The sequence below is a fragment of the Oxyura jamaicensis genome, chromosome 4, assembly GCF_011077185.1.
Source record: "Oxyura jamaicensis isolate SHBP4307 breed ruddy duck chromosome 4, BPBGC_Ojam_1.0, whole genome shotgun sequence".
Classification (NCBI taxonomy): Eukaryota; Metazoa; Chordata; class Aves; order Anseriformes; family Anatidae; genus Oxyura; species Oxyura jamaicensis.
In genome coordinates this window covers 42,133,331-42,277,509 of record NC_048896.1, presented here as the reverse complement: position 1 = coordinate 42,277,509, position 144,179 = coordinate 42,133,331, and the positions used below count along the sequence as shown (strand labels likewise).

The following is a 144,179-nucleotide window of genomic DNA, read 5'->3' as shown; positions in this document are numbered from 1 at the left end:
TCAGTCCTGTGTATATTTCATAAACTCTCGTAAAGCTCCGACATGCTATTTATATGTTATTTTTTGAAGACTTTCAGGCCAGCTTATACCTTTCTAGGACTGGGATGTTGAGAACAATGTGTAGAGAGGCAATCTACCTATAAGTGCCTCTGATATGAAATAGCAACACCTCAAAATTGAAAACTCATGTGGCATTCTATGACTTATTTCTTTATTTGCTTTTAAAACACCTCTCTTTAAACATTGTTGTGGGTTTTTTATTATTTATTTATTTATTTATTGGTGTTGATAATTTAAGTTAACATCTGTTTTGTATTTCTTTCTCTATCATCCCCATACTTGCACTATGGTTGTCTCTAAATATCCATTTGTATTTTTAGCATAGGATTTTTAAAAGGATGTGTACCATCTGACTAACAACTTTCCTCTTCCCAGTTGGATATTCCAGTAGCTTGAAACCAACTACGCATCCTTTAGGAGACAGTGGGATAAGGGTAGAAAATAGGGCTTACTTTCTCAGTAGGATCCATTTTTGTAACAATAGTTTTAATACCTACACTTACTAGAATTTCCAGAGACTAATAATTTTAAAGAATATAAATATTTACCTGTCATGAAGAGGTTCTTCCTTCACCTCCCTAATAATTTTAAATCAATTCCAACTGGCTTTTTTATTATTGTACAGAGTATTTTGGCGCTACCAGCACTCCTCCAGACTTTCTAGAAATGGCACAGAGCTTAGTAATTCCAAACTGGAATTTGATTTGCTAAAATAAAAATCAAAGGATAAAATTTCAAAAAACCTCGCCAGTGTTGCATCGGAGTTTTAAAACTCACCAGAGTTCCATCACAGAGAGAGCACATTGTTGCATATCCTCGTTCAAAAGTCTGACAGTAATTAGCATTTCTGTATTTACAGTGATTGAAACACATCCTGAATCACACTTAAAATTAAATATTTAAATTTGGCATTTTTTGTTGCTATTTAAGATGCTGTAACTTGACTTCAGACTAAATTGTAAAAAAGCAACTTTTAATCTATTCTTAATCTAGTTTTGAGCACTTTCTTCCCAAGTTTGAGCTACCTGTGTAGTTTTCTTTTCTCCAGAGAAATGTGGTATTAAACCTTTTATTTTTGTCTCCTTGAGACCTAATACTGATTTTTACTGAGCCTTGGGAAAATAAAAATTGAGTCTATTAAACCCCTAAATTTACACTATCATAAATTTTCAGTTTCTTTCCTGTTTTTGGTAAGTAACAACTTTCATATTTTGTCTTCCTAACCTTTTGTTCCATGTTCCTTTGTTCTAAGCAAATTTTGAAGCATCCTTGGTGTTAACATGTGGAGATATATCTGCCAAAGTACATTTAAACATTTATCATCAGTTTGCTGTAATTGCTATTTATGACCAAAATTTTGCTTTTGCTGTCTTGTAACTAAAGCTGGTTGGGATTGTTTTCTTACTTTGTTCCTGTTGAAAATATTAATTGAAACTAGTCAGACATTTTTTTGTGGAAACTAGAAATGCAGAGAAGCCACTTTCCCAGTACATGCATGCACATAGCTCAATTACCCATGATTTACATCTGGATAAGTCTAGCACTTCAGGTGGCTATGCAACGCTAGGCTATTTAAAAGGAATGTATTCAATATGATATAAGTTGCGGTCCATTTCTGCCTGTTTGTTTTCAACTGACATTTTGTTTGAATACAAATTATTTTTGTATTAAAAAAAATATTGAATATAAGAAGTTTGTTGTCATCAAATGTTTGAGCTTTAATAATGTATCTTTATTGGCTTCCATTGTTAATTTTTTTAGCATTTTAAGACATTAAATACACTTTGTAGGAGACGTACAAATTATATAAAGTCTATTACAGACAAACTGCTCTTTCAGTAAACGTGAATTTTTGAAAGCTAAAATGTTATAGGTGTTTCTTTGTCATGAGGACATGAAAGTAATTGAGGCAGGCCTTAAAAAATAGCTTCTCTGGGGGAAAAAGAAAATTAAGCTATTAGAAATTATATTTATGCATCAAGTAAGGATTGCGTAATTTAAATTTTTTGTATTGTTGGCCTGTGGTTATGATATCCAATAGGACTGCTCTCTAGGTCTTTTAGGTGTCATATACATGCCTGATCACTTATTCTTTTGTTGACCTGTGATTTCAACACTTCTGCTTCTTGTTAAGAGGCACAGTTAAGAGGCACAGTTAAGCAGTGAGATCATTTGTATCAGCAGAGACTTCTGGAAAGACCAATATGTCATCTGTGTAATACCTAACCTATTCGGAAGGTTTAGTTGAAATGAACTGTTTTATACCAGGTAGATAGATGAGTTGTTCCACACAACTAATTAAAACAGTTAAAATGGGAAGATAAAATAAGACATTCTATGTCTTTTCCTCTTTAAATTTTCTACCTAAATAGAGTTCAACTAATGTCACCTATGTAGTACGGTACATCTATTACTTTATCTTGTCTAAATCAATGCTGTTTAATAGACTTAAATGTCAGTGGTTTATAGTCTCAGAAAATAAGGTTTCCCTATAAACTAATGTAATGGAAATTTTCTCTTTGCTGACATTATGATGGCAAAATTGATTCATGTCACACCAAAAAAGAAACCCTAAACATAAGCAATTAAACGTGAATTTCAGGGTCCTGCTCTGTGAGTGGTGTTAAAACTATAAATGAACAATTGCAAAAGGGAAACCTAATCTAATATACCTGGTGGATTAGTGCCTCAGGCCTAAGGCAAATTTTCAGAGCAATACAATCATGAGTTTTATGACCCTACACTTCATAACAAGATTAGAAATAGTCTATTTGTTACTGTCCAGAAATTGAGAAAGGTTGCAAGATCAGTGTGCAGTTACCCTCATATTTGACCTACAGAAAATACCGTGGTTTTGACAGAAGAATACTGAAGACCCTGATTTGATTTATACATAGTTTGTTTATTGAGAAGCTACAGTTACAGGGAAAGTATTGTTAATACATGTAGTGATGCAGTAGTAGTGTTGCTGTGGGTTTTGTTTTCTAAACCTGTAATAGAGGGAACTTTTGTGGAGAATGATAGAAGTTTTTATTAGGTAAGGTTGGAGACAAATTTTGGGGTTCAGAGCTTTCCAGCTGGTTTACCCAGAAGCAACCAAATAATATGAATTAAAAATAGATAGTGCCTTGTAAATAAATTATGCTAAACAGACCACCTGAAAGAAAGGTTTCTGGTCTATGTGGTTCCAGATTGGCAAATAGCTAGGAGCTGAGCAAAAAGGAGATGTGGGGTATGATACAGTCATTTGAATAAATATGCAAGTATGAAGTTATCAAGGGTTGGCAATTGTGTGAAAATGGAACAGTCTATTTGGTTTGATTGTACGTTTTGTTGAGAATAAGATGTGAAAATGGCTAATGGTTAACTATGATATAATCTAACAATACCTTTTAAAGCTGTACAATATTTTCTTTTTATAGGCTTTTTCTTCCTGGCAGGTGAAAAGGAATTATCTAAAATTATTTTCTTTGTCTCCTAGCAGCTCCCTTATCTGTACCATGAACTTGCTTTTGAATTGTGCTAAATCTCTTAAACTCTAAAATCTTTTACCTCTGGTGAAAATATATTTTTCTGACTGTTTAGGGAAATGGCTTTAGCTACTGTCCTCTCATAACCCCTGACTTCAAATACTATCCATTCTTCTGCTTCCTGAGAGCAGTATCTATCCTAGCTAACAGTGAAGAGCTAATAACATTTTGGGAATAGATACCATCTTTGCAGTGTTGGTAATTGCAATTCAGTTAATCTTTCCTGTTTGTTTCTTTCTCTGCTCAATGTAACAAGATTTTCCTTTTGCATGGGTATGGTGATCTCTTCAGATGCTCTAAAATTTTACCTAATAATTGGCTTAGACCTCTAATTTTAGCTGGTTTTATTGACATTCTCTGGAACTCCTGAGTTGGTGCATATGTGAAGCTTCAGCTGAGATTTTTAATCCCGCTGTTTTTTGCATGTTTTTCTGGTAATGTGAGAGGGAACTTCTGATATGGAAAGGAGGGAGGATAGTTGCATGCACACACATAAAAGAAGGTAAAAATATAGTTGTTTTGTTTTTGTAAACCACTTTGCAAACTCATGATTTCTTGAGCACAATGAGTAAACAGAGCTTGGTGAAAAACACAGGCATTTTGTTTTCCTACAAAATATTTTCCTACAAATACCTAAGAAACTGAGTAGTTCACACAATACTCTATATGCAGATGCTTTTACTTCTTAAAAGCTCGATGCTAATAATTAAATATGAGGTAATGTGTTATTTCAAGAGTCACTGGATTGTCATTTTATCTTCATGTGTCCATGTGGTTACTGCAGCTCAATCAGAATGTATTTCCATTGTTTCCAATAAGTATATTCCTCTCCCTCATTCTGAGAAAACATTGAGGGAGCAAATTTATCTGAAAAATAAGGACCTAAGATATGGAGAGACTGGTGTGTGCTATAAAATGGAGCATCCTCAAGTCTGCAAATAATGTTATGACTAGGAAGTACAGGAAAAGGATTAGGTTTAGACTTGAAAATAATCATAGACGCTATGATACTTCATACACTGTAGTGCTCATAACAAACATTTTTCTTGATAGCTGTGAACCACCATCTCCATGGAAAAATAGAATATTTAACTCAGCGGGATATATGCCTTAATAAAACTAAAACATAAATGTCTTATTACACACTTTACTAGGTACATAATTTTCATTCTAATTCTGAACCTACAAGATTACTAGATAAAACAGTTTATTAAAGCATCTTGACTACTGTGCAAGTGCACTAATATAAAATGGCAGAGATATTGTCTGTTCTTAATAGCTAATATAAATATTGAAGTGCTCAGATTGCATGTATTGGAGTTAAGTTATTGTGAATGTTCTCTTAAAGGTTCATACATAAGTAATTCATTTTTACTTAAGAATAAACATCCTTTAAAATAAAAACAATTGAAAGTTCCACTTCTGAAATCCTTTATGGCAAAGGCAACCCAAAATGTCCTGCCTTAGCGTTAAATGTCACTTCTCTTAAGAGATGTAGGCTATGGCAAGGAAGGCACTTTTACCAAAAAAAAAAAAAAAAAAAAAATCAGAAGGAAATGAACCAGGCTTATACATATGAAGCTCCACAGGAAGATAGTACTATAGTGGTTAGTAAAAGCAGGCAGAGATTAATAATGAGATTAAATAATGCATTTTAAAAAAAATTTATTTTCTTAAGTTTCTGGCAATGTTTTTGTTAAAATAAAGTTAGAGGAAGAGAAGGGGAGCTCTTTCCCCAAAGTCCTGTTTTGATTCAGGAAGAACAGGAACCTGAAATAACTCTCCCACATCTCAAATGCATACTTCAGTCATCTGTCTGCTGCTTGATTCCTTCAGTTGCTTTCGCCGTGTCCTGTCCACAGAAATGGCTCCCTGTACTTATCAAGAAAGGTTTTTCTGATTTTTTTAAGATTTTATTAGATGGCCACATTCTTGTGAAGATACTTGATTTTCAGTGGAGCAGGACTAAATTTGTCAGCTGTTAGTCCAGACCAATTGTGCATACATTGCCAGATAACAGGGTAGCCTCTAAATCTGAAGCCATGCGTTTTGTAATTTCACTTTTATTGTGGATGTTTGGGGAGACCCAGGGAAGTGCTGCAGGGGAGGGAAATTGATGGTTGGCTTCTAACACTGCTGAACTTTTCAGTGTTTGCGCATCAGTCAGTAGGGATTCTTCCTTTTGAAGTCCCTTTGTGTATATCAAGTTTATAAGCTTAAAATGCTCGGACAGTTCTTTCACCCAAGAACTAATGAAGGATGGGAGTGGTAGAAGGCATTTGTTATTGTTTCTGCATTTACTTAGACAGTGATTTCATTTCTGGGGACATCTGAGACATTGTCAAGTAAACAGAAGTAAGCCACTACTGATTGTCCATTATGTTTTAACCAGAATAACTAATCTTCTTAAATTTTAGTGCATTTACTCCATTTAATACATTATGAATTTGTTGGTCCTACTAAGGGCGGTGGATCTTCTGGGAAAAGAGACCAGTAACATAGCTACTAGAGCAAAGGAGAGTAGCACTAATTGTGCAAAAATAATGGACGTAAGATTTTGTTTCAATAATGTCAGTCCAAATTAGTGCTCCCATCTGTATTAAAGGCAAAGATGACTGCTGCTTAACATGGCATGTTTCCAAATGGTATAACCTGGATAACCTGGTTTCTTCCATGCATCACCCTCTGCTGCTTCTTCCCTGGATGCCATCCACAGCAGTGAAGCTGATGTTCGGCTCAAACACAGCCTCCACCATGGGGAAGCTGGCACATCTCCCGTTTTTCCCTTATATTCAGGGGAAGAGGAGGACAGGGCAGAAAATTGCTTCTTCCTTGAGGGATTAAAGAAAATGGGAATTTCCAGGTTCAGAAATGGAGTTTTGGTTGTGGCTGGGTGGCCCCGTGCACCACATGTGAAAGAGGAGGAGGACACTAAAATGGAGGAGAGAGCAGAGAAATTGTAATGTGAGTGAAATGGGTAAGCTGTTTGGATAAAATTTAGTAGGTGTCCTTGGAGAAGTCCAAACTGTTGCTGTGGCCTTGGGTTGTCCTTGGTATCAATTGCAGTACAAGTTTACCTGTTGATAGGTAGAGCTGGATTTATGACCCTGATACAATGCAAATAATCTTGCAAACGTCAATGGAAACACAAATTTCTAAAACTGAGTATTGCAACACCTTACTGGATCAAAGTTTGGCAAATTTTTACTTCCAGAATTATGTGAAATCCATGTAGTTTGCTAATGAGCAGATTTAACTTAGCTTTTGAGTTCCCAGTCTTCTCCCTCTCCTGTCTGAGATGATGTGTCCCACAGGTACATTCCTCTGGAGCTCTCAGTGCACAGCCTGGTGGGATGCTCTGAAGCATCTTTCTGAGCTCATGTGAACAAAAACTTTTTGTTGTTTTTGTTTGTTTTTATAGTGTTAAGAAAATAGCTGTATGGTCAACAAAATACTAGGTGACATTTGGACAAAAATTTGAAAACCTTAATTGGTTCCATCAGTGCACAATAATGGGGAAAGGGCAAACTTTGTACTATATATTTCTAGCAAAACTGTTCTAGGCCCTTTATTTTCTCTATAGGAAATATCTAATAGTTTTATCTATTTGTTTCTGCTGTCAGTTCAAGAAATAAATAGTTGATATGGAATGAATGTTAAAATCTGGGAGGAAATTAACGTGTGAATGTATCGTAGTGCCACAGATTTGTTTTTCTTTGTTTTTAAATTATTTTTAAAGACATTGAAACTGTATTCCAAATAGCTTAGGTATGAGTATTTTCACCTAAATATCTACATACAGAAGTTGATCTAATTGTAAAATCTTTCAATATGAAAATTTCTGGAAATCCATCCAATAGAGCTTTGTTATTTGTGACTTTTTAACGTCCCAGAGAGGTCACCTATTTCTTAATAAAACAAATCAATTCAACTTGGATGTACTGATTTGTATTAGGTGTCTTATCTAACCTTTGAAATTCCAGGAACGCCATTTTTTTTTTTTCTTCTCCTTTAATCAGTGCAAGTTGTATCAAGTCCCATGGGCATAACTGAGTGACAGGACCTTTCTTGGCTAAAGGAAAATTGCGAAGGAGCCAAAGAAAGGAACATGATACAAAGAATGAAAGGAAAACTTGTCAGAAGAACTCTTGCTTCTCTTTGCACACAAGGGATTTTAATCATGTTAGCTGATTTGGTGAAGCTCTGATGCTTGATGTTTCAGAGGAGAATTAGTGAATTGCAGACCTGCTTTCAAGCACAGTGTGATATCTTGATTTCAAATATGTTCCCAATATCTGGGAGTATGCAATTATTTGTATAACTATGCCTTGAAAATCAGACTTCCAATACATCTGGCAACTGCAATAAAAAATAAATTATAAAAATTAAAAAACAAACATCAACACGCAAACCTCTGTAACAGCACATTACAATGGGTAAATCAAAAGATGGAAAAGGGGAGCAGAGATCCAAAATAAATGCAGTGCTCTGAATGCCAGGATTTATGGCTGGGAAGCAGTGCTGGGCTGCCTTCTCCCTTTCTGTGTCCCTCCGCAACCTTTGGCTGCTTACCAAGCTGCCTCCACAAATGTTCCCCTTTCCTACAGGAGTGATTCATCTGCAGCAGCTTTGGACCACTTCACTTTCTACCGCATTTTTTAAGGTGCATGGACACCGGTTTCTGGTTATTTTAAATTGCCAGCTGTGGTCTTTGGTGGCATGACAGAGGTAAGTGGTAACTAGGAGGTGAGGCTACAGCTGAAATCTCTGGACATGCTGTTCTTCCCTCAGACCCTTGAGGCAGACCAGACGGCAGGGACAGGGATAGGTTCCTTACCTCTTAGTCTTGAATTTTGGTCTAGGCTTCTAAACTACATCCATAGGATATATGAAAGTAACAGTGCATAAGGTATCACATTTGTTATTGCACAGGCATTGTTTTGTGTGCAAGCTAAACTGGTTTGACTGATGAATGCAAACCAGCTTCTACTTTCACTTTACTTAGATCCTAAATGCTGTTGGTATAGTACAACTTCTGCTCAAGGATGTTTAAACCATAATGCTTATAAACAATATTTTGTGATTTTTGTTAGATGAAGCAACTTTACTGTCAGACTTTCCTTTCTCTCTGTTTCCCTAATGAAACATTTCAGTGAAAATGCACATCAGTGAATTTTCTCAAACTTTGAACTCTTTCGTTGTATCTTATGCTTTATTTGACCTAATTTTGGGGGGCTGATTTTCCTTTATTTATTTATTTATTTTAAGGGAAAAGCTGACACTGCACACTGAAGGAATTGTGCAAGGTAGAGTTTTACACTCATTTTCACAAGGAGTAATGGACAGGAGTAATACTTTCCCAATGCTCACATCTGCCGTTCCCTTGATAGTCTTATAAACAGGTTTTCTGTGCAAGTTGGGTTTCATTTCATCTCCAGCCAATGCTTCTGTACTCTCTTGCCTCTTCTTTTACATGCTGTGAAAGACCAGTTTTCTTTTTGGAGTTTAAGTGTATTTCTGTGGTATATCAGAGACAGGACCAGATTTTTAAGGCAGTTGGGTGGGAAGCTGGTCAAAGAAGTGATTAGAGGACATCCTGGTTTAAGTCTCTGACACACTTGTCTGGTATCAAAATATTAAAGGATGCTAGGCTTGGTTTTTAGGTTTGCATAGTAATTTCATTTAAATACATTGCAGTGTCTGAATCTCAGGCTGTATTCCTTTACTTTTTTTTTTGTTTGTTTGTGTCATTTTCCCCCCCCCCCCCCCCCCCAAAAAAAAAAAAAGCCAGAAAAATTAAAGCAGTTCTATTGCTAATAATAAACCTCACTAAATTATGCAATTTAATTTCACATGCAAAACACTCATCTGTTCTTTACAGGTTGGGAAAAGATTCTCTCACTCACACCTCCCCAAAATCTGGTTACAGCCTACTTTGTGCTCTATCCCTGTATGAATTACTTGAATTTTGTCACAATGAATGTTTACTGCTTGTTACTGAACTATTAATATCCTGCCTCTAAGAATAAAGCAGAAATAAATATGGTGATATAACTCATTAGTTAAATCTGAAATAACTGAAAAAGGAGTAATTATTTTTTAATATGGAGAATGAATTTCAAAAGCTACAGAATGCCTCAGCAGTTTCAGGCTGATTTTATTTTAGCTGTAAAAAATAAATGCACAGTACATATATGTACTGTATGTGACTGAGTTACAATGATACACTCAGTCTGTAAATGCACAAAATATTTTCAGTCTACACAAACTATGTATTTGTCTGGTGGCTTGGATTATTTGAAATCATCCAGGAAATAAGTCTGTGCTCTGAAACTGCCTTAAAGATTTTCAACCTTACCCCTCCCTGCTTTCTTGGGAGTAAACAAATAATTTTGCAAAGATGCTAATTTACCAGTGACAATCAGATACATGAAGAGTGTCAACGTGTGTGTGCATCACGCAGGAACCCTCACCTGTAGGAGTTCAGCATTGCACACCACTTAGTTCTATGACTCAGTTTAAAATCTCCCGAAAGGAAAGAATAGCCAGCCACTGCATCACTCTCGTGAAAGGATTTGGACTGAATTATTTAGCAAGTGAATAGATGGTAAATGAACCGTGCAATTTACTTTGGTTCAAATGCATTACCTTAAAAAACAGACAAACAAACAAACAAACACCTTATCAGCTGCGTATGTTGTGGTGTTCCAGTAATGGTAGGTATTGCTAGATTCAGAGACAGGTGATGTGGAAAAGGAAATACGTCAGGAATGTAATGATCTGAGACAGAAGCCAGATCAGACATTGCTTGTAATTCTTGATTAATGATTTCCCTGGTGTTTAGCTACTGTAGTGCCATGTCAGTGCTTTCCTAATCAGAAAAATCCAAGTACAAACTGATGAAAATAGCTGGTATCTTGAGTACTGCTATTGGTAAACTTGAAAGTATGATTTATAATATTATAGCCCAATCTAAGAATGTGTAGTCTATCAAAATCTGTAACCTGATATAAAAAATACAGGTCTAACAGGTCTATACACTTACTATATCAAAGTAAATGTTGTCTTTTATTAATACCAAAGCCAGTATGATATTGGAAACAATGACAGGAAAGGAACTTAAATTTTCCGCAAAATAGCTGCCCTTGAAAAATTATTTTAAAATCCAAGCTGACCAATACTATGAGACTACTGAAAACATGTTTTACATAACTTGGAGAGTGTTTCTCACTCAGCATTCTATATTGCATCTACTTCATTTTTAAGAGAAGATACAGCTTGCTTCATAGCTTTGTAGGGGGGAGAGCTCTTGCATGTTGGGCACATTACATAATTCCTTGAGAAATTAAGAAATTAAATAAAACAACAAAACTAATCAATTATCTATTAAAACAACAAAAACAGGAAAAAAAAAAAAGGCGATAAAAATGCCAAACAGAAGCAAATGATTTTAATAGCAGGGTGAACTGTATGGGTATGGGGGTAATGCAGAGGGAAGTATTCTTGAGAGTTTCATTTTTGAAGTAAGCTATCCCAGTCTGTTTTCAGGTTGATGCAGATAATCTGCAAAATTCTTTTTTTAAGCTCTGGTACTTTTAAAAGCATAAACTGAAGACATTATACTCGTGAAACAATAAATCTTTGGAAATGAAAATTATATCTGCTGAAGTAAATTTTGTGTCTTTCTTTGCTTGAATTTTGCAGATGTGACAGTAAACTGATATACCTAACACAGTAGAGTCATCTTTATCAGCAAGTACTTTAAAATAGCTTAATTATTTGCCTATCTTCACCTGTCTGCATTTTGTACCTCATTGTCATCCTGGCAAAAACACGTTAAAACAGCAAAACTTGCATAAAGGCAAGGAGAAGATATGTCAAGTCCTGTGACTTTGTGGTGCTACAAATAAAGACATCAACCCCATTATATTTCCATGAAGAAATCATTGATGGGAGAGCCTTCATCTTCTGACAGGAAGTGAGAGGGATGTATCCATCTGAATAAATCTGATCTGAAATAGTACATTCCTAAAACATTTTTGTACCTCTAGTCACTCTTGGCAAAAGGTAAATTATTTTAAAAAATAAAATAAAATGGGGAGGCTAAAAGGAGTCAAGGAGGGGAAGAAATCACAATACTTCCTGCTCATCTGAATTTCAAGACTTGTGCTCATAACTCTTACCAAAACATTTCCATAGTCTTCAGAATTTTGTCAGTTGTGATGTGAGTAGCTGGCAAGAGACTAGAAAGACCAGATAGAAACTCCCAAATACAGTGCTAGAAGCTTCCTGTTAAGCTAAGCTTAAGTATAATCTTCTTTTGCTGAATCTCATGCTGAAGGGTTGATAATGGAATTGGCTATCCAGAGAGCATTCATATTCCAAAAAACAACATAAACGTATGTCCTGCTGTCAAACTGAGATCAATTGCAGATGCCTAGGGATTAATTGTCCAGTCTACCCACTTGGAATAAAAATTTGTTTTATAATGGAAATATGTATATAGGAGAAATATGACAGAGGAGGAGGCTAATAGTATACTGCCCTTTTTTGCCCTCACCTCAAAAATGTCAAAAAAACATCGTTTTCTGCAATCAGCTCCATGTGAAGGCCAGCTAATAATTAATGTAATTCTCATAAAAAGGGATTCCATGTCACTATTCTGGCCAGTTTGACTTTATTATTTTTAACAATGGGATGAGTTTAAGAGGCCTTAATGGACCAGGTGGTACCCCCAAAATAAAGCCAGGTTAAATTGATCTTGTTCTTGAAATTCTTCTTAAAAGCATATGGCTGCAGTCCCTAAATTGAAAGCTACCAGAGTAGTCCTAATTCAGAATAGAATCTATTTGTGAAAAAGAAAATAACAACGCGTTATGGAGATGGAGAATGCACATCTAATGCTTGATGACAGTGAATTCTGTTGTTTCATGCCTTTATCTTCCTTTAATGTATATCGAAACAATACATGATTTTTTATATATATATATATTTTTTTTTCTCTTGCAGGGCAAGATTTTCTGCCCATTTCATCACAGTGTCTTTAATCACCAGTGATTTTTCTCCAATGTGTGTATCTACAACTGAGAAACACATATTAGACAGTTGCTTGTCTGGATTTGTTTTAGTAGTTTGATGGAACTGCTCGCAAAATGGGAAAAAAAAATAATCTTCCCTGATTCATTCTGCTCTTTAAACATAATCAGCTGCAAAAGGCTTTCTGTAACAATGATAAATGCAGCACCATGCAAGGTAAAACCACCAAAAGTAATCTATCCAGGATTAAGGAACTGAGATTGGAGGGTAGGCTGTAGCAGAGGAGACCACTCATTCATCTACCATTCCTAAGAATGAAATTGTTTTGTGCCGTGAGACTCAAGGTCCCTAAATAAAGTGTGTAACATCAAATTGATAAGAAGATGGGAAAAAATATATAATTATGATGTGCCCAGCTGCTAAGGTGCAGATTGTAACCAAACCTGTTAGTATTTGAAGAACTACCTTCCTTAGGCTTGCTTTTCCTCCTTGATCTGTGCCTTGATCTGTGTTTTCACAACATTGATATAAGGACCTGACTTCCTTAGGAGACATGCATTTTGCAAAACTGACAAATCTACTCCAGCAGGTAAAATCTCATCCGTGTTTGGTTGTATCAAATAGAGCAGCATAAGTTCATAGTAAGAACTGCCTAATCTAAGTGGAGAATATGCATTGAAACTATTTTCAGAAGAACACTAATTGTGAACTGTTATTCTCAGTGCTGTTGGTTCTGAGGAAGAAATAGTTTCTTCTCTTCATGTATTTACTCTTTTGCAATCTTTGAGACTCTCCACATTTTCTTCAAGTATAAAAGTCAATGTGAAACTTTGGGAAGAGCTTAGGATTTCCTGATTTCACTAAGCTTCTTGGCAACTTCCCCCTGTACATCTGATCAAAATAAATAATACTTTATTTTCAGGAAAGTTCATGAGAAAAGCTTCAGTCAAAGTGTAATTAGGCTTGTCTTTTTTTTTGTTTTGCTTAAATAAGAGGAACAAAAGAGTTATTATAAGAGACCAAACCTTAAGCTCATCTAATTTTTTTCATTAAATTTAGGAAAATCTGCCTGGAATTCATAAGCATTTCATACTTACCTTTTTTGTACACCTCCAATAAAATCTAATTCTTATCTATTTAACAAGTCTTCCTATAGGGAGTGGATACTCATGCTTCACTAACAGAGTATCATGCAACCTGAGTTGCAAGATTAGCATTACATGTATATTAAGATAACTGGACAATCTCTATTGGCTATTAATAAATAGGTATTGCAGTAACAAAAAATTAAAACGAGTATAAGAAAGGTAATTTTTAATTTTTATAGCATTTTATTTTTCTTAAGCCGAATGTTTTGCTGTTCTGTGGGCTGTTTCATTTCTTCTCCTGGAAGAAAAAGATACCTTTAATTTTCTCATAAGTATGTTGCTGTGTCCTCTGTAAGAGTATTCTTCACTAAAGAACAGTTTCTCTGAAAAATAGGGCAGAGAAGGTTTCTTTCTTGGTGTGAAAGAATACTTAATAAGAGAAAGGTTGTTGTCTGGTAAGACTAAACTCTGACCTGAAGTTGAAAGATCAAGCTAAAGAAATGGATAATGTGGCATTAACACCACAAGAGGTAATGGCCTGTTCATATATATATATATATAAATGTTTTTCTCAAAATGTAGGCATTCACAAAACATGATGGTATTAGTTGCCAATAATTGCAAATCTGTCAGCATGCATCGGTTGGTATGCTTTGCCCTTTTGGTGTTATGGTACAAAAAGTCAGTGCTGATGAGACATATTTATGCCAGGAACTATAAGAAATTAATTTTCAGCATTGATCAGTGGAATGCATCCAAGCTTATTTCAATAATGAAAAACGAAACCCTATACAGTGCAGTATTAAAGCTAGCAGTTTACTTTCTGACAAAGCTACCTGCAACAACCCAAGCTTGTTGAAAAAATCTGGGTCAAAATATGTGCATAGGTTTTAAAAGCTAAAACATAAATTTTAATTTTGATAAGACAAGTGTTTCAGGGAAGAAACTCTTCAATAAACAAAGTTCTTCATGACCATAATATTAGTGTTCTATTTCTTTTCTGCAATAATGAACAGGATGATAGAAAATGTACCGCAGGAATCAGAGATTAGATTTGCCTCACTCTTTTGAACGATAGCTCTTCAGGTACCTTGATAAACAGCACACCAACATGTGAAATCTAGCACAGTCGTGGAAGCTGTCAATCCTGAATTGTACGAAGTCTTTGCAAGTAGGTGTAGTACCAGCTATTGCTTTTCTATGGCATTAAATAAAAGCAAACAAAAAGGAATTGTGGTATTTTTTGAAATTGAGACTTGAAGACAAGTTTTTGGGGCTAGGTGTTTGGAGTAATGCTTGTTGGTAGTGCTTCTTTTTAGAAGCTGACTAGAACATTAAATATAATCTTTCTTCTCTCTATCTCTTTTTCTGTCATTGTCTGTCAGTAGTACTGATGTGTGCAAACAAGATACCTTTTCTTTTTTCTTCCAAAAAGAATACCAAAAAAACAGACCACTTACTTTGCGAGATCTAGTGACTGCTGAGTCATCTCTTACCTGCCACCATCAGTCTCAAGCCAAAGCAATTAAGAAATCTTACATTTTAAAAGTCATTTTTCTCACTCCTTGATATGATTTAAGGTACGCCATTTCACCATGAGATTTACCAATTAACTGTTGTTGAGTTTTTTGGGTATTGCATAACTTTTAAAAAACTAAAATCTCACAATTTTGGGGGGAGAAATAAGAACTCCCATCACATCAGCATTATCAGTAATGTAGTTGCAAGCTGAGGCATCTTAAAGCATGTCCATTTTTAATCAGATTCCCCAGGGTATTGAAAATACTCCCTGAGTCTGGACTAATGAGGAGCAAAAGTGAATATGTCACCTGAGCATGCAGGTGAAGGGGAATTAAGTTTCCCATGACCCCAATAGCACTACATTTTCACTTCCAAAGAAGTAAGAATATGTTTGGTTCCTAAGTAGAACTGATGCATAAAAATCTAAGTAGCATTTAAAGAAATAAAAAGCAAAACCACAACCTGTGCATCTCTTGTCTCAAATTCTGTGACTGAATACAAAATGCTTCTTTATGAACAAACAGGCATCCAGAAAACTGAAGATTTGATGGGCATTTTATTTTCAGATCCTTTTTTATGATTATGTATCTTACAATTATACTGCTGACTGTATCTGTCAGCAAGATAGCAAAACCAGCACAGGTGTCAGCAGTCTATGCCATCTGCCATATTTGATTGTGCACAGTGCTATTTAGAACAATGTTATCATCTTAATATTCCAGATACCTTAATGAGTTTCTCAGTCTAATTAAATGTGCAACTTGCAGAGATCATTGGATGCCAGATTGCAGTGGCTGGGAAAAAAAGCTCTCACTGTTCAGAAGCAGATTTATGGTGGTAGAGGCATATTTCAGTTTTTAGTACTTGGGGTCACAAGCAAGGTAATATTTGATTGCAGATTTAGCATACTAATAAACACTTAAAGCTATAAAGCTATAGACAGAAGAGTAATTTCAAATACAGTAATGCTTACAGATTGCGACAACAGATCAGGAAGATCCTGATGGCTGAAAGTGACAGTGCAAAAGCAATGACACCGATGCTGTTATGGTGCGATCTCAACTCCTGCACTTCTGAGGAGTGGCTGTGGAGTGGGTGAGGAGGAGGATTCAAAGGTGTGAGGGGATAGGGAAAACTAGTACCTAGCATCCATACTGTGGTACACAGAAACAGCTCCTCTCAAACAAAGAACAATAGGTAAACAAAAAAACACATGCTTTAGAACCAGCTAAAAAGCCTTTGCTTCTTTGAATTGTCTTCAAGGTTTAATGTGCCTTTTCAAATAATGTATCTGACGTTAACCAAAAATTAGCATCATTTTGTTGGTGTTAGGTGTCGTGTGCTTCACTTACTCTACCCAAATCTAATCCAGGTGGGCAAACTTTAGGGAAAATGTGATGAGGGAAAGTTAAAGAGAAAACAACATGAATGATTTAGCACTTGAGAGTGCTAAACTGCAGATGAAATATTTTTATTACAATGATAAACTAGATAAAAAACTAAACTAGACTCCTCCCTCCTTGGGGAGGAGTGAAAAAGAAAGGGAAAATAGTTTTTATTTATTTGTCTTGTATTTTCCTCTTCTTTCTGAATAATCGAATAACAACAGATCAGAGGTTATATTATTACCTGAATTAAAGTCCTAGACCTGCCTATGCAGGGAATGGTTTTAAGGGCATATTCCAGGTGAGGTAGTTAAGGCCAAGCTGTAAGTTCACAAATAACACTGTTGAGCAAAATATATTTTTTTCATGAGTTAAATTAATTATGGCCAAATAAATTGTTCTTGACAGGTTGGAAGCTTTGATTAGATATCTTCCATTCATTGTATTTGTGGCCTGGTATGTTGGATTACCCATTTGATGAGCAAGATCCAATATGTATTTTTTCCCATGTGTCAATTGAAACACGTATCTTTAAGATAATCTTGAATTTGTAATTGTTTTGAGCAGGATACAATAAAAATACACTTTAAAATGATTAATATGGTCAGAAGATGAATGAATTTACCAGCAGAAAACAAGACAAAAATATTTTGTCCAAAGGGAAGCTTTGTGTGCATAACTGCATCGTGGACACTGTGCAGTGTTCAGACAGGTCTTTAAGTTTGCTCTGTATAGCAGAAGAAAAATGCTAATTGCATGAAAGGGTCACTTTCTAATTAGTTTCTCTTTTATTTCTGGCTGAGTGTCTTTACCTGAGAGCCTGCAGATTGTATGCTCTTAGGACATGGCACATTAGTTTCTAGTCAGAGAACCCTTCTGGTCTTTTTGTAACCCTCACCCTTGTTTTTTTTTTTTTTTTTTTTTCATGACTGCTGAAACAAAATAAAGGAAAGGTAAAGGGAAATAAAGATAAAAATTGTCTTTTTGTCAGTATGACCTGCAATGAAATCCAACATCACATTACTGACTGTAGTGAATCAGAGGAGATGTGACCAGATTTTACCTGCTGGGTCACAGATACACTGTATAAATATTTCCTTAAGAAATGAAAATCTGGGCTGTAGGAGTCAATGTGTTTGAAGGCAAAGAATGGAGAAAAATGTTGATGTAGTAGATTTCATCTTAGTAAGACTTTTATCCTCAATACTGTTGGATTTGATTTTGCAATTCATTTTGGTGTTTTATTTGCAGTTTACTTAACCATTAGCCTAGGTAGGCTAAACTCTTGAAACAGTAATTATAACAATCAATTTCCAACAATAGGAATTTTAGTTTAATATTGGTCTAACTTGGGTTAGGTGTTCAAGGCAAGCTTGGGAGAATGGTAGCATAGCTGTCATTTTCCACTCAGGCTTTTGGCTTTTGCTCTTCTATATTTCAGTATTAATTTGCCCCAAAAAACTTTACTGTTAAGAAGAGGAACCATCTTCTTTGTCTCTTCTCAAAAATGTCACTCATCTTTTTTGCTGGTTCTTTTCCAAATGCATATGGTATTTCCACTGTACCTAAGGAGTATGCTAATGACACAATATTAACATGCACCCCCTTTCAATTTCTATGGATAGAAAAAAGCTCTTGAGAAAGATCAATTAGTGTTTTCACTCCACAGTTAATCTAACTCTCATTTGCAAGGAGAGGGTGGAAGAAAGATCCCTTCTAAGGCTGTTTTCTTTGTTTGTTAGAATGAAGAGCATAGTAGCATTTGAATTTTCCCCAGTCTTTGTGCTTGCATCATGGTAAGGACTTGAATAAGTCAAGGACCTCTATGAATCAGTTTACCCATCTGGAAAACACACATAGTAATTACTATAACTGGCTAATCTGCCTTCAGTACAGAGAAACCTAGTGATTTAGTATTAGTAAAGACTGTTTCTAGCCCCAAGGAAAGCCAAAACAAGTATGCAGCGTTAGTGTCATTTGCAGATCCTTGGTGAGAGAGGGGCTGCAAAGGAAAGGTATTTTCCTCCGAGCACTGAACACCTGGCAGCAGCTTCATTTAAATGGTTACTGGTTCCTTCCTGAACAAACATAGTTCTCCTGTTCATGCTAGCTGTTAAGAGTTGGAAAATTGAACAAAACTTTTGCCCTCAGTCTGCAGAACATACTTAAATTCATTTAAAAAGACTCTTACCATTCTTGTCAAGTCTGTAATCTGCTGGTCGTTACTTGTTGCCTTGATTCATGTGTGGACCTGAACTAAAAAAGAACGTGTAATACCTTGCCCTCAGTGCAGTGCGATGGGGAACCTCTTCGGGTAGGAAGATGAGCAGCACTATCCTTCTCACTGATTTTCTTTCAATGAACAGGTCATGGTTTTTAATTTAACAGCTCTACAGAAATAGAAAAAGGAAGTGAATTATTCCTGATGTGGCTGGAGTCAATATAACAATGTAACAGGTAACCTCATTACACAGAGTAGCATTGACCTTCATAAAATTTCTTGAGTTCATGGAAACAAAGCATGATTTGCTTTGACTGACAGGCGTATATGTATATATATATATATATATATATATAAAGCAGTAGCTGTTGTTTTGTGGTGTTATGCAGAATGGCTATCCCTAACTCCCTGGCAGATTTCAAAACTTATCTGTCAAAATTGTTGCTGGGTAGGCAGGATCAAACCTCATAGCTCTTAAAAACAAATTTGTAATTTGTAGTATCTCAAATTTTCCTTGTGAGGAAAGCACAAACAGCAAAAATGCCCTTTATGGGGAAATTACTGGGCCAGTTTTTATTTTTTTCCTAGAAGGAGGTGGAGGATACCAAGAGCCAGTCTTTGTTTTGAGCCAGATTCTGTACGTAATGAATAACAAGCTGGTGCCAGAGAGAAACATAAGGCAAACTGGTGGGAATTGCATTTAGGTTTATAGACAAAATTTTGGCTGATCAGTTTTGTTTGTTTTTAATTGTCATTACATTACTATTATTAAAAATATATATATATATCTAAGTATCTAAGGACAAATTGTGGGAAAGGTACAGTAAAATGTTCTAACCTGGGGGAAAAAAAAAAAAAAAAAAAACCTTAAGTAGTGTAACTGCTGTTTCTTGTACATGCAGAGAAAGAAAACGTACTCTTTATGTATTTGATAAATGACAGTTAATAGAACAACATGCAGAACAAAGGGTAGAATGAGTATTATGTATCCATCCATCATTCATTGTCCATGACAATGTAGTGCTTGCAAATGCTTTGTATGTATGAAAAGCATTGTCTTTGATTGCAAGTAGAATGGAGTCTTTTCTTTTACTCCGGGGGAGACAGAGTTGAAATTGCAAAGCAAAAGGAATTACCTGTAACCTACCAGAGGGAAGAAAAAAAAAAAAAAAAAAAAAAAAAAAGGCAGAAAAATAATCCAAAGAACTGTAGAGAGGTCAGCAGGTTTTTCAGAGTGCAGTAGTGGGACAATAAATAAATAAATAAATAAAAGGTAAAGACACTCAGCTGAAAACTTTCCAAAGTCATTTGAAGAATCAATAACTGCATTACTGTCAAGTTCATTGTTGCAAATATGTTTGTGTTGCGGAGTTGGAAGAGATTGGTAAACCGGCACAAAAATAGTCCAGCCTGAGTCTCATACAAGTTTGTATCACCTCAGGATGTGGTGGGTGAGTTGTTTAAAAAAATCACCTTTTTCAGCAGATAATAATGCAGCTCAAGTATTGAGACTTGCTAAGCGATGCTTACGGAGGAACGTGACAGGTTTTAAGGATAGCATTTCCCCTGGACCCCATCACACTGTGAGTCCAGGGGAAAATTGTTTCTACACCGAAGACTGTGATGAGGTTTGGCATATGCTTGAGATGTTCTCATTTTTACCTGTGTCCTGGCAGCCTCCAAAACCTGTTATTGCCACTGGGCTTCCCTGTGAGATGCAGTATGTCGCAGGGGACTTTCTCAAGCTCTCCTGCTAAAATTGATCCACTGCACACGTTTCTAAATTATTAACTGTCAGGACTGGAGCCTAGAGAAGTTTATTTCAGAAAACTTCACACAGTTGGAGGATATGACAAAGACCAATTGCATTCTGAAAAATTCCTCTGTGTACTGAAGTAAGGCACCCTTGTTAATGAATTATTCTCTGTGCAGAAAGTACAGTTATAGGAGTCATAACTTTGGTGGCTACCTGCACTGGATGAAGAGCAGAACCAGAAGAAATTATGTGTCTCTGCATGTGGGTATAGGCAAAGATGGGTGGATCTTTGTGGGCTTGCATTTGTTTTGCCAGGATATTAAACTGGCTGGTTTTAATGGACTTTGGGAGATGGGATAGATTAACCTTCAGCTGGGACCAAAAGGTAACAACAGAACTAGTGCCACTCTGAGGTTTCTGTCTCTCACTACTGATTTTGCAGCTATGCATTTTCCTTTTCTTGAACCAGATGGCTTCATGAAATCGGTTCCCATGTAGTTTGCAGGAAATAGTCCCATTTACTACTGCAGTCAGCAGTCTGCAGCCTTACCTGAGATTACTGAACTCTCATAAATTCACCAATCATATCGCTTTTTTTTTTTTTTTTTTTTTTTTAATAGAGTTAATACTCTTGAACTCTGCAAAACTAGCTTTTCTTTAACTTCCCTAACATTTTTCTACTTTAATGTTTTCTGCTGAAAACAAAAAAACTGGGTACAAGATGTGTTGTTTGAACCTTGATAAACTATGAAGATATGAGTATGCTGTGAATGCATCACAGGATTTACAACACTGATAAAATAATTCTTGATGCACAGATTACAATAGGATGATATTCAGTGAAATATTCATTGAAATACATTTTGAAAATTAACTTTAGACTTTCTCTTGCCCACCAATTAAATCACCAATCATTTTTGTACTTGTTCCCTTCCTGTAATTTCCCTGAGGTTATTTTGCCTTTTTCTTCTCTTGTTAGGATTTTCTTTTTTTTTAATCTAACCTTTTTTCAAACGTGCTTATAAAAATAGTACTGATTATATCAGTCTTTCAAAAATCTGACAGATCCTAAGTTAATTTAACAGAAGGAAATCTGTTCTTAAACTACATTTTGCACTGGGTAAAACTTGAATGTTTAAAAACTGCAGTCAAAATAGTGAACTCTGTCACCAGTAGACAAATGTGAAAAAATGTCTTGTGTCAATTAGCTGATGTTTCCTTGCTGAGTCAACTTAAGAAAGGAGATATGCTTAGGATAGAAAGATAAGTTACAAAACGAATGGTCAGAGAATCTACACACAGTAGAATCTAGAATAAACTACCACTGCCTCTCTAATTCAATCTCTGTTGTGTTTTAAGCTTTCCTGACTTGGTTTAATGTGTAAAATTCCCAGTGTGCTTTACATTAAGACTATTCACCACTCAGAGGATTTTACCTATTTTCCTGCTTTAGGCCTCAAGACACTAGGCATTTTTGGCACGGCTTGCACTTCCATTGCAACAGTAGGGAGGCTGGAGAACTGCCATTCAGGGATGGAACTAATATAGAAATTTCTTTAGTCGATAACACAATTAGAACCAATTTTCACCACCTCTGGTCTTGCTCTGTGAAGGTAAAATGGCTTATAATATTAACAGGCTGCTGAAGCCCATTGAAACCTTCACTGAAGTAGCAACTGAAGTCCTCTGCAAAGCCACAGTATCACCTATGCTGCGTCTCTCCTTGGGCTGGTCTGGGTGGTTGGTAATGTGGTCAGTGCTAGCTGGCTGAGCTGAAGGACTTCTTGTGACATACCTGCTATTACCAGCTTCTGGTGCACATTTTATAGAAGTGTAGGACAGGGATTTCTTCTACTGTTAAACTTAACATACATAGTGGCATCTGCCAGATGTATGGGTAAAGTTATTTTTCCTGTCATGGTATGGCAAATGAAAATATAAAAAATTAGGTTACTACATAATTCCTTCACAGTCATTGGAGTCAGCCCAAGGTGACTCCAATAAAAGCGCATTCCTTTTATACATAAACTGCATAATGTCTATTCTCCCAGCTTGACACTTGTTGTCCTGGGAATAGGATTCCAAATCAATTTATTTCCCACTAATTTTCCAACTTTTATTTAAAGGTTAAGGGAAAAAAGTTTTATGTGATGGCCATTGACTTAAACAATAAGGAAACCAACCAAACTGCCTGCATCTTCTCTACTGTGTATTAACGTCAGAAAATAGAAAATAAGTATCTGCATTTTCTCTGTTACAGTTCAATCATAAGTTAGGCCCATTGCTAACATCTTATTTTTGTTTGCCCCACAAAAAATCCTGTGTGAAATAGGGAGCTTATTTCACAACCTACAGCTGTTTCTCAACTCATTTATTGATTTCCAGAGTTAAAGGAGATGAAAAATAACATTTCAGAAACAGAATATTTATATCTAAGGTGGCTTTATTAATTAAAAGAACATTTTCTTCGTTGATTTAACTGAAGTTTCTTGATTAATTCTTATGGAAAGTAGTATAAAGCTGTCATCTTAGCTTGATAAATCTAATTCTGATATTTTATATATCTGAAGGCCCTACAAAACTAGTAACTTACAGAAGCATGCAATTTAAAAAAAAAAAAAAAAAAGACTCTTTGGGAAAGTGTCTTATTCCAATTATTTTCTGATGCATCTTTCTGTGTTCTTTCATGGTTGCCGAATGAAATAGAAAGCTATTGCTCTTTTATTACTTTTATTAACTGTTACATCCATATTCATATTTCAAATACACTTGTAGTTAATCAATGGTGATATTTATTGCTGTGTTAGATATTGAAAAGAGGTGGAAAAAGCCAAAGACCCTTTTTCAATACAACTAAGTACCTTCTTGAAATTGGTTGGCCTGTATCTGTTACTGGTTGCATTTTGAGGGACATCACTATGCTTTTAATAATCAAGAAATTGCTTTACTATAAAAAGGTAGAATCATCAGAAATCTACTCTTCTGAAACAGAACTTTCCTCCTACTGTACTTCAGTTAAAAAGGGTGAGATTTACTTCAGCAAGAAAAAAACAACCAAAACCAACCAACCAACCAACCAACAATTATGTTCTTGACTCAGTGCCTAGCACATTCAAGCCAGAGTACCCATTTTGCAGCCTGGGAAAGAGGTGAGAGGAAACAGCAATTCTGTAATGTTGCCTGTTGTTGGGAAAATAGAACACTACATGAAACAGCATAGGAAATTTCAGAACTACTATAAACATTTGTTCTTTGTTGCAAATTTACTATGTTAATTTAACTACAACAAAGCAAATGTAGAGGAAAAGTATATCTGTTCTGGCACATGGGAGAGAAGGCTGATGTGTGGGAATGATGTGTGGCTCATGAAACAGAGGGGAAGAAGAGAGGAAGCAGAGGGGAAGCAGAAGGATGCTTTGGCTTCGAAAACAAAACTTGCAATGGGGAAAGATACTGTACTAGACTACAAGTGTGATGGCCCTGGTGAAATAAGGCTCTATTCATCTGCTTTTCACTTTTTCTTTTATTTTTGGCTACATGGCTAGAACTCTCTTGGATGACTGTTCTCATCTCTGAGAACCATTTCAGCCCGCTTTCATCCAAAAGTCATGTTGTCTTTCATTGTCTTCTGCAGAAATTCCTACTTTACCTAGACATTAGGTTTTGAGCTAAATGGACAGGGATTTTATTTTGAGAGACAAGGAGTGTTTCAAATGTCTGGTTAACTTCATTATACAGTATAGAAGAAACAAGCTTATTCCTTTTTTTTTTTTTTTCTTTCTTTCTTTTCTTTTCTTTTTTTTAAACATTGCTTTCCAGATTGCACTTTGTGCAATTTTCACAAGAGCAAGGGAAAATATTTCCTGAGACTGGTCTGAGTGTTGAACTGGGAACTAGTCAGTAAGGTCCCCTGGGAAACTGCTCTTGAAGGCCTCGATGTCCACCAGTGCTGGTCACTCTTTAAGCGATGCCTCCTAGAAGCACAAGATAAGGCAATTCCAAAATATCGCAAGTCAGGCAGGCGGGGCAGGAAGCCGGCGTGGCTGACCAGGAACATTCTAATGGAGATTAGGCGGAAACAGAGAGTGTTTCGCTACTGGAAGGAGGGCCAGGCGTCATGGAAAGAATACAGGGATGCTGTTCGTGTTTGTAGGGAGAAAGTTCGAGTGGCCAGAGCACAGCTAGAGTTGAAGCTGGCTGTGTCTGTGAGAGAAAATAAAAAGGGTTTTTTTAGATATGTAAATGGAAAAAGGAGAACTAAAGAAAACATAGGGCCGCTCCTTGATAGGGAAGGTCTCCTCACAGACGATGACGTAGGCAAAGCAGAGACGCTTAACGCCTTCTTTGCCTCTGTCTTCAATGCCGATGATGGGCTTCGGGACCCAGGGTGCCCTGAGCTGGAGGACCGGGACGGTGGGGATGACAAACTCCCAACTGACCCTGAACGTGTGCGGGATTTGCTACTCCACCTGGATCCCTACAAGTCCATGGGTCCGGATGGGATTCATCCCCGGGTGCTGAAAGAGCTGGCGGATGTCATCGCGGAACCTCTATCAATTATTTTTCAACGATCCTGGGAATTTGGAGAGGTCCCAGTAGACTGGAAGCTGGCAAATGTTGTGCCAATTTTCAAGAAGGGTCAGAAAGAAGACCCTAGCAATTACAGGCCTGTCAGTCTCACGTCAGTGCCTGGTAAAATCATGGAGAAGTTGGTTCTCGGACTTATTGAGGCGCACCTGGGGGACAAAGCAGTCATTGGTCCCAGCCAGCATGGGTTTGTGAAGGGTAGGTCCTGCCTAACTAACTTGATTTCCTTTTATGATAAGATCACCCGTATGGTGGACCAAGGGAAACCAGCTGATGTGATTTTTTTGGACTTCAGCAAGGCTTTTGACACGGTTTCCCATAGGATCCTACTGGACAAAATGTCCACCATACAGCTAAATAAAAACATCATACGATGGGTGAGCAATTGGCTAACGGGCAGGGCCCAAAGGGTTATGGTAAATGGAGCTGCGTCAGGCTGGCGGGCGGTCACCAGTGGGGTCCCTCAAGGCTCCATTTTAGGGCCGGTACTTTTCAATATTTTTATAAATGATCTGGATGTAGGAATAGAGGGTATTTTGAGCAAGTTTGCTGATGACACCAAACTTGGAGGAGTTGTGGACTCAAATGAGGGCGTAAAGGCCTTGCAGAGGGATCTGGACAGGTTGGAGAGCTGGGCGATCACCAACCGCATGAAGTTCAATAAGAGCAAGTGCCGGGTCCTGCACCTGGGACGGGGAAACCCTGGCTGCATGTACAGACTGGGCGATGAGACGCTGGAGAGCAGCCTAGAAGAGAGGGATCTGGGGGTCGTGGTAGACAGCAAGTTGAATATGAGCCAGCAGTGTGCCCTGGCAGCCAGGAGGGCCAACTGTGTCCTGGGGTGCATCAAGCACGGCATCGCTAGTAGGTCAAGAGAGGTGATTGTCCCGCTCTACTCTGCGCTGGTGCGGCCTCACCTCGAGTACTGTGTGCAGTTCTGGGCACCACAGTATAAAAAGGACATGAAACTGTTGGAGAGTGTCCAGAGGAGGGCTACGAAGATGGTGAAAGGCCTGGAGGGGAAGACGTACGAGGAACGGCTGAGGTCACTGGGCCTCTTCAGCCTGGAGAAGAGGAGGCTGAGGGGAGACCTCATCGCAGTCTACAACTTCCTCGTAAGGGGTTGTCAAGAGGCAGGAGACCTTTTCTCCATTAACACTAGTGACAGGACCCGCGGGAACGGGGTTAAGCTGAGGCAGGGGAAATTTAGGCTGGACGTCAGGAGGGGGTTCTTCACAGAGAGGGTGGTTGCACACTGGAACAGGCTCCCCAGGGAAGTGGTCACTGCACCGAGCCTGTCTGAATTTAAGAAGAGATTGGACTGTGAACTTAGGCACATGGTCTGAACTTTTGGGTAGACCTGTGCGGTGTCGAGAGTTGGACTTGATGATCCTTAAGGGCCCCTTCCAACTCAGGATATTCTATTCTATTCTATTCTATTCTAAACCATCCCTGGAGGTCTTTAAAAGATGTTTAGATGTAGAGCTTAGGGATATGGTTTAGTGGAAGATTTGTTAGCGTTAGGTAGGAGGTTGGACTCGGTGATCTTGGAGGTCTCTTCCAACCTAGACTATTCTGTGATTCTGTGATTCTGTGAACTGGGAAAAATGAATTAGTGCTGTATTTTACAAGATTAGTGTGAGCACAGATATTAATATATAGCAATGCATTTTTGTGCATGATGTTTAGTTTTACCTTAGCCTTTGCTGTTATATAGTCTGTTTTATAAACTTTTTTTTTTTTTTTTTTTTAAAAAAAAGGGGGTGGGGGCAGACCACCACAGCTGCCTTGTTTTAAAAAACAAGTTCTTACTTTTGACAGTTAATCAATAAGAAACAAACAAAAAGTAATAATGCACAACTTGAGAAATATTGTTTTTATTCTTAGCCCGAAGCTAGGGCTTGCCAATACATTAAGATCAATCAATCTTCCCCCCTCAGATTGAGCTTGCATCCAAATCACCAAATCTGTAAAACATGGAGTCATTTAGGTTGGAAAAGACCCTTAAGATCATCAAGTCCAACCACCACAAATGTAGTATATGCAGAGTATTCTGCTGTTTGCTGGTGATATACATGGGCAGGATGGAAGACAACATTGTTTTCTGGATTTAATAGAATGCAGAAGGGCAAAAGGAGAGAAAATCTGCCCTAAAGATCAGAAAAATCCAGGTGAGGCAAACATTTTTATGATAAGGAAATTGGAATTGCTCTGTACACATACCAGTTGATTCAGCTCAGTACTAAATCTTCTCACGCAGAGGCAGAATGATGAACAAACAAGCAAGCACCCTAAATCCTGCTCAGAGTGATTCTGCTACATGGAAGATTATCAATTCAGTGTTATGAAGGGGAATCTTTGATACAACATCATTCACTTTTCATATGGAATAAGGGAACAGAAACATTGCTTTGTGGGGGTCTTTTTTTTTTCTTTGTTAAAGGACAGGGAGGAGAGGCAACAAAACTTCTAAACTGATGTTTGGTAACAGTAAACAAGTTATGCAGACAGCATACTGCACAGAGCTTTCCCTGGGTAGCTAGTAACAACTGGTTTTCATGGCCTTGCATTTTAAAAGCTATTCTTTTGCTTTCTATGCACAGTCTCACTCCTGTTACTAATCTCAGTTGCTAAAATTAATTAGGGTATAAGCACACCTAGAAAGCCTGTAAAACTACATTTATGTCTGTGACATAAAGCAGAACATTTGGCAATGTTAATTGAAATGATAAAAAGGTTTGCAAGACATCAAGTACCCTTCAAGTCAGTCCTCCTTGCCTTGGCTTAATGACACAGTAAATGCTTTCTTTTCTGGATATGATTATAGTTTTAAACAATATAAAGTGAGCAAATTCCATTATCTTATGTCAAGGAACCCTCCAGAGAAGATAAAAGTGCAGTTAATAAATAAGATTACTTTCCAATGGCAATTGCTCCATAATAGAAAATTCACTTTCTAACCTTCTTCTCTAGGATGCTAATCAGTTAATCAGTTCAGTCCCATCTTAGTTCCTGGCAGCAGTTTTTCTCCCACTGGGACAAAAGTAAATGCAGGGTTTCTGTTGAGGCAAGGGAAGAAAGGAGGTAAGCAATAAAACTGCCTTATTTCATTCGGAAGTGATTGTTTTAGGCAATCATGCACCTGCAGCACTGATCCCCTTAACAAGCAGCATAAATAGCCTACAGTAAGTCTATTAAACCCCCTTTTTTTCTTCCTGTAAAGGAAGCTGAAATACTATATGTGCACATACCAGGGCAGGAAGTAAGTTCCATGTTCATGGGCATGATTCCAACACACCTCTGTCTTTGTTTAAGTATGAATTTCTTACATGTTCCAGTGTCATGCACTATCAATCACTCCTAAATCATTATACCCTTAGGACTGTTGACAAAATTCAGAGGTCTTTTCTTTCATACAAAATCCTCTATTTCATTGATAATTTAGTAGTTAGTGCTAAACAAAATACTGATGTGGTATTTTTCTGTTTCTCTGTTATGCACAGTTTATATTTTTTCTCTTTAGAAGATATATTTTACAGTAAGAAAGATGCACTTCCCTTAGAATGAATATTCAATGTATAAGGCTTTATCTTCCTGGCATAAGAATATCCTATTAACACTAATTTTCTGATATTTATGTTGATATCTACTTAAAGTAATTCAGATTTTCTAATTGTTATTGTGAAATTTAAGCACTTTGGCTTATGAAAGTGTGTATGAAAAGTACGCCCTCCCTCCCCGATCTGTAGAATTAAGTACTTTTTTATGAACTGTGTTTATCTTATTTTCTTCTTAGCTATGTAATACTCCTCTAGTTAGTTTCAAAGCAGACTTGATCTGACATTCAGGAATATCTGTAGCTGGAATTAGTACTTCCCAGCTTTTTCTTTTACCCGTTTTGCCCAAGATTAAATGTATTTAGGAAAGGAGATTATGTTAGACCAAAAAGATTTATTTGGAAAAAAGTAAAATCATACTTCAGAAAATGGTCTATGAGAGCAGATGACTAAGAGAACAGCAGTTAGTGAAATTTCATTATTAGGAACAGAATTGGGTTACTTCCACTTCATATTGCTACGGTGATTGATCTAAATAGAAAAGATCCTCCCCTCCCTCAGCTTATTCAGAAAATGTTTTCAAGATCTTACCCCAGGGAGGATAAACCATGGAAGGTGTGTCCTCTGGATATTAGAGGCTAATGTTCTGTCAGTATTTTAAGAAGACTGATAGGATGAAATGGGTAATGACAGGATAGCTGGAATAATGATAATCCAAGTGAATATAAAATCAATTATTGAAAAAAAAAATACTGGAATCAGTTACTAAAGAATTAAAAGGCAACATGACTGCTAATGAGTAATTTCATATTGAAGAACATACAGGTTGGTTTGGCCATCACCAACATAGCTGGTAACTGCAATGCACTATGTTTAGATTTCTGTTGAGTCTTTGACTTAGTATTACCATAAATTCTTTTAAAATAGAAGCTAACCAAGGTACATACTGAATAGATTAAACAAGATTAAAAGAAAATCGTGCCATTAATTACCAGGTCAATTCACCAGACGGTGGGGGGAATTTATGCAGTTCTGAAAAGATCTGTCCAGGATTTGCCACCATAATTCACTTTGTGACTGGCTGGGAGACGACCTGGCTAAGTAACAGCTCTTTCTGTGGCTGCTGATGACTCCTTCCCTTTCATAGACTGACATTTAAGTGTGTCTATTTAGAATGCACCAATGCATAAAAAAAGATTGATCTCTAAAATTGTATTTGCAAAACATTCAGAGTAATTACTGTGCCTTTATACTAACAGTTGTTGTAGAGCACAAATCAGCCTGCCAATTTTGATAACTTGGCTTAAATTACACAGAAAACACCCCATATTGACATTTTGGATCTGCTGGGGCTTCTATGAACTTTGTTCTTTGGCTTTTGTTTCTGATTTTACAAGTTGAACTTTTGGCAGATGCACTCTTTCCTGATGACAGGTGTCACTATCATTAGACTATAGATCCCTACCCTGTCAAATCATTTTTGTGTGTGTGTGTGCACCTGGTCAGAGCATGTTAAACCTCTGTCTGTGACTGTATGTGCAAATGAGGGATTAGAGGAGAGACAAGAGTTGGTCTTGCTGCCTCTGGAAAACCTGATCAGGGCATGTACAGAGCTCCATGGCTGATGGAAGAGAGCATCCTGGTCCCCTTAGGGATGGTGAGGCTCTGTTTAGTAATTTTGGAGCCAACTAGTTTTCAAATAGTGATGTTGCAAACTAAAGTCACATGTCTCCTCCTTTTGGGGGACCAGCTTTTTGTGGTGATTATTTGACAGGGAGGTGGGGGTACAGGTACAATATCACCGCATGAAGCAGATGCTAACTGTTGGGCCCCAGCATACCAATAAATCTTTTTGCCCAATCAACAACAGAAAAATATACAACAATGTTCATAATAACTGTTAAGTATCCCCTTGCTCACCATGAACTTGGACTACAACCTATGTATTGATTACTGTCATGTATTATGGAACTGTTTTAGACAAATGGTGATAGGCATTGATGAGGGGATTGTTGTGTATCTATTTTATCATCGGATTAATAGTTAGTGCTCTTTCAGGTTTATAAACCATCATGTGTTACAGAATCATGCATAAACACAGCCTATTCTTCTGTTTCAATCACATACATGCCTCTTCTGTGTCCAAAACTACTTAGCTGGTGTTAAACAAGCTTTAGAGTTTGAAATAAAAGTTTACCTGCTGGCAAGAATACCAGGGGTTTTGGAATTAAGAAAAAAAACAAACAAACAAACAAAAAAAAAAAACAGTCTGCTAGCAGTTATTTAGAGGTGCTTGCCATACAGTAGAGAATATGATCTATTTTTTTTCCTACAAAATTTGCTGTGATTTTTTTAAATTTAAAAAATACAAAAACAAAAAAAACAACAAAAAAACTTAATCTAGATATAGAAACTCCAAATTCAGTGAAATACTGCACATGACCATACTGTACTACTTAAAGCTGTAAATGCTTTAGCAAATGCAGGGATCTCTAAGCTGTCTGGAGTGGTTTTCTCAAGTAGCTTCCAAGGCATTAAGAGAGTACAAGCCTGCAGAGCAAATTGTTCCGTAAGTGATCAGGGATCCCTGGGTACCCCTGTGTCCATTTTCCTGATGAGCTGACTCTTTCCACCTGATGCTGCAAAGCTTGCTTCAGACTGAAGTCTGGTTTTCTTTGCAGTCTTCACAACAGCAGCATGTGTCTGCGTTTCACACAGGGTCCAGGTCCTCTGTGCTGTGGTGGTGGAAAAGGTAAGTGCTAATACACAATCTCATTTTTAGCTGCACAAGCTATTCTTCACAAGCTATTCTATTCAGGCAGTTTGTGTAACTTCTGTGCATATACTTGCTGTGATAACTTCGTTTACCATCCCATCCCAGCATGCCTAATACTTCAGATCTCTGTGACTAAGTTAGTTCTCCTGTGAAAAGCTGAGACTGCCTAGGAATGGAGTTATAGAGTGCCAGGAGATTTCTTTACCATTATGTTTATTTAATTTACACGTAAAAGCCCTCAAAACAATGTGTTATTTCCAGCCAAGCATTCAGCACTGAGTTTGCAAAGACTTTAAAGGACTACTATTAGCTGCATGCATTATGGAGGCAAAAACAGAATCTCAGTAGCTGCTTGCCACTTTCCTGTCTCTAAGTTATGTATGCAGCAATATCTGGATGCATCTGTAGCACGTTCAAGGGCAGTGACTTGTGATGAAGTAGAAGATGCATCTATAAGATCATCCACAATGATGTTGCTTTTTCTGAGTACAGAAATCTGTAAAAAACCTTTTTGAGCAAGAAGGCACCTCTTTGTAGTCAACAACAGTGTCATTATGTTTAGTTTTTTTTTTTTTTTTTTTTTTTTTTTTCAGATTAGAACCCACTATATTGATTTATTTGAAACAAATGTTTTCAATTAAGTCAAAGCATTTTTCCTTTACCTCCCACTTTCCCTGAAGTTAGACTGATTGGTATGACACACCATTACTTTTATTAGCAGATCATAAAACATTAACTCTCTCAAAGGAAAAACTGTCTCCTTCACACAGGCACTTCTGAAGTGCCCTATAAACACCTATAAACAGAATGGAGCCAGGACTCTTCATCACCATTAAAATTTCTCTGCTTGAAGAACAAGAAAAAAATGATCCTATGTAAGGTGGGCAATTAGCTATCCCCAGATAAGGAATTCTTATCAAGGTCTATGCTCATTTGAAGCTGTAGCCATGTAAGGAATATGCTGCAGTATGCTTTGATTCCAACCTATATCAGTTTTTGTGAACTAATTCCCAGATCAGTTAAGCATTCAGGCACAGAGAATAAAATGTAACTACTGTTGTATGTGAGATCCAGCCAATTATACAAAAATGTGAACAAAAGCAGCACAAGAACACAGAAGTGTTCAAGCATCCATTATAAACAGTTCCAATTTCCTTTTTAAATGTCAAGTACAAAATATATATTTTAGATGCAAATAACACTGGAGCATTGTTGCTAATATACTCCTGAAATTACATTTTCTTAGCATGACCTTTCTTGCTAACAATAACTTACATTTTAATTAAATCTGTGGCCATTTTCATTTCATGCCAAATATCCCCATGCCATAAATTACCAAACTTACATGTCAAGAAAGTTTAAAGGTCATAAGCTCAAATACATACTTGAGTTAAACTTTTAAAATAGTATCTAAAAAATACACTTGTGTGCTATCTCTATTGGTTTGTTGAAACATTTTGTTTTTGAGGCTTAAAAAAATCTTTCGCCAAACTTTACATGTCAGAATGGCAGTGAAATATTTGGCAAGGCTTTAAGTTCAGCAAAGTAATCCTTGCGTCTTTTTTTTTTTTTTTTTTTTTTTTTTTTTTTTTTTTTCCCTTCATTTAATGGTCTAGTGCTCTGTCTCAGTAATGAAGAAGCATATTCTGGCTTGCTTCTGCAGGAAAAATACTTGTGATGGCTCTGCATTTAAAACTGGGAGGGGGCAGATTGCATTCAAGTGTAAGAGTTTGCAAACTGGGGAGAAGTTGACTGGTACATTTGAGGTATACAGCCTTATTCAGCCAGAAATAAAACACTAAGCTGTCAGGAAATTCAGTCATCTTCATGCATAGATGCTACTTCTACTGTTGAATGGTCTTGCTGAGATGCATTCCGGGTGTGACTTAGAGTGTGTTCCCTGAAGGAGAGAGACAGAGAAAGGGTGTAATGAGAACCTTCCCCGAGCTCCCTGTCCCCAGGCATGCACACGCTCTTTGCTTGCATGCTGCCACAGATGTGCTATCAGTTACTGCTGTGACTTTAACAAATAAGCTTCTCTGAGCTCCAGGAAACCCTAACATCAAAGCTGGCTTGGTTTTCTCTGCAGGTTTCGGTCTTGCTCCTATTTATATTTTTTTATTATGCATTCTCAGTTCTTGCTCTAGCCCTGAGCTTAGCAGTACAACGTTTATAAATCAGCTGCCTGTGGAGCATAAGAAACGAAGATGTATTTTAAAATTAGGTCTTGGCAGCTCAGCCTTCCTCCTGGAACCTGCAGTGTTTCTTAAAGGATGTCTATTCCTTAAGGTTAGCTCCTGAGGATCAGACAGGCAGCTTGGATCTTGCATTTGGTGTTGAAATAGTCCAAGACTCTGAAGCAGACCAGAGGTAGAAAGTCTGGTTTAAGTTTTCAGCTAGTTGACTTCTAGGTTTGAGTGAGAGGCAAGCTGTAAATTCTGCGTAGGTGTTCACACAATCATGGAAAGAAAATATATTTAGTTCTGGCTCCAAAGAGCCACAAAAATTATACAGGCCTAGATGTTTGCTGGGTTGGTTACAGTTCACTTGGGAAGCTGTTTGGAAAGGACTTTTTGACACTGAACTCTGAGATCAGAAGAGACTGCAGGGGAGAAAGACTGAATTCCTGGAGGCAGAGGATCTTTGCCATGATTACTTCATTGTTTATTGGCCTTTTAATAGCACATTGACAGTGATGGTTGTCTTGCCCCAGTTCCTGTTTGCTCATGTAGTGTAATGGGAAATCAAGAAAGTAGTAGTAATAATCTGTCATGTCTTAAAAGAATAACTGTCATCTTCAAAGTTTAAAACAACCATGAGGCTTGGATGGAGTGTTTTTTTTTTTTTTTTAAGTTTCAAGCAAGTTTATGATATGGGTGAGTTTGATTCCTTCTGACAGTGTCTTGGGTATTAGAAGTGTAATTTTATAAATACCTTATATCACTGACTTCAGTGATAGATGGCCTTAGGACAAGTAATTTTACGGTATGATTTCCGGCTCTGTCTTCAAGATGCTGGATTCAAAAAGCTGCACTTACAACTCTTGTCCTAAAGATGTTGAGGAAGTGCTTTTTGTGAGGGAAATGTCTTAATGAAACATTAGGACCAGAAGGTGCAGTATTTTCCTGTGATAATGGGAACATTTTTGAGGAATCACGGGGAATTCATTTCAGGAAGTCATTCCTTTAAATATTTTCTTAAAAGCAAATGAGAACAAAAAAACTACAACAGATTTTATTTATTTATTTATTTATTTATTTTGTCAGACATCAGATGTGTGTGTTTGTTCCTGACAGCCTGGGTTTTATATATTATTATATATTTACATATATATTTTATAACAACAACAAAATATACACAAAAGTAAACAGAGAAAAAGCAGAGATGTGGGTGCAGCTATTCCTTAACTATCATAAGGGAATCATCAGCTAGGGGAAGAAGATATGCGATGAAGTGTATACTGCTAAGCTATGGATAACTAGAAGCAATTTTTAATCAGATTGAGCACTTGCTTCACATTAGTTCATCTCTGAATAAAATAAGAAACGGCCCCATGGCATCGTTTTTATAAAAAGGAAAATATGGGGGGGGGGAGGGAGAAGGGAGGGGGCATTATCCTGCAGTTGCATCTGGCCATGTGAACAGAAGCCTAACAGTTTAATGAAGTTAGTTTGTGGGCTGTATTTTGATTCTCATGCTCTGCCAAGGAGGACTCCCATAACTTGCTCTTGCTTGGCCAGCTGGCAACTTTCTCAAGAGAAGTTTGGCCTCTGACCCAGGATTCTGGTGCATCTTTTCAGACTTCTTCAGTGGCACACAGGGATCAACACCTGCAGAAGGTGAAATTTAAGACAAATTCCTTTAGTTCTGAAAGTTGTCAGTGGGCATAGAGTTGTCAGGAGAGCTAAACATTCCTCAGAGTCAGTGTGCTTAGGACGCTGGTAAGTGACAAAGCACCAGCTGGGGCTGTTTCTTTGTTCCCAGGTGAGGCACCTACCTCATAAGATTTTTTGGTTGTGAAATGAAGAAGCAGGAAAAGGAGTGACTTGGATTCTCTTCTGTTGAAAGGTCATCTCTAGAGTAAATCTTAGCAAGTGTAAGCATGTAAGCACTCCTAAAGAATAATGCTAGTTTGTTAATGTGAGATGCCTCCACTGATCTAAAACCTTTGAGTGGCCTGCAGCCAGGACCCTATAAAACATTCACTTAGGTAAGGGAAAATTTGCCTTGCACTAAATGGCTGAGCTAATTAGATCTTGAAAGGTGCATTTAACCTTTTCACCTTATTGGAAAGAGTGAGGATCTGAATCTCCATTATGGTATGCCAGCTTCGTGCTGTTGTAAACGCCACTACTTTCGTTTAGATACTCTGATAAGGTATAATAGAGAAACAAGGGAGAAAAGGTGGGGCAGGGAAGGAGAGGTTTCCAAAAATGTTTCCTTGAGTCTTGCATTTCATATCAGGAGAATATCTTAGTCTGGGCGCTCCATGCTGTATTTCACCATCTTGTGTACTATGTCTCCTCTCCCAATGATGCTCAAGGAAAAAATAATTAGTAATTTTGAATGTAGCAAGACTGTACCATTGGCATCTAATGGTATGACACAAAAAAGTCACCTTGTATGTCTTCTGATTGCTAAACAACAACAACAACGATTGTGGAGGTCAAACTGCATATGCATAATGAGAAATTAAGTAGCTTGGACGAGAGCAATGAAGAAAATAATGTATGTGATATTCTGTATGTGATATTCTACTGCCTTCTGCTCACAACTGTTTGTGTGGTTCTGTGAGACTGTGCTGGGTCCCTTTCCCATTTTGGCTAGAGAGGGGATAGGTTGATTAAAGCTGTTGCTCTGGACAATGTTCATAGGCTTTCTGAAAGAGCAAGAAATATGCAGCTCTAAGAATTGCCAGTGCCAGATGGTTTGAAAAGGTAACTAACCAACTTTACAAACACTGAGTTGCTGAAGCAACTAAGTAGGATTCGTATAATTAACTATAGGCTGAGTGTTTTGTAAGTTTTGGCTATTATTGCAAATGTGAAATTTGTTTATTATTGACAATTCTATAGGGATAGAACCAATTCTGAATAGTCTAAATGACTAGGCACTCCATTTTCTTCTGGTTAAAATGCTCTTTGAAAGGAGCAGGTGGAAAATTTTCAGAGTATTTAGAATATAAACAGGACTCCCTGTGGAACTGATGAATCTGAAGGACTAATTTTAAGTGCACAAAGCCAACTTGCATGTTAGTCTTAGGCTACAAGAAACCATTTTAAATGTTTTTCCAAACCCATAAATATTTTAAATATATGTAATACATTCACTTGCCAAATCATTCATAATCCATTGGAATCTAATTGAACTAAAAAGATCAGTTCAATTCTGTCACCAGTGCCTCAGAGATCAGTCGTGGGATCAAAACTTCAGGTCCTATGGTTTCCAAATGTGTGATTTCATATTTTCCTAGTGCTTCCAGCCTTCTTGCTGGAAAAAAAGTGATAAACCTAGATTAAGTCTGGGAGTTTCAGATGGTTGATTCTTGCTACATCTGGACTGCCAGTACTCCCCAGGTACTTAGACTTTAGAAAGCCCAAGAAGTCTGTAGGGGGCTGGAGCTCAAGTTGTACCTGAGGGATTTCAGGAATGGTGGCATGATTAATGGCCCTGGACCAACATAGCCAGGCAGAGAAAACTCTCCAGACTTGGAGTATGCTACCTGACACAGCTGTCCATGAATTCTTGGCCATCTTGTAGCCATCTGCCCTTGAGCTTCCAGACAGAAAGTTACTGTTTGGAAAATATATTTCTCAAAGCAATTATGAAAAAGCTGTCATTGCTACAGAAGGATTTCAGAACTGTGGAAGAATCCCAGGTCACAAGAAATGACATGGTGTGCAGACTTTGTAAAATGTAGGTGAAGCAAAGTGGAGAAAAGATTTCCCATAAGAGAATGCAAAAGAGCATACTATTTTTTTTTTTTCTCTTTCATAAATGAAGTGTGTAAAATGCCAGTAAAGTCCAGTGGGGCATCCAATCTTGTAACCTTACTCCAACAGGAATTAAAGCCCAATTCTTCTTAGCAAGGTGAAGTAAGTTCATCATGTATGCAAAAAACATTTGTGGCACATGGGAAATGTGTCCTATCTCTGATTGCAATCGTTCTTTTAGCATGATAACCTTTTTCGGGCAAGAATATCTGCAAGTCTCTTGAACCATAGGGTACATTTATGGATCTACATAAATGCATAATAATAATAGTCAGTGCCCTTAGCCATGAGATTTGATAGACCTTATAATTTAATCTTAAGAAGTGCAATGTGTCTGCAGATAGTACTTTTTAATATTCACAATCCTACTACATGCCACAAAATATAATGCTGCAGTAGTTTTAGTATCCTTCAAATGTAGAAACAAGGCAAGAGTCACCTTTCCATGCAAATAAATACTTTAGCTGTAATAAAATGAAGTATAAAGAGAAATAACGACAACTGCAGTGTTATGCCATTTGGAAAAGCCTAGCCTGGTCGCAGCTCCAGGCATATTTAATCTTTTGGAGAATGGAAAGTGTTTGGTCTGCTAGGAAAAGTTGAATATGATTCTTTCAGTGCATTATTTCTGATGTTCTAGGTGTCTTTTAGACCCATATTTTAGTGACCGACACGCACATTTTGCTTAGGATTATTTATTTGCATCATACCCCTTCCTTCTGTTTCTTGTGCACACACCAAAGATACACTCAAAAAGAGGATGACAGTGGAAGACCTAACATCAGAGTATTCACGTTTTGGTGGGAGCAGAACATTTTTTATTTATGTGGTAACATTTAAACATATATTTGCTAAATTTACAGGTTTTTCTCGTATAAGCCAGTTTTTCTTCCCATAATGAAATCAATGCTTGAAATTAAGGTTTTTCAAGAATGGTGAAATTAGATTTCAAAAATATTGTAAAATTACTCAGTGATGTTATTAAAGAGGAGACATTTTAACAGCGACTTTTCAAAAGATTCTGCTCTTTTGGGCATTTCGATGGTAATGTCTTCCATTTTGCTGTGTGCAGAAATTCAATGCTTGTGCATGTCTACACTTGAACAAACATTACTGCATGTTAAATGGGTGATAGGTAATTCACTATTCTGTAAATGCATTCATATGGCCTCTTATTTATGCAGAAAATAGAAGATGACTAGGCAGCTTGGATTTTTACATGGATATAATAAGGGAAAGGAGTTCTTTCTTTTCTACCAAGATAGCAATTGTGCTGTATTTCTCCCTATCTTTATTTTTATATGTAAAAAAAACTAAATCACATCACAGGTATTGATATTTCTTGCCTCACACACTTCAGCATTTTCTTAGCTTTAAATGTAGAAATAACTCCATTGGCTTCAATAGCACTGCTGTAGTGTTTCAAATTATGTACTTGCAGAAAATCCTCACTAAATCAGAGCTAGAAATGCTGATAAGATGGGTGTGATGTAGTTTGAGGAGTCATGTCTAACACTGATAACTGTTTTAATTCTCCCTGATTTCCCTAGCATATTTCTCTGTAAAATTCATGTTACAAGTCAGACACATTCTGCTAAGGAGTTTTAGCCTAACGGTTATTTACTGGCAAAACGGCAAAGATCATAAAATATGTTGAGATTAGAAGGTTGCATCCTTAAGTCTCTGTATCAAAACAAACAAAATTGTCCTGGTTTAGTTAGGACAGAGTTAATTTTCCTCCTAGTAGCTGGTAGAGTGCTATATTTTGGATTAGGATGAGAAGAGCACTGATAACATGCTGATGTTTTAATTGCTGCAGAGCAGTGCTTACACTAAGCCAAGGACTTTTCAGCTCCTCACTCTGTCCTGCCAGCGGGCAAGCTAGGGGTGCAGCAGGAGCTGGGAGGGGACAGACCCAGGACAGCTGACCCAAACTGGCCAAAGGGGTATTCCATACCATCTGACATCACACTAAACAATATATAGGGGTGGCTAGCTGGGGTGGGGGGGGCGGCTGCTCAGGGTTGGTCTGGGCATCGGTCAGCAGGTGGTGAGCAATTGTATTGTGCATCACTTGTTTTGTACACATTATTAGTAGTAGTACTATTATAATCATTATTATTAATATTATTGTAATTATTATTTTTCTGTCTAAATAAACTGTCATTATCTCAACTCACAGGCTTCACTTTCCCATTTCTCTGCCCCATCCCAGAGAGGGAAGGGGGGGGGGGGTGAGCAAAGGGCTGTGTGGTGTTTAGCTGCCAGCCGGGTTAAACCACAACAAAAATGGATTTTGTATGTAATTGATACAATATTTAGGAAATATGTGAAGCTGAAGTCCAAAGCACAAGAAGATCATAAATATATCTTTACAGCAAGCTTAAGGAAACCTATTCAAAACTGAATATCCTTTTCCTTTCAGTATGACAATGATAATGTCTGAGTTTTCAATTTTCTGAATTGCCTCTGCAATTCAGTGAAAATATTATCTTGTATTTCAGTCATCTGTTCATGGATGTAAAGAGTCAAAAGAGTTCTTTCTTAATCTTGCTTTTGTGAGCTCTCCTCCTCTAAGATCATTAATAGTTTATGTTAATGTATTTTAAGAAGTGAGTTTCCTCTTTGATCTAAAGCTTATTTACGACTATATTTAGCAAACACATTTCCTTTCTAAGTTGCTTTCCCACCTAACACACAGGAAGAATGAGATGATGTAAAGATGAACCACAGGTCAGACATAGCAAAGGCAGCTGGTATTGAACACTTTGGATTAGATCAGCCATCATCTCGGTTATTCGATGGCATATTCCATGTCTGAATTCAGAGAATATTGTTACATAAAATTTTATATTGCTTCTGAAATTGGTCTTTAGATTCAAAAGCTTTCTGATTACTCAAAAGCTGAGGCTGAAGGACAAAAGGAAAAAAATGGCAGCGTTGCAATTCATTCTCAAAACCTGCTGGCTTCTTAGCCAGCCTTAGCAGGGTGGTGAGAATGGAATGATTGATATGCAGAATGGAAATGGGTGACAAATACCAACTGACATGGACACAAACTGAGTCTTGTCACCCTTGTAAACTTCCAATTTGATAGCACAATGCTATAGGACATCTCGTTAGTGTGCACTTGCATGGAACAGAAAGTAGAGTCATTCAAATAACAATAATATTTTATTAAGTAAGCCAACCTTGTCACAACCAAATAATATTGGGTGTCTGAGAAACAATGTGCAGAAAGATGCAGTTCTGAGAAGACATTATATTAAGGCAGAGCACTGCCTTTGGATCAGCTCTCATTACCTGGAAAGAGGTTAGTAGCACTTGTACAATCTTGGGTGGGAAAAGTTACTAAACGTTCTTACTCATGTAAGACTAGTTTTATGAAAATTAGCCCTGTCCCTTCCCCAAGTAAATCCCAGATTTTCAGTTCTTTCAAATAATGTTTGTAATATGACCTGTTTTAAAGGTCTTGATTCCCTGCTCCAGTGACCCTGAGTTTCTCACATTTGGAGAGTTAGTTATAAGCAATCATGTTAATGTTATCTTCAATAAAGCTGAATAGCAAAGGGGAGAACTAAAACACTGGTAGGAAAGATGGTTCTGCATTTTCTATTTCAGTGTGGAAACTGGAAATTATTTAATTTCTCTTTATACCAGTTTTTGTCTGCAGGGGATTTAAATTCACGTTTCCTGTCATTAACAGAGAATGTTGGCATGTTCCGTCCATATCAGAGTAATCATCTCCAGACTGGTTAGAGTACTTCCTCAAGAAATGACAGATTTCAAGTCCAAAGTCGGTGATGAGACATGGCTTGGGTCTTCTACATTTTAGGCGAGTTATCCTAGATTATTGGCTAGATGGTAGTGTGCTTTGTGAGAATGCAGTCTCTGAATAAATACATTCAAATCAGTCCTAGAAGTGATATCGGCTGGGATGTGCTGAATCTGAGTGTCTCATTAGGAAAGAAGTATGTGGCAGGTAATCATGGTATTGCCAAGGTTGAGAGGGTATATGTAGAGAAATAACTTCCACGTCCTCAGAGAAGGGAAGGTGCTGGTGTTTAAAAGGATCTATGATGATGCTCCTCTTGCTAAGTCTATAGATAAGACTCTACCTAGGAACTTAGATTTTCTATCTTTTTGCATATCTGCAAGACTTGTAATTCGATTAGGGGAACAAAGATGTGCCGAAGACATTTTTGCTATAGTAATTTAAACTGTTCCCATTACAGTTAGGGATACAAAATGTTTACAAATGTCCAAGGGGTAAAAGGAGACCTAAGCAATTGTTATAATTGTACAAGAACTGCTTATAATTGCTGGACTTCCCAGAAATGATTTTCAGAGGAAATCTGTGTAGCCAATTGCATTACTACCTACTCAGATCAATATTATATTAGTGCCAGTGCACGGATAGCCACAGGGCAAAGCAGCAAACTATTAGCATTTCATTAACGATATACCACACCACAAGACTGTTAGTCAAATGATTGATGACGCAGCCAGGACGTATCTTCAAACGTTTATGAAGAAATAGTAATCTCCTCTTGTTTTTCTTTTCTTTCTGCACTGCTTTTCTTTCAAAACAAATTTCAAAAAATTGCTGTGATTTTTCAGATTTCCATATCTTAAACTCTTCTAATGGAATGTGGATGCATGAGGTCAGCAACAGTGCAGTTGTTTCCAGTGCATTTTTGCAATATGTTTTAAAGCTAATATAGAGAAACAAAACAACAGCAACAACAAAAACACTTTCAGCATGTATCCAGACCAATTCTTATTTTTCTTTCTTCCAAGATAAAATTGTTTCTAATTAGTAGCAGGTTTCTAGGTGAAATATTTTGTCTTCACAACTCAGGCTACATTTAAATTCAGATGAAAGTGTAGTTGAAATCATCCTATCAGTAATGTGACCTCACTGAAATAACTCAGAGCCACTTATTTAATATATATATATGTATTATAAATATACATATAGTGTATATAATATAAATATATTAACATATAATTATTTAATGAATATAGATGATCAGAATATCCATCAGCCTGTTAAAGCCAAAGGAAAGCAACCAAGCAAGCAAAAATAAAATAAAATAATGTTAAATTAAAATTTTTAAATTTTAAATTTTAAATTGACAGAATTTAACACCCAACATTTTGTTCCTATGCCCAGTTTAAACATTTCCTAAATTTTCAGTTTTAGCTTGGAAAGACGAAGCATCCACAGTACTTCCTACTGGCTCAAGGGACGCATTCAAGATCTGAGGATTTAAATTTTAGGCTTCTATCTTGCTAAAGTCCAAGGCACATAGAAAACACAAATAGGATGAGGATTTTTGATCTGCTTTGAAGGGGAAATAATTTATTTAAAACCAAATTTGAACCAAAATCTGAATTTAAATGAATATGCTCTTGAAAAAATTAATTGAAATTTAGTTGTTTGCAAAGCTATCCAGAAGAACATTGTCATTCAGATCATCCAACTACTTTGGATATTTTATGAGCTTGCCCAGATATCTGTGTTTAGGTCCCAAAATGCATATTCATAAAAGTCCCTATGTTATTATCTTTGGGGTTTTGGTTACTGAATATTTAAAACGAATCAGTCCACAAAGATTAAAGGTTTATTTTTTTGACAGACACACTCAAGAGGTTAAGATGAAATTTAATGTTGCCTTCACAAAATATTCATGATTTTACCTCAGTTGGTAATAACGCTTTATAATTTGTGGACTGTTTCCATTTCATGTATCTATTAATATCCTCCAGTTGACATATAGGAAGCTGACAAAGAATTTCTTAGATGGATATAAACTGTTTTAATTGCTTTACTGTACAAAACATTTGAGGCTAATCATATTATCAATATCATTCTTCTATTTTATCAATGGCCACAATTAGAAGTTTTAAAATTTATTCTATTTTTAGGATATAGATTTGTTCTCTTAAAACAAAAAAATAAATAGAAAATCCACTGTCACCGTAGTTACAAATATTACAAATGCTTTTGTTAAAATAGAAGTGGGTCCCATATAATAGGAGTCACCTTGGCTGTGAGGGCTAAGTGATTAAGATCTCAGGTAACAAATGGAAAAATAACCTATTACAAATCATTTGGTTAAAAAAAAAAAAAAAAGGAAAAAAAAAAGTATTTAATATATTGTATTGCCTATGTCTTAGTAAAAGCCACCAATAAGACAAATAGTTGTCTTATGCACTGGTAGTTGCCCTAGTTGGTAGTTGCCCTGGTAGTTGCCCATCTTATGCCCAGTAGTTGCCCCTCGGATGGGACAACCATGGCTATACATACAGACTGGGCGACGAGACGCTGGAGAGCAGCTGGAGAGGGATCTGGGGGCTGTGGCTGACAGCAAGTTGAATATGAGCCAGCAGTGTGCCCTGGCAGCCAGGAGGGCCAACCGGATCCTGTGGTGCATCAAGCACGGCATTGCTAGTAGGGCAAGTGAAGTGATCGTCCCGCTCTACTCTGCGCTGGTGCGGCCTCACCTCAAGTACTGTGTGCAGTTCTGGGCACCGCTGTACAAAAAGGACGTTCAACTGTTGGAGAGTGTCCAGAGGAGGGCGACAAAGATGGTGAAGGGCCCAGAGGGGAAGACGTAGGACGAGCGGCTGAGGTCTCCGGGCCTGTTCAGCCTGGAGGAGACTGAGGGGGGACCTCATTGCGGTCTACAACCTTGCGAGGGCGAGTGGAGGGTCAAGCACTGACCTATTCTCCGTACTCACCCATGATAGGACCTGCAGGAATGATGTTAAGCTGACGAAGGGAAAGTTTAGGCTGCACATCAGGAAGAGGTTCTTCACCGAGAGGGTGGTCGTACACTGGAGCAAGCTCTCCAGTGAAGTAGTCACTGCACCAAGCCTACAGGTGAGGGTGGTGGGCAGCAAGGCCGAATGGCTAAAGCCATTCCTCCCTCACACAGCTCTGCTGCTTCCAAGATACTGGCCTATACGAGGTTATTCACTGAACTAGCCCACCTGGAAACTTTAACTATGACTGGGATGAATGTTTGGGTTTGGGAGGATTTTGCATTCAATGAATGGGCTAGATGTGCCATGAGCATAGATGCAGTAAGACCTGGTGAAATATTTTGAGGATTGAGGCTTCTGTAAGTAAACTGGTAATAGATTTTTCCATGTGCCTTTTGTTTTCAGTTAAGTATTGTATTTTGTTATATCTAGACTCCTGATCTTACCCAACATCTTCCTGAGTAATCCTTGTTTCAACAGAACAGGTAAAATAGTCATGAATGAAAAATCTTTTAATATTAGCTGTCCAGGCTCATTCTGAATCATTCTTTGAGTATGTGTGGCATCAAGATGGAGAGACAAGAAAAGCCAATAATACTGCTGAGACTAAAAATACAGGATTATCTCTCTCTATTCTGACCTGGAAAAAAAGAATAGGTGAATATCTCATTCTGTATTTTTTTCTTCTGTCATCCTTTGAGATTTGTTGAAAAATATCAAATTTGTTAGTGGTCACCACAGGCATCGACACCTTTCTGTTGCACTGACACAAAAAGCGATATGCATCAGAAACAAATGATTAAAGAAGTGGAACGGTTAAAGAAACTTAAAGATATTAATGAAGGTGTCAGGGAAATTAATTTGGTATTTTAATATTTTTTCTGCTAAGATCTCCAGGAAATGTTCGACATGTTATCTTAGCAATTTACACATTTTTTTCTTTTTTTTTTTTTTTTCTTTTCTTCTTCTTCTTTTTTTTTTTGGAAAGTGATTTATCCTTATCCATTTACAGCAGAGTTCCCACTGTTCACTTTATAGTTTTGTTTTTCGTTGTTTTGGTGAGATATGACATTAATTTGCCTTCACATCTTTTATTTATTTTAAGTATGCAAAAACTCTGTAGAATGTATTACCATATGAAGTCTGGAAAATACAGCGTATGATTTTATTAAAGGTTGAGGATATAAATACTTATATTAAGAAACAAATCTGTCTTGGAAGAAGAAATGACAATATTTGTGTATCTTAAAGTTGCACTTCATAAGATTAAGGGAGAAGTACCATAATATCCACTCTAATTGTAAACTGGTATGTTTTCTCTTCATCCTGGAGTGATACTTGGCATCTGCCTTCACAAACTGTCACATGAAAGTTGCTTTGCCGTTTGCACGCGTCCTTCCTGCTGTCAGTTTGCAAAATGAACATTTGACCCTTTGCAAATTACAAAGGTTTGACTTGCAAGTATGGATGTAAAGGTTGTAAAAGTGTCCATAATAAAAAAGTAAGTTTGCACAAGGAGAATAAATGGACGTATAAAACACAAAATAACACTCTGTGTTAAATTGTTTTATTATTTAGATACTTAATTTCATCTTTTAGCTTGAAAAGGTCTAAGTTATCAAATATACAACTCCTTTACAGTTCTTGATATAAATGTAGATCCTGTTTTAAATCTTACTTGAACTGAATCTGATTCATTTGTTAGGCTACACTATGTTTTAATACATAACTCCGTGTGCTGTATAAACTGAATATTATTTTATATTTTTCAAAACCAATAGCCAGAATTTTGTAGCAGAAGATCATATCGTGGCCTCCTGTATAAGCATAATGGACTGCGGACTGTTACTGAAAGAAACCCAGTCTGTTTCTATAATTATCCATGCAATATTAAGCTTGGAACTGCAGCAAGAAAAGGAATGGAGAATGTTTATTTATACTGTTTTTTTTTTTTTTTTTTTTTTTTTGTACTAATCTTGAATGTTATATCTGATAATTTTTTTACTCTTTCGCAAGCCAATAGTAAACAGCTGATCATAGCCTTTTAAAGTATTATTCTGCCATTCTATTTTTGTTAACTTCAAAAGAAAGATAGAATTTCAGTGCTGCACAAATGTTTGCTTCTTAGGGAAGACAGTTTAGGTGTCAAGGTTTTTGGCAGGTGTAAATTGAGTGATTCCATATGGTCTTAAAAATGACTCAACCACAGCATCAAACCCCTTGTTAAAAGGATCAAAGAAATGCAGAACAACCTAATTTACTATCCATCACTTTAGGAACCTTTACCTTGTCACTGGGACTGATGATGGCAGATCTGTCACATCCATGCTACTTTCAAAGAAAATCTATTAGGGCTTATAGAAACCATCCTAGAGTTCCTCATTACTCAAAAGAAAGCACACTTTGTGAGTGTCCAAAATACAGCAGACTTTCTCCATAAGCCAAATGCCATAAATATGTCTCCATAACATCCCATATTGCATTGGTTGTCTCAAGGGCTGGACTAATGCTTGAGACTTCCATACCAAATACATGAACAAAAATATCATTTTAAACTTCACCCACGTCAATTTCACCTTCAGCTAGAGCTGAATACTAAGGCAATTTTATATTGCTCCACAATATACTTGTTTCAGTTCCCCAGCAAAAGAGAGATCAGCTTTTAAATAATTAAATTGTTTAAAACCTGATGTGCTATCCATAGGTGGCAGCCTCAGTAGATGAACCGAAACAGAGCCCAATTCAGTGAGTTTTACTACTAATTTACTAGCCAATATCTTTTGATTAATTTATTTGGAATACCTGGGCACCCTGATCACTCTTCAAATGCTGTGAGAAATGTGGTGCAAATCCACAGATTACAGTATGTGGAAAACAGTATGGGTGAAGCTGCCAATCTGAAAAGAAACAACAGTCCTCCAAATACTGCGGAAGTCTGATATGCCGCAAATGTCTCAGTTGCTGCACAGTATGTTAAAATTGCAAACAATGATACTTCTCAGAAAAACACCACAGCTTTGAACAACACATCTAAAGTACAAACTTTGTACGTCAGAAAAATAAGAACCCACTGAAGTTTCTGCCTTGTTATTAGATGCCATGTTGACTAGTACGAATATGGAAAATCCAGGTAGTTACAACCTATGTTAAGACTAAGATATTTTCCTGGAGTTGGCCCTCCCCACTCACCAGAAAAATTCTCAGTCAAAAATAAGACCATTGTGCCTTTTTGTTACCTGTTTGATATTTTTGGTAGGCCATGCCTTAATTGTGTTAGCTTCTGAGATCCAGTTACATGGTTATTGAAGTGATATGATTTATAACATCATGAAGCAATAGTTTTAGAGTAGAAATTTCCAGCTTTCACTTAAAGTATAATGTGACTCGTATTCATCCATTTGCTGATTCTGTAGATTGCATGCTACAGATGCTTAAAGACTCACAGATGCTTATAGATTCTGTAGATTGCATGCTTATAGATGCTTATAGATGTTTACAGCATGCTTATTGGTTGCACACTGGAATAGGCTCCCCAGTGAGGTAGTCACTGCACCAAGCCTGTCTAAATTTAAGAAGTGATTGGACTGTTCACTTAGTCACATGGTCTAAACTTTTGGGTAGACCTGTGTGGTGCCAGGAGTTGGACTTTATGATTCTTTTGGGTCCCTTCCAACTTGGGATATTCTATGATTCCGTGATACATCATTCAGGATGTTATGAGCATTGCCAGGGCTTTAAAGAAAATTACAGCGTTCATTTAGTTTAAGAGGATATTAAAGCAATTTGTAAAAGCAAATTACAATGATGATCCATTCTCTGTTTGTCTTTTTAACCTGAGCCAAAATTTGGTGTTGTCATGTATTGATACAGTGATTTAAACATCAGTGCAATTATGCTTTACAATGCTACGTTTTAATATAGTAAAAAATCACTGTTACTAGTTGTAATCTTAAAAACAAACAAACAAAATGTTGATGCAGTAAAACCTGTTCTTTAACTGATGGGTACGAAAAAATTTTGAACACAACTGTGTACAAATGGCTTACGTTATAGAAGTACAAAATAAAAATTAAAATTTGTATGTTTGTACTTTTTTTTTTTTTAATTCTTAATTGAATGATTATCTTGGTCCTTAAAATATGTATTTTTTTAATGATTTATTAGATCATATCATCACAGCTCTCATGCACAGGTGTGGGGTCTTGTTGTCCAGAGCTAGTTGGAAAAGAAATAGAATCCAGATACTGAAACCATTTAATTACAAGTTTTTTTTACTTACTTTCTTTGCTGGAGTGGGCAAACTGATAAACTAATAGGGCTACAACAGCACTGACAATCGTAAGACAAAATAAATTAAATCTGGTTACAAAGAAAGAATAAAGCTGATGTAAGGTTGGAGCCCAGGGGAAAAAAAAAAAAAAATGTTGGGGCCTGGACTTTTTGAGTGAGGAAAATGTTTGCTTGTAGACACTTGTGTTTCCAGGGGTGTGTCTGGTTATTATCAAATTCTGCAATACTGTACGGAGCTATTCTATTATATGCCCTGGCTACTATATCAGGTGGTTATCATTATCTGTAGTGGTCTGAATGAATGTTTGTTTGGGGCAAAGAAGGGCAGGTAAGGAAAAAAAATTGTTATAAGTGCTGTCTATTTCAGAGTTTATCAGTCCAGTGAAAACTTCTGTGTTACCTTAGATACTGGGATGAAAGTAGGCCTTACCCAAACAGTGAAAATATGTTTCAATCTCTGTTTTGGATTAGCTGCAAATATCCATCCAAACATTCAGCAAGGTGAACGTGGCAGCCGGTCAGCAGGAGCTGGAGGTATAGTGGTCACCTGGAGACACCTATCATTGTACCTTCATTTAGCCAACCCGAAGGGCACATCTCCTCTGTAAGCTTGGCCTGTAACCAGGATTTGAAGTTTAACACCTAACCCTTAATTCCTGGATCTGAGTTTGGAAATCCATAATTGTCAGCTACCTGCTTCCAGAGTCATTGGTGGAAGAATCATTGAGAAACCCCATGCTGAGTAGGACAGTGCTGTAAGAGAGTCTCCTGAGAACCCTTCACATACTGTGTTTTGGAAGCCTTTGAAAGGTGAAGAATGGGTACTGTGAGTATTTAACCAGGACAGGTATAAGTACTTTTATCTTTGGGAAATTCAATCACAGTCTTTTTTTTTTTTTTTTTTTTTCTTTTTTTTTTTTTTCTGGTCATGTTTTCTTGCTGCTTAGTGTCTGCAGTGTGATGAGAGCAGGGTCTGGTGCACTCAGGCAACTGTAGGAATGGCAGAGAACTGGGATTTCTCCAGCTAGGTTTCAGGCATGTTTCTACCTGAATGCCTCTTTACTTATATGCCTTATGGTGGTGACCGCTTCTGATCAATATGCCTTTATTCAGAGACAGGAGGGATTGCAGGTGTTGTGTTTTGTTTGTTTGATTGGTTTTGATTGTTTGTTTTTCTATTGTCAGAACTTGTGAAGTTTACTAGACAGAGAGCTTATTTTGCATTGATTTTTTTTTTTTTTTTTAATTATCTCTTCCTCTTGTTGACTGGTGAACCTGGATGTTGACTTCAGAGTTTGAATTCAGAGGGCTACAGTTATCTTAGGGGTGGAAATTGTGACACCTGTAGTTCAGTGCTCTTCTGTGGCCACTGTTTGCTTATCCTCTGGCATTGGCAATTTTCTGAACTAACCTAAGAATTATTAACTCAGAACCAAAGTCATTAATGTTGTGTGATTGTATGATATCCTGCCTTGTGTTTAATGAATTCTGTTTGAACTCATGCACAGAATTTACTTGAACTTTGATTTTTTCAAAATAATTTAGAGTCAACATCGTCAGAGTTCTAGTTTTCCTCTGAAAAAGTAGGATCTTGCAATCTGTAGAGAAACACATCAATAAACCACAAGTTTGTGCAGGCTGATACAATTGCTTTCCTAAGGAATAAAAGAGAAAGTGTGACAATCACTTTTTTCTCTTTTTTGTTGTTGTTGTTTTATTTTTAAGCTGTGTTTAAGATTTTTCCTCCAAAATACAAATAAATGCCACATTGATGAGGACATTGCCAAGTACTACTAGAAAATTATTTGTTTTTTTAATGCAAAATAATTTTTAAAAGTGTCTCAAGCATCATTAGATTTCATGAGAAAGTAGTCATTGGTTAGGGCCATACAGATAATCTAAGTCTTCTTAATAAGTTTTAAGATTGGTAAAAAAATTAGATTTTTCATATTCAGTATTCATCATGTCAAACAAAATATATGCAGAACTCAGTGACAGCAACATAAAAGCTAATTGATAGGGTGCTGGGGATGATTTTGTATCAAGTGCTAATCAGACTGTTTTTCCACTTATCAGCGTTAGTGTTCAATAACTGACAACGTTTAGATCATCTTGAATGTGTTGAAAAAGTGCTGTGCTTTCCAAGGGACCTTGGCAATTGTGTTCTGCACCAAATCCAGAAAACTCAAGCAGTAGGCCTCCTTCTAGCTTATATTGGATTTTTTTTTTTTTTTTTTTTTTTATATACCTTTTACAAAAATGAAAAGAGGACATAAAAGATATATGGAATTTTAAAAAATTTATTTTTAAATTTTTTTTGTTTTTTTTTTTTTTTTTTTTGATTATTGACGAAAGCCATTTAATGGATTGACCAGTTCATTTTCAGAGGTTAAAGGGACTCTGATTTAAGTTTTTCTTCTTCCTCTGTCACCCTTGACAGATTTTCTGATCAATACTACACCGTGTGCACTTTTTTTTTTTTTTTTTTGGTATTAGTAATTATTATGACATGGCAGCCAGATCAGTGGAATTTATTTGTGTACAGAAAACTACAAATGCCTCATACATGATAGACCTACACAGAATGCCTAGAGCAGATTGTTCCTGCAATCCTGCATCACTAGGAACGTGTCTGTGATTCAGCACATTGCTGCCACAGGACTTCAAGGTTTCTTTCTGTTGAGATATAAAAATGAAATCCATGTAATTCCCGATCAACAAGACTTTCATTTTATGTTGATTCAAATGCATGATTCAAATTCATTCTGATACTGATGTATTTGCCATCCTACACTTCAGATCATAAGTCTAAAGAAGGCAAATTTCCTTGGAGCAGAAATGACAGGGACCCAAACCCTGTGTGACACCATGAGGCATCACGCCACCCATACTGTGACCTTAGTAGGGGTTGGACATGGCATTGCCCTAAAGGAACACCATGAGTACATTGGGACCCATACTTGGGGTGTGCAGGTCTGTCCCACCAGCCTGCGGGTATGAGGCACATGTGTGCTGATGCTGGGCTACATTGCTGTGGGATTAGCTGTAGTGAGGTTCAGGAAGGTGTGGATGGTATTTGTTTGCTTTTTGCAAGTGTCCGGAATTCAGGTTTATTTCTACTATTATTTATATCAATCCTGAATGTAGGTTAATTGCAAGTCATTACTAAGTCAATGAACCCCTTCAATCCTGATTTGGTTTAACAGATACCAAGTCTTCAATACCTTTGCTACTAAGGACTGTGAGAACTAGATAATAGTTCAGTAAACCGGTTTTGCTAAAATTTACAATAATAATGTTAGCATGGTGTCTGTCAAAAGATTTTTTTTTTTTCTGAAAGAAAAGAGGCACTGTAGATTTTTTTTTCCCATTTTTGTACTTTTTTTTTTTTTTTTTTTTTTTTCTCAAAATCCTCATGTTTTGGATTGTTCCAAAGGGCTGGTAAACTTTTATTAATTCTAAGATGTAACATAAATTATGAAATAAAGATATATAAATAAAGAAATAAAGTAAAATCAATGCCAAAAAACTAGCACATCAAAACATTCCAGCTATCAAATCTCATAATTCCACAATGAATCTTGTATCTTGGCTTATTGTCTTGGGTTAGTAATTTTTAAATTAGATTTTGAATTCTAATAAGATGAGGATTTTTTTAAAACAGAAATTTGTTTTCAGGCCATTAGCATATTTATATAAGTAATACTGAATGCAGCCCTTAGTTAAAAATTTACACTAAATTAACTTTTCCCTTAATATAAGTAATATTTTAGAGCCACTTTAATTATCCATAATAGAACACAACATTAGACAGAGATAAATTCTCAGAGGAAAAATGTGATATATTTATATTAATAAACTTTGCTGTGTTGATTTGACTTGAAAAGAATATTTAAGCCTAGAAATCAGTTCAGAATAAGTTTGAGCACTAAAATCACATCAGGGGAATTGCAAAGTACTAAGCAAAAGTAGTATATTTTTTCTCTATATATACAGTTTTTGAAGGATTACAAATGTGTTCATATATTCATGGCCATTTTCATACTTAATGCTTGCATTTTAAGCAGTGAAGCATATATTAAAATACATTTTTTAAAAAATTAAAAAATGCAACCAAGATGTGCATCCAATACACTGTTTTGCAAACACAGAGATAATTTGGAATAAAATTTTTAAAAAGAAATGTATTTCAGCTACCAATGACAAATCATTATGTCACAGAAATAAATAAAAATTCTGGAGTTTCCAATAATTAAGTAGAATTTCAGCTTTAGCTATCCATCTTTTTTTTCCCACTAACATAAATGAACACACAGTCCTTGAAAAAATTATTTTCATATTGTAATCTTTAATACCATCATGATTAAGAAAAGCATAAAAAGCTTTTTTTTTTTTTTTTAATACGGTGCAGAAAAAAATAATATTTTGTAGGGTGAATGTTAAATACTGAAAGCTTATACTAAAATCAAAATAATTGTTGTTATGTCTATATATTTATTGCACTATTTTTAATTTCCTTTGTCTCTCATTGTGGATCATTGCTACTTTATAAAATTCCAGATGAAGTTAGCAATAAAAAGATCTATAATTCTAGAAAACCAACCAACTATTCATTGCTTCTCCAACACTGGGGCACTGTACTAACTTAGACTATTTTTAATTCTCTCTCTCTCTCTCAAAAAAAAAAAAAAAAAAAAAAAAGAGATAAGAAATAAATCAGAATTTTGCTTTAGTGAGATAAAGTGAATAGTTTCCAAGTTTTATTCTCTGTTCAAATGAAGGAAATATTACATGAGTTGGTTTGCTTACAAACTTTTAAAACCACTGCAAACCTATGTGAAGTGGGAGATAGTGGCTCATTCCAACATGGCCTAGAGATGCAAAGCTGAAGTCAAGGCCTTTTTTTACTTTCTGACCATGTCTAGTAAGAGGATATGCATTCTTTGAGAGGTTTGCTTACTAAGATGAGATAAAGAGGAGAGCAAAAATATACTTATGGGCCAAAGTGCTTCAATAGTGGCAGCTTTGGGTGTTTAATCTTGCTCTGCAGGTCCTCCTTCCCTGGAGTCTGAACAGGAGGGATAATCTGAGGTTAAATAAATCACATTGGAAGTGCCATCTAGTATTCTGCTATTTTCCTGTTGATCTGGAATCTATGTCAGAGCTGGAAAAATATCACCTATTACTTTGTGTACTGGAGTAGAATTGCAAGTTAGAATCAATTATTAGATTTATACATCTGTATCTGGGTTATTTAAAGACTGGAAAGTATTTAATATTGAAATGGAACATGATATAGATTGTCTTACCATGTCTACTAATACAAAGATTAAAGATGTTGCAGCCTCACAATCTAAAATACTACTTGAGTCTCCATCTAGTCCCAAATAGGATAAATCAACAAACAGGTTGATACCTCTTTGATCTTCACAAGGGGAAAGATGAGCTACTTGAGCTATATGAGTTTCAAATCACATAAAACAAATAAAATTGGTTTGTAAATTTGTCAATCTAGCAAAATAGAAATAATTTCTACTCTTCACTGCTAGATTTTGTCCACATTAGAAAGATTAAATTACCTTTCCAGTGTTCCTGAAGGGTCTAAACCCCAGAGATGTTGTCCTAATAATTTGGGTCATTGACTTAGCTGAAGATTGGTTTCTGCATAGAGTGGTTCTTGGACCCTGAGAGTTGTCCTGTCCTGAGTAGGGATGTATGAATAACTGGAGGAAAGGAAGAAGAGGAGGTTAGGAAGGATTAGTTCAGCATTTGGAATAAGAATGTGCAAATTTACACTTCAATTTAAGAAAACCTATATGGAGAAGGTTAATTTGAGAAGATGCTTCAAACAAAACATTTGGTAAAAACATAAATGAAGTTGTATTTTTTTTTTTCAAGTTGTTGAAAAATAGTTACTGAATGGTTTGAAACATTCATTCTTTAAATCACATAACCAAAGGCTTTTGCTTACAAAACAGAAATAAGGTGATAATGCCACTGCACTTTGTCTGTAAGGCCAGCACTGATACAAATGCTTGTTTAAGAAATACGAAACTTGGCTTCAATTCATCCATCAGCCTAAAGATGTAAGACTACTGTCCAGAAACTTGCTCAAAATGTGAAGTATTTCATTTAATAAATTAATATTTTTGATGAAATATTACTTATCAGCTTTTTTTCTCATTCTGAAACAGTGTAGGGAATCAATTTTTAATCTTTTTTTTTTTTTTTTTCTCTGGTTCATGATCTGTAGCAGCTTCATTTTCCAACACAAATCAGCATATTTTAATATTAAACAAAAGTCTTGATTTAAATAATTTGCCTGTGTATTAAGCTTGTAAAGAATTATCAGGCTCTCAAATCCATTAATGTAATATGAGTAATGTCGCCTGCAGTAACGCTACAGAATTTATTGCTTAAAGATAACATTTGGATAAAGAGACCGTTCTTTTACAAATGACTTCTGAAACGAAATTACTGCCCTTATAAAACATAATTTAATTAATCTTCTAGATGAAGGCAATAGTCAGTAGGAAAAATTTGATGATGTTTAGCCCCACTCTTATGAATATTAATATTCAATAAGATGATTCTTCTGTTTATTCATGAATACTGTAAAAGCACATTCAGAGCTCCAGCTCTAAAAGTCACCATTAATTGCTTTTGTTCCTCTGGTTTTGTCAACACACTTTCATTTTCCTTAGTTTGATTTGTATAAAACTTTAACAACAGAAATTATGGTGAAACTCTAGATTAAGGGAGAAAAGAGTTAGTGAATGTGGATGAAGCCTACCCTAAGCTGCTACTCTGCTGTATTTCTGTCATTTGAGAATTAACATATATATCACCTGACATTTTAAATTGTATAATTATGCTAGAATGAATAAATAGAAGTACATCTTTTAAGTCCCCATGTGGCTGAAATAGATAAAGCATATGAAGAATAGATGGTAACCAGGAGAAAGGGACATTATAATGAATTTGGACATATGATTTCATCTAGGACTGAAAGCAATCCATATCTGTGCTATGCAGATGGTGTATTTTGATAAGTTTTCCTTTCAGAGAATGTTTCTAACAAAATATCTTTTTTTCATTTCATTGCAGGTTCTGTGAGGAAATCATTCAAGTCTAATGACACTGTGTCCTAAAGGGTAAGGTGTAATGAATAGTTTTTTTATTGGTGTTAGGCCTTCATATAGCGAGACATGTTTCTTTCTCACTTGGGTACAATCTCATGAGGACCTGAGGACCATTGCCTTGCAGAGTTGGCTCTGCAGAGATGTTCTTAGCAGGAGCTGGGAACTCCTGTATTGCTCACAGATAAGATAAAACCCTGATAACCAGCAGTCTTGGTTATCAGCATACCAGTACTGGTAAAAGAAAGAGTAACTAATACTGATAAAAAAAAAAGGGTAACATTTCTTTTTTTATGTGCCAGTGGTAGCAGATTTTTTTTTTTTCCTTCCTTCTGTATACTGCACAACTTCTGAGTGTTTTTTTTTAACAAGAGTATGCTGAATCTTCCCCCCCTCCTTTTTAATATAAAATCAATTTTGGTAGAGCTGAAAAGATCAGTATTGCACCACAAGTACTGTGCAGAGTGTAGCAGATACATGTGTTTTGTTGTTGCAGATTGATACAAAATATGTGAGGCCTGACCTAGAACAATACTGCAGCTTAATTCTGTATTTGTGGAGATTATTTTTTTTTATTATTATTTTTATTTATTTTTTGTCAAGACACTGAGACATTTACATGATGTGGATGTTTTCCAAAAACTAAGACGAAATAATGAAAAATGATTTTCCAAATCCAATGCAACTGTTACAAGGAATGTAACAGCTGACAATCCACAGTTCAGTGACAGATGAACAAACAGGTCTATTCACCTACAGAGTGTAGATAAAAATTAATAAGAAAGGGGGAAAATAAATAATGAATTAACAAAGGGATGAAGGTTAAAGATGTGCAGCCATGTATTCTGGTTTAAGTTAGAATTTTTGATCTGTTATTAAAAGGCAAGGATGGAAGAGTTTGCTCAGGGCAAAGATTTAGTAAAACCTGTGCTAAGACTTCAGATGATAGGAGAGGAACTGAACGTGTACACTTCTCAGGCATCATCCTTCACGGACTCACTTCGGGGTGTAGCTATTTGCAGATAAAAACTGTTTTAAAATAACAGTATGGAGATACAGACTGTGGACTTGCTTTTGCAACAGAACACATACTCTTTTAGGTAGACAGAATAGAAATAAAGCCCAAACACTTGAAAACAGATCCAAAAGGGAATCCACCTGAAATCCACCTGAAATTTCCCAAACCAGCCTATTTCCACATATACTTGGTGCTGGCCAGAGCAAGGTGGCAAGTAAGTCCCCCTCCTCCCCTTATTAAATCCAGAAACCAGATCACAGATAAACACACAGCAAGAAAATAATCATTATTTCAAAAGGTAGTTGTGACTACTTTATCTCAGCTGTGAATCTTAAAGAATGGTTATATAGTTTTTCAAACTGGAGTTTTACTCCCTTACTCTGAAATCATATGTGAAGAGTTCAGCTGGTTAATCAGGCAGGTCAGCTGGGGCAATTTGGCTGGGCCTCCCTGATGAAGCCATGCTTTGATACAGCAAAGACTGCCAGGGCAAATCTTGGCTGCCATTATACTAAAAGAGGACATTTAAGCTAAAATTACTCCACCATTTATTTGAAAATACTTTCCAAGTTACTTGAAGAATATAGTTTTTCTTTAAAAACAAAACAAACAAAAACAACAAGAAGAACAAAAGGGAAGTATTATCTATTTCCTATTTAATATACAATACAACTAGAAGAGTATGTGCCATATGGCTTTGCTTTACTTGTGAGAAGTTATGCGGTGAACTGAGGAAGAAGCAGCCCAGACTTTGCTTCGTTTCCAAGATGAGATGATCAATTTTTAATTCTTCCCCATTCAAACTTCCTTTGCATTATACTGAAATAAAAATATTGTAAAATGCTGAGCAGGTTACATTTGTCATTCATTAAGTTTTCTGTACCTAAGCCAAGATGGTGCAAACATATCCTTCCCTAGCTGCACATATTAAATGCTCGATGTAAAAAACTGTGACAAAATGTACTGAATGCATGTGTGGCATATAGTTTTTCAAGTGTTTTGTCTCTGCATAAACCAATAAAAAGTTCAGAAGACTGTTCAAAGGCAATAGGCACTCAGTGAGGAGCCCTCTAATGCCAAATTTGTGCTCTCCAGCCCAGCTGTTTCAGTTGCAAATGTCTTTGGAAGAAGTTCACAACACCATCTCTACAGCATGTAGAAAAAGCCTTATCTTCTTTCTCTTTTTCACTCTTCACATGGAGATTGCATGATACCATTTTTACTCATGCTCTCAACAAATACTTATCTTCCCTCAGAAACCAATCCTGATATCATCATTTCAAATGTTAAAAACTTTAAGAATTTAGGAAAGGGTTGTACATAATCTTAAATTATAGCTGTTGCTTCCACACACACATTAATACTGTTACATAATGGTTAGCCTTAGCTTTCCAGTTTTCTCGTGAGGTGAGTCAATTATGGCTCCCCATCTGGATTACACATAAATAAAAACTGCAGCTTATTTATTAATTGGTAAAAGTGACTCTATTCCATAGATAAATAATGTATATTTATTAGCGTGATTATTTGTGCTAACATATAAAATATCATTGATAAAATGACCAATATTTTCTTACTTGGCAATGTTTTCATTGAGCTGGAAAGTTTCCTGTTAGCATAACTTTGGGAAGAGAACCATACAAAGACTAGATTTATTACTCAGCAGATGCTCATCACATTGCTTAATGCTTTATTTCATGGTCCATATTAATCATCCTTTCTTATTCTTAAATCTTTACCCAGTTCTTTTTGAACATCTGGTGTTCTTCCATGTTTTTAACAGAATAGTTTGTTTGGGCAAAGTATTTCTTATAATGCTCTTTATCCTCATGAGTATTTGGAACACAGGCAGAAGAATAAGACTTATATGATTAAATGTAAAGATGTTTGCAAGATTGTTTCATTTTCAGATAAATTTAAATTTGTTTCTTCAATGACATCATCTGTTAGAGGCCTTTGCTCTTTCTGCTCTTTCTGGGAACTTGGGCAGAAAGGAGATTGTTCTGTGAGCAATTGATCTGTGTGCAGACTTCAAGTTAAATAAAAAAATAAACAATTTTAGATTTATATTTTAGAATAAGTTTTAAACTTGGGAATATAGTTTATTGAAAATTTACAAATAGCTTATCGTATTTTCACATTAGCCGTTTGCCACATGATATAATATTGATTTACTTTTTGCTAGACATATGTACCTAATGAGACTTATGTTATAATGTCATCTGAATGGCTAATACAGCAGGACTGAAAGTAGAAGTTGCGTTCTTGACATCTTAATAGAAGACTTTAAAATATTTCTAAATTTTATTTACTAATTTTTGCTTATACTTTCTGAGAAAAATAAAACATGAATATAAAAATATCAGTAATTCACCGCAGTACTACAATACAAATAAAAGGGGGAGGGGGGGGCAGCACATGAAATAGTTATTGATTAGGAAAGCTGCTTGTCAGTATTTATAACGGTTGAAATTAGTAATACCTAAGACTTAAAAAAAGCATTTCTGATTTTGTTTATGCTTGATTTCTCACTTAGTGGGCTTCTTTGCTTATTAGGACTGCTAAAGTCACCCTTTACACAAATTTCTCTCCTTGCAGCCTTCACCTGACCTTGTAACGTGTCTACACGCTTGAAGACAAAACACAAGAAACATGAAACAGAAATGCAGTCATATGTAGTTTATGATGTTTAGGCAGGGGTGATGGAAAAAAAGGAGCAGAACTTTTCAGGAAAATAGTGGTCAGAGACTGAAGAGCTAAACATTGGTAGTGGGGAATTTCTCAGCTGTGGGGAAAAAAAAAAAAAAAAAAAAAAAAGATGGAATATGAAAGAACCAGTCAGTGAGAAACATGAGTCTTCTTCAGTCCTCCTTATGAGTCACGAAAAAGTGTTGCATGCTGTCTTACACCACATCTGAGATCTCATGCTGATCCTGTCAGCCACTGCACACCCCACTCATTTCAATGGAACTGTTCATATACACCCGCCAAAAAAGTAGGAAGGGAGTACCTGACATGTAACTTCTTTACTATTTTTTTTTTTTCTTCTGGATTCTGGATGTAGTTTTTCAACTACAAATTTAAATGTTAACAATATTGTAAATTTTTGTTAGACCTTCCAGGGCATATTTCATTTTCTTTGAAAAGGAGGAGAAAAATAAAAAAAAAAAAAAGAGAGAAAAAGAAGAAAAGAAAAATTTAGGAAATTCAGTGCCATAAAGCTTCAGTGCAAAGATGTGTTTTTTAAACCTAGGAAAGAGATTTAAAGTAAACATTCTATTCAGCTGTTATTTCTTTGATATACTGATATTCTTTCATTGCTTTTGTGGCACTAGGGAGGGAAAGCTGCCTGCACACACCTGCCCTCCAAGGAACTGCTGCGTTTGCCTGGAGAAAACATCACATCTGCTAAATTATACAGCTCTTTTGTTCTTCAGCCCAGATTGCTGGTGAAGACTTTATATGTATTGCTTTATTTTTAATACTTCCAGCTGTTCTTTTTTCCCTGTGAAAGGAAATCCCAGTGTAGGGGCACAGCAATCCTGAAGGTATGCGCAGATTTACTTCTGGTGTTCAAACACAGCAGTGTAGAGCAGAAAGGTCTCCTGCCAGTCTCAGCTTCACTGACCTGCTGTGCTGCAGTTCCTCTCCCCCTCAGCACAGGTACGTCTAACATGGTGCTGGCAGTGAACTCCAAATAAGTTTCAAAAAAAGCAAAAGAGGAGAACAAGGATGGAAAAGTAATAGCTGTTTTCTAGTTCACTTAAGTTATAGAAAAGATCAACATTACTACCATAAGCTATTGGAACGGTCCAAATACTCCGCTCAGAAGCCACTTTGGAAATTTCATCCAGATAGAAAAACTGACAACTATTTCTAAGCCTGTCTTTCCTTACTAGATCCACAAGGCAACTGTTCTCAGTTCAGGACATTCTGAGGAGGATTCAAGTCTAGAAACATAGCAGACCTTGTCTTCTGGGTACTCGGCTACCTCTTGATTCACTATCTTTAAAGCGTGAAGTTTAACTTGAGTATTAGCATGCTGTATTTCTTCAGGTTAGGTAGTGTAACAAGCTGGCATACACTGCCTTGAGCATATGACTGCTAAGATCCATGACAAGACATGGATTTTGCAGCTACCCATTTGTGGAATACCTCATAAACCTTAGAAAAGCATTAAGTATTAAACAGTAAATTTATAGTATGTTGAATCAGTCATATGTTGAAATTTCTGAGAGACTTCATTTAGTCTCATCTCTGAATTTCTCTAAAAATATAAAGGAGTTACTTGGGACCTGTGGTATGTGTTGTAGGTAGGATGCCTTGTTGGGTAAGTATTTTTAGCAACACACAGTGAGGGAGTGTCCTCTGAGAGTTTGTCTTGGGAGCCAGAGCTCCTGGGATGTGGCCAGAAGGGTGCTCTGGGAGCAGTCAAAACTTCCCCTGAACATAAGTGGCTGCAGGAAGAGTTTAGGTTCAGAAAATATCCACAAATGGCCAAAATGGAGGTAGGAGTTTTTGGTCCAGTTGGTGATTACAAAATGTTATACAAATGAGATATTAACAAAGGCTATGGAACAGTTTTTTCTACATAGGAAAAAAAAATATTTAGCTTGTGACTTTTTTTGTGTGTGCGTGTGTGTGTGTATAACACCATGAAGCATTAAGAGGATCTTCTTTTAAAAATCAGCAAAGCATTTCATCTTCAACTATACAATGGATTTCTAGCAGTACTGTTTAAATAACCAGAAAGTTATGCAAGTGTGGAAAATGATGCAGATGCTAAAAACTCCAGAGTTTTCTATTCTGCATTCAGTAATATATCCATATCTACTGTGTAGGTTGTCTGCTGATAGAAAGCACTTATTAATGGAAGTAATTTGGTTATGATAGATCAACAACAGTGTCTGCATATCAGCCACTCTGATGCAGCTTTCTAACAAACTTGGACAAGAAACTTTCCTACGGAGCAGGAGGCTCTTCCATACGGTGTAGGGCATGGTGTAGGATGTGGAACTGGTTTACTGATTCATCTGGTCCTCCTGTTCAGGGAGGGTCTTTTAAGCCCAGTTTAGGTCTTTTCAAGCCCAGCCCATTACAATGTGCACCCCTCAGACAGGGAGGGAAGCAAGGAAAGGTGTGCAGAAAAAGAACTATTCATGAACTGTAATTCAAAAAAACCTGCCCTGATTATAGAATTAATCCCTGTCTGGAATCAGGTATTAGAAATTATTCATGATCAGCCAGTACCAATTCAGATGACCACTCCTAAAAGTGCATAAAGAATTATGGAAATGAGAAAAATAACTTAATCACTGATGCACTGGTTTATGAAACAATTTCTTGGCACAGTTGTTTTTTCCTCTGCAGAGAATGGCTAATGTTTTTTTACTAGACTTTCAAGTTTTTTTTTTTTTTTTTTTTTTTTTTTTTTGTGTGTGTGTTTGTTTTTGATTATTGAGTTGATTTTTTTATTTGCTATAAATTCAGGGGGACAGTCTAACAGTTGATATAGATTGTTCATATGCATTTACTCATATGCAATGCTCATACTCTTTGTTCACATTCTCACATCTTCTGCCTAGTTAGATCACTGTGGATTCATTCAAAATATTTTTCATTCTTCAGCTACCTGAAAAAAAATGGGTCACCTACATATTTTTTCAGTTCACTGCACGATTTCTATAAAGTAGTTAAAAGAAATAATGAGAACAGCATCTATTCAGGCAGTTTAACATTGAAATTTTCAGTTGTTTAACTTCATCAGTGTTAAATGGACTTAAAACATCTATGTGGGGTACTTCAGTTTGGCCATCTTTACCAAGAAATTATGGTTTAAAGTGAGAAAAGGATAATTTGTAATGATTCATCTACCTGAGAAATGAGAAAATATATTTTAGATTTATTTGGAGATATCTCCAAATATATTGGAGATTTTAAAATGTTTCTGCCTTTTTTTTTTTTTTTTTTTTTTTTTTTTTTTGAGCAGGGATGTGAAATAGTTGGAAAATCTATTCATATTAGGCATGTTTTGTATCTTACTAGAAAGTTCATCTGCATCTGATCAAATGATATATGTCTCAAAATCACATGATGTTGAAGTGCTTGTTACAGAGCTTTCTCTAGTCCATATTAGTTGTCATGCCTCGGAAAGGGATAATTATGCAACCTTTCCTCACAATTGTAATAAAAAAAGATAATAAAAGGAGAAGGTGGATGTGATAGTGATGACTATTGTAGAATAACCCTATGAGGAAAGTAACAATTTTGTACTTGAAATAGGATTCAGATGCTATGCCACAAGGAAGGATCACATTCTAAAGGAATACAAAGAGGCAAAATTCATGCTCAAAAATGTGTTGAGTAGTTGCTTGATGGATGGTTACATCATGGAGGATGGAAATGACAGGAAGGGAGAGAGAAGAAAATTGTGTCACAATATGCACAAAAAAGCCAGAATCAGACATGGTGAATAGAGTCCCTGAACCATTTACCTATGAAATGGGGAGGAGATAACAGATAAAGGTAGGTAGTGACTCTGATCCAATTAAATGTCCCAATCAGCACATATTCTAAAAACCTTGGGATTTCAAAAAATTAGGAATTAATTTTTCCTAATTCTAAAAGTGTCTAGTGTATGGGAACTTTTTGTTTAAACTCATGTTATCAGTAATTTCTCACACTTGTAGAACTTCCCTGATGAGTTTTGAGTTTGTTACAGGTTGCTTATAATAGCTAGATAACGAATGAAATACTGGAAGGCCCAGCCTATCTTTCTCAAAGGGGTCTGGGTGAAGAAACACCAACAGGAAACAACAGGAGCATTACGAAGAATGAACAAATTTCACCCATATGAAACACACAAGGGGTGTGTTGAGTAAGATGGAGAGGCTTGGTTTTCCTCAGTACATTAGAAATGCACGTAATCTCGGCCGGTAATATTGATCTGTGATGGGTTAGAAAGATGGGATTAATAACTTGAAACAACAAGAAATATCAAAAAATATTCTTGGTTAGTACCTGAGGAAAAGCCAAATTCTGCATTTGTTCACATATGAATTTATGCAACCTGATGAAGAGACATAAATACTGGAGTATAAGAGCACTAGATACTGAAAAGACATTATTTTAGATTAAAATTGGACATACCTGAATTTTACAAAGACTTGGCTTGGAAGCTTTTGGGACTGGCAGCTTGACATTTCATGGATATCTAGAACAATAGAGTATTTGGGGGGACTTGGAGAAAAGCAGTTCTCTACAGTCATAGGCCATGTTCTAGCTTCATAGCTGATAAGGCCTTAGAAAGGAGACAGGACAAGTCTTTCATGGTGCCTGAATAAACTGGTCATCTATTTTTTCACCAAACTCAAAATTGGTGGAACTGTTAAAAACATTATGCTCCTTGAGGATATTTTATGGGAAATTCTAGTTCTTGAGAATTCAGAGAAAGGCTTGGAAGTGACTGAATTGTTTTGGGGAATAAAAAATAAATTTAGGCACTATATGCAGGCTGAGGGGAGACCTCATCGCAGTCTACAACTTCCTCGTAAGGGGTTGTCAAGAGGCAGGAGACCTTTTCTCCATTAACACTAGTGACAGGACCCACGGGAACGGGGTTAAGCTGAGGCAGGGGAAATTTAGGCTGGACGTCAGGAGGGGGTTCTTCACAGAGAGGGTGGTTGCACACTGGAACAGGCTCCCCAGGGAAGTGGTCACTGCACCGAGCCTATCTGAATTTAAGAAGAGATTGGACTGTGCACTTAGTCACATGGTCTGAACTTTTGGGTAGACCTGTGCGGTGTCAAGAGTTGGACTTGATGATCCTTAAGGGTCCCTTCCAACTCAGGATATTCTATGATTCTATGATTCTATGCATGATTTCTGGAGATCGAACTGATCTGTGTATTGTAACAGCAAACTATGGAATGATGCAACATGAATGTATGAACCAACTAATGCCTAAATGATGACCTCAATGACATGCTGAAGACTGTTAACAGCTAGATTTCTACTATTCAGTAGCTCAGTTGGAATCTTTGTAGACTATCACAGAAGTTTCTGTTCAGATTTTGAAAGCAGTCTAGGTTTTGAAACCACTAGTGAATTACTATAGCTCACTACATTTATTTTCTAACTGATGTAAGCTAAGTAAATGTATAACAGAGTTTCCAACTGACAAATTGAGACATAACTTGGTACACTTCCAAGTAGTCTGAGGGGCAGAGTGTATATCACTGAGTGACTTAATTTAATTACATTTTTTAATTCTATTGAAGATCACTTTACATTTTTAAATGCTGATGTCCTTGCTCTGATCTGACCCTTTTATCCTTAAATTATTGCGAAGCATTAATTTTTAATAATCATACAAAAAAAGTCAACTTTTTTTTTTCATCATCAACACTTGTTGAGCCGTGTCTGTATTCAGGTCATGCAACTTTTCCAGGTCAGTTTGGATCAATACAACAGGCCTCATTTTTATCTCTTCTACATGGATCTAATACCCACATATGTATTATTTGTCAAGGAGCAAAAAAAAGTGAAAGTTTGTAAAAAGATAGTGAAAGGTGTTTTTTGTTTGTTTGTTTTCAGAAACTAATTTAAATTTACCTGTAAAATTATGAGTTGAGCAAGATATTTTTAATGGATCAAAATGGTAGAGCAAAAGCATATTTTTATGGGATTTTTCACATAAAGACTTATTCTTTTCTGCCCTCTAAGACATGCATATATGCTATTTCTGCTCCAAGGGCCTGTGTCCTTAATTAGTTATACCTGTGACTAAACCATCTCTGCAAGATGTGATCTTGTTATGACTGAGGGGCTGCCCCATCTAACTGCTAGATGACTTTCATTGTAAATCTGTCTTCTCTCTTAAGGTTACTCTGTTTCTTGTGCAAAAGACCAAAAAAAAAAAAAAAAAAAAAAAAAAAAAAAGAGAGAGAGAGGTAGATGAGTTTCTGACACTATCAATGCAGGCTTAAATTGAAATTGTGAGTCATTCTACTGGTGTAGCTTCTACTCTTGCCTTCAAAAGAACAACTCTTTCCTTGTAGAAATCAGAGACAAATGCTTGTCTCATGAAGAAAGTTTCCCTTTGCAGCTGATATCAGGTTCACTAAGGAAAACAGAATTAACCCTGAGAAAATCCATAATTTCCCTCAAATTCTCTTGTATCTTTTATCACCATCCTGTTGGATGTAGATGATCTTAACCTACTGTTAACTGATAACTTAACTGTTCTATAGTTCACTGGACACACATGATAAGATTTGCATGATTCTGAGAATACGTATTTTGTTCAGAATATCAAAGATTGCTTTTTCTTCCTTTTCTCTGTATCATTTGGGGAAAATTCCTAGCAAAACAGATATGACATTCAGTATGTGAATGTCTCAATTTAACAAAAAGCATTTCCATGAGCTAAAAACAGCTAAATTAACCAAAATATGGTGAGGATCTGCTAGGATGGTTTGTATTAGATTCAGCTTAACACTACTCTAAAACAGTAACCATAAAGGTGAAAAGTGAGACCCATTAGGCAAAAGAAAATGAAATCTGACAGATTGAGGCTAAAATTTTTTAATGTTTGCAAAACACTGAAAATTTATAAAACATTATTTCAGGTGGCACAGTTCAACTGGCACTGTTAGAAGCCATAACGTATTTTGTGTTCAATGAGTTTCAAATATTTGAGTCCTATATTATCAAATTTATTCCTACGTGTAACACCTTATTCCAAAATGTCTACCTGGTGAAATGGTTATGAAATTTATTTTTTGGATATCATTTTATTCAATGATGCAAGATAGTGTATTCTCTTGGGAAAATTATAATTTAATTGCTAACACTATTGGCCTGAATTATTCATTTGCTGTGTTACTGCAATGATTTGGGCAAAAGGTGATAATGCTTAGCTATATTTCTAGGAGTTCTTAAAATAATTGGATTAGAAATCATGTGCTGAGAACCTACTTGTTATTCTTAACAGTCGGGACTTATTTAAGTGTTTTAATCAAATGGTAAATGATGTATTTCTCAGACTACTTTCAATCCTGGTTTTTGAATCAAAATTTGTAAGTACTAGAGCACAAACCTTTTCATTAGGCAAAACAAATTTTTGTAGCATTTTGTCTTTCTCATTCCACACAGTAGGAAATAAAAAGCAGACATTAATGTTAGAGGCAACCCATGCTATGCCATCTAAATAAATACACAGAATTAGCACATCAGTAAACTAATGTGATTATAATTAATCTCATACACCTGCAGAATGTCTTCTCCAAATCACTCTTAATTGATTACCGTTGATATTTTTCTGAATTGCTAATAGAAATACAGCTTTTAGTGAGGAAAACAGTCTGGTTTATATTTTCATTAGACTTCCTGTTTCTGTATTGTAATGCACCTGCCTACTTCCAAAATGCTTGTTATATCTGTCATATACTTTTATGAGGATGGGAGCAGTGTTCTGGCAAGCTAACTTGACTCATATTTTGTTCAGATATAAAACATGAAGACCCACCTGTGATTGCAAAGGTAGTAAGTCTAATTTGATTAGTACTCCAGTGACATGGCATATCATGAATGTCATTTGTCATTTCTCATAAGTACTCATAAAAGAATTTTAAAAGAAGTTATAATTGAAGCCTGTGAACACATTCAGCACCTTTCACACTATGGGAAATAATACTATATCATGATCAATACTGGCTTTAAAACAAAAAGAAACAGGAAAAGCAACAAACAGAAAATCCTACCTTTCAAAATGAGTGAAAAATCTTCCCTTGATTTCAGTGAGAGTACGATTTTCTCAAAATTTGTGTAACTAAATCTCAGGTATTTAAAAAAAAAAAAAAAAAAAAAAAAAAAAAGAAAAACTCTGTTGTTAAAAAACTATGACTTATTTTCTAAAAATGCTCTATCTTTCCATGAGTTGCTAAGCAACTGGGTTTGAAGAAAAAGGCCAGATCCTCAGCTTATGTGAACTGGAGGAAGATAAATACACACACACATGCACACACATTTTTCAAAAGGTTGAGGATATGCATGAAGTTGGTGGTTGGTGTCTCTTTCACAGACATTTGTTTGCGTACACAAAAGTAAGTGGATAAGTAATTTTACAGAGGTGGCAAAAATTACATCTTCTGACAGTGTCAGTACAATAAGAAAGTATCTTCTCATGGTAAATTACAAAGGTCTGAAGTTTTTCATTCTGTAGCATCCTGCTGGAATGTGATTGAAACTATTTGTTTTCATCTTTTTAGTTTTTAAGAGTATTGTTATATAAACATTGCTGAAAGGATTTATTAAAACACTATGAAAAAATAGGGGAAGAAGCAGAGGAGAAAAAAAGTTCCCTTTAATTTTTTTTTAGAATATTTTATCCATTGTCAAAAAACAATATTCAGGATAGTGGTAAGATAATGCTAGTCTGTCACCAGAGTGAGAGAGTGATCAGTATTTGTTTTGTTACTTATGTGATTAATTTCATAGCATAATTGTGATCTTTCCTATTGCTGTAAGCTGGGAAGACAGAACACTAATATGAAAACAAACTGGGAATATATTGCATCTAAAATCATGGAACCAACCTACAGAACAGAGTTGCACTTTGCAAAGCAGCATAAGGCAGTTGTCTTCCAAAATCCATTAAATACAAGTATACTTTTTGACACCAAACAGTCTTCAGTTTCACTAGTAAATTATTCAGAATTTCTGCCACTGGACATTTATGATAATAAGAGATTTTCAGGGAAATCTGGGTTCTGATTCACAGTAACTCAAAATAGTTTAAACAGGTATAAAAATGTATTATGTATATTTCTTCATTTATGGTAACAATTGACAGTCATTATACTTGGATTTCCCTATTTTAGAATTAATTTTTTACAGAGAGGTCATTGTATTCTTTTTGTTTCTGCATTTTTCCTATCCTAAAGTTGAAGTTGTTAAATAAGAATGAATAACTTTTTTTTTTTTTTTCTTTTTTTTTTCCTATGAAAGTTCTGTTCTGATTTTACGTAAATAACGTACCTTGTAGATAACTCACTGGAAAAGCCAAAAATAAGTATTCACCAGAGCTGGCTGCTCTAACCTGGATGAAGGGCTATGATAAAAGAGGGAATAAGGAAATGTCTCTAATCTTTTTCAGTATAATAAATACTGTTTGGTGAATTCATCCTACAAGCATTATATATAATATGCAGTGGTGCTGAATTAGAGTTGCTTTGACAGATAACTTGCAAGCTGCACAAATGTAAAGATATGCTAGCTGGTACTTGGGAAAAACTGTGATAGCTGCAGTATCTCCAGCAGCTGGGCATTCCCTCTGTGAGGGTATTACTGGGTAGATTCATTCCTCCCTGCTTGCATGAGGTATTTTGCAAGAAACGTACCTAAAATTTAAGGGAAAAAGCAGAATCAGGTGAAGAAAAAGCAAACAGTAATATCAATATAATGCTAGTATTCAGTTCATCTTCCTGTGAAGATGTTTCACTGGCAGTGGCAGTGAAACAACTTTTATTCTTCAAAGTACCTCACTCGATTTTTGTTTATTTATTTATTTATTTATTTATAGTAGATTATACTAGCTATTATCTGGAGATTATTTTACTTTTTGAAACCATGTGCCTTGCATTTCAATCATCACCTACTATCTACTGCTTTGAATGCTTTTAAGCTTGTTCAGTCCATTAAAGCAGAAAGTGTGTTAATAAATTCTAGTCACTGATTGATATTAAATGACATATGTAGCAAGCAGTCCATCTGTCTGTTGTATTGTTCCATGCCTTCTTTCATGTTACCATTACAAATTCTGTAATAAATAGTCAGATCGTTTTGAGTGACATGTGGGATCTTTATTGGGCACGACATTTCAAGTACATCTGTCTTTTGACTGGTTTATAGATGACAGTTCTAACAACAGCTATTACCTTCAAAAAGGCTGCATTTGAAGTATTCTTTATATTCCTGCCACCCCTTTTATTTTTATTTCTTTTGGGTGCATATTGCTGACATTTCTCTCTCTCTCTCTCTCTCTCTCTCTCTTTTTTTTTTTTTTTTTTAATTCAGATTATTCATGTATGATGATTATTTTATCACTATTATACTGAATCAGGTCATCATCTACCATAATCTCTCTCTCTCTCTTTGAATCTTAATCACGGTCTCTTTTGCATAATCCTGTTCCTGTTCTCCACTTGCCTTTGTCATTTTTGCCATTTCATCTTGCTAGGCATACCATCCTCATTACTCGTGAACTTTCTGGCTTCTATCATAAACAGTTCTCTCGAGACTGTCAAATATGTCATGCTGCTGCTAATGTTCTGCTCATATGCTTTCCTCAGAGCTTCACTTTGCTTTGTTTTCATATCTGTTGGTTTGGTATATTTGTGCTATGAGATTTTCTTCTTTCTTTTGGGTTTCCCAAAGGGAATAGAAAAATGAAAACTTCCACCTTGAAAGAATGTTTGATGTGTTTAATCCACGTGGCATTGCTGAGAGCCACGAGATGCTCTGGGTACTGACTGTTATCTCAAGTTGCTGTGAAATTCCCATGCACTTGCTGCTGTTGAATCTGGTGGCTACCAGTCATTTGAGGTTACTTTTTCTTTTCCATTTAGTACTGAGCAAGATGTTCTTTATCAAGACAGAAACTCGTGTTCCCTGGGTTACTCTTCTCACCATCGGTCTCTCCCACTTAGCTCATCTTCACTGTTGTTAATATTCTGTGTTCTGGGTGGCTGCAGCTGTTGTCTATGTCTTGTCTCTAATTCACTATTTCTGGAAGGTGGAAATTAGCCAGGAATCATACTGCTGAGATGAGAATGAAACTAAATGTTTTGAAATGACAATAATCCTCTCTTATGATGTACACTTGTAAACTAAACTTCAACACTGCTTCTGAGGATCTGCTGGATTAATTTCCTCTGTCTGCATGAGCTAAGGCCCTGGTGTCTACACAGAAAAGTAAGAGAAATGCCTCCAGCTTTGGTGGCTCTAACCAGAGTGCCCTGCTCTGTCACTCCTTCCATAGCTTTTGCTGTGTTGTCCTAAATTTGGAGATAGCGTATCAAGGCAAGGAGGTGTCTTTTGAAATCTTATGAATGCTACAGAAAATTACAATAGTACCTGAAGATCTTTCTGAAGAAATAGCACCTATTTTTTTAATTTTATTTTACAAGTTTCTGTTAAGTTTGCCTTACTCAATAAGTAAATTTTGCATGAAAATGATAATGATTAAAAAAATCACTATCATATATAAATCAAAGTCTAATTAAAAACAATTCTATTTTTGATACTGGGAGGTAAAAATATAGTCCTTACCATTTCCCTTTTCTATGTTAGCACGTTTAGTCTAAAAGCACAGCATGGTAAGTTTTAGTGATTAAATTGTAGTGTGATGTATTATATTCTGAGGTTTTGGTTCACTGCTTTAAGTATTTCATTATTACAACAATATTTCATTATTACAACACTTTATTTTCAAGCCTTGCAGAGAATGCAGCATAATACATTTATTATTATTATTATTATTATTATTATTTTCAGACAGACACTTCCAATATGTGTAGGAATTTTAACAGTGAATGTATTCTATTTCAGAGAAACACTGGATTGGTGGATTGGATGACTGAAGGAGCCAGGCAGCAGTTGAAAGCTTTCCACCTCAGTGCCTAATTCAAGTACTCCTCTGAAAGCTATTGCTCCTGGCAGGCTTTGCAGTATCCTATAGGAAATGGATCTGGGACTTTCATTCAGTACCTGATGAGAAAGTGCCTGGGCAAGTCCATACCATGTCAGTGAGATGAAATGATCTCCTCTAATTGCAGCTGAAATCATGGACAGGTGAGCTACCAGCAGTGTCCTGCTCTGGTGCACTTTGGCAGTATTAAGCATTTATGGCAGAGATTTGGGGATTAGCCAGAATCTTAAAAACAATCACTATTTTTGTGGTCTTTCCACAGTGACGTCATACAGTATTGCCATATGCAATTAAATGGATACAAAGAAACCAAAGGAATTGCGAAAGCTTTAATATATATACATATATATATATTTATATGTATATATGACAAAATGCCTAGGACTCATCTCAAAATATAAAGCAGGAAATGCTGAAAAATTTCAGTTTAACCATTCCTTCAATTTTTTCCTCTCCATAAAACAGAGGGAAGCTCTTGTGTTTACAAGTCATAACATATGCTTAAGTAAAAACAAACAAACAAAAAGTTAGGAGGGATGAATCAAATCACATTTTAAATCCAAGGAGTTCTAGTTCAAGGTAACATAATTTAGTCAATTTCCAGATCAATAACAGAGGTGGAAGCTGACATTTAACCTCTGGCAAGCCCCCCTGTTTTGTGTAGAACTTTTCAACACAAAATCTCCCAGCTCTGTGTGTACGCAGGCACACATTTGTTAACACTGGAAGAAAAAAGAAATGGCAAAACACAAAATGAAAGCAAAGCCAAAATATTCTGTTAATCAAAATGCTCAGTTTATCTGTTCCTCTCAAAACTTCCAGCTATGATTTTCTTAAAATTAAATACAAAATTATATTTAAACACAAAACGCATATGCAAAAAGATAATAATGACGATAGTTGACATGGGATAATTAAGGATACATTTCTTTTGCTACTATATAGTGCTGCTCAGAAGTGATTTATTCCTTTGGCTACTAAATACAAAACCTAAAGCATCTTCATTAAGCATGATTCAGAGAGTGTTTTGGTTGTTGTTGTTGTTGGCCATTTCATCAAAGGAAAATACGAGCCTTAATTTTTTTTTTTTCTGTATATTTTTGTTTGACTGAAAGAAAATACACACCTTCACTACAATTATTTTGTTATTTAGAATATTATTATTTTTGGACCAACTGGTGTATTGTATTTTAAGAAGTTTTAAAAAAAAATGGTTGAAGATACAAACAAAAGGGGCAAATTTTCAAAAATTTTGTAGGACCGAATTGATATTCCTATCCCTCTTAAATCAATGGTTTATGTTTAGTGGACATTTAAATACTGAAAAAAAAAGTAAAAGATCTCCAGTATGATGCCTTAGCAGTCTGATGAGAGGAAAACTTCACTGGCAGGTGGATGGCTGTAGGTAAAAATCCTCACAGACTGGAACCTGCAATACAGATTTCTGGTGTTCAGCATGAGGTGCTTTAGCCAGAGAGTAGTAGGGTATGAGAGGGTTACAGCATTCTAGTCTATTCCCTTTCATTTGAATATTTTCTGAAACAAATATGTTGATGAATTTGGCTAGAATTTGCAGATAGTCTTATAATGATAGATAACATATATTCCAGACAAATCGTTTTTTATAATAATTAAAACAATATCGTCTTCCAGAAATACTGAGTTCAAGCAGAAACTATTTATTTTGCATGTAAAACAATCAAAATATTCTATGTGATGTGAACCAGACTTAAAGTATAAACCTAGCTATAGAGATTGCTGCAATACTTACAAATATCAGGAAAAGGGGAGAAAGCAAAGGCGAAAAATGAGATGAAAAGAAAATAGAACAGATTGATAGTCTTCTGACTTATCAGGGAATATTGCTTAGTGGGTGGAAGCTATAAATAAGAAGCACAATGAAGTTGTAGAGCGGCCAGTTTAATTTAAGCCTAGAAAAAGCTTGGATGAATAAATTGGAAATAAATAACAGAGAAAAACAGGTGTGGAGGTGTGTGGGATGTTATGACTGTATGAATATTTGGCAAGTAAACAATGCAGGAGGAGCTTTTTCAGGCATCATACCATGAAGTTTCAAGGCAGTAAAGGCAGTAAAGATTAGGACTGAAAAATGTGAGGTGAATTACGAAGTCAACATAATTCTTCCTTCCTAAAACATCCAGGTGAAAAGGATCTGATAGCAGACCACAGACAGAGACATCTGGTTTTGGATGCAGGTAGGATGGAAAATTACAGAAAAGTCCACCTGGGCATGGCTCCTGTTGACTACCCCCAAAAGTGTGCCACTTTTTCATGAGCAACTCTCACTCACCCTTTGTATCTGTGAGAATATGTACTTTAAAAATTCATTTTGGTGTCACTGGTGAGAACATTTTCAAGCCAATAAATCCTCCTTGAGTCCAACTTGAGAAAACCAATCTTTATGATGAGGTGTGAGTGAGGGAAATAGCTACTTAGAACAATCCTCTCCACCAAAAAAAACCAAAAGAGGGGCGGGGGCGCCCCCCAAAAAACCTTTGGCTCTCATCTGTCATACCCAAGCATGCAGGACTCACTCCGGACACAGATGCATATTTAATAGCTTTGGAAGAGATATTATCACAGGTGCAGAGTGGGCAGGAATGCATAATTGCTTGTTACTGCAAAGCCTTGGCACCCTGGGGTACAGTATGCTGTTGCCCATGTCTACCACTGACAGTATTGTCTTTATGCAGGCAACAGCAGGATCCAAAATAATCTCATTCATTTCCCATTAATTTTTAAAGTGCAACTGCAATTAATTTACTCACTGGGAAAGCTAAAAATCATTTTCTGTGTGCAACTTCTTGCTAACATTTTGGCTTTGGAGGTGACAAGGAAAAATGTTGGTATCTACGTTGCTCACATAAGGAGACCAACTGAAGGAAAACTTCTGTCTGCTGTTTTTCTAACTGCTCTTCACCTGTGAGCGTACCTGCTGCTGCTCTGTAATTGCCTTATGTTAACTAGTCATGTGATTCAAATGCAAGAAGAAGGGAAGAATGACACAAGCCTTGATGTCACCTGAACAAGGAAATGTGTTATTTACAGATTGAACTAAAATCCTTTGCTGCTGATCATAGTGTTATTGCTCATATAGTGTGAAGGTATATTGGTTCAAAAGGTAGTTGGCTGAACTTTTAGGGTAAGATTATCTGTATATATTGGTTGACTTTAATTCATTAACTTTTCCTAGTAAATTGGAACAACAAAAGTCATAAATACACTCCTCAATTTATCTTAACTTCACCTCCCTGCAGTATAAGACCTTCAAATTGCCACAAGCTTCTACTTAGAGCCATTCTGTAAAGGCATGAGAGATCTGATGGTCTGAAAAAGCAACAAAACCAGAGAAATTTTTGATTCTTAGAAATAGGTAGGCATCCAAAATAACACTTTTTAGGCAATTATTTGAAAAATCCACTTCTAAATCAGTAATAAATTAGGCTAAACTTTCTATGACTATGATTACACAAGTAGCTAAAGGAAAAAAACCAGAGCACATCAAATGCAATTTGCAACAAATCCTGGGTACCGCTTATTCTGCCATCCACTACAATCAATAAAAACCTTTCACTCACCTTAATGGTTTGGGATTGAGGCCTGTGAAGTGAACAGCTCTATCCTGATGATGGAATTGTGAACTATTTCACCAAGATTGGCAGGCATTTTCAGCCAAAATAGAACAAAACAGCCAAACAACTGATTTGCAAAAGGGTAGAACGGTAGAAGTCCATTTGAAAAACTTTTAACTATTGTTTTTATTTTGCTTTGTTTTTTTAGCATTGGTATTTAGTTATGGAGGATTAATTTTAAAATATACATTTCTCAGGTCTAAAAACTCTGTGCTAAGTATGTTTTGTCATGAATAACATATGACTTGCTGTAGGTGTATTAGATTCAATTCATTAAGGAATTCAGTGGCATAAGCTCATCTATTAGCCTCGCAAAATTCTTATGTTGCAGGATCAAAAAATTAACTTAAAAAATGTTTAGGCTTTTGTGATCTGAATTAAGTATTTAATTAAAACTCATACCACTCATTAAAAAATAATACATTTAAAAAAAAGAATAATGCCTTGTTTAATTATGACTTCTAAAGAAGGATATACAAACATTAGTGAAATAATTTTCTCCTATTTTTACATTGTGTTTCTTTTACTACCATGTCCTGATCCATACTTGATCATACGTGATATTCACTAGCAAAACTGCCATATCAATTAACTCACTGTTAAGGAAAAAATTATTTGGCAGTGTTATTTGTGCAAAAATATGTAATGAAATTTGAGAATTTTTATTTGTCTAAGTTTATGTAATTAGTGCAGTGCAGGAGGAGAACCGCTCCTAAGACGGGAAAAGATAAAGGTATGCATGTTATTTTTTTCCCCCCATTTTTAAGTTTTAAAAATATGGTTACCATTCTCTGAGGGGAAAAAAAAAAAAAAAAAAAAAAAAAAGATTTTTAGAACTATTTTAGAAGTAGTGCTTTACTACTTACTTTGAAATAATTATTTTGCATGGAGTTTTGCAACTGTCTTCAGATGCAGGAATGGCAAAATTATTTTTAACATAATGTATAAAGAGAAGAAAGAAAACTGCATTTCCCCTCCTCCAACCCCTCCCCCCATCCCCCCCAGCTTCTTTAGGACAAACAGATGTCTGAGTCACTGAGTCAGACATTGATATCTGTTTATGGAATCCTCATTAATTTTAGGAATGTCAGGAAGCTGCACAGCATTTTTTCCAGTTTACCAATACCAGCCAGTGTGTTACTGAACAGCAAAGTGCTTGCTGAATTGGGGTTATAGAGCTACAGTTCGTGCAAATTGCCAGAGCTTCAGAGGTTTCTGTGGAACTTGAAGGACTTGGAGCATCTCATGAATAAAGAAACATTACTATAACTTCTATTAGATGCATCTTTTCACTGCTAGTCACCTGTTTTATGTAAGTCTCATGAAAAATTTCAGTCATGGTTTATCTGCACGTCTCATCATTTTTATTCATTCCAGGTTCACGGGAGGTAATCATTCAGGAAAGAAGCTATCAATAATATTTATGAAAAATGGATCCTAATGGTTGTCAGATGCCATTTTATAACATGAGCAGGTATAAATGAAAGTGCATACTGTGCAGGCTTCTTGAAGAAGGTACTTAGTCTGATCCCAAATACTTTATCTGATTGTATTACTCGTGAAATAAATCAAATTCTGCTTAGTGCATCTCTTCCTAGTTTCTTTCCTTATTCTTACTTTCGCTCTAAGTGAAGGTTTTTTTTTTTTTGTTTGTTTGTTTTGTTTTTAAGAATTCCACCTCTTAAAATGGTTGTCTTTCTGATAATGCACCAACAAAAACAGTAACAAAACTTTGGGGCAACTTTGTATTCAGATGACTAATCGTTCATGTGTATAAAAGAAGAAAAAGTCACAGAGTCATTCAGTACAGCTACTATACACAAAAAATTAAAGGATCCAGGGCACAATTGTCTTTCCTTACTGATCTATTTTAATTGTCACTGACATTAATTTATTTTGTCACTATCTCTAAGCTTAGCTACTCTGTACAGACAAATAGAAGAAGAATTAAATACCTTTTTCTGTGTTTAAAAAGGTAATCTGTACATTTCGAAATTAAGTTTTCTGTTCATTTCACAATACTAAAGGGAAAAGCAGAATGCACTGAAATAAATTTGTGCCTCATTTAAAGGGTTGTTAAAGCATAGACACCTAACACACTGTGATTGATCCTTTATAATGGACTATACATAAATCTTAAAAGATGCTTCAGTTTCTGTGTGCTTAATTCATAATAACTGAGGACCCCCTTTACAGAAGCCAAGGGATTAGCAATTATTAAAAATCAAGGCCTAATATCAGTGTCAGGAATTGTCAGTCAAAATCCTTAGATACCTTAGAAAATTTTTTCAAGTATTAAAAAAAAAAAGTTAGTATACAAAATATTGCTAAAGACTGAAATGTGCAGAATTTTGAAGAGCAATTTTATTTATTGACTTTTTACTGCATATGAACAATATATATACTGGTCACTTTTTCAGTAGTTATCATTCATAAACATTCATGAAATTTTTGGATAGTATTTATATCTGATTTTAAGAAGTAGTATCATTTGCTTTTTGTTTTGAGTGGAAGTTAATTTATATTATTAACATTTGTAAATTCTTGGATTGATCCTTGCTGATATTCAGGATAACTCATGACTTTAATGAACTACTTTGTGTATGCACAAATATTTTCCCTTGGAAAAAAATAAAGATAACATCATGTGTAACACAGAACTGAAAGCAGAACAATATAAGAACTTAATATCAGCTTTTATACTAAATGTAAAGCTTCTATACTAAATGTATAGCTTCTGATGTAGAGCTACTAGGATCTACTAGGAGATACTAGGATCTACTTTTCGTAGTGAGGATAAGAGACTGGGTGTTTGCTCTGTAGTTTTCTATATTAGGCAGTCTTTCCAAGCTGGACATTTTTACTTTGATAGTGAAACTTGTCTTTGGTTGTCCCAGGGCAAGTTGAAAGAAATCTACCTATGGGTGGTGTTCCATCAGTATAAGTAACGTATGTTTATGGATGATGCTGTAGGTGTATTTACATCACTGTTAGATAAGGGAATAAAAAATGAAAGGGAGCAAGTTGCAGATGTCGTCATGGTTCTCTCTTGTACTTGTATTATGATAAATGTATGTATTTTTACTCACAAATACCTGTGCAACCAAATTGCACAATATAGAATATCATAGACTAGAATCATAGAATATTCTGAGTTGGAAGGGACCCATAAGGATCATCAAGTCCAACTCCTTGCATTGCACAGGTCTACCCAAAAGTTTAGACCATGTGACTTAGTGCACAGTCCAAACGTTTCTTAAATTCATACAGGCTTGGTGCAGTGACTACTTCACTGGGGAGCCTGTTCCAGTACGCAACCACCCTCTCAGTAAAAAAATCTCCTGATATCTAGTCTGAACTTCCCCTGCCTCAGCTTAACCCCATTCCCATGGGTCCTAACACTGGTGTTTATGGAGAATAGGTCACCCGCCTCTCCACACCCCCTCGCGCGGAAGTTCAATAATTTTTCCTTATACTATAGAAATCTATAATGCATGTATAACCATACTGTAATCTGTTCTCAGTGATATCTCTTTGATACATTGAATAATGAGTATTTTCATCACTGCCAATCTTTTTTTTTCTCCATTCATTTAGTGGAGGTTTGATGTTACCATAAGTATCAAAACAGCATCTTGATGGACTATATTGTATAGTTCTACATTTTCAAAATACAGAATACTGACAAAAGAAATGATTAAAAGATTTTTCTTTTAATTATTTTTTTATTATTATTATTTTCACATAACTAGGTAAAAGCTGAAATGGTTTAGTGTCCTTTGCGTTTCAATACCTCTTCACAAATCCAGAATGTTGCTATGGCTCTTGCTTAAAATTTTACATCGCTGTTTCCTACTTATGTTTATATTAATTATTCCTGGTAAGGTTTGAAAGTATTCATTGCCTTTCTACCTTCACGTGTCTGAAGCCTTCCTAGGATATTCTTTTTCCTATATGGGTTAATATCCAGAAGAAACTGCAAAAAGATTTGCATGAAAGAGACAGAATTTGGCAGAAAAAAAAAAAAAATCAATTAAATGGCGATATTGAAGATTCAAATGGAATAGTCTCCTTACACAAACCTTTCTTGGTTTTTAGATTTATTGCCAAAATACCACTGTAGTCTGGATTTTGCAGCTTGTGTCTGCCTTGTGGAACCAGGGAGGACTTCCCAGGCATGGTCTGACTCCATGCTGGAACAAAGTCAAGTCTAACAAGTCAGATTCTCTTGAGAGCAGGTTGAACGCTCTTTTTGGAAATATCCTGGTCTAAAGTTAAGGTAAGAATTTACTTAATTAGAGTTTCCTGTTAGCTCATGAGTAATGTGAGATATAAAAACAGTCCTTTCAAACTATTCTAAATATAGTAATATTTAGTGTGCAAAATAAATCATTCAGAAACCCTATTCAAGTCATATTCTTGTAAATCAATAAATGGGGCTGTTTGCATGTTAACTGGACTTTGACTTTCTTCAGTCACCATGGCACTACTCAATCTAAGGATCATTTACTGTAATAATAGCAATACTTTCATGCAGAAAAGCCATGCATCAAAAAAGCTGAACACCTTTTAAATGTGTTGGTGCTTAAAATAAGTTCTTATATAACATGGATCTTGAGATAATCCAAATTCAGAGTCAAGAAGGGATAATAAAGGTAGAATAGAATAAGGGCAGAATAGTTAGAACCAAGGAGAGGAAAGTAACAATGAAAGTAGAAGTTCTGGAGGAAAACTCACTGATAAAGCTTAAACATTGCTGAAGCAACTTTTGGGGGCTTTTAGAGCTAATCCTCTGTGTTATGACACAACAGTTCTAAAATATTTAGACAAGGTGCCTTGTGTCCTGGTTTTAGCTAGGATAGAGTAAATTTTCCTCCTAGTAGCTGGTAGGGTGCTATGCTTTGAATTTAGGATGAGAAAAGTGCTGATAATACACTGATGTTTTAATTGCTGTAGAGCAGTGCTTACACTAAGCCAAGGACTTTTCAGCTCCTCGTTCTGTCCTGCCAGCGGCCAGGCTAGGGGTGCAGCAGGAGCTGGGAGGGGACAGACCCAGGACAGCTAACCCAAACTGGCCAAAGGGGTATTCCATACCATCTGACATCATGCTAAACAATATATAGGGGTGGCTAGCTGGGGAGGGGGGGCCAGCTGCTTCGGGTTGGTCTGGGCATCAGTCAGCAGGTGGTGAGCAATTGTATTGTGCATCACTTGTTTTGTACATATTCTTCTTCTTATTATTATTTTATTTTCTGTCCTAATAAACTGTCTCTATCTCAACCCACAGGCTTCCGATTTTCTCGTTTCTCTCCCCCATCCCAGAGAGGGAAGGGGGAGGGTGAGCGAACGGCTGTGTGAATCTTGGGTTATATCATCTTTGGAAATTCCTCAGAATGGTGTGATAAGTAGGAAATCTGCTCTCAAGTGATTTGAAGTGTTTGTTTCTCTATCGTGTGAATCTCCAGGCATTACAGATGGGAGACTGGAGACCACTCCCTGTAATTTTTGTCCTTCTCTCCTTGTGAAGAGCTAACATAGGAAGCACCTTCTAATATTAGTAGCTACCAGAAGGTGTGTTCGGTGCTTTGGTAGACTACGTAACAATACGAAGAAAGGGCTTCATCCATAAAGAAGGATGCATTGTAGATATCATCTGGAAACTGCTCTGGCAATAGAGATGCAAACCACCAAAAATGCAGTTAGCTTTTCTAATTATAAAAAGTTTGTTAAACATTAACCTTTTTAAATAATATGTATATATTACACAGCTGGCGTATGATAGCACTCCAATAACAGTTCAGACTGTCATTACTCTAATTAGATCTGTTCCTGTACTTGTCATATATAAATTCACCAAAAGTATTTAATGACTAGTCAGAACATTTAATAAGCCATTTATAATGAATTTGTATTAAGGAAGATGAGAACACTTAATTTTTATGCAATATTTTTAAGGCCTTTCTTTGCAGGCAATCATAGAACTGTTCGTCAAAGCATCCAAAGTCACTGAAAGATGACAAAAATATGAAGATTGTAAGCAGATTGATTTCAGAAGGTCTGATAATGGTTCACAAGTTTTTTGTTTGTTTGTTTTAATCAAAGTTCAATTTTGGAAGATTTGTAGAATGCAGACTATGATACTGCTCTGCTTTTTTAACTATTTACACTACAAATTGTATTGGCAATCCCAAAGGCAGCTGGACAAGGAGTAAGCATCTTCAAACAATTAAAAATAATAATAAATCACATTTATAAAATGAATATAATCCTGAAGCAGATGAAAAAGTCAGTGTAGATTTGACTGTATCATACACATTAAAGAACAGAACTAGAAATCTATTTTTGAAAGACTCAGTGCACTTGGAAATATCACTTAAATTTTTCTACCCTTTTCTTTATTTTTTATCTCTTTTTTCTTAATCACATTTTTTATGATAAAGTTCACATATTCGTTTATATATTATTAAAAGGTTATTTTTTAAAAAAAAAAAAATACAATAAAGTTTTGGAAAAAAGAAAATAGCCTGTGCTACTTATGGGGGAAAAAAAGAAGTTCATTGGCTAATGATAGTCAGCGTGTCCCTGTGGGTGTTTAAGGAAAGGTTGGATGTGGTACTTAGGGACATGGTTTAGTGGGTAGGGGGACAGTTGGATCAGATGATCTTGGAGGTTTTTTCCAACCTTGATTCTATGATAGATATCATAGTAAATAAGAGGATGTAAGCTCTCAGATATCATTTGAGATACTAATATTGTTATTATATAATCCCGTTAGGCTTGCAGTATAGAAGAAGCTGAAAATGGACATGAGAGAGAACAAGAGGAAATGCAGTATGGTACTTTCAAAACTAATCAGTCCGGAGAATTATTGTAAACCTAGATCTTTACAGGGAGGAAACTGCACAGAAGGCACTAATGACTGAAATGACCAAGAGATGACAGTGTATATAAAAATGAGGTAAATAGTAATAATGCAGTACACGAGGAAAAAATAGAAGCACACCATATTATGGGTCAACAAATCCCCCAATCCCCATTTATGTGTAACCATCAAAAACATCTGAAAATGCCTTGTCAATAGATAGCAGTGATAAACAGAAAGATAAAAAAAGGATGTTTGGAAGTAATTCAGAAGTGAAAAAATAGGAAATTAATTGAAATTGTTAGAACAATTTTTGGTAGTAGTATTAAAATTCTTTCTTTAGTATTAAAATTTATATTACTTATTTTAGAAAAAAGTGCAAATTCTATTTTGGAACTTCAAAACATATTGAGTGAACAATGAAGTTCTTCTGGTTTTGATATTTTTAGCCTGGAACATTTCTGTTTAGAAATTATTTTTATGTAGATAAATATTCTTATAAAAAGAATATTTCTAACACAAAATGAATCTCTAAATATATATACATGAATGTGTGTATGCTTTGTTGTTTTTTTTTTGTTGTAGTTTGTTTGTTTGTTTTAAATCACCAAATTACTGATGTACTTAAAGCCACAGTGACTCAGGAAGAAGGGAGACTGAATGATGTGCAGGATTCAAACAGTAGAGGTATTTGTGTATAAGAATGACTCCTCAACAAGGTGATTGACTCTGATTCCATCTGTCCAGGGAGAACTCTTAGCAAAAAATAAGAACTGTCTTCCTATTTGGAGAGATTTAAGAGCAGTCTATTAGACAGAAATGATGGGAAGAGAGGCTTTATTACTGGGGGTTTTGAGGAAAGGCCAGCAAGAGGCAAGCTTCATGCTTTGCACATGCAGGGGCAAAGTGATACAGGACAGTCAGTCTCCTCCTTCCCTCTACCCTGTTTTTTTTTCTGGATCCCATATGTAAGTTGCCTATGTAAGCAGCACTGTTAACCCTCTCTGCACAAAGCAGTATAAATCCGCTAGGGCAAAGTTGAAAATTAAGTGTTGTGAGCCTGTGAACTCCTGGTTTTGCTGCCTTTAAGGCAGGTACTGTGTTGAAAGCTGGTAGCAACTACTGAGCAATGTGAGGTGCATGTGCTTTGGCAAGACACTGTTTATTTTATAAATACCTTGAATAAAATTTAGACAGAAATCTGCTGTGACTTTTTTTCCTCCCCTTTCCAAACAGCATGTAAGATTGTCATGGTTACCTCCCATGGACCTTTTCCATCTAGCTGTGGCTGAGGATGGTGGGGAGCATGGTGTCACCTTTCTTATCACAGGAAGAAGGACCAGAACATAAATTAACAGCTGCCAGGTATTGAAGTAGAGTCTAAGGACATGTTGAATTCAGTTTAGAATACAGGTGTTGCTGTGCTTAAGAACTTACATAGATTCTGCTTAATTTTTTTATTATTATTATTTTTTTTTTTTTCCTGGATTGTTTTCTGTGACATAAAGGTGTTGTAGTTTGAGACTGCCTGGTTCACTACAGTGAGTATTCAGATATGAAAAACATATAGAAAAGCACTTTAAAACACAAGCAAAATATTTAGGAATGAAAACAAAAGGTTTTTTTTTAAGGTTTATTTTTTGTATGGTATGTCTTTCAGGTAGGGTCACAAAAAAGAAAAATGGTCACTGAAAGAAACTGGCACATGCAAAGCTATTATTTACTTATCAAAGCTCTGTGCTCAGATTTCACATGATGTTTTGAAAATCCACCCCCTACTGCCTGGTTTGAAATTATCAAGTGCACTGAAGAGGAAGAAATGGATTTATTGTCAGTGATTGCTCAGAAACTAGGTGCTTCAGCAAATTCAGAGTTTCCCAGTGAAGTTTGAAATCATTCTGTCCATCTTCCACAAGGAAGGGCTGTGACCTTGACCTTACGTTAAAAGCTCTTCAAAAGGCAACAGCATCAAGCATGCTGTGGGGACAAATATTGTGATGCAGCTGAATGTCATTGGGAAGCAAGGTACTGTATATCAGCCCTATGTAATGAATGCAAATTGTATTTTTAGGATCCAAATGGGAAAGCATAAAAGGCTACAAAAGCTTTAATTTATGATTTGTTCATTTAAAGCTTCAGGCCATTAAGTACCCATGAAATCACTATTTTATATGCTGCTAAGTGCATCTCTATCGTTTGAATAAAAAGATTGTTTTAATTCACCCTATATCAGATAAAACATTTTAATTGAGGGCATTTGTGATAACAAATTGACTGGAATTGGAAAGTAAATTAATGCTGAGTTCTGACAGCAGGACATCTTTGTGAATTTGCTTTTAGTGTTTGTGTGTGCATGAACAGTTACATTATATATGCGTTTATTTCTGTTGAGATTTCAGTTTCAAAGATTCTACCCCAAAATTTTGATTTTCATTGCTCTGGTAGGGTTCCCTAGATTCATATTTTTCCTACTCTTTCTGTGGAGCTCAGATTATCTCTTAAACATTTTGTAACGTTCTCCGACCTCCTTGCTAAGAGCCTCCGTTATTTAGGATGTGTTCTGAAAATAGGGAGTAGAAACAAGTAGATTAGAAGAAATTGATTATTTTCCTTCCCAAGAATATTTCAGTGTTTGCTTTTATTTGAGAGAATGTGGAGTTTAAAAGCCTACCTGCAGAATATGGAGATTTTAAAGAACATTCAATTAGAGATGTTGACATATTTTGTTTTGGCATTTTTGATTGAAATAAAACATTGCATTCCTGGAGCTGAAGTGGTTCATTTTCTTTTGTTTGTGAGCTGATCAGCATGCAGACATACTATATTGCCATTGTTGCCTGGCCTCCAATATTCTCTGTGGTGCTGAGAAATACCCCTCCCAGGATGAAGTGACTGAAATACCTAGATCATGACTTACATGACTAAATCATCTGCTGTAACTTGAAACTCTTGCTCTCTTGTGCAGAAATATCCAAATTCCCAGCAGGCATTATTCTAAGAAAATGCAGTTGAATTTCATTGATTTTTAAGCAAAAGACATTGTCCCATTTAATACAATAAATTGTTGCAATTTGGATTTAAAACAAGAACAGCAAAACAGATGCAAGACCCAGTTTTAGAAGAAAACAAACAAACAAACAAACAAAAAAAAAACATTGACATTTGGAAAATATTTCCAAACATAATTTTTAGGTGAAATTATTTCCTTAAAGTTCTGAAAATGCATTTGATGTCAATTTATGCACCAGGAAAGGTTACCCTCTGTCTCTCAGGACTGCTGGATTGCTTCTATAATGACTATTTCTCATTTATGGGAAGGTTCGCAACTGGGGGAAGGAGTAACCAAAAAGGGCTAAAAAGAAGCTTCTTAAAGTGATCTGTGGCCTGGAAAGACAAATAAAGGGCAATTCTGCAGTTCCTTGCTCAGACATGCTAGCCAATTAAGCAATTATATTATCTTGGGCTTCTCTGAGTAGCTTTTTCTGCCAGCCCATCTGGTCTTCTCCTTAACTTCTATGAGATTTCTGTTTGCAGCTCTTCTGTCTTCCTGTGTGTTGCTTCTCCATCACTGTTTTCTACCTTCTGGCTCTGTCTTTCCCCTAGCTTCTTCTCTGTTATTGATCACATAAGAGTAACTCATTACTAAGAATTGCTAGACAAAAGGCCTTACATTTTCATGCCTATTTTCTGTGATTATTCAGTATGCTGCAGAAATAAGCTTTTAAAATATGTCAGTTTTAAACTGTTTTAGTGACCCTTCTGCTTATCCATAGGTGAATAATTTTTCTAACAATTTTCAAATTCTGTACCTTAAAATGTTTTTCAACCTAATTCAAGGTGTGAAGCAAATGTACATTCTTCCTGTGAATTTGAAGTAGAATTATTGTTCATAGTGTGAAAGGGTATTTTCAAGAACATGTTTACCAGTTCCATTTAGTTAATGTATATTTTTTTCAAGGATTCCATTAATCTGTATTTGTCATTTATATAGATAAGAAAATGACTTGGAAAGTGAAGGCATTTATCTATTCACAAAATAAATAAATAAGTAAATACATAGTGCAGTACTTCAATTTGCCTCAATTTTTTATTCAACTTGGAGATTTAGTTCAGATTCAGTTAATGAAACTATCAAATCTGGGAAACAGAGAGAGAAGTACTGGGTGACAGAACACTGGAACAGGTTGCCCAGAGAAGTTGTGGAGTATCCTTCTCTGGAGAAGGATATCTCAAAACCCACCCGAATGTCATCTTGCACAATGTACAGTAGGTGATCCTGCTCTGCAGAGCGGTTGGAGTAGACGATATTCAGAGGTCCCTTCCAACCTCGGCCATTCTCTGATTCTGTGAAATATTGTTGTGAAAATGATAAATTGCAGTTTAATTAGATTTTTTAATTTATATTAAGTTAAAGGGATTTAAAAGTATTTATTTAACTTTTTGTTGTGTTTTGTTAATTTAACCGAAGTTAGAATGTGTCACAGGAAAAAAAGAAGGGTTTAAAGAAAGAGGAAGGGCTACCTTAAGAAGACTTGAATGTGCTTTGTAACAGTGTCCCTCCAGCATTTTGCCAGATTGTCCTCTATTATAGCAGAGCCTAACATTCAGGAACAGCAATATGGATTTATGCATGTTTTCCATGTATCATAGAAAAGACTTTGCTCTTTTTTTTTCTTTACCAGACCTTTTGTTTCTGCACATAGAAAATCAATCTTATTTAATGCATCGGGAAACTCTGTCTCCTCTTAAGACTCACTGCCTTTCACTTTGGGTTATCCTCTCAGCCAAATCCTGCGAGATTATAATTGATTTTAAAAGTCAGCAGCAAAAGTATTTGATCTTTGGGTGACAAACAGTCAAAGAGGAGCCCTCAGGATCAGTGTTAAACGTCAATGAAATTAGATTCATGCTAGGATAGGCAAGTTACAAAAATTCAAAACCAGTTGTAACTGTGACAGTAATAAATGGAAACTCAGCAAAATGAAGCTATTAGTCAACAATGTGCAATCTCATAAACGTGAACAAATGATTATGGAGCAGCTCAGGCCTGAATTAAAACCAAACAAGCTGAAACAAGCAATATCACTGAGATGGGTAAAATACATTTATTCAAGACAATGTAACAACACTTACATAAGAATAAAAGCTGAAGTTTCAGCTGATATGTTCAAGATAATTTGGATGTCATCACTCAAAACAGGCAAAGGCACCTGTGTTCACCTCAAGCACCGTGTGCAGTTTTGGGTGCCACAATATAAGAAGGATATAAAATTGTTAGTGTGTGTCCAAAGCAGGGCAACAAAGATGGTAGAGGACCTAGAGGGCAAGATGTATGAGGAACAGCTGAGGTCCCTTGGTTTGTTCAGACCAGGGAATAGGAGACTGAGGAGAGGCCTCATGGCAGCCTGCAGCTCCCTCACAAGGGTAGCAGAGGGGCATGCCCTTTGCTGACAGGGACAGGACCTGAGGGAACTGCATGGACCTGAGTAATAGGAGGTTCAGGCTGGGTATTAGAAAAAGGTTCTTTACAAAGAGTATGGTTGGGCTCCCCACAGAATTGGTCATGGCTCTAAGCCTGCTGGAGTTCAAGAAGCCTTTGGACAATGTTCTGAGATGTAAGGTTTAATTTTTAGGTAGTCCTATGTAGAGTCAGGAGTTGGACTTGATCTTTGTGGATGCCTTCCAATTTGGGATATTCTGTTTTGTTCTGACACATGTACTGCTAATACTGGGGTGTTGGGTGCTAAACCCAGTGATGTACCTCCCATTAGAGCTACCAGTAATAGCATGTTAAATGTAGCCAAGTTGTTAAAAATCTTGTATCATAAAAATGTGGGACTGACCAAAGAAGTCATGGGCAATTTTTGCTGCTGTTTACAGGTAACAATGGTGGGGCTATTTACTACTGTGCTATCACAAGCTACTAAGTTCAATGCCATTGACTCCTGAGCAACAAGGAATATGTTAATTGACAGCTAAAGAAAGGACCCAAACCTCTTCTGTTGTTTTTGTTCTGGTTTTTGGCATTGCCTTCTTTTTTATTTTTACTTTTCCTCTTTTCCTTTCCTCTTTTACTTTCGTCTTTTCCCAGACATTCATGCATGTCTGGGAAGTACTTGATGTCCACTCTGGATTTTGAAAGGCTCTGTCTTCATATGAAGCAGCACCAATCCATTTGCAAGTCCTTCATTATCAGTTATTCTTCCAGACTGAGAAAGCAGAGAATTACCATTTAGCAGTTGCTAGTCATGAGTGCCTGTGGCTGTAGTGTATGTTATTAAAGTAAATGAGAAGCATTCTATTGCCATTTAGAACAAGGTGTCTTTTAATCCTTTATAAGTGCTCCGAAATCTAAGCCTTCTCCAGCCTCCATTAAAACCAGTGGAAGACTTTTTATTGATTTAGAGGAATCAATAGCTTGAATGTCTCTCTTCCCTTGTACCTTCTTTCCTTCCAGTTTCCACTTCTCTGGTGGCTTTCCTATCTGTGTCTCCAGGTGATATAGGAAGATATGCAGTTAACTTAGATGCAAACAAGCCAAAATAAAGCAAACAAATTCCACTCTTTTATCTTTCATTTTTCAAGTTTGTAAGACTTTATAGCAGGCATCTAGGTGACTTTGTGCCAACTGGTGCCTTTGTAGCACTCTGACTTGGCTGCATTTTCACTCCTGTTTTCAAGGCCTTTCTGTTGTTTTTCCCTTGGTTGTACTAAAGAAGTCTGCTAGTTGCCTTGACAAATATTTGTTTCTGTGTAAGTAAGCATCTAACTTTTTTTTTCTTTTTTTTTTTTTCTCGTTTTTTTTTTTTTTTTTGTCAGGATTTGTATTCAGCTGACTGTTGTGCTACTGTTTACCAGAGTTCAAAACCTGGGCAAATAGCAATTCGTTTGGGCTGAATAAGTAATACCTTATTTTAGGGGGCACAAATAACCATGTAATTATTTTGAATTAAGAAATTACCATATCATTTCAAGCTCATTACATGGGTATTTATTCTCAGGAGATTATGTGCAAACTGTTACAATAATAATTAATGTAACTTTTATTTTTAAGGGCAATAAGTATAATAGTAAAGAAAGAAAGGACACGTTCTTTGTGAACAAGGCCTTAAAATGACAATTCCACCACAGATGTTGTGTGGAGCTACATTTTGATGTTGAAGACTAAGAGACTTATTATTCTTGTATAGTGTTGAAGTGAAGAAGCAACTAGTAATGCACATATTTGTAACTTTTCATGTGGTATGGTAAAGAATGGATGTTAAACTGCACAATCCTAATTAGGAAGGGCAGAATCCCTTTCAATGGCTAAAGGGGTTATTTATATATGTTTAGTATATAATATTTAAATGATATAATTTCTATAATTTCTAAAAAACAGCACAGTTCTGATAATTTTTTCCCCCAACAGTTTATCAGGAAATCAGCTGTCCTGTAATCTATAGCAATCCTGGAAGCTTGCCACTGTACCTGGTCTCTTGCAACAGGACTGCCCTGAATCCACACAAGAGAGCCTGGGCTCTTTGGGAGCTGTAACTCAGGCAGAGAGTGAGGATAATGAGCTCGAAGCTGGCTCAGCTTTTTAATCTCAATTCTTGTCTTTTGATAGTAGAGCAATTAACTGTTTTTTGGGCTAATGGCCTTCCATTTTCTCAGCATTCATCATATTTCTGTGATAAGCCACACCACTATGGGGCTGGTGTATTTCCACCTTTCTAATTCCCTTCTCTCTGACTGGCCCCCCAACCTTATATTCAACCTGTGCCTGTATCGTTTCTTCCAAGAGACTGTTCACAAGTAGAGGATCCACAACTTTTGAAGGATCTGATCTGGTGGATACAGCAAGTCTTCAAGAATCTTTGCATCAGGCGTCTGTAAAGCTGCAGCTTGTGTTGCAGAACCTACAGCTTGCCCAAGTCCTCAACTCCCCCTGTTCTGCTTCCTCAAACAAAGAGTAAGATTGCTATTGGTTTCCTTTCATGATTATAAATGTCTATTTAATCTCTCTAATCTTCTTAACACCAGCTGAAATATCTAGCAGACAGAAATGTGAGAAATATTTGCTGTGAGGTAGAAATTCACCTAGTCATAAAATAATTGCTTCTAAACTGTTATTCATTCATGGCATGATTTTAATTACATTATACTTAAGGGATCATAATGAAACAGACTTCCAAATTTACCCTGGGGTATTTTTTCTGCAGTATTGGATTGGAAAGCTGTAATTTGAATAAATGAAATGAGTAACTGAAGACAGACTCTCCCTCTTTCCAACATGTCTCATTAAAAAAAAAAAAAAAAAAGAAAAAAAAAGAAAACTGTGTCATTTAAGTAATTAGCAAGATGTTGACAAAATGCAGGAAGTGTGCAGCAGATATTTTGTATACTCAGCTGAAAACAAATTAATAAAGTAGATTTCTGTACAGATAAGCCAAGCTAGTTTTCTGAAGGGCAAAAGTCTTATTTGTGCATGTTCAACTGAAGAGGAAAGAGGCAGTGAGAAAATAAATGCTCATGAAAACCTGGAAATGGCCTTGTTATTCATTTGAGAAAGGGAGAGCAATAATATTCAAAAAGCCCTTAGGTGTATTGTATAGATGTCAGACCTTGCTTCTTAGAAAAGAGGAGTTAATGAGTGCTATTGCTGTTCAGCACAAGAGAGATAAAAATAAGTGTTGAAGGATCTGCTGTGATAGGCAATAGCATGAAATTACTAGATTCCACCTCAGATCCTTCCCTGCTTTCCCCTTCACTCCCATGAGCTTGCTCTGACTGAACTGTGTTTCTCAGCTGTTGTGGCAGTTTCATGAAGTTCTTGGTTTTCTCTGTATCAGGCTTTGCTGAAATTCACAACTCTCTTCTTTTTCTGATTCAGTGCATTTATGTCTTTGGTCTTGTTCATTTATAAAACTGGCTTGATTTTGGTTAATTAATTGAGGTCAGTGCATTCCTCCCGCAGATGGTTGGAAACACAGGCTGTTTTCCAAAGGTTTTGGGAATGAACATGTCCAGTGAGATGGGGCTGTTATTAAAGAGCTGAACATAGGCCAACATACCTGAATATGAACTAATGAGGACAATGCAACCATGCATCTCAGACATTTTTGTTAGATAAGTCATTTAGTGACAGACCTCCCTTATGTATGTGGAAGTTGTCCTTCATGTTGGAAAATTTACTTCTAAAATGAAATCAGCTCGTGCCTTTACCTAACCCTCAAATTACTACTGATATTATCTTACCTTCCCAAATCACTGTTTCACTGCTGGGAAAGAGAACCATTCTTTCAGTGTCCTCTTCTCACCCCTGATGTTTTACAATACTCTTAGAAAAGATACAGTGAAGATCTGCTCTTCCAGCGACCCTTCACAATGTATCAATAGATGGCAGTAGCTGAATTCTCATCTAAAATAAAATAAAAAAAAAAAACCTGGAAAATTTTCATAATTGGCTTTTTCTATAAGAAAAGATTAATGTACTCTTTATGGGTTAAAAATAAGGCAAGTTCTTTCATAAATCAGGGTCAAAGTGCAATTTCCCTGGTTTCTTTCATTATCAGAAGTATAGATATAAAGTTGCTTAAAACAGCACCAAATTTACTGGAAGACATAAAATAAAAGTATCTACAGATTCAACAGGGGATCGGAAACAAGGATCAGTTCAATTCTATTAATATTTCACTGGAACCTATTTGGAGACTTGTTACTAATGGAATGGTTATGATTATTCACTCCAGAAACAGATGACCAATACCTGCACCATAATTCTGAGTGAGGAAGTTCTGCTTTCCAAGATGATTTACTTCTTTTGGAATTTCCCCAAATATTTTCCTAATGTCAATCCATATATTATATTGCCCCCTGGTAAGTACAACTTTATAACAAAGTAGCATACTATTTTTGAAAATGGCTGTTTTAATAACTCTAGTTAATATGGAAGCAAGATCCCAAATTGCTCTGTAATCTCCATTGTTTTAATGGAGTATGTCTAAAGAGCTTGCCCATTTAACTAGTAACTCCACAATTTTGGGAGATTCCCAAGATACTCATGTATTTAGTCTATTTTTCAAAAATGCCTGCACAGATCAGGTAACTTATCAAGATGAGTCTGAATTAGGAAATAATGCTCTACATATTACTAAGCATTCTATCAGGTGCTATCATCTTTTCAAAGGGCACAAACATGCTTGAAGATATGTCCTTTTGTTATAAAGGGGGACTCTGCAGTACTCATTTACTCTAGAAAGCATATTTGTAGTTCGCAATTACCTTAAGAGGTCATTTAGCCATTTCTTATTCAGTGAAGCAGAATCAAGAATATTTAGATGAATGTATCCTATGTATTCATCTATTTAATGTGGTTCCTATATCCTGACAAAAAGAGAAAATTCTGCAATGATGCTGTGTGGCCAGTGGAAAAAAATATATTTGCCGAACAGTAGTGAAGTAGTGAACTTCATTGCAAGTTTATTTTTCTCCTCCCATGCTTATATTTCTGTAGTACAGAATTTACAATTCGTCATGGTATTGCTGGAGAAATTTTGATAAAATCATTTTTTTAAATCCAATATTTTATGCATATTTATTATACATTTTAAGTGAAAACTCATTTTGAAACATCATGTAGGTTTTTAGATCTCTTAGATTTTTCTCATCAAAAGCAAAATGTTAGTGAAATCAGCACAATCCAGTAAACTAAAGCATATGGCTGTTGATGTATCAAAATTTCTTAAAGGAAAAGAATTTAGAGCTCTGGAACAAAATTTCAGAACGCTGTATCATCTGAATTTTTGGGTCTATGGAAATATTCTGTGCTTTTTTACAAGCTCACCTTTTTTAATCTTAATCATGATTAGTTAATTATTATTTGTATAATGCACTTTCTTTTCTTCTCCCTTTCTGCTAGTGTTTAAGTAGTGCTACAGTAAGAAACATTCTGACAGATATATTTTTATGACATACATTTCTGTTAGCAGTTGGGGAAATGCATTGCCTGGTAATTGGCAAATCAGTATTTTCAGATTGCTAGCACAGGTCAGAGGACTGTAAAATGCTGGAAGTTTATATCTAAGTATACTATGGAAGTATTATCTAAGCTCTGAGAGTCTTTTATTAGCAAAGCTGTGCTGCACACTCCAAAACAGAAGATTTTTCCTGATTTTTTGTTAGGTAAGCTCTTCTGGATAGGAGTTGGCACTTTTTTTTTTTTTTTTTTTTTTTTTTTTTTTAATCTATTTTTAAGTGACATGCTTGTTGCTGTATCATTTTAAAACTGTCATTTGTTAATGTACTGTTGTTACTATTGCAGGCTTTGAAAAGTATGAAGCACTGTCAGACCCGATTGTGTTACAGCTTGCACACACCTGGAACTAAAAGGTAACTCCAGGGTTCCATATTTAATGCAACTATATGGAAAGAGACCAAAAATGGAAACAGACAAGAATATAAGGAAACAGGGTCTGTTGATCAGTATGATTGCTGGCTATCCCAACAAAACAATGACTTTGAAATGTTATTAAAATTCGGCTATGTTTACTGATAGTATCTTTAAGAAGCAGTACAAACAATATTTGTCTTAGCCAAGCAGTGGAAAGTTAGGACTGCATGATCTTGTCCAGCACAATTTCCAGGTAAGCTACAGTGCACCTGTATCACATACATATCTAGTTATTTAATGATTTTTACACTTTCCATTCTGATCTCTCTCTTTTACAAGCTAAAAACACTAAAATAGATGTCTACATGCTTCTGCATGCCATTTAAATAGATGCAATTTTAATCCAAAAGTGAGTGTTACTTGCATATCTACAAGATCATACAGTGCAGTCACTTTACATGAGATGCAATTTTTATGATGAAAAAGAACCTTAAGCAAATGGGTGAAGAATGTTATCCATTGTCTCCCCCAAATCATAATCCATTATTTGAGTCAAAAATCTGTCAGCCACATAGCAGTTCCTTTTCCTAAACTGAACATTATAGGCAGCAATGTAACAGTAATGTTGCTCAAAGAAAATGCAGCCATTGTTTAATGGGGAAAATTATACTCATTTTACCAGCAGCATGCACTTCTAAATCCCTTTGGCTGTTTCCAGGTACCCCTTCCTCTGCTTGCAACCTAGAACTAGCCACAGTTTGTATTCCCAGATCTAAAAACATTCTAGTAATGAAAGAGGCTTTAAGTGGCACATGTGTCTTTCTCAATGCTTTGAAAGTCGAGACTCATTTATGATCTTTCTTGAAATCACATTCAAAACATACTTAAGTGTAAGGGTGGAAATGAAGAGATTTGGCTTAATAAGATTCATCTTTATCTTCTTATAAATTCTTTCTAAAGCAACACCCATCTGTAAGCTGTAACCAGAACATCATTTCCATTTTTCAAAGCAACACAGAGTGACTCTGGAAGTTTGTACTCAAAGATCTGTTGTGGAGAATTAAGCAGGATTTTTTTCCCACAGGCACTTTGTATGAATAAGAAAATCTCTTCTAACTTAATGTAGAGAGCAAGAATTGCCAAGCTGCTAGAGGAGAAGATGGATTTCCAAGGATTAAAAACAAACAAACAAACTTCATAACAGCTGAGCTTTAAAGAAAATTGTCTGATCTGTTTTTCAGAGATCACTGGTTTTTTTAACCAGTAATGGGGTTAAAGGTACCTTTTCCTATGGTAAGGACTTCTCATCCACAGTTGAGCAATTTCTCCAAAATATATCAGCAAATAGTTTTAGACCAGAATATTGCCAATGAAAAACTGATTGCCTTTTCATTAGATAGATAATTCTAATTGTACAGATTGAGTCTATGGGGTATAATATTTCATGTAAGCCTATGTTTGAAAGTAAAAACTATCATTTGCTTGCTATTTCACATCATCAAGATTAAAAAGGATTGCTTGCTTAAAATGTAAATGCAAGTGTATGTAACTCAGGGATCAAGGTGGTATCGGTATAGACACAGCCACAATACTTTTGTACCTTTTAAAAGTACTTTTTAAAGTTTTAAAAAATAAAAAGAAATACCCACCTGCTCCTACACTTTTTCACTGGTCATTATACCCATCTAAAATTAAACAGAGGAACAAAAGAGGGTAAATTCATAATACCCTGAGTTATCTTTATTTCAGTAACATCTATTTCAAGTCATGTTGTTCTTTTATGTTTGGAATTGCAGATGGTGGATGTACTACAGAGCTCCCGAATGCATCATGTAGATTTAAGAACCAGTCTGTAGGAATCTCAGTTGCTAGCTAATGACCAAATTTTGATTTAATCTATTTTTATTTTTCCTCTTTCTAGTTATTTTTCCTTCTACTAGGTTGGAGACAGGATAGTAAATAAATAAATAAGAATATAGAAAAAAGATAGTACTACCAACATTTTTTTCCTTCTCCCTAGCCTGCTAGTCGGCAGGATATTCACAGCCTCTATTTTGTGATGATTGTTGGGATGATGAGTAAATGCTATGAAGTTTATTTCCCAGACTTACCAGATCCTCTGTCAGAGCTTTGGATTTGCAAACTTTTGCAGTACTACTGCATTACTGCTTGGTAATTTTCTAGAGAATTCTGTATTTTCTACAGAATAAATATTTATCCATGGAAGTATCAGTTAGGCAAGCAAACCTATTAGATTAAAGAAAATGTACGTAGAGCTTGTTATAGATCAAACTGGTCAGTAGAACAGAAATTATTCCCAGATACACTTTTAGTAGCGAATGAGCTCCCTTGTGCAACAAGGTGTTGCATCTGAGAGTACCTGGGAGTTTTGAGGCTCTGCCCAGCTCTCTCCCAACCCCTCCCTGCAGGATGTCTGGACAGAGCAGGCTGGCGTGGGAGCTGGACCGTGCTCTTGCTCCCCTCAGCTGCCAGATGCTTTGAGCTCAGCTCTAAGCAAAAGCTAATACTCAGCAGCTGCTGTCCTTGATAGACAGCTGATCACTGTGTGCTCCTTTGCCCTCTTGCTTTTATTTCCCCCATCAAGCTGTACAAATAGGTATGTTGCTCTGTCCCCTGTTCAGCCAGCCAAAAAGCTGATCTGAGTCAGGACACACTCCAGAAATATCCTTGCAGCATAAGAACAAAGCACAAGATGGGTTTTGCAAGCATCTGTTTTGTGGTAGCTTGAGGCTGACTATATTTCCCTGCATTGGCTAAATAAGGGCCAATGGGTCAAAGTCTTAATAGTATCTATTGAGTTTGTGAGTTATTCTACTGATGGTGGGAACAGCCATTCTTGTACTATGATCACTGTTAAATCACTTAAGCTAGTTTCTGCTAAACTGGTGAGGTGATAAACCAGGCCGACATGTACCCTATCCAAATGGCAAATGCACTCAGCATTAGAAACCTCAGAATAAATACTCCAGCATCTATGGAAATACTGATTTTTCCTTCTCCCTTAAGATACAGATGATCCCCAGGGAGGATCTCCGCTCTCTGTGAGTACTTCTGTAACAGCAAACATCAGAGTGTCCATGACCCAGAGATCTCAGATGCAAATCAGCTTCTCTTTGGAGCTGGACAGGTGAGATCTCCTTTCTCTCCTTTCCCAAATGTCCCTGGAAGAAAAACAACAAAACAGGCAGCTAATGGGGAAAAGGATGCACAAGCATGGCCAGTGTCCATCTCATTTTCTCTACCAGACATGACTCATGGTAGTGCTTTAAATAGTTTAAGCAGAACAGGTGATGAGAATGCATATGATCTACTAATGTTTTCTTCAGTGCATTTTTTTTTTTTACTTTTCCCAGACTGACCTGCTATCACCTTTAGTAAAGCATGCATACTTAGTTTGTTTTCTGAAAATAAATATTCTTTATAATTAAAAGTGCAAAGATCTTGCTGAAGTGATTGTTTTAACACTGAGGGAGTTTTGCTGTAGTTTTGTCCTAGATTACCCAGAGGCTGTAAAGATAGTTTCAATATTATTGTTTCCATCAATAATGGGTAATGATATCAATAAGATAAAGACAAGAACATGTTAGCCTCAAGCCTTGAAAACGCATTTATCCACATGCCTTCTGCCAGAGCCATGGTGGTGTGGCAACACAGAAAAAAAATAATTGTAGTACCTTAAAATTTAGTACTGTGATTAGTTCAAGTATCAGAAGATACCTGTGGCTTTCCAGCCCTTAATTAAACCATAGGTACTTCTTTGCTTCCCCTTACTACGTATGTTTTACTTTTATCAAAGATGGAAAGCCTAAATGTTTCAGGATTGTTGATTGTGCTTTGTCTCAGAAATGGCTCCAACCTGGGGGCTCTCAGAATTACAATAAATCTGTGGTTTGCTCTGAATGAACTTAGAGCATTTGCCGGGACTGGAAATCATGTAGTGTAACTAAGGCGATAGTCCATTCACAGCTTTAATTCTCTAAGGTTCAGGGAGCCTCCTGCAAAGTGCTTCCTTTTAGTGTCTCTTGGAGGACTTAAAAAAAAAAAAAAAAAAAAAAAAAAAAAAAAAAAAAAGTAAAGCTTAATGCAAAAGTGTTGTTTCCTGTCAGCTTTTCTAAGTATGTACAAGCATGTTACAGTTCACTGCTGAGGATGAGAGCACAGTTTTCCAGTAATGTGCCTTTTGTGCTTTTTCAGGCAGGAAGAGGATCTGTTTTCTGTTTCAGCTTTCAAAATATGGTATTTAAAAGGAGATCCATTTCTTTTGTCAGACTGCAAGAGCAAATGCTACATATTATATATACCTTTCATTTAGGCAGTGTATCGTGATATAATTTCATTTAATTCACTGACATATTAAAATGTAAAAGTATTTCTTTCTGACAGTGTTTACAGAAAAGAGGAACAGAAATGAAAAACAGCCCAGAAGTGTTTTTGAGGGACATACTCTGCCTTTCCTTGTTTTTTGGGTAGTGGTGCTTCCTGGAGCTGTGAAGGTAGAAGGTCATCCATCCAAAGCCATGCTTGGATGCTGGCCTGTGTGGAGGAGGGTTTAGCTGTCTTCATCACACAATCCTCCACATGTGGAGGCTTTTTGGAGTGACTTGGTGTGGAGTGACAGTGAAAGAGGATGGTGAAATGGGCAACACTGGAGGAAGGGTTTGGCAGGCCAGGGAGAGAGAGACACACACTGCGTGCCATTAACTGTGAGTCTGCGAGCACAGCTTTCCTCTTTCTGCAGAAACAGCTGTTTTTTTGGCATCTGTTTTTACCTGTTTCTAAAGAGCAGTGAATTCTGTTTTGAAAATCTTGCAGTAAGCATGCACAGCAATCTGTTGTATTCTGTAGTGTTTTATCTGTCTTGAGAAAAAAAAAGCAAACAATCAAACAAACAAACAAAAAAAGACAAATCCCAAAGTCCTTTTGAGGAGAGAATCCTGTGCAGCATGTGAGGATCCAAAGTGAGGTAGTAGAATAGAAAAACTACACAAAGTCAGGCGTAGTAATTACTAGTGTCTCCCCAATGTGTGATTATTCCTCATTCTGTCCTTTCTCTGGCTTTATTCATAGAGCACCTGCTAAGACTTACTGTGTTTTGTGCATTTGTCCCCCTATCTGCTACAAGCTCATGTAAATCCTGGGGTAATTTAGAAATCCTTTATCTAGGATTTTGCTTGTTCAAAACAATTTAATAACCTGTGCAGAGATAGTTTTATGTTAAAGGTTTTTAGATTGTATTTCATATTTTCATAATGTAGTGAGCACAAATGGCTACACATTCATATCTGCTTAAACTTGCTAAATCATAAGGAGCCATGTTACAAAAAAAGGCAGAACTGTTCCAGGCAACACTAAATTTATGGGACAAGGATGCTAGATGACAACAGAATTGCAAAGAAAGTGCTTAGTACATCAGAAATTAATACCTCCTGAGTCCTTTTTCATGGTGATGATTATAAGTATTCACTCTGTGTTTGAACATAATATACTCAGAACAGCAGTTTAATAAATGTACTAGAGATTATTGGAAAAAAATGCAAGTTGCGGGTCATGTTTGGGTTTTCATTGGGCAAATAACTGTCATTTTCTTCTCAATGAAAAATAAAATTGCAAAGTTACAGGAGGTTTTCAGATTCTGTGCATACAAATGGGTAGTTTATATCTGTGCTCTGAGCAGCTCAGAGGTATACAGTCGAAAATAAGCAGGTCGCGCCTCTTGCTCTGACAAGGTCAGTTTGGTTTGAGGACTTGCTGGACAGGGCCGACTGCAAGGTGCACTCACAGAGTCTTGGAGGTCAGTGGTATAAATGTTTGTGGAAAGATGCTGTCTCTGTAAAAAGTCTGAGGAAATGTATTCCTAGCAGGCACATAGGTAGGCATTCAAAAGTAGAATTTGGGCCTTGATAAATGTTGATATATTAAAAAATCATTAACATTGATTTCTTCTGCATTCCAGTTCTTGAGTGTTTTTATTCTACGTTTTTCTCCATCTTCTCTCCAAGGATTGGTAGGCTTGGAAATGTACTTTTTGTTATGAGAACAAAATGTCTTTTATAACTCCAGGAGCTGTTACTTTAGTATTGGACCACTGACCAAATGTTGTCAGAGATGGCAATGCTACTGACTCCCATTTAGTCATTGATGGCTACCTTAGCATAAATACTCACCAATGTATGAAGGAGAGAAATGGTCACCCCTCAGCAAAAGGAGAGAGGGAGCCTGCAGCCTCTCTCTATGCTTAGCTGACTGAATTTTTCCCAAAGAGCAATCAAACCTTTACATTTTACACTTCAAATAAAAATTTCACTGCCTCTACCTTATAATCCATTTATTACATTCATATGATGTACCTGTTTTATTTCAGGTAGCAAATCAGATATAAACTTTTATTTTTAATAATGAATCACACTTCTGGGCACACTTAACCAGAATTCATGTATGGTCTATCCAGTATTCTCTGTGCGACTCTTTATATCCAATAAAAAAATGTACAGCTTAATCAGTTGTAACCTTAGTTATATAACAGAATGGCTGTTGATCCTATATTTGATGAAATCATCCTTTTTTTATTTATTTCAGATATCACAGTCTCATGCAAAATGCAAAAGCCATATAGTTTATTTCAGCTGAAATCATATAAATGAATTATTTGTTTCTAGACATACTCTTTGCTAATTTGTGACACAGTAAATTTGAGTCATTTTTTTGTCTGTTACCACAGCTTGTCATACACATTCACATACAATCCCAGACAAACAGCTATTGGAACTGAAGAAGCATTCAGCAGAATTGGTGGTGGTGTATAACATAGCTTGACTAATTAGGCCACATTTACTGTGGTTAACGTGCAATTTATTCAAAGTGGAAGGTACGTCTAAAGAGGATAAGTAACTGTGTTTGTGTTGGCTATGAGTTTCCCTCCTAATTTTTACCCCATCTGATCTGGAAATTTATCTTTTCTGTGTTTTCAGGAGATAATGTTAATGCAATATAAGATGTTAATGAGACTTCAGTCCATTTAGCTTTGAGGTATGACAGTTTTTTCCCCTCACTTCCTCTTAATGATCTGATAGTATGTTGCTACAGGAAAGAGAGAGAGATGCATTGCTGGTAACTAAAGGTCAGGGGCCCTAGGCTGCATGGGCTGATGTGGTGATCAGACCCAAAGAGAAAAGGGAAGGGTGATGCTTCCTCAGTGTCAAGAGTGGCCTCACAAAGGTCATGTATCTGAAATAATAGCAGTCTGAAGCCACATGTTGCTAACCTCCTGTTCAGTGGTGCCAGAGAAAAAAAAGCTGAGATCCTTCAATATTTAATGATGGCTGAACAAACTTGGAACGAGCTGAGGAAGATGGAAAGTCACAGAAGTTAATGCTCCCCAAATACAGCAAAGCTCAGTAGTCCTTAAAAGCAATTAAAATGCTTTTACCATCTGTTAAGTAATTACCTATCGTCATTAGTTATTAGAAGTAGAAGATGATGTAAAGGGAACAAACACAATATAAAAAGAACAGTTAGATTCTTGTGGGTTTCTTGAATGAGGTCATAAAAATCTGGTTATTAGTACTGAAATAAAAATGACAAATGTACACAGGGGGTTTTGTAGTAGTTCCACTTAAAAAAGAAAACTGTTACATTTTTCTTAACACTAACAAATTTAGCTTGATTCTTGAAGTGGTTACTAGTATGATTTGAAGTTTATTTTAATATTTTCCTCAAAAAAAATCAACCAAAGATCAAGAAGATTTAAGGTTTACAAATTTAGTGAATTATAGCCCAGCTAAAATCAATTACAGAAAACACAATTTGAGGACCACAATTTGGAACAGATTAAAAGCAAGTAACCAAAAAGCCCCTAAGCTGTATGTGCTTTTAAGCTGCATGACTGTGCACACAAACATATGTGTATATACTGCCATATTTAGTAGTATGGTTTTCTAGGGTTTTTCCTTCATCTTAGTAAAGATAGGTTCCTCAAAATGTATTTCTTTCAAGGTAGTATGTGCACATCTTTATTTATGTATATATTTTTGTTGGAGTTTAAATTTATAGCTCTAAGGTTGCGTGAGGATCCTTGTGTATGTTTGCTATTTTTTAGTTTTATTTCATTCAGAGAATAGACAATGATTAAAGTAGATAGATTTCACTGCAAGTCCATAGTACGCATTAGAGCTATATAAAGAAGAAAGAGCCTGTTCTCAACAATTTTTAAGATGTGCTTTCACTTGTGTTTCATTAATTGATTCAGGGAAAAAAAAAAATACTTCCTAAAAATTATGTGGTTTTCCTGTAAGATATTACCATCCTGTATTAGTCAAGAAAACTAAGTAGTGTGCAGGTTATTTTAAATGTGTTTAAATGTGAAATCTGATAATTGTGACTATTTCTTCTCAGGTTTCTCACTGAAAAAAAAAAAAAAAAAAAAAAAAAAAAAAAAAAAAAACCTACCACCTTGCGTTCGCATTATTGAGCTTCCCATAAAACTAAAATTGGTTGGAATTAGCAATGTTCTGCTGGGGGCAGCTGTGAGAGCCAATTTTACTCATGCTACAACAGAGTGAATGCCAGTGAAATACCATCCTTATCAAAATTGCTTGGCTGTTTGCAAAAAATCAAGAAGGTCCATAAGTACATAAGTAGAAAAGGATGAGCCTCGGCCGTATTGAGATGCACAGACAGGCAACCTGTCCAGAACATGTAGTTCAGGACAACAGCATGAAAAATTCCTGATATCAAAAGCAAATAATGCCCAAGAGGGTGGCCTACCATGACCATGTAGTTTTCACAAAAAAAAAAAAAAAAAAAAAAAAGCTGTTGAACTTTCTTGAAATCAGAGAGAAAGCAGTTTCCATGCTGTCCAGGCTAACTCTCTAACTCTGTTTTATAACTGCAATGAAAATATAATGGTGTGAGAAATGGCCAAATCTTTATAAATAATAAACACAGGGGGATAGAAAATTGTTATGGGAGGGTTATCAAGATAATCATACAGTAAGACAACAGTAGGATATTAGGAGAGCAAAACTAGGGCCAAAGGGGTTAGATTGTGTAACTGGGACATAGCAAGGGGTTTAATGAGGATGAAAATGAGAGGGGGGAAAAAGACAATAAATGGAAATTAAAAAGTTATTATTGGTGCTGCTACAGGACTCCTTTCAAGCAGCTCCATGCCTGATCAGTGTTGTTCTTTCCATCATTATCAAGTTAGACATTGCTTCTGCACCCAGGAGGCAGATGATGTTTTCCCTAGCTGAGGGAGGATCCCCAGGAGATCATACCAGCCCTGACCATGGATGGGAGCAACTCAGGGACAGCTCAGCATCGACCCTTCCATTTGCATCAAGCTGGTGGATACTGTGGCTGCAGATATAAAGGTCGGTGATGTCTGTATTCAGGAAAGGTTGTCTGTGTACCTGTCTGTACATATTGCCTTCTTTCTTTCCTGAGGTCTCCTCCAAAATCTAGTGAAGAGTATTTTACTGCTTTAAGTACTTTTTCCCTGAGCAGATTGGTACCACTTTTTAAATACGTGTGTGTGTGTGTATATATATATATATATATATATATATAATGTGTGCTATTTATAAAATATACCACATATATAAAACAAACAAATAAAACCCCACTATTTTTATTTTGGATTGACAGCTGCAAGTCTAAACATTAGGTAGAGAACAGAGACATTAGGTTTGTGTTGCCAAAATCCCACTGAGGTACCTTCTCCCATTATTTTTTCCATCTGTTTTGTTTCTTAGAGATTATTGCAGCAGCTTAAGAGTTTGATTTATTTCTGCCAAGGCATAGCGAGAGAATTTGAGAAGAGTCAGAACTGCTTAAAATCACAATCTTAACTGCTGAACTATTCTACATGTGAAAATACTTTCTGAATTCTGTTCAAAATATTCCACCTCATTTGTTGAATGAGGAAGAAGAGAGAACAAATGATTTTTCTATGTCAGTTCTCACCTAGTGTTACTGTAGCAAATATTTAAATACGCCATTTTCAGCCAGTGCATAATAGCATAGAGGGTTTTTTTGTGAACAATGATTCATGAAAAATTACATTTACCTTTTTATTAGAGTAAAAACAAAGTATCAAATACATACTGAATTAAATTTTTTATATACCTTTCATGTTATTTTCTATTTTTAATTAAAATCTGTTTGTGGCAACCTCGTCTTTGTGGCTTCAACCCTCAACAGCAGTTTTGGTAGATTTGTTAAGAGCAGTACGTGTTTGGATGACCCAATGGTAAAGAAGCCTAGAAGAAAGTCATGATTTGCAAAAGTGTGAGCACTTGAACCAAACTTTTCAGTCTGTGTTCAGACATGTAACAAAAGGCTGGACTGTGAAGTCACTGAGTACCCAAAGACTTGCTTTATGCAAGCAGCTTCCTTCTGCAGAATATCTATGTCCATGTGGACAGCTTAATCTGCTCTCAGCCTCCCTGTGTACGTGAAACATGTCTCCAATCCATAAATAATATTTTCTCACTGGCAAAGAGCCTCAGTCCTAGAGGTTGATTTATGGACCTTTGGGAGGAGTGAGCCAGACCTTCAGGCCAAAGACTCAGAACTCCTTATTTTAATATCCAGGAGGATATAAAAGTGGTGAAACTGCAACCCTGACCTTCTTGCTTTTGGGGGCCTCTCCTTCCTGGGAGGAGGAGGCGGACCTATTCTGTCAGCTCCCAGCTGCTCACCCTGAAAATTACCTCCAAATTACCTCCAAAATTACCTCCACCCTAATTACCACCAAAACCTTTCCAGTGGCCTGTGAGCACTTCTCTTTCTGTATTTTGTTTGAGCACTCCTGACAACTATTTTCTCAGAACTCACCTATTGAGAATGAAGCTTAAAAATGTAAAATTTATTTGCTTGCAAAATCTGTTCTCTATGGGAATACACACTGTGTCTCCAAAGACACACAGTTCACTGTTCTTTCTAACCATCCTGACCTGTAAATCTTTTGAGGGTGACCTGAGAAACTGGAAGCTCATTGTCCTCATAAATCTTCCAGAGCACCTGTGGAGGCCCACTGTGCTCTCCAATACGTCTGTGTTGTGAATGATCTTTATCAATGCAAATAAATTTTCCTCAGGACTGGTAACTTGAAGTATTTAATAAAGTTGAGAAGGTGTTGTTATGGGGATCTTTCTTCCTGACTTCTCAGCAGAGACAGATCTGAGTAGAAGGTATTAATGTAGGTATACTGTAATATACTATATATCAGTAGGTGTAATTGTTGTGCTAGTACTGGGAAATTATCTACTAGTAGATAGGTTTACTAGGTTATAAGCTGTTGATGTGGTTGCAAATTTAGCTCGCTTGAAAATGGAAAGGGAGCTCAAGAACTGTGTCACAGCCATGTAGACGTGACCACGTTGTCCACATACAGGTAAGAGAGATGGTAGGGGTTTCTTCTCAATAAATGAATATATATATATATCAACTAGCCTGATCAGGAAGCTATATACATCAAAAATCATGTTTTCAAAATAGTAAGGATGGACATTTGAGGGTTTGATTGTTTCTTCCTTTAAAGGATAGCAAATCAGTTGAAAAATGTAGATTTTGGCTGAGACCTTACAACCAGTTGTAAAGTCTAATTCTGTGTTTCCTTTTACATCAGCAAGCATTTTAGGATTTTATACAAGTGTCAGTATGAGGATTCAGAACAAGCACTCAGGAAAGACTTTTAATTTTTGTGAGCATCTCACTCCTATTTAAAAGAGAGCAAGTCACTCTTATCCTGGCTGAATATTGAAGATGCCAGGACTGCCTATAATCCTTTGAAGATGTCACCTGTATATTTAAAGTCCCTTTGTTCTGAAAAGCATGCCATATATATATATATATATATATATATATATATAATATATATCTTTTTTTTTTTTTTTCTTTAGAAAAATGTAGATGGGTTACCTGAGCAATGGTTCAGGAGAAGACTCTAACCAGGGCATCTCAATTGCATTTGTAAGTTACTAAATTACTGCTGGGTGAGCTGGGTGAGTGACTATGTGAGTTGCTACCAGCACTGATTCCCTTGATACATTCTTAGTAAGTTTTAAGTTATCTTCAAAGCTGTGAGAAAAAGTGTGACAATTAAAAAGTAAATATAAAGTCTTTGGACAGTCTGAACTCTAAATAATTAATTAAAACTGAAAAATGTAAGAATTGAAGCTGAAATAATTGTTGGTGCTAATATTTAAAAACTCTGAAATGCCTGCATGTGCACATGCATCTTTTTTTTTTTTTTTTTTTTTTTTTCCAAGATACCAGATTTTACCTGACAGAAAATTATCACCCCTAAACTGGTATTTTTGGAACTGCTTAGTGTCTAATCGGTTAGTGACAGTAGTTAACAATGACAAGCCTGATGCGTGGAAGTAGAATAAACATGAGCACTCCTAGCATGGCTTTGGCAGCATGGATGCCAGCTGGCAGGTTGGTGCTGGAAGGCGACGGGACCTACAGTGCATGGGGAGGGACTGAGCCCCAATGAGGCATGGAGGAGGCTGCTGGTTGGAGCCAGTGCCCAGTGGATGCTCAGCAGCCTCCTGATTTACCCGCTCTGATATGCTCCCAATTGCCCCACAGGTGACTTTATTCATTAAATTCAATCCCTACCAGGAATTTAGATGGGATAGTGGGAACACACAGAAGCCCAAACTGTCAGTGATATCCTGCATTTTAAGCTAGAGGCACAACAGCCAGTTTCATTATAAATATTGCTATTAGCCTCCTGTTGTAACAGAGCTTTGTACTTTTGTGTTCTCTGGAAGTGCTTTTATTGTTGTTATTGTTATATTAAAATATTGCATGACTTGAAAGAAAGCACTGGGTTAATCTGATGATGGAGCCAAGAGTTACATGTACTAGGGATTTGTGGAGGACTGTGAGTGAGCAGTGGTGCTGTTTGACAGCAGGAAGTTCAACGCAGTCTATATTCACCAGAAAAAACTAAAAGCAGCAGCTACCCCGTGAAGACTCAATGGCCATTGCCAGTGCAGTATGAGAGCCAAGAGGTGCACAGGGCACAGCTCTGAAGGATGAGTTTGAGGATTTATACTGCTTAAAAAGGAAGGAGAGGTGGGGAAGCAGGGGGTGAAGTTGCTGAGCATCACAATTCAGTGATTTGTCCAAGGTGGACTGCTCACCAGTGAGGAAAAATATTCACTATTTTGTTGCTGTAGTTGTTTGATTGTTTGTTTTCTACTGCTGGGTGGCTTTTCTGTCAAGTCAGTGAGTTGAATCAGCCTCCAGCAGGATTGGAGAGGAGGTGCCCCAAAGGAGGAGACATCCAGGGACCAGGGCTCATGTGATGTCACGCTGTGCCTAATGGTGAAAAGGTTGCACTGGTAGCCTTGGAGCTGAAGAGACCTCAGAGTCCTGCTGTGGCTGCCAGTGGTTTCACCACAGTTGTATGTGAGGGCTATTGGGTGGAAATGGCTTGATGGTTGGCACCAGCAGCATGAATCAACATGGAAATGGTCATCAAAATGTTTGTGTGCAAGGTATGCCCTGCTGGCATCCACAGCTCCTACCCTGAACAAGCATGCTTGTACACATGCCAACCATTATCACAGAGATGGCCAGTGGAGACACGGATGTACAGTATTTATCATCATGTCAGTGACTGCTCCAATATCTGTGTGTTCCTGTGCTTGTTAATCCATGCTCTCCAGCTTGTTGATATAAATACCTTTTTGTGACATTTGGGGAATAATGGAGCACGCTGACCCAGAATGAACCTCTGAAATGCGTCTGATATGATATGCATAAATCAGAGCCTATTCATTCTTCCACATGATCCCTTGCTTGTGTTGACATGGCTTCTGTAGAAAAAAATAGAGATAAGTAGAGAAAGATGCTCAAGGAGAAGACTCATTGTACGTGTTATGACATCTGTTTCAGTCAGAAGAGGGATTAGTCCTGGCAGTGGTTCCCTAGTATTTGTTAAAGCTGATGATAGGCAGTGACAATGGCAGCTGCTTCTTTTGATATCACTGTTGAGGAAATGTTGCCTGCAGTAGCAAAGCACTTCATGGGGAGGGGGGCCTTCTTGTGCTGCTCTCAGAGACCATGACACTTACAGCCTTTACATTTCTCCAGGGCAGGCCCTTGAAAAGTGAGGTAATAAGGTGTTATGCTTACAAATGGTGCCATAGAACCTTTTAGTACCTGTAGGCTTGATCATAGATGTGAGTTAGAGATTATGAACTATGGGTCCCTGAATCCCTGAAGGACCGTGCTTGAGATTAGGGGCTCAGGCCACAGTAAAAGGATTTAGTCTGTCCAAAGCCAACACCTGGTACTTCCACCTTAGTGAGATCAACAGCCTGATGTTCAAAGATATATATGGTATCTAGGCCCCATATATAACATAGAGGAATGCTCAGGACCTTAAAGAAATTTGGGCAAAGAGAGAAGATAAATAGTGCAAAGGCAGGAAGACAGGAATCTTCTCTCCAGACTTTTTCTGTTGTATGTGTCTAAGCTTTTTTTTTTTTTTTTTTTCTTTTTTTTTTTTTTTTTTTTTTCTCAGACTGCAGAGAAAGGGTGAAATTTTACCCCCACTTCACTGAATAGCCTTAATACTGGTGTGTAGCTTAGAGAGTTCTGGTCACTCAAAATAGTACTCTAATAATTGAGCTACTTGACAAAAAATGTATATCCCAGTCTCTCCTTTTGAATCTGCTGTATTTTACATAGAAGTACTAAACATGAGTGAGAGCGAATGAAAAAATTTGATTTCTCAAGGCTCATGATGAATGGTGGTGGTGATGGGAAACACTGGTTAACTATATAGAGACCGCTGATTCCCTCCCTCCCTCCCTCCCTCCCTCCCTCCCTCCCTCCCTCCCTCCCTCCCTTCCTTCCTTCCGCAAGTTACTAAAAGAACCTATAGATTAAATATTGAACAAAATGTTTCCTAAGTAAGTGTGGCAGCTAATACAGCAGAGAGTTGTACTAGTTTTTTCTCATGTGCTGTCTCTCCACTTTTGCTGTTCAGGGAAAACTCTTGATACTTCTTTGAATCTCCTGCTTGGCAAACACTCCAGCTCCTGAGCAATGGGAGGAATGATGGAAAGGCACTTCTGTCTTCAAATCAAGCCAGTAACTCTTCTGAGGTTGCATAGATCTGCTCTAGAAGTGAGTATAGTTATTTTGTTCTCTCTACAGATGGAATTCCCAGAGAACAGGCAGCCCTTAGTACAGTTCTCACTACTTAAAGCTGAAGAGAAACAGAATTAGTGGTTTGAAGAGGCAACTATGCAATGACAGAGAAGGCTATAAAATAAATTCCCAAAAATTGTGAGCCTATGTGCAGGGAGTTTTAATGCTACAATGCAGAATTAGGGTCCATATTTTTTTTAAGTGTTTTCTTTGAAAAAACTATTGAGAAGCAAAATATTAAGAAGGAAGTTAGGGCTGAACTATTGTAGTGATTTTTCTCCATGACTTTATTATAGTAAACGTATCCTCAGTAACTGTAGAATGTAAAGAGTCCAAGTGGTGCTGAACCAGCAGGAGAACAGCTGAAATGCCTCAGACACAGGCTCTGTTGCTTCAGCTATTGCCAAGGGGAGGTATTTGGCTTGTCAGAGAAGTTTGTATGTAAATTGAGTGAGGTTATTTGTGTTTCAGTGTTACTTAAAAGTTAAACAGCCCTTTTAAAAGGAGTTGTAAGTAAAATCAACACATGCATTCCACCCTCCTCCCAATGGGGAAGCAATAGAAAAGCAAGGGAAGCATTCCCAAACAGCACTGCTTAGCAGACAGTTTTGAAGAGTATGTTTTCTTTTTTTGTTTTCTTTTTTTTTTTTTTTTTTTCCTAATAGTGACTTGATGTCTTTTTTGTCTTTATATCTCACTCCCTAGTGGTTTAAGCATAGACAACCATGTATGAATCTTCTATTTTGTCACATTATCTGAGAGTGTTGCTACTGTTATTTTTTTTCCCATTCTATAATAGGAAAAAGATACAGAAGATAATGGGTTTGCCTATTTATACCTCACATATTCCCAGGAGCTCAATAAGAAACAAAAGCTTCCAGAAATACAACTTCACATTTTTAAGCATTTCTCAACTGGATCTTTCCTAGATAATTTTCTGAACATTTGTAGGCAGTCCAGTCTGGTCATACTTCCAAGGTGAAAGCTGACAGTTTTACAGTCAGAAATGTGGAGTTTGTTCGTATAATCAGATGATGTTCAAAGCTTATACAGAAGTGAAGGGATGAAATTCTGTGCCTCCTGTTATGAAGGAAGGTAGAAGAACAGATTTTAGTGGTTTGCTATACTATTAGATTGTGGTTTTGAGGATCTGTCAGTCGGACTTTAGAATATCATGCCAGGTTCCCAGAAGATGAGGAATATATAAGTAGTAGTCCTTTGTGCTTTTATTTTTATTTATATTTTTTAAATATGTATTTTAGCATCACATGAGTCATCTGTGGCAGAGCAAGTTTCCTCTCCTATGCACTACATAGCTTCCAACCCCTTGTACACATGAAATTGAGGTTTTATAGAAAACTTCCTTCCACCTGGCAGGAATTTCAGAGCAGGACCATTCCAGCACTGAATGAGATGGATAATATTGCAAAAATTCTAGTCATGTACCATGCCCTGTCCTTGAAACAGTCTTTGTTTCTAATTTTGTTTCTTTGTTCCCCTGGTCCTTGTTACTTTCAGTCCAGATTTCCAAACATTAAATTCCTTATCGTGGTCCCAACCTATTTACCCACCAAGTCTAGCCTGACTGCCCTGATCCACTGTCCTGCTCAGTTCTCCTTTCTATGTGAGTTCTTACTCCTTGCCACCTCTAAGATATTGTCTGGAAAATCACTGTGTAAGTTAAATGAGTCAAACCTGAAATTTCAGTCGAGATTTTAAGTTGAATTCTTATTTAATGTTCTCATATGCTGTAGAATTATCATGTGATGATGAGTGAACTTATCACCAAACTAGTTACTGTGGACATAACACTAGCTATAAAATCACTTCTCCATCACCCTTTCTCTCTGGTTCCCAAGGGAAACATGATTATATAATGCCCCCTTTTTTCATTAGTTAGCCAAGTTCAGTGGAGACTTCTGTAATACTCACTACGAAATGTGTGCTTTTGACATGTGTGTCTTGATTCTTGAAGAGACTATCAACAGACTGGATTTCAACAAAGTGTACCTCAGCAAGTACCTTTAGCTGTCACTGTTAGTAAAATATTCTAACATGGATAATTTCATTTCAGCCCTTTTGTAAAAACAGATTTGTTTTTCAGCCCTTTTCTCCCTTCGGATCGCAATGATGTAAATGTGAACAATACTCAGTGCATTTATGCATGTGCATGTCTCAGAGCCTAGAGGCAGAATTTCCCATAAACATTTTCCTAGTTTCAAACAAAAACAGGTTTTCACATTAAAAGCTGCTTTTATGTTTGTGAGGAAGTACTGTCTGAGCTGGAAGTGCTCAGGCAAGAACACTTCATTAGGTAATTCTTCTCTCAACTGTGCACTCATGAAAGATTCCTGTTTGACCTCAGAGAAGGATGTACATATGTGAAGCCAATGAGCTCTTGCAGTCCCAGGAGTTATCCTTTTGGAAACTATTAGAAATTACAGTAACAAACACAGTATTTGTAAAGCTGCTTTTTGAGGTTAACAGCTAAAGGCCGTTTGAAATCCCTGCTCCATTTTCCATTATATCACACTTAAAATAGAGTGGTGTGGTATATAGTCCCTATGGAGAGAGGTGCTAGCCATAAACCCATAACTTGAGCTGTCAGTTCAGGGGCCTGAAAAGCACAGTTGCACTGTTTGCATAGCCAGTACAGATGGGTCAGTAGTTATAACAGTGCAATGATAAACCAATAGCAAAGCAGCTGTTCCTCCTTCTCCCTTACACAACACCTACCCAACCTTTCTCAGGTTTTCCATGCTGCAAACTGTGTCATAAACACTAGAGATGTTGCAACAGCAATGATGGCCAGTGCTGCAGCTTGAGTTCAGCAAGAACTACTAGTTAGTTGTAAGTGTATTCAGTTGGGTGGGTTTGACTGTCTCAGTCAGCATGCTTTATTTGACTTCTTAAGAGAAGACTACAGCCAGTTTCATTTGCAAACAGCAGCTCAAATTGTCTATTCCTTTATAGACTTCACAAAAGCCCTGTATCGTCTGCAGATATTATGACTTTATTTGCAGGCTGGCACTTGGAAGTGGTATTTCAGTTATTGTTTCCTAGCTTCATGTCATCAGTTTTAAGATTTCATTATTCCTGGAATAGAAATGTTATATATAGATCTATTGGGATCTATATTTTTGGAGTAAATAACAGCAACTAAAGAGATCCTGGATGTCACTTTTTTTTTTTTTTTTTTTTTTTTTTTTCCCCAGACAATTCAGTGCACTGGTAATTCTGTGAGCTTCCTTCTCACCCTAGTGTTTATGCTAGACAGCCTAGGGCTTTTAAATAGACAACATTGGGCTTTTGTCTATTTAAAACATGGCTGAAGACTAATGAACAACTAACCCTACTGACCTTTTAAAACTGCAACCTGCTGAAAAAATCTTCAGCCTGCTAAAAAATAAATCCACAGTTTTAATATCCAGAGTGATTTTCTTCACATTAAAAAAAATGTAAAAACATAAAATCCAACCCCATATTCCTCATCTTAATATGTGTGAGTTATTCTTGAACATGCAAGATTACACACTTTATTCCTAGTCCATATCTGACAACCTCTTCTGTGATATGCCTGGTGATATTGTTCTTCCTGCTGTTTTGACCTGCTGTTATTCAGGAGTAGTCTGGCTACAGCAGCCATTTTACATTAATAAAGCCTGTGATTTTTAAAGATGAACTCTCTGAGTGCTTTTTAAACCCTCTTTCTTGAAAACTCTAGGTTGTGCTTTTGCTGTAATAGACCAAATGTTGCTGATGTGTTGGTTTTGTGTTTTCTTTCTTTCTTTTTCTTTTTTTTTTTTTTTTAATACAATGTTTTCCAAATAAATAGCAGAATTCCCCATAGCCTTGGAAGTACTGCTAAACATCTGGATTGTCTCTGTAGACCTCACCATGTAGTAAATAAAATATCTGGATCAGTGCTGTGTCTGTCTCCCAGATATATTCAAAACACCAGCTTTTCTTGGAGAACATTTGGTAAAAGATTCCTTCATTATTTTAAGCCAATTCACATGTGGATATTACTTTTTCAGATAGATGTGAAAGTATTCAGATTAGAACAAAGTGAAGTTGTCTAACGTCATAAATTTTATTATTTTATTTTTATTTTATTTTTTCTTCCACCTTCAATAGAATATCCTCTGGACAAGACGACTTTTTTTTTTCTTTTTTTTTTTCTTTTTTTTTTTTTCTTTTTTTTTCTCCTAGCAAACATTATTTTGTTACTGAATTCATTCAACAGTTCTCTGTTACCTAAGCAGACAAACACCTGTCACAAAAGTACAAAATATGGCCAACAAAGCTAAGACTTTTATTGTTATTTCCAATTCAAAAGCTTTACATCAGTGCAATTTTATATAGAAAAAGCATTGCACTAAGTAAAAAGTACTATGCATGCAGTGTAAAGAATGGTCTGGACTAAGTAAACTCTTTGTGGATTCATGAGTGGTTATTGTAGGGTCATAATGAACTATTTGTCAGTTAGTTCTCCATAAGAAAATGCATTCTGACATATCGAATGTACACTTAGAGTAGGTTAAATGTGTATATGGCTGCTTAATGGTTATAGTTTGCCTAAATTTCTATTTTTTTTTTTATGCTTATATGTTCTGGATCTTTAAATTATGTTTGATTTTTTATTATATATTTTTACTATCAGTAATTTATTCAGGAAAAATGACACATAAAATAAGCTGAACTTTTCTGGAAACTTTGATGGCACATTCCATGTTATCTAACCAGACTGCAACCCATATGGGGCCACCTCTAAAAAAAATTATTTTTGCTAGGCAAAGGCAGGCCCTACTTGGGATGCCTGTCACAGAAATTTTCTTACCATTTACACAAGTTCTTCTGTAACATGTCCTGCTGTGTCTTTTGTTACAATTTGTGTCTTCAGCAGGTGACTAATGATGGCCCACCCAGTATTATTGTTAAAGATGATCTTTTACCATATTAGATTAATTGCATGAAAAGACTCTTTTACTAACTAAATTGCAGTTGATACTGACCCAGGCAACAAATGACAGTGATAGCTTGTTTAATATGTAAAGAGAAGTTCACTTGACATTTTATAGTAAACATGTAATCTGTATTTTTATAGTTTATTGCTGTTTGTTTTCTAATTTATCTCTGGAAATGTGCCCTTCGAAAAAAGTGAAAGGGACTCACTGAATTACACATTCTCTGCAGTTGCATTGTCTTCTGATGCAATCCCACAGAATAATGATCCATTGCTTTTATTTGTGTCAATTTTATTGCATTATATTATGTCATGAACATGGTTTGTGGTTGAAAAGGGAATTGCACTGCCACAGTATGACAGTGGGAAAATAATTAAGAGATAAATAATGAACATCCTTTATTGTGGTCTAATAGCCATGCTAATAGTCTTGTTTTATATTTACATGTAAAAGCTACTTTAACGGGCAATACCTTCTGATATTTATTTTATTTTATTTTATTTTATTTTATTTTATTTATTTTAAATCAGGATGCTGTTATAACTTACATAACTTGTAAATTATATAAATTGGTTGTCTACCACATGTCTAGACTTTGAAACACAAATAGTAAGAGCCTTGACTGGGCAAGCATAAATTGCCATTTCTGTTAGTGTTGGCATAACCCTTTGTACCTAATGAAACATTTATTTATTTATTTATTTTAATTTAAGAAGCTTTTCACCTTTGTTTGCAGTGGGGATATTACTGTTCATATGTTCATGACAGCAGTGGATTTTCACCCAAATATGCATGTGTGAAAGAAAGAGAGAGGGGGAAGAAAGATGTTAGAACATGTCACTGGTAAATACAGCCCAGGAGAAGGGACAGAACCAGTGTAAGTATGAACCCTGCACTTTGAAAGGGCACTCTTCTGCCTGTCCTCCCACCCATCTGTTCATCCACCTGAGGGAGCCCAGGTGGCTTAATTTCTTTGTTTCCAGTGTGTTTGGAAAAAGAACTGAAGAGGGATGAATGGCTTTGCATGAAATTTTCTTTAAATAAAATAATTGCAAATTGCAGTCATTATTAACACTAGTAATCCAAATCTAATCAGGGAAAAGTAAGAACAAACATTCACGTTATATCTTGCAATCTATACTGGGGCTAAAAAACAAGAATTCTTTTTAATGTGTGGAGGCACTTGTTTTCATTTTCTTGATTTTTTTGTTTGATGATTATGGAAAGAGGTAAGCTGTCTTAAGAAAGAGGAAAACTCAGTTGTCATCCTGGATATGCAAAACAAAATGTGAAGTCCAGGGTGAAAAATGGCAGAGTAAGGGCTCCTGTGTCTGAGATGGGTGCCTTTACAAGAGGTAATATAGTCTGTTACTTTCTCAGGTTTATAGTTAGGATTTCTCCAGTATGGTTACAGCTTTATTCCTGACTGCTGATGATTCTGGATATTCATTGTCATATTGGCCAGTACGTTCAACTTGCCACATTAATGTCTTTGCTTAAATTGTTATGCCAGATGATGGTAAAAGTGGGGGAAATTGAATATGCTGTTTTGTAGTTATTCATTTTCCACAGCCAAAATATTTATGGTCAACCAGGTTATTTGCTTTCATTTAACTGCAATTACATTTTATATATAACAAAAAAAAAATATGTTAGAAGTACAATTTCTGAACTTGGAACATGAATGAATACATAAATTGTGGTAATTTTGTTCATGCTGAATGATATTTTACTTCACACTGTAAGATGCTACTTAATGCAAGCAACAGCATCATATTCTGGTCCAGTACTGACTGACATGATTTATTTGAAAGTCATATACAGAAAACCCACATATTAATCCTACTGCTACTGAACTAGTTAATTAACTTGTAATTGGCAATAAGTTTACTCTGCTTTTTTCAGTGAAGTAGATACATATTTTAAATAGAAAATATCTTTAGCTCATGTTTTGTTATTTTTGTACCAAATTTATTTTATATATCATTCCTATTGACTGCCCAAGATAACCAGGAGAGATATTTAGCAAATTGCCCTTCCAACACTGTTTAATTTTTATTTAGCCACTTTTACTTTATAACCACTCAGACTGGTATCATAATGGACAACAAGCTGTAACTCTGAATAGCTGCGTCAAAGACTCACTGTGCTAGATCCTGTCTTCATGACATTATTGGAACTAGTATATTCCAGAAATAAAAAAAACTCCTTCTTGGGGCATGTTATATCCTCACTTGCCCTGCAAATTCATCATTTAGATAGTCAGTTCTGCAGATCAGTCACCTGTCTTGTACATTATTTCAGCAAAATTTCCAGTTCTATGGAATAGAAGATGGAATTGGAGAGAAAGAAGGGATATTATGAATGACAGAAAGGCAAGATTATGAAAATCAGGGAGCATTTAGCAGTACTGAGAAAAAGATTCATCTCAGATAGCTCAACCCATAACATTTGCCTTGTTTTCCCCATGGAAGTCAAGGAGTTTGAATTTCAACTGGTTGTATTTTCTGTGTAATGTTTGTACTGTTGTACAGCTCACTTCCTTAACGAGGGCATTAGATGAAACTGCAGAGATACAGTCACATTTTCAGTTTTCTACTACCATATTATTTAAATAGGTAAAAGAAGAGGATGTGGGTCACAGGTAACCATAGCTTCATCCTTACCATTTTATTAGTAAATCAGATTTTAGCAAAAAAGAATCTGATGGGGAGATAGAAAGTAACTCCTAACAACACAAAAGGAAAAAGTGTGTTGCGTCTATTTATTCAGTTTAACTAAGGTTACTTCCTTCTAACAGTCTGTGAAATAGCAATCTAAATTAACCCTGTGAAATGACAGCAGAGGGTTATGTCCGTCTTCCCATAAACTCAGACTAGTATGAGTGTTCTGGAGATTAGATTAACTTGTTTTACTAAAGTAACTTTACCATTCTCCCACTTCTCATCATTTTATGTGAGTTTGTCTAAGGTGTTTGCATTGTCTCTTTCTACCTTTATTAATGGATTTCTCTGAGTGCACAATGGCAGAAAAGCAACCTGACACAGTGACTGCATAAATTTGGAAATCACTTCTTGAAGTCTGTGGTACAATCCATGTACTATTGGGTGTCCAAATGGATTTAGTATATCATAACACTCGTAGAAAAACAAGAGGACAAAGAAGATGGGATTGCTAAGGGAGACATTAGATTTCATTTCACACTGGTAATAGTTTAGAGATATGTGCTGAGCAAAATGGGATTCAATTCTGCAGCACTCCTCTTCTTTATTGCAGCTAAATGATTTCAATATCCAGTCTAAAGTGATATTGAGAGTGTTCAATAGAAGGGGGATGAAATCAGGGAGCCCTGAAGGCTCAGAGGAGGCCACAAATCTCTGGATGACTCGATGGATCCTTTTGGAGTCATCCCACCTGACCTTAACCTGTCTTATTTAACCTGCAGGCTGCTGGTAAGTACCTTGCAATGTAAGATATTGTTTCGTGTTAAAAAGAACCATGCAGCTAGATTGCATTTTGGACATCAATTGATGTAACTGTAGTTATGACTTTGGCCATGAACTTGTTGCTTTCAGAAACATTTATGGCTATAAGTTTATTGCCCAGCTGTTGCTGCCTGGTAGACATATCATATCTGGGAAATGGTTTAAACCCCGTAGCTTTTCAGTTTATGCTTGTTGAAAGTAGATGAAGTTTGCTATACAAACAAGGAGGATGACCTGAAGTCCAAACAACAATGGTCACAGATATTGTATTTGGGTACCGCTTCTCAAAACAAAGAGGCTCTTTTCTCCCATTATGTGTGTCCTGCTTCAGATAAACATGCAACTGAAAAAGGTGAGTGTTGTTATTTGCTCTATATATTTAACAGTCTGTCATCAGAGTAATTTCTCAGTTTCTTGAATGTTAACTCAACTCTTAGTAATCTGCATTATTTAACAATACACTCTGTAAGGATCCTAAATGAAATTAGAATGTTAGGAGCATGAGGAAGGGCAGTGGAACTACTGAGAATATTTTCTTCTGCTTCTATGGGTTTTCAATAAGAACTGGAGAAGATTTAAGTGAGGAAGGTAAAGAAAAATGCATCGGACAAATGCTCTGTATGTGTATATATTAATGAGGGTTTCACAGTTCTGGTTTTGTTTTCAGTATAACAGGGTTTTTCTGTGAGAAAGGCTCAGGAGCTACACTGTATTGTCCTTGCTTTACTTTCAGAAGCATTTAGATTTCTAGACTTACCTTCACTTTCTCTAACACAATACTGAGTTGCTCATAAAGTGTCATAAAATTACAAATAAATAAAAAGTCTTGAAAAAAATTAAATTCACGCCTCTCAGTTAAACAATCATCTATTTTATTTTATTTTATTCTGGAATGAAAAGGCTACTAACTTATGTTAGCATAAAATACTTTTTACAGTTTTTATTAAATTCCCTGAGAGCAAACCACTGCTTTTGGTCTTCTCTAAATCTAACTACATAATTTTTTGCCTGAAAACCAATGTGGGTAAATAATACACAAAAATGACTATGGTTCTTAATATGGCTTTATTTAGTGCAGTTACCATATTTCCATTTGAATGCATAAATTGTGTTGACACTTGACTCAATCTGCAAGGGCATATAAAAAAGAAAAGTGAGCTCTCAGCACTTCCTGTATTAAAAATGCCTTTGGCAGTACAGTGTAATTTTGGCTAGACAACCATTTAGCTTTCATTCTCTGGTCAACAAGTTTGCTTTTAAAAGCCTTGACAGCAGAGGCAAACAGACACTCATGTCTGTTTACGGCGCTCTTCTGAAGGCTGTGTCACAAGCTGGCAGGAGAGCCGGGCAGCGAGCCTGGCGTTACGCTTATCGTGTCTTTACAACCAAACATAGCTCCAGGGTACAGAGAAGCTTAAGCCATTAATATTGGTTTCCCCAGTAGGCATTTATGTAAACTGACATATCTGGGAGTGGACAGGCCTTCTGCATAGTCATCAGTGATTGCTTCTAAAATTTCATTAAAAGTATAAAGTGCACCAACAGTGGTGCATTTGAAGTGGCAAGGTTTCATTTTTTATTTATTTTTTAACATGAGCAGATAATCTACTTTGAGTGGAGGTACTTAGCATATGGCCTGTGCAATAATTTATTGACTTCTATAGCATCCAGGGACCTTATTTTTTAAGAAACAGAATGCCTTTGTAAGCTATGTATTACGAGTATTATTTTAAATTTGCTCTTGGCAACTGAATTTTCTTCTCTGCTGCAGAGAATAATGAAATGAGATGGATTTGCTGGATTCTCGTTTATTTAAGAAACGTAATCACAGTAGTGATTTACATATGTTTCACTGTTGCATCTAGATTATGAATATTTACCATAACTGGATTAGATTCTAGTTATGTACAAAACTGACTGGAAAATAAACTGGCATCTTGATTTGCATTCATTCTGCATCAGTGGTTCCCCTGTCAAATTTGTTCAGTGTGGAAGATTTGGCCAAGAGCTGGGTCTGTGTATTACCTGCTACTGCAGGCAAAAGGCTGAAGTATGTGTTGGCCCAAATCCCTGACATATATAAGGAATGACATATTGCTGTACAGAGAATAGGAATATAGGAATTAAAATCTGCTTAACGTTCAGTCAGGAAAAAGAGGTTTTTTGTTGTTGATGGTGTAATTTGCTGTTTTGTTTGGTTTTGTTTTGTTTCATTTTCTGGAATAGTCAAGAGTAGATTTATATAGTGTGAAGGTAAATGCTGAATGGAAGGTGATCTCAGTGTACAATTTCCAGGTAGCTTGCTTACATTATTTCTGCCCTGTAAGGTAGAGATGGTGTTGGGGACCATGAACTGCTTGTGCTTTGTGACTGTGTTGGCACTAGACCAGACAGCAAAAGAGCTTTCTATTTGCACTCTGCTGATGGACTAAAATCTTCCCTTCCAGTCAAATGTGTATGATATAGGGAGAAAACCCAAACCAAACCAAAACTCTAATTTGTAGTTATTCTTCTTTATACTTTTTCCTCCTCATGGATTTTGTTTATAGGTATAGTTAGCCCAGTGAAAGCTAAGAAAAAAATAATTGTGTGCTTGCAAAGCATGCATTATTACTCAATGACATATGCTTAAAAAAAATAAAATAAATAAAATTCCCAGAACATCTGTTTAAGAGTTAAGTACTTATTTCACCAGTCCTTTTTCACCCGGGCACTAGCCAAACTTTTATTAGAGAAGTATAAATCACCCTTTATCCTGCTGTTCACTGTCACTTTCCCTGAGCTGTCATGTACAATCCCCCTGTCCTTATATACAGGCCAACGTTATAATCTCACCAATAGATCTGTATTCATATTATTGCAGATATATGTTTCTGATTAGTAATTCTTCCTCTCTCCATCCAATAGAAAATGGAAGAGCCTTAGAGGTAGATTTAGTACAAACATTTCTGCTTGAGGTAGGTAATTCGTTAAAAAGCAAAACTACACAAATTAGATATAAAACTGTGCTAATACAAACATACTTTTTTGGGTTCCTGCTGTAGAGCAGCTAACAGGCGATGCAACACCATGCTATGTGGGTGCACATTAACACTTCTGAAGCTTAGTCTGTCTGGACTGAAACTGAAAGGTTTGGGAAGGCTGTTCCTGACATTTCCCTGTGTGCTGGATCCTGACTACATCCTGGTGCTGTCTGTTGGTGAGACTTGTAAGTGACTGGAAGGTGATGGTTACAGAGCTTTGAGGTGCATGCAGTTCTGTGATGAGGTTACTAGGAAAGCGTTTTACTGATTTTCATTTACCTTTATTTCTGCATTATTCTCTCATTACATTTGCTTTGGAAGAGGCATCAGAGGTCAAGGTAAGATAAAAAGAGCATGAAAAGTTCACAGTGTTTGGGCTGGAAATGTTTGATAGAATCAAGCTATCAGGCTTCAGGGTAAAAAATTAAAAGCAGAAAAGATCAGAAATAGCAGCAATGTACTAAATAGTAAAGCAAAAAGGCACTAGAAAAAGCAGGCAGAGGTGAAAAGAGGCTGGTTGTTTGGAGTGTTTAGGCACACTGCCCTGTGAATTAGTGGACAAATATTCCTGTCAGAGTCCCATGGTAAGTCCAGCATCCTGACTCTTTTCCACCAGCAAGTTTCCAGGTGCTTGCACCAAGGCAACAGCTCTATTTTGTGGCTGTGATATCCTGCCAGGCCTGTCTGCATCAGCAGGTTGGTTTGTGATGCTGTCACCTTCCTCAAGGAGAATTACAGCTTTGGTGTACCAGTTATAGATTTGGTATAAGCCTACATGTATCATTCACTCTGATGGACAGATTTATCAGAATAAAAATGAAATTAGGAAATGAAAGAATGAAATGGCTTTGTTTTAGGACTTGACTGACTTATTTGTGGTTAACATGGCAGTCACCATTCTGTTTTAATTAAGCTCACATTGGACAAATTGGAAAAAATTACCCATAAGGAAGGTTGCTTCCTAACCCCAGGCTGTTAGCAGTTGTTTGATGAGCTAAAGAAAAGATTACCTTTAGCTAGCTGTAAACCACAGGGAATCTCAGTAATAGCAATGGGTAAGGTGCACTGCCCTGAGCTCAATTACTGCTAAGAAGTGAATTATGCTTGAAATATTTGCAGGGAAGTACCTGGACATGTTTACTATTAGTGTTGAAATCCAGTTCTGGATTCATTGTTAAAGGGATTTATTTTATTTTTATTTTATATTTTATTTAATTTATATCAGACTTTCCTAGCAGCATATTTATTTTCATTCCAGGTACCAGTGGTTTCTATGACTTAACAATGTGTTCTCTCAGCGTCTCATGATCTTTATGAAAGTATGCATTTTTCATTTCCAGTTTTTGGTGTGCTGAAGGATTACTGTTGTATCTCTTATGTTTATTGAATTTGTTTTTTTTGAACTCTTATCAGAGGATTTGTTAGGTCCTGATATGACCATGAATTCACGTGGAAGACAAATTCTGTGCAACAGAGATGTAATGAAATGAATGAAGCCTCAGGTTTGTACGTATGTATGTATGATACTTCTTGGATTTAACTAAGGTGTTTGATAACAGTCTGGATCCTTGAGCTTTCTTGTTGCACTTCGTTCAAGGAATAATAATCTGAATACTTGCCCTCCTAGCGTTATAGATTTTGAGGTGACAATTTTCCATTAAAATGGAAAATTTAAGTCACTTAGCAACTATCACTAGAAAATAAGCTATGCTGGTTTTCCTACAGAAAAGCATCACTTTATGACTTTACTGCTCTATCACCATTGTCACAGGGCTGTACAAAAAAATGGGAAAATATATTGATAGAATACATGTTTGATTCATAAAAAATCAGTTGCCAGTACAAGACAAACACAAGCATATGGAAAATAGACTATTTGCTAAATGTAATGACCCATAGAATGGGCAAATTATTTAGTATGCTCATTTCAGGTCTTGTGTGCAACTATCTTATCATGTTTCTGACAGTAATGAGGCCAACAATGGTGAAGGAGGCATCAATATCAGAATGAACAATATCTTCCCTTTTATCTGAGATAAAACCAGTCTCAGGGTCTGCAAGTAAATGTTCAGCTCCACCTACTCCTTCTGCCTTTTCCTGTACTGTGACTATTCGATTTAAAGCTCTTGCTTCCCAGCAGGTGAAGGTGTCGTATATATGGTAATTTAAGAGAGAGATACATAGAGAAAAGAATAAGTAAAAGGGAAGATTTCAATGATTAGACAGGAAAAAAAAAATAAATAAATAAAAATAGAACCAGAGGTATAAGCAGACAGAAAATAATGCTGAGGTGAGGGACAAGGAAGAGAAGTTAATTGCAGCAAGGGTAGAGAAAAGGAACAGGGATGGGGAGGAAGTGAGAAAACTGCCAGGTAAAAGCATGTGAAAACAAATAAACCTGTTGTCTTAGAGAATGGAAAGTGCTATGTGAGATAGAGGAAGAATTAAGGAAACAAATTATTTTATGGACAGAGGAGAAGCAGAAAGAAAACACACAAAATAAATAAATAAATAAATAAATAAATAAAGGAGAATCAATGTACAACCTGCATGTGACAGACTTGTATTTTTGTATGTATTTTGGCTTTCCCCACTGCATTCAGGTCTCCTCTGTAAACCTCCTTCTGAAATAAACATTTCTTCTTCAAGCCTGCCTTTTGTGCCTGCATTAAAACTGGCAAAAAAAGCCTCAGCAGACAGATGAGGAATACAATGATTTGTATCCCTCCATTTGTTTGGTTTTGATAGTTGTTTTTTTAGTATTCTTTTTTGGTGACCTATTTCAGAAGAGTACAATATTAGTTACTGCTGGCAGAGTAGATGGACCAAAAGTAGAGCGTAGGTTCCTTTAACGACAGTCTCCTAACGTGTTTGGGTAATCTTTCCAGAACACAGTTTTGTTCCTCAGCAATAATAAAGGGTTTTTATATAGAGAGAAGGAGTTATTTCTTGATAAGGAAATTGCCATTTTAGAAAGTGACTATAATCATGGGTGCTTTGTGGTGGCAGCTCTTCCTGCTGTTAGCAGAGAAATATAATGACAGCAGCACTGCTGGGATGAAGAAGGTAACTTCTTCACTGAGCCCTAATCCTGCATCCTTTTAAGCATATATTCTAGGATGCTGTCAGAGAGAGGGCACAACAGTGCTGGGAACTTAGGGCTCAGTCAAAATAATAATTTCTGTCAGTCCCCAGTAGAGCTTTCACAAGCATTAAGAACAGAAAGGCACTCATTAAACTCTAGATGATGCCCAGGTTTTCTGCTGTTCGGGCACATCTGTCTTTTATTCAATAGAATGGGTTGAAATTTTTTTGAAATTAGTTATTCAGAAAGATCTTTCATCAAGAGACAAAATAGAAAAGATAATGTATGAAAATGTTTATGAAAATGTTCAAAAAAAGTGAATGCAATTTTCTAACCATTTTCTGCACATTAACTATGAATAAAGCTCTGCAGTTTTGATCTGCTTTTCTCTGCTCCTGACAAACTTAAGGTAACAATAAATAATCACTATATTTATTGCTTTATCTTAAATTTACAATAGCAAATGAGAATAAAAAGATGCAACTTCATAAGACTTTTAAAGAGAACATGCCCAGTCAGTTTTCCCAATTGGGCCCAGCACTTCTGAGGTAGATATGATCTTTATTTTAAACCTCAAGTGTTTACATTTCAATTACTAAGCAGCTGCAAATGAACAGTTGTTAAATACAATACTAGTGAGCAGTTGGACATTTTTTACCATGTTGTTTAATAGTCAGTTGCATAGGAACTTTTAGTCAACTCTATGCAGATGGTACGTGCATGTGGTCTTGTATAGGTAGTACACAGACAACTTATGACAGCACCAGCCCTATAATGAACATGTTGTATTAATGAATGTCTAGATGACTCAGTAGTTGAACAGATTAGTAAAGTCTTAATAAAATAAAATAAAATCTGGTAGGTAGTAATATACATAAATGAATAGATGTATATAAAATGGAAAGGTGGTTTGGTAATGAGGTTTTGATACCTACTGGTCAAGTAGGTACCACTTCAAGGGAATCTGAAGATCTCCTGAGTTCCTAATTGATGATGACAGATTGGCAGTAATAAGATAAGCATGATAATGATGGAAAATGAGTGGATGGAGACACACAAAATCCATGACACATGAAAAGGCACCAGGAAGGGCTACATTAAGTAGTACGGTACTTCAGAGTTCTCAAAAAAATACCTCTCATTGTTCTAATTTCTGCTGTTTCTTTTTCTTTTATTATTTTTATTTTTAGAATATATGGTAATTTTTTTATCCTTTCAATGTTATATTTAATGTCATGGTACCAGGACTCCAGCTGCTTTAAACAAAGAACCTTCTTGTGACCTGTCTGAGATAAAAAATGTTCTAAACTTTCAAAGCCTTTACTATAATAAAATTTACTGTTAAATACCTGACATAGGCAGATAACTGGTATGCAGATTAGTCTGGTATCTTTTTTTTTTTCCTTTTTTTTTTTTTTTTCTTTTTGCTATTGCTTTTATGGAATATGCCATGCATGACCAAAATTTTACTTTATTCATACTATTCCTATTAATGTCCCCAGTTCAGCAGAATATTGCAAAGGAATAAAACATAAAAATCTCAAATTTCACTAGACTGTTCCTTTACTTGAAGATAAGTTGTAGAATATAATCTTGCTGAGTCAGTGCTGTTAGCAGTATGTAATTGGTGTATGATTATACCAAAAAAAAAAAAAAAAAAAAAAAAAAAAAAAAAGCTGTTAAAAAGGTGCTTTAATTGCCTAGAAGTCTGGTCAAATTTTCTGTAGATGCATTGCAATTGTATGTTGTTTTCATTATGTTTCAGTTGCATGTACAGAATCAGTCCTTCAAACTTTCAATCTTAAAATGTCTGCTGGTTTTGATTCATCATGTTTTTAGTTCCCCAGGAAAGTTAATAACTTCATGCATTCATTGTTTAAATAATCCCTTAAATCCTGAATGCTTACATGAGCAACTTTACTAGCTTATATTTTATTGAAATGTATTACAGGAAATACCTTACAGCCTACTTCATTAAATTTCATTGTAAAAAGCTTAATGATTTTGAAAAAAAGAAAAGAAAAGAATACTAATCTCTAATACTTGTTTTTAAAAGGAGACCTTAATTCTTTACTTTAAAGGTTGCAGTCATTATCTATCAATTTCATTAAAATCACCCATAAGTACTCCAGTTCTGCTGCTGCTGCTGCAGTCAGTGCAAAAGATTTCCTTTCCTCAAGGATCAGTGTGATACCAGGATTAAAATAGAGTTAATTAATAAAATGCTGATTCACAGGTATTTCCACCTCAAGTTGAGATAATGTGGAAGGTTGTGTATTTGCTATGAAATTATATGCACAGAAACATTTTCTCAATGTCCTCCAGGTCTACAGCTATGAGAAGGTGCAGCAACACTGAATGGTTATATGACTGAGGTAGTTCTTAGGACAGTCAAACACTAAATGCTACTCACTCTGGATAAATCACAAATCCCCTGAATTTCTGAGAATTATATTAAAAAAAAAAATTAAAAAAAATTGCATAGTCAGAGGTGAGACTGCATTAAGGTAGAGTAATGATTTCTGATTTGGCTCCATGGAGTTGCATATTTGCTAGATATGCCTTGTTATTTAAACCAGTCCTATGGGTTGGCAATGAATATAATTGTTTAGTGTTGGTGATTAGGTTTTACTCTTCTGATATAGTTTCTCTAGTAATATTCTTCTGATGTTGGGTGATCTACACTGCTGACATTGGGTGATCTACCACAGTGAAAATATGTTGATATTCTGAAAAGTCCTTTTTAGGAAATATTCATGCATTATCACAGAATCACAGAATCATCTATGTATATATGTATTTTTTCTTATAATTTCACTACCTATAAACTACAGCTCATTCTGCTGACATACCTTAAAGAGCCATACAAAACCATGAAGAGCTTCAAAGGAGATGTTTCAGAGAGCCCTGGAAGAAAACTGAAGCAAAGAAGTAATTATTATTTAAAAAAATAAAAATAAATAAAAACAAGGTATGTTTTACTTAGAATTTTTCAGCTTGTAGCCTATGCACCATTGACACTTCATCTAAATGCCTGTTAACTTCATATTTGAGGCCTTGCTCCATTAAACTAATGAGGTCAGTAGGTCAAATGGTACACAGTCAAGAGATAAAAACTAATTTTCACCGCTAAAACAAAAAGAAAAATGCAAAAACATCTTAACTTTTTAAAAACTGCTAAAACTGTACAAGTTGGTAAAGCAGAAAATGAAAAACACTGCTGCTCACTGTACTTGGTCTGCAGCTAAGAGAAACTTTTGTGGTAGACAGACATAAAGTTAGCTTGTAACTGAGCTGCTCCAAAAAACTGAAATTCAAAATCCAGAGGGCAATATAGCAAATGCTACTTTTTAATGTGCAAAGTCGGAAGCTCTTGGTATTCTGCAGAACAGAATAAGCATGGTAATTTCTAAAAAGATTTTATTGCAATTGCACACACACTGCTCCTGTTTTCCAATGAGAAAATGACAGAAGATGGTATTTTGAAATCTTCCTTCCCCACTTGTTTATTCTGTGTGTGCTGTTTTCAGTTAAAATCGGTTGGAAATTTGAACTTTTCTGCCTACAGGTGTTGGGTAAGGATAGTCAAAAAACTGCTAGAAATTGCTACAGGTATAATGAGAGGAGATTTGGATGATTCTAGAAAGAAAGTTGTCCCATCTAGCTATGCTTCTATTCCTTATCACATCGGAAAAGTTGGCCTTTTTTTGTTTTGGGCAGAGAAATTCAGAAATCTCTCTTTAAACAGGGAACAGAGGCATGAGCAAAAGCTCCTAGTGTCCTGAGAGGGTGAACTGCTGAGGACAAGAAAACCAAGGGGAGACCTTGAAGGCAAAATCAGGATGGGAAAAGTGCTTTGTCCCTGCAGCAGAAGTGGCTGTACAGGTAACTGCATCAGAGAATCTCAGCCGTGGTTTCTTGCTTCATCCAGATTTCTGTTGAGCCTGAAGGTTTCTGACTTTATAAAGTCCAAAAGCTAGCAAGCATACCACGTGCTTTCTCATGGAGGAGGGAAAGAGCGAGTTAAGAGAGAAGTTAAATGAATTTTTGATTTCTGTTTCATCGACTGAGAGAATATCAAAAGGAAGGACCAAATTTAATGTTTTTGAGGGAAGGAGACATAACAGAAACTTGTATTACTGCATCTCTGTACCTTGTGAAAATTACAGTGTGTATTGAGAAAATTATCAGTGAGATAAAATACTTGCTGGGATTAGAGAGAGAGCTTTAGCTAGACAGATGTCCTGCATAAACTGAACTAGGCCAAGACAGCTTTATTAGAATAAAAGAAAGAGTTAGTAATATGGTTTTATTTGTAAGAAAACTGTACTGGAAAGCACTGGCAAAGAAAAGGAGCATACAAGAGAGGAAAAATAATATTGATCATACCATAAAAGTAGATTTTATATACTTTCATATAACAGCCCATGCAGTGGTGTTTGACCATATGCTGGTGGCCTGCACTGAGCGGATCCCAATCCCCTGAGTGGCTGCTATGTTTGTTTAATTATTGTTCAGTGGTCTTGAAATATTTCCTCATGATACAGGTGCCAAGATTTCTGTGATCCTTTTCCTGTCATTCCAGGAATTATGCTGAAAAGACTTGAATATTTGGGTCGTTAGGTCTGTGTGAAAGGTCCTGGGTACAATCTCTGTAGCTACACTGCAGTGGTTTAACATCTCCCAGACTTTTTATTAAACAGAGTTGATAAAGAATTTTCTGTGCATAGGCCTTCAGTTTGCTTTGCTTCTTTCAGAGGAAAAAGTATTTTCTGTCAACTTTAAATCTTCAGAGGGGATAATATGTTGTATTTATTTTTTTCAAGTGTGATTTTTCAAGCTGTGCCGGAAAGCTGTTTGGACAAATACACTAACATTGTGGGGGCAACTTCACCCTGCCAAAAAGTAAGTTTTAAGTTCACTTATATAGAGTTTATGTTTTCCTCATAACACTTTTTGTTTATAAGAACTTCAAACTTCTTCAGCAGAGGTTTATTTTAACTGAAAGAAGAAACAGGCAGAGGGAAGACATGGTTTATACTTATTTTTTCTTTTTCTTTTTTTCTTTTTTTCTTTTTTTGACAACTCGGGTTATCTATTTGCAAAAGACAAATGCTAGCACCAATGGGACTCAGCATGCAGTCACTCCTTATGCCAGCACAGTGCAGACCTGCAGCTCCCCACAAGACAGGCACCAGTGTCACAGCGCTCCTTAGGTGCAAAGGCCCAAATGTTTTGCTTTGGGCCATGGAGGAGTTTCAGACAACTTTACTCCTTTACTGGCAGTACCTCAGGTGAAAAGAAAATGGAATACAAAATTGTCCATGTTACAAAGTCTTTTTTTTTTTTCTTCCTTTTCTTTATCCAGCCTCCTCTCTTACTGAAATTGTTGGACTCAATATAGCTGCCACATAACCAGAGGAATTTTGGTGAGGCATAATTCTAATTTTTGTGGGGTTATTAATAATAATTGTCAAAAAGGAGTCTTGGATGGATGCATAAATAAACCATATTCATGCAGCTTTGGTTTCCCCTATAGAAAATACTGGACTCAGTCAAAGGTGTGAAGCGGTTATTTTTCTCCTTGTGTTCAATTGGTAGTGTCAGTACCATTGACAGAGAATATCAGTAAAACTTTCAGTGACATTTCCAAGAGTCTTTTGAAAGCAGTTATTTTAAGAACTGTTTGGTTCAACAGTGTTGGCACTTCTCTCTCTCTCTCTCTCTCTTTTTTTTTTTTATTGCAAAATTTCAAGCATATATGCTTCAAGTTACACAAATACTTATGAAGGGTTTTTACCTGTGTAAGTATGCAGGCAGTAAGAAATATTCATTATTCCTCATTTGTTTGACATTTACTGCTATTGCCATTTAAATGTTTTTTCTTCTGAACTGGGGAGTAAAAAGAGTCATGTCTAACAGAGAGGAACAACTGCTCATAACATATCAGCTTTCAGCAAGGAAAAAAAAATAGTTTATACTTAATTTCAGGTATTGGAGTGTAGCTTCTTAGGTTACTGTAGCTGCCTACCTTAAAACACATCAGTTACTTTATTTTATCTGGGTTGTATAATGCAGGAGTAATACATCTCTCTGCAGATAAGGGCAGGCTTATTTCTCTGGAAACTGGAGAAATAAGAGAGGGATGTTAGAATAAGCACTTTAGTGGTCCTATATTGGTAGTCTAGATTGATTTGTGACCACTTATGAAGAAAATATATCAGAATACTATAAATTGTATATGAAGATAAAAGAAAATCTATTCTTAACAAACAGATTTTTAAAAATACATTCTCTTACAAGACTCTAGTCCTGGATGGTTTTTTCTTGCATATTTTAATTCTTATGCTTTAAGGACTCAAGGTTCATTGAGTCATTGAGCTTTAAGCTGATTATTGCAGTCAATATCATCCTAGTGCAAAAGTAAAATGAGTTTTGTGGTTTATTGTTTTCTATTTATTAATAAAAAGCATTAAAATTATTTTGAGTTCAATACAGCAGAATATTATATTGATTTGAAATACCATGTCATAGGCAAAGACACACTGACACTTAGAAGAGTACATCAGGAAGGACTCTGAAGGAAATATTTAGACATGCAATATCCTAAAGTAAGAAGTAGTTGATGTGTGACAATAGGAAAGTGCACATGTACATTTTTCCTCACTTGAGGTAAAGTAACTTGCTTTCAGGCATCTTTTTCTCCCTCAGTCCTTTGGTTAGTGACTTGGCCAATACAGAGACCTTTGCATCAGACAGGGTGCTTCCAAAACAAATACATTACATTGTCTTCCTGGAGCTAAAGTGACATTTGAGGGGCAGTATTTGCCCCTCGACCTGATCCTACTACTCACTTCAGAAGTGTTTGTTTGTTTGTTTGTTTGTTTTTTTGTCACAGCAACCCAGAATTGCTGCCAGATTGGTGAAAATCATGAGTCCGCTATTCCCAGCAGGCACTGTTCACAAAGCCATTGCTGTGCTTGGCCGATGGCATTTTTCTCTAAGATACTCTTGAAATAAAGTTGCTGATTGCTCATTAAGACCCCACACTGACCAGCCAGCAGAGTGGTCCAATGCATCAATTCACCATCCCAAGACCCATTTCTATGAAATTGAGCACAGAAGACACTCTGCAGCTCCCATTTTGGGACTATGCTGCACAGACTGTTTTCTTTCCCAGGACAGTGGTTTTTTCTTCTTTCTCTGCCTTAGATCCTCATTGTGTCTATTACTAGTATGTTGAGCTTCTTCCTATAGATGAAAAAAACAGGAATTTTTCCCACTACTGTAAGTCAGTATATTTGGTTAGTTATCAGTTTGTAGTTATGTAATGATAAGCTGTGGCTTTTGAATGTTGAGCCATTAGTTCAGAAACTATACTTACTTCATGGACTGTAAATAAGTAGCCTTAATTTACGAATTATTACTGTCCACTATGGATAATTTAGTAAAACATATGTTAAATGTAAATAAATATAGTTGAATTCGTGCACTTTGTGTACTTGTACAACTAACTATGTTTTCTTTCAAATTAAATAGTTGTATGCATTGCAGTTAAGTAAGTGTTTCACTTTCAGAAATTGCAATAAGCAGCTATAATAGCCGAAACCAAAACACAAACAAAAAGCTGCACCATAAAATCCAGGCTGATGGCTTCTCCTGCCATGGGCATAGGTCTGCGTGGCCTCTGGGTGAGCACCAGTCTCTCAGGGGATCCCATTCCCTCTGGAGGAACTCCTACAATAACCATATTCCCTCTGATAGGAGAAAATGTAAAGTATCAAGAAGTGGTTCTTTCCTTCTGTTTTCTTTTCCTATACTGATGTTAGTCCAGATTTTTTTTGTCATTACAAAAGAATTTTTTTTAATTCAGAAAAAAATTCAAAAGTTCAATTTAGCAGTTGTAGAGGCAGGCATTCAATCTCTGTGCTCCACACAACATATCAGCACCTGGGTGCATTTTAATCAATAGAAAGGCATCAGAGAACTCTCTCTCTAATACGATCATATATGACCATGACATATTTTTTTTTTTCTTTGGAAAAGATGGGAGTGGATGGCAGGGCTGATACTTGCTTATGGTATTGCTATAAGCAAATTTCCACTTAGTTCACAAATGTCTTTACTGCATTCCTGAAATTGCTGTAGTTATTTTATTTGCTTGGTGAGTACTTCATTGGGTAGGAATACTTGCTCAGGCATTAAAGAAGCCCCACTGTTTTTGCATTGTGTTTGTATTCAGTCCTATGAATAAACACTACATATATGTTTTTGAAAATGTAAGCTGCTACACTTTCACGTCGGTGAATCCTGATTTCCTGATGATGACACAAGTGCAAGATTTTGATTCCCTGTTTGCTGTTGATAACATCAGATTATTGCAAGGGAGAACCTGGGCCTAAGAGCTCATCAGCCTGGCAGGGAATGGGAAGCTCAGCATGCAAGGCAGCAGCCAGAAGGGACTTCCTTGAAAGCCTAGCTAAAAAAGAAAAAAATGATAATTTTCTTGTATCACAGGCAATACTATGGGCATAGCAAGCACCTGGGGCTGTTGTATGCTGCACACTTTAGGCTCCAGATGAGTGGCTTCAGTGCAGCTGCTAGAAACTTTGCAGGTCCCCGGTAAGTGCAAAGATGGAAGAAAGCAGTTTTATTCCTAATACAGGTTCAGTCAGTGATTTGAGTGATTCTGAATGCAGGAAATCTGAAGAGTTTGGCAACTCCTGCTGGGCTGCTTGCTTACCTAATATATGTTTTTCCTTTGACTGTGATGGTTACTGTGCAAAATAACAACTAACAGTGTGTTCCTGAATACTGTCTAAGCAGAGGAGAAGACAAAGAATAGCAATGATGGTTATTTTATGGAACATGGTTAAAGCAATTAATGCAGTTAATGCAGTCTGTGCTTAATGGATATTTTAATGTAAAATCTACCACTGATTCTCCCAGGCAGTTGCAATCAGAAGCACCCTAAAAACCATATTATATGCACTGTTGAGTGCCTGTTTTCTTTTTCTCCTTTTTTTTTTTTTTTTTTTTAGTTTAGTTTGATGGCATTATTTATGAAAATACTTTTGAAAATATTATTTATTTTTTACTTCTTTAAAAAAAGGAGTGTAATAAAAAGCTGGGGATGAATGGCGGTGGCTACCACTGTTGAAGAAAGAGCTATTGAAACTGGATATTAGGCAAACCTTCTTAGTAATAAGGGTGGGTAGATCAGTTTTGAAAAGGCTGTCAATGAACACTCAGTCTCTTTAAATCTTGGAAGCTGAGTCTAGATACTTAGCCAAATATATATTCTACTTTAGCCCTAAACTTTTTGGATTTGATGTAAGAATTACTGCATGACATTTTCTGGCCTCTGTTAAAGGGAGGTCAAATCTGTCAGTCATGCTGATCCCTTTGGGTTTTAAAATCTCTAAATCTATTGCAAAGAAGCCAATTAACTTTTGTGCTTGGAGTACATACCTTCAGTTGAGAACTTCACAGCCTATGCTGATTTACCTTCATTTCCAGGCAGAAGTTGAGAACAACATTTAGTTGCTTCTTAACCTCACAGGACTGATTTTCATTTAACTTGCATTTCATTTTTTTTTTCATTTCTCTTCTGGGTCCACAGTTTTTCTCTTAATTATTTACTGGAAGACATTATTTTAGTTCTGTTCCCTTTCAATTTACAGAATAACGAACAAAGCATGTGGATATTCATACTGAACTTCTCCCTAAGTGTTAGGATTAAATATATACGAATGTATTTTGTTTATTTGCATTTTTGATCTGTGCTTAGTACTGCTATTAGTACTTTTTTGTGTGTGCTTTCTCTTCTTTCTTAATATATCACTCCCTCTATATATTGTTGAACCCCTTCTTTGTCCATTAGCAGTAGTGCAGCTTCCTGATGAATTGGGGTGAGCTTGCTGATTCAGCTGACAGAAGGAAGAAAGAGAGGATTCATGCTTGGCAGCAGCATGAAGTTGTGTTGGCTAAAGGCGAGCATGACCTGACATTTATCATCTGTTGTTTATTCTCTTGTCCTCTGTTGACAGATCTTCTTGTGGTAGGATGGCTCGCTTTGAGTTTTTTATGTGTGTGTCACTGTGTATTTATGGAGCTGTTTTGCACTTGGTAGGAAAGATAGAAAGGTTTATGTGATGATCCTTGGAGATGTTGGATCTCCATTGAGGAGGAGAGCCAAGAAGACACTGTGTAGTGCTGACTTCACCCTGGAGCCCTCTGTGTGAACCTTGGCCACAGACTGTGGAGCAATTGGCAGGCAAGGATCAAGAAAACAAACATCTCCTCTGAAACTACATGGGAAGTCAGTGCAGGGTTAGGAGAAAACATCCAAGTGGTCAAAAGAGAAAAACTACTTCTTATATAGTATACATAAATGCATGGTAATATGTTTATTCTTTGGAACAGAGGTTATATTCATGGTTGTGAGACCAAATTCACATCTTACGGCAAACATTGCCATGCTCTTTTGTAGGTTATGTAGTGATGTATACCAGGTTGTTGGTCAATGAATTATATATGCAAACATTTTTTCAATGCCCCTACTGTTATAATTAAGGATGAGGTACTTTTTTGGGCATAGGTATTTTGTGAGAAACGTGTCATTCCACAATACCAATCTGACAATGAATTACTTCAGACCATTCCATAGGGGTGACACCTAGGGGAGAAGCAGCAGGAATTTTTTGGTTGATAGTACAAAACAAGATAAAAACCATGTTGCCTTTTGGGTCAATTGCCTGTGTACACTTCTGTCAGGACTTTTTCTAATGCTTATGTATACTGCGTGTTTTAGGATCATACAGTTTTTTTTTTTAATTTTTACCTTTTTTTTTTTTTTTCCTTGCTGTTCAAGATAAACTGTAGCAAAATGGGATAGCGTTTTGATTGCTGTAATCATACCTACCATACTTAAACATTCTGAAGTGTTCTCTTCGTCTCCTAATTTTCGGCTATCAGAAGCATTTATGAGCCACTTTGCTCACTCTTGAAATCATAGCTTCTGCAGCAGAGCACCCTAAGAGGTTGTCAGCAGCCTTTTAAACTGAACTCCTGTTTTTGAGCTTCTCAACAACTTTGTGAATCTTCCTTTGGGGGAAAAGAAGAGAAGCCATATTGCATAATGACAGGTCCTTTTCTACCCTGACAATTCCTATTAAGTGGAGCATTACAATTTTAAAGATAACATTAAAAAAATAAAAATAAAACCACACACTATAAAATGATTCAGCTGATTTCTTCCTTAGTTTACCAGATGCTAGCTATTAATTGCCTTTGACAAACCTAACGTAAATTATTAAAGATTTTTTTTTCTCTCCTCCTTTATTCATCAAGTATTGTATCAACAAATTTAATTAAACTGACCACAAAGGAACCCAGTAATAGGAATTCAAAAGATGCTGGATTTTTTTCGCAGATGTAAATGTGCTAATTAGCTTTCATACCAACCATGTAAAAAGGAAATCTTTACTAAACATCACTATTGCTTTTAATTAAAACTGAAGAATGACAGAAATACCAAATGTCAAATAATAGATAATAAGGCTTTCAGCATATTGAAACAGTGTTGATAAATCTAACTGATATTCTGTTTATATAAAAAAGTAATATAATGCAGAAATTATAGTGAAAATCTTCATTGTTGAATCTCCCTCTAGTCATAGCAATTGATAGTATTTTCTAGAGCTGTTTAATTTGTTTCTTTTATGTACTATGGTTTTGTGCTAGTGTTTTTTTCAAGTTCTGTTTTTCTGGGTCTGCTTTCTCCTTCTTTCTTGAGTGCTGAGGATCATCTGAGTGAAAACCATTAATTTTCACATGGTTTTCAATTGAGACCTTTGTAAAATGGCCAATTTCACAGTGGCTTTAATGGAAAATGTAGATTGCTTCATATTTGATATAGACCTCACTCTATGCAAGTTTTATTTTTCACTCCTTGGGTTACAAAGCTTTGCATAATTTTCTCAGTCTTTTCTTAGTGTGAGCATGTCATTTGGACTATTGGTCTGCCTCTAATTATTTTTAAACTGCACTGAAAATAAGTAATGTAATTTCTGGTGATTTGTTTTCACTTGATATCCTGAAAATTAAAACATTCGGTGGGAAATCCTGCCTCCACTGGAGTTAAGGAAAAAATTCCTTTGAGCAAGCATTTTTCCCTATATATGTACGTATGCAGATCTAAATATAATTAAATGTAAGATCCAGATTTTTTTACAGCTCATTTTAATAGACATATTGATCATCTTTTATATAAATATTGCCTGTTGCTGTTACAGCTGATATTTTTACAGTCTTCTAGGTTGACTTTTTCCAAATAGATTCTCCTGTATGGGATTTTCTCATGATTCAGTCCCGGTGAAGTGAAAGTGACAATGCTGTTCAGTGATCTTATTTAAAGAATTGGGATGTCAAGTCCTGTTCCACTGATGTCAGAGAGACTTTCTTCTGAGGTAGTAATGACCCCTGAAGCCAGGAGTGTTACAGGGCCTGGGTGCTCTTAAAAGCATGTCTCAGTGTTATTAATATATTTATAATTTAGTGCATTTTTAAAATATACTTTTCTGCAGTATCCAGATGCTTTTAAATTGAAATATTTACCAGAGTATTAAGCTAACAGTGTACAATATATGAACAAGTGAAAATACAGTTTTGATCAATGAGGCAGATTTTTACTGCAGAAAGGTAATTTCTGCTTGCTTCACTTGCAGGTGTTGTCAGTGCCTGAAAAGATATACAAAATAAAAAGGCAGTGAAGAGGTTGTATAGGTATTATTTTTCTTCAGAAATGATTTTGTTGTTCTTTTGGGTTGCAGCTGGAAGGAAAAGTTGGTCTTTCCATATGCATAATCTAAAGGCTCTAGATAATGTTTTTTCAAACACTCGTAGTGAATATAACAAATATTTCTGACTGTACCATCAAGGCCTTATGTAAAAATGGTCATCCTGTGTACTTTGTGCCATGGCTTTGCTCTCTGAAGGAGTCCTAACACATTAATAGGCAGTGCTGGTGCTGAGAGTGATCATTTTGACCTTTTATTAGATTTTTAAGTGTAGCATTTGTATGTAACTTATAAATGTGTTGTTCCTCACTACAGGTGTGCCTCCCTTCTTCAGCAGATCTATTACGAATTTATGCTTCTCAGCCTACCCACACCCAAACGCAGAATTCACATTCAAAAGAAGGGGAATATAAATTATTATTCATAAAGAGAATCTAATTAAGGAGTCCTTATGTACGTTTGACTTCTTCAATAGGACCTATTTGTGATTGTTTTGCTTCATTTTGACTTATTAGTCATCTTCTAAATTTTGGCCTGAGAAAGTCCAAAAAGCTCTCTGAGAAGAGCTCCCTGCAAAACTGATATGACCATGCCCAGAAGAATGGTAACAAGAGACAGCAGAAAGCCCCAGTCCCAGTGTGGAAGTCCTCTTTTGTATACTTGCCAATTTGTATTGTACGTACTTAAGAACACATTAGTGTTTTTGTTGTTAGTGTTCATTTTGTTGTTGTTATATTTGTTTCTTTTTTTTTTTATTTTATTTTTTTTTTTTTTTTAATCTGTCACATAGAGTTCCATAAAGATAGCAGGCTTGGCTCCATGGATTTTCAGGAACGTGGGTTATTACTTTTTTCATTTCCCCAGTGAAAACCTGATGGCACAAATTCAGAGTGTACATAGACCTTTTGAGAAATAAGCAGATTTATGTTTATTGAAAATCATCACCATGTTACCTTTAGCAGCATGAAAAATGTAATGGCAGAAAATTATTCAAACCGTATGTGTCCTGACTGCAAAGTGAATTTGTAGAAATACAGAGCATAATAAGTAAATAGACTCACTAGGCAGGATTTTTAGCCTTCTGCTGTTTTATTTAATTATTTACATTTAATCCTGTTTCAAAGACAAGTTTCTCTTCTGCTCCTAAAAGTGAGCATATGGTCAATATAAGGATATCACAACTGTGTCTTAATATCCAGCTGCTGTTTGTAAATCAGGGGATGGATGAATAGCTGGCTGGCTGGAATAATATACACAGTGAACCTGGTACTTACATAAAAATATTTCTGAATACTTTTAGTCAATCACCATTTAATTTAGATAGGTGCTGATCCTTGCAATAGATCATTGACAAGTCAGGATAGCAGATAGAAAGCAGTTTGAATTAATCAAAGTATGAAAATTGTCAGGAGGCGGAGAGGGAAAGAAACTCAGTCTTTCTTCTCTGCCTTTGTAGATCAAGGATTAGTCGGACTGAGGCAAGAAAAAGTCTGGGTGGGTTTAGCATTCTTGAAAATGCTAGAAATTGGGTAACTGAATGACTGGTACAGACTGCAGATGGGGCTCTCTCATCACAGCCCTCGGTGAATGAAATTCTTTTCCTTTTACATTGAAATCTAATAAAGTCTTTTTGATTTCACCATAGATGGTTTCACCTCTGAACTAAGAAGCAACCTGAGTGGTGAGGTATGTATAATTGGTGCAATTCATTCAAGTCCCATTTAAAAGCAATGTATTATGCGTGCACAAATTTTAAAAAAGGACAATTATAAAGACACGTCTTTAACAATGTTCTTTTATAGTGAATAAATCAAAATGATTTCTTCATGCTCCTGTGCAAAGTGGGTGGCCACAAAGCATGTGCATAGTTTTGTGGAGATACAGTACAAAGGGGAGGATAATAATAACCTTTTTATGTCGCCAAAGAGTCTGAACAAAGATTCCATCAGCATTTTGCACAGTATGATAGAAAATGCATTTAATCCTCAGCATCAATGGAGGTTCAAAGTGAAACAGAATCAAGCAGAATAAGGTAGCCGTAAAGAAAAAGAAATAGCTAAATGATATTAAGGAAGCCAAGATAACTGCAAAATTAACAACACAATAGCTTATAGAGTCTGCTTCTGCTAACAAAAGACAATCTTTACCACCTAGCATCTGTGTTCAGTCTTGGAAAGAGAAGGTAATTACATTCTGAAATGAACAAAATAGTAAAAGTATGGTTTTACAATGATAATTTAAATTTTAAAGTTAAGATACTTGAACTTTGACCTCTCAACAAATAGATAGACTTCCTTCCTCTATGAACACCACAATGTTGAATGATGCCAAAGGCGGTCTCAAGTCAAGAGTAGGTGCCTGGCTGTATTACTTTGAATTCTTATCATCCCTGCATCAGTGACTTCACTGGTATTCTTGGGGGAGAAATTTGTGCCGTTTTAATGCAGGCACAACTGCAGGCAGCACAGAGCAGGCCATCAGGATGCAATTACTGTATGTCTTCACAGTGGCACCGCAGGCCAGAAAAGGCATAGAGGGATTTCCTGGAAAGTGGGATCCTTCCTGGAATGAGTCTTCTGTCCCTTGCTGAAAATAACATCAAACTTTAAAATAAACAGGACATCAGGTGGCACTTGCAACATGAAGGATTTTCAGAAGTGCTTGGGCAGGACATAACCGCAAGTGGATGTAGCCCCTCAGTCCCAAAGATGGTCAGGAAGCTTTCTTCAGCAGGACAGTGCATTTGCAGTTGACGCAAGTTTCTTCCAGGTAGCAGAACTGACAGAGCCAGGCTTGGGTTTCAGTGGGAAAGCTCAACCCAAACAAATCTGTGCAGGTTGCACTGTCAGCTCTTAAGTCATGGAAATAAATCAGTCTCAGGGAGCAGGCAGGGAAATGCAGGAAACACAGCTCTTTTTGAGAGCATTAGCTTGCACAAAGGTCTCCGAAACAGAGAACTGGGAGCTCTCCAGCTGGCAGCTCTGAAACTAGAAAGGATAAGGATTTTTCCATGGCAGGAAAAATCCGGCATTGGCAGTGGATCAAATGACAGCCCTAGCAGATCTCCCCCATGACCAAAACCGCAAGTAGCCAACCCATACCTGATCCAAGCAATTTCTGTCCCATTTAGGAGCCTGTGAATGCAGCTGCCACGTAGCTAGCTCTGACTGGGTTGTTTTTGCTAAGACATGATCATCAGTAAGGAACAATAATTACAAGCTGAAAGCACCCATGAATTATGTGCTACATGGACTAAAATGGAGCAGTGGCTTGTCTCCTTTTTGCTTAAAATAGCCTGAGCCTCTAAAACCCAACACCCAAAGGCTTTGCACTCAGCTAGTGGGAAACATATTTTGGATATTTTGGAGTTTTTTCCCATGGAAGTCACTTAGTAGGTGCCTATTGGTTCTTCTGATTTAAGCAAACTGAAAAACAAGTGTTTTTGTTTGTTTGTTTTTGGGGGGGGGGGGGGGGGGTGAGTTGTACTTTGTTATTTTACCATGTGTGGTAAAGTTTCACTTTTGTCTCCAAAAGCAAAGGTCAGAAGCATGTATTAATCACAAATACTTCAAAAATACTTCAGTACTTCTCAGAGCTCTTCAGAAGGCAGAATAATAAAGAACAGATAAAAAGAACTGCAGTAAAGGGAGGTTAAGGAAGATGTGAGTTATTGTATTATTTTTATACTTGATTCTATCTTCTACATCTCTTACATGCAGATAAATTTCAAATCAAGTAAATCAAACCTTAACACAGTTTATCATTGGGCACAGTGTATGTGTAGAAACAGTTCCTGAGGTCGCTGTGCTACTGCAGCAGCCCAGAAAGAGCCAATGTAATTTTATTTAAATTCAAAACATGTTCTGGCAACACATGCCCATCTGCTAACCCTCTGGCTAAGAGTCAGGTCTGCAAAAGTAATATAAAGATGCAACTCCTGGCTTCCAGCATGATTTTCGCCCCTTCAGATACCTCAAAGAGCTTTTGACTGCCTGAAATAACTTCTCTAACAACACAGGAAAATAACAAATGCAAGGGGAGAGGGAGAAAAAAAAAAAAAAAAATCAAAAGGAGAAGGAGGACAGGGACACGGAAAGCCGAAGCCACCGTGTTCTTGCTGAGTTTTGGGTGGGAGATATGTTGCTGTTCATTTTCTTGTTGGAATATGGACAGGGGGAGGCTCTTTTTGAAAGGCCCCGAGGGAGGCACAGATGTTATTGAGTTGAGGGGTTGAAAAATAGCGATGCTGATTATTTTACCAATGAAGCATTAGAAATGTATTTTAAATTTTCTGATATACATTCAAATGTTTTTGGCAGTTTTATGGTGTTAGCATCCATCATGAAAAGAAAAAGACAAAACCACCATATGTTCTTGGTGGATTTCTTTCATATGCCAAAATGGAGACAGTCTCCTTCATTTATCCTTGTTCTGTGTTTATGCACTCACGTTAAAACATGATGAATTAATCACATCTTGCAATACTACAGGTTGACTGAATCTAATTGGATGAGTGTAAAATATTTGAGTGCAGTAACTACCATATGTTTCCAAAATCTTTTCTGCATATAATATAGTATGTGTATATATGATCATAAGGGGAAAAATACTGATGTATGATAGAAGAAAAACTTAAATGCAAAGCTTAACAGTTATGATCAGTAATGAGCAAAGTAAGTATAGGACAAAAATAATAAGGTCGGTGTTGGAGAGAGTGGGAAGTGAGGGAGGCAGAGATGAAACTGTGAAGGCTTTACAAATGTCAACATATGGATGTTAAAAATGGCTTGTTGAATCAGGTATATCTCCCTGAGGAAGCAAGTATCTTGCAAGGTAGGTGTAAATATGCCTTGATAAAGACCTGGGCTGGAGTCAATAAGACCCCACCAGTCATACCACCACAAGTGGAGGTGGAAACAGATCTGCGTGACAGTGGGATTTCGTGAAGGTTTTTTGAGATTTTTCTGGGATTTCTGAGAGGTGAAGTGGGAGTGATAGGAGTTTTGTCTCGAAACTCTGAATGTTGTAACTGGGGGTACTTGAAGCAGGAATTGGTATGCGTACAAGATCTGTCTTGCATTGATAGAAACAGGTATGAAGGTGTCCTTTCTCATCAAATTAAGGGCAAATAAAATTAAGAATTTCAAAGAATCATCTTGATAAAAGAAATGTATGGGAGCAAGGAGGATAGTAGGATTTTAACTTGCAGCTTAAATTGATTTAAGGATGAAACACCAAATATGAAATTATGAAGATGATGGTGGTTCTTCGTAGGCTTTTTTGTTTGTTTCAGAAAGGATTTTATTTTTCCCAGTTTGGACTACAGATGGGCCTCATGGGGTTTGCTTTCAAACATAAGGGAGATATTCAGGCTTTCAGATTTCATTACCACTTTCTTCATTATTGTGCCTTGAGGAGCTATAAATAACACATGGCTAATCTGTGAATATGGCACGTTCCAGGGGATGTGTGTGTTTTAATTAGGGCACCCTCTGACATTTGATAATTGGTTTACAGATTTGTTATATAATTTCATGATTATTAAGTTGCTAGGAAGAAAAAAAAAAAAAACAACTAAATTTGTGATCTAAAATCTACCCTCATTGGACCCATATAGCACCTGTGTATCTTTCAGGTCTAACTGAGGACAGATTTTAAGTCAATGAATTTATAAACTGATAACATTTTTTTTTTCTATTCCTTATAGTTGTAGTCATGTAATTAGCAGTTATTTTCTTTATGACATCTTTCTTCAAGTTAAAACTTTCTATTTTGTGTGTATCACTGAAATGCTTTTAAGATGTATTTATGTTTTGTCTGATAAGAAATCAGTTTTTACGTTGAAAGTGTGTGTTTGTTGCTGAGATTTTTTTTTTTGTTTATAAGATCTTGTTTGTAAGAACAAGTGTTGCCAGTATTCAAATTATGATCACTTGTCTTACATTCTGTGAAACACCCTTTGAAAATCTGTGCAAAGTGACTATCCCCCAAGCCATTCTATTTCCAGAGGGAATGCAAGTTATTTAAGCATTACATGTATAATTACATGTAAGCATTACATGTATAATAATGAATTTCTTGTCATGGCTTGATCTTCTGAATGGAGATGTTTTAGTGCTAAAAGGAGCTTTACTGAAGTGCTGTCCAGGAAGCATCAGTACTGTTTGGTGTTTGCATAGACCTCCTTTGCTTTGCAATCAAGGACATGGATTTAGGGAAGAAACGATAAAAGGCGCCCACAAGTTTTTCTCATTTGGTAATCTGTCTGTGTGTTTCCTGTAGCTGTACCTCACACAGAAAGAGCAGATCATCCCAAGGAGAGAGGATGGGCTGTAACTGTGATGTCCTCATGCTGGACCTTTACCAGTACAGGCTCACGGCCATTAACCAGCAGGTAGGAGCCAGCCCCTGATACTTGTGTGATTCATCTGCCCATGCCTGTCATCTCCCCTGGCTCACATCTCAATACAGACATCTCACTGAATCATAGCCACTTGGCGATATCAACAGTAATTTTCATTATATCTGTGTACTGGCATTTATGTTTATGCATTAACATAATGTTCCACTTGCATATATGCATTTGTTCTCTGAGAGCATTTGGAAATATATGTGCAACTACTACCTTTCTTTTCCGTTTTTCAGTATTCCAAATTGGTTTTATTTGTAAAAACCATTATGAGGACTTCATTCATATAATGCTTCTCTCCTGCGGGTGGGGAATTCAGTCCCTGCAAATGGGCTGGGTGGAGACTTGGAGCCTCCTTTGGAAAACATCCTGCCTAAAATAATAGGTATATGATATGTATTAATATGGAATATTATCTCCCATTTTTCATAGTATCAAAAAGTATATGCAATCTGAAAATTATTGCATCTTAAATTTTATTCGTTTAGTATTCATTTTGTCTTTTGCACAGAATAAGATATATCTGTGTGGATTTCCAAAGGTGTCTTAATTCTCTGGCTATATTCAGTGCCACAAAATGCTTTTATGGTAACCACTAATTAACTAATATTTCAGCTATGGTTTACTGTACTGTTTCTGCTCATTTGTGTTGTTAGCCCACTGGATGAAGGCAATATGTGAAAAACAGTGGGTTCAGATGTGAACATCTGCTATGCAGCAGCTAGAAGCAGGCAAGCAGTTCGCAATAAGAAACTCGTGCCATTAATTTATCTTATCTTTCATGAAATACCCACAGACAGACTATGATTTTCTAGTTTGTTATTTGCTAATCTATGTTGTTTTGGAAATACGCCCTGAACAACCTGGAGCTGGTAGTCTGAGAATTTCCATACTTATATTTTTCAAGTTGTGCTACACTTAACAAATGCAATATTACCGTGTTGAGACTGATGCTGAGTAAAACAAAATTAACTTAAGGACTTCCTCCAAAACCCTTGCAATTTCTTCTTCCTAGCTTTACTTTGGTTTTATTTCAGCAAGTGTCCCAACAGCGACACCTTCAATGAAGAGTAAAAAGTTATGATTTAGCCATGCAAACATTTCTGTGTATGGCTGTACCAGCTGTTCAAAGCAACAGGAGATGCCCCCTCTCATGTTGCACAGCCAGGAATCCTATGGATGGAGGTCCATGAATGACTGCAGATGAGGCTCTTGCTGTCCCATTAACTGATGATTGCAACCACCTGTGGCCTTTTTTTGGCCTTTTTTTTTTTTTTAAAAAAAAATATATATATATATTTAAAATAAATCCAAGCACCTGTGATAGATGTTAGCAGCTCTCACTGCTCCTGCAGCATGAATCAAGTCAGCTTGGGCTGTGCAAGAGCTGCAGGCTACCAAAAGCCTGCCCTGTCCAGAGCCTCTTCACTGCTGGCACGTTGAAACTCCTGCAGCGACTCCATTTGCTGTGGTGCTTGTGTTTGCCTTGTGCAACTTGCCGATGTTGTCTTACAATGTTTTACATTAATATTTCCCTATGCTTGCTGAGCCAAAATGAGCGATTGGGGGTGCCTGAAATACTCACAATTGCTGTGGGGACAAGGATGCACAAGGAACCAAAATGAGTCCCCATGCAATAACGTTAAATGACTGCTGTGGTACCCTGCAATGCAGCCAATAAAATTTTTTTTGTTGTTAGATGTAAGTCCTCAGCTGTGGCTAGAGCCTGTGGCTTGGGAGCACAGAGGAAAAGGAAATTAGGATCTGGTGGGGTACAATAGCTACCACTCTCCACTTGAGTCTGGCAGCTGGCTCTGTGTGCAGCCTCTCCTGTCCAGTATTGGAGAAGGCATTAGCAAAAAGTCCTGTTTCCCAGTGGAAATGA

At 36.3% G+C, this 144,179-nt stretch overlaps 5 long non-coding RNA genes across 8 annotated transcripts in view; all 5 read left to right on the top strand.

Annotated features, from left to right (window-relative positions):
- The first annotated feature begins 31,439 nt into the window (after window positions 1-31,439).
- Window positions 31,440-82,071, top strand: LOC118167123. The gene is made up of 7 exons (XR_004750954.1): window positions 31,440-31,493; window positions 55,679-55,725; window positions 71,339-71,581; window positions 73,601-73,654; window positions 76,469-76,606; window positions 79,190-79,370; window positions 81,867-82,071. It is a non-coding gene; the product is annotated as an uncharacterized LOC118167123 (long non-coding RNA).
- Window positions 82,072-89,728: 7,657 nt separating this feature from the next.
- On the top strand, window positions 89,729-93,320 carry LOC118167125. Its single transcript, XR_004750956.1, has 3 exons — window positions 89,729-89,907; window positions 91,688-91,814; window positions 93,259-93,320. It is a non-coding gene; the product is annotated as an uncharacterized LOC118167125 (long non-coding RNA).
- Window positions 93,321-96,362: 3,042 nt separating this feature from the next.
- LOC118167126 lies at window positions 96,363-100,375 on the top strand. The gene is made up of 3 exons (XR_004750957.1): window positions 96,363-96,475; window positions 100,067-100,213; window positions 100,317-100,375. It is a non-coding gene; the product is annotated as an uncharacterized LOC118167126 (long non-coding RNA).
- Window positions 100,376-108,365: 7,990 nt separating this feature from the next.
- LOC118167124 lies at window positions 108,366-116,949 on the top strand. Its single transcript, XR_004750955.1, has 3 exons — window positions 108,366-108,501; window positions 114,229-114,369; window positions 116,769-116,949. It is a non-coding gene; the product is annotated as an uncharacterized LOC118167124 (long non-coding RNA).
- A 9,333-nt stretch (window positions 116,950-126,282) lies between these two features.
- Window positions 126,283-144,179, top strand: part of LOC118166539 — an 80,913-nt gene continuing 63,016 nt past the window's right edge. For 3 of the 4 annotated variants that reach the window (XR_004750566.1, XR_004750565.1, XR_004750564.1), the window contains exons 1-5: window positions 126,283-126,970; window positions 127,912-127,990; window positions 128,454-128,514; window positions 137,531-137,571; window positions 142,168-142,279. This is a non-coding gene — a long non-coding RNA (uncharacterized LOC118166539). The remainder of the gene's footprint in view (window positions 126,971-127,911; window positions 127,991-128,453; window positions 128,515-137,530; window positions 137,572-142,167; window positions 142,280-144,179) is intronic. The other variant, XR_004750567.1, reaches the window with a different exon arrangement.